Consider the following 121,896-nt stretch of genomic DNA (forward strand, 5'->3'; position numbering starts at 1 on the left):
TAATTAAGGGAGGAATACCTTTTAGCTGGTCTTAATGTCAGCCAGTTGGGAGTCAGAAACCCTTGCCAATTCATTCCAAATATCCCAGAGATGCACCAGGAGATCCCAATCGACTTTCTGTCCCCTGGGGAATAGTCAGTGTCAACACTAAGGTAGGAAAACCAAGCAGATCTTGGGTGTAAAGCGCCTCATGGTTGGAACCCCCCCCCAGCCATGCATCTCTTGTTTCAAGGACATTTTCCAAAAAAATATGGGATTATCCCTGGATTGAGCAAATCTAATTTACTGGAGGAAAAGTAGTGAGATAAGAGCGGTTTTTTTTGGGGGGGGAGATCATGTGGGAGACGCTACTTAAAACAGGATCTCAAACAGCTTCAAATGCACATTCAAGTCAGGTGTGGACAAGTCCGGAGTCTCCATATTCACATGGCTGCCAACTTTTCCCTTTTATTGCGAGGGATTCTATTCAGAATAAGGGAATTTCCCTTAAAAAAAGGGAAACGTTGACAGCTAATGCATATTCAGTATGAAATAGTACAAATCCAGCCTGACCATCATCACCTCTGATAAATATTAGAATCCCCACAGGAGTTTCCACCCCGTGTCTTTAAAATGGTGTAACAATTTGCACTAATACAAGACAGCACACATAGCAATAGAATGTGTAAGAAAAAAAGTAAGACTCAATGCTCTTTTGACGAACATTTCAAACAATCAAATATAACGGGCATCTGGGTCCCGTCTCCATTTATGGAATTGACGGCGGTTTTGATTTTTTGGGCGCAGGCGTGCTGCGCTGGCGACTTCACGGGTTGAGGCTTTGCTCAGATTACGCGACGTGGGCCAATAGGGGAGAGAGAACCGAAGAGGCGGGGTAGACGGAGGAGGGGTCTCTCTCTTCAGGAGCCCCGCCCCTCCTCCGTCAAAAGCAGCCGTTTCTTCTGCTCCTTCCCGTCCCCCTCCCGCTTATGGACTGTCCCACAAGTCTCCGAAGGACCGCCTCCATTCTTTCTCCCCCCTCTCTTCCCGAGGGAATGGCTCGCTCCGGGCTAGGCGGGTCCCTCCTCCTGCTCCTCCCCCCGCCTCAGAAAACCCGGAAGCGGAGGGAGGCGGGCGATTGTTGTTGTCACTCAGCAACTGTGAGGCGGGAGCGGCGGGGCTGAGCGCGCGCGCGCCTGCCTGTGTGTGTGAGAGATGCGAGGAGCTGCGGCGGCTGCTGCTGGTGGTGCCTCCCGCGCCCTGCCTCCTCTGCGCCCGCCCTCCGCCGCCGCCGCCACCGCCCAGAGAGCATGAGCGGCGCAGGGGCCCAGCCGCCGCCGCCGCCGAGCCCCTCCGGGCCCGGCGGGGATTCCCAGCCCTCGGACCCCGCGGAGCCTCCGGCTGCTGCTGCCGCCTCTCCTCCTGAGCCGCCGCCGATGCTGAGCGTCGACTTGCCCGCTCTGGTGTCGCAGTTCGCGCGGAGCTTCGCGCTCATCTTCCCCGTCTACGTGCTGGGCTACCTGGGGCTGAGCTTCAGCTGGGTCCTGGTCGCCCTGCTGTGCGTCTTCTGGGTGCGGAGGCACCGGAGCGGCAAGAGCTCCCGCCTGGGCCGGGCGCTCGCCTTCCTGCAGGACGAGGAGCGCGCCGTCAGGCTGACGGTCTCCACGGGAGACCTCCCCGCGTGGGTGAGTTGCGAGGGCGGCGGGGGGCAGCAGCCACACCTTCCTTAGAGCCAGCCCCCGAGGGCGCCCCCTTCCGCCCGGGCACGGCAGCTGCCCCTACAGGGTGACCCGGGGTGGGGAGACTCTTGGGCGCTTCCCTTCCCGCCTTCTGGGCCAGGTGCCGGGGCTCCAGCTCCCTCCCATGGCTGTTGCATCTGCACCCAGTTCCCACCTGGCTGGAGCAGCCCATAATCTTGTGGGCGTGTGTAGTGGTCTTCTTCACGGCTGCCTTGGAGGCTTGGGTAGTCTACCCCTCCTTCTGTGGGTTTAGCCCCCAGGTCCAGCTAACCCGCAGTCAGCCCGTTGCCTCTGGCTTGGCACCGGAGATCCTGCCACCACTACCAGCCCGCTTCTGTCCTGCCAAGGAAGGCAACTTGCTGGGGTTGTGGTCCTAAACCATACTCCAGAAGTAAACCCAGTGGTTGTGCTTGGGCTGCTTCACACCTTGCGTCAAAAAATGGACCTCTGTGTTTCCTAGTCTGGAATCTCTCTCAAACAGCATTCAGTTGTCTGGAAACATATAACCAGCTTGGGAGCCTTGACCAGTAATCGTGGGTCTTAATCCAGGAATGTGTGTCTACTTGCTGCCCCGCCCCACCCCCCATTCCGTGTTTTTCTGGGAGGGTTGGTACCTTTCCTAACTCCCGGAGAAACAAATAACATAACTTGGCTTTTTTTGAGAAAGTCCTGGAGGGTATTTCTCTGATCCCCACAGTTAGCTTCATTGCAAATAAATAAGTATTCTTGCACTGACAGTCACACCCTAAGCAGCATTCCTGCTTGATCCACCTCCTCTCCCTGTGCTGCATAGGATCTGACATTTCCATCTGAATCCTCAAGGCTTGCATTTATGGACTTTGGCCTGGTATGTGCACACATACCTTACAGAGTACCTGTTTACCTGAAGGTTTGTAGAAAGAAGAGTAAGCAGCGTGTATTATTATTCAGTGCACCACGCATGTTGTTCTTTTTCAGCTGTTAACTTGCACGCTTTCAGGCTGATCACATTCTTAAGAATTTAGACAAGTTTGCTTCCCTTAATAACTGAAGATAGCAAAGAGCCTTGTGAGAAGTTAATGACTAACATGTTTATTATGGCCTAAACTTTCATGGACTACAATCCACTTCATCAGATGTATAAAGTGAAATTCTGAGTTGCAGGAACATCTTTCCATAGTTGGAGATGGGGAATTGTAAACAGTGAGGTCACCCCAACCATGTACCTGCAAAGCAGGTTAGCACTTTGTGCATCTGGGGAAGCAGACTGCAGTTCACAAAAGCTGATGCCATTAAAAGCTGATGCCATTAAAACTGACATCTATTAACATACCACAAGGCTTTTTGTTGTTTTTGCCACATGAGGCTAACATGGCTATTCCCTCTGGAAATTTAATTAAATAGTTTCTTGTGTTCCCAAGAAGAGCCCTGCTTTTAAACGCTTCATCTCCGTTAGTATCTGCACGAATTATGGCACAGTAATTTGTGGGTGTGTCTTCCATATGTTCACTAGGAATTGTGCAAGCCAGTCTTCAAGACTCTTCTACCATTTTATTAAAAAATAAAATAATCCCTATTTTTATGGATTGGATATGTATTACTAATACACTTTCAGTATGGCAGGCACTTATTTCTGCCCTAACTGCACAAGAAGCTTATAGAGTGTGATTTATCAAGGTGAGCTGAGGAGTTGCCGGTCTGAGGACTGGTTGGGAGAAATATTTTCGAGGGCAAAGTACAGGCTTCTGACAGCTGCTTTATATTTTAGGGGGGCTTGCTCACTTTGGTAAGGGAAATGAGAACTTGGACTGAAAATCTTTGTTTGGTAAGCAGAAGGGGAATGGGATCTGTCTATGGTTTGGGGCAGGGCTCATTGTACAATTAGGCTGAGTGAGGCAGCAGATGCTGGGGAGGCAGGGAGTGGTTGCAAGGTATTGGAGAACAGTTCTGCCCTGCACCCAGTAAGCTAGCCTTTAGATGCGGTGAAAGATGCAGTTTTGTTGCTAGTGTTGAAGAAAAATTCAATTACCACCAGTCCATCTTGTCTTTTGCCTCAGGCATTCCCTTTTTCAGGGAGCATGTTCATGCCGTTACATGTTATATATACGTATATACATATACATACATACAATATGTACAAGGAGAAGAATATTTGCTAGTGCAGATACTTGATTGGGATTTCTGGTGATTACAGTGGATCTCTGTGTTGAGAACTATTCTTGGGTAACTAGAAAATCCAGGCTAGGTAGTGTGTTCTGCAAGGGAGATTTATTTTCCAAAATGGCAGGGGTCCCAGATCTTGTCCTTAACAGTTGGTAAATCTTTTGTTTTCTTCAGCCATTCTCAGTGTTATTTGTAACTTCTTAATAAAGCTTGAATTTGTAATACAAGTCGCGTTGCTAAGAACAACATTAACTGTCAGTATTGGACTGTCTGTTGCCATTCTGAAATTCTGCTCCATTATGAAGGTAAATCCTTAACTAGGAACTTGCAGATTCCCTAATCATTTTTATGGTTTATCTTTCTTCAAGGTACTGAGGGGCTGTAAGTCTGTCGTCTGTAAGATTTCAGTGGTCTGTGAAGCAGGTGCAAAAAGAGATTCCCGAATGCAACAACATAAATTGTATATAAAATGTTGTGTGTATGTGTTTATATGCATTTCTCTGGGGAGAGAGTCCATAGTTTTTATCAGATTCTCAAAGAGGTCCATGAACCCCAAAAGGTTAAGAACCACTGATGCAGAAACTTTTAAAAAGATTTAGCTGCAGATTGATGAAACCTTCCCCCCTGTTAGGGTGTGGTCGTAACCCCAATCATTGCCTGGCTGGGCTTAGTGGAGCAGTCAGGCTACCTGCTATGCATGCCAACCTGGGTAGAAAGTGTGTAGTGGAGGCAGATTGTTGTACCAGCCTGTAGGAGTCAGGCCTGCTTGGGATCACATGGCTCTGCTCCTTCCTGCCCTGGAATACCCTGTTTTGGAGCTTTCTGCTGGTGGTGCTTCCATCTACCCATCAGGTGGAATGGGGAGTTCTGCATCAGCAGAACTGTCATCGCTGTCATCACTCTTCAGATGGAGGCTGGCATGGCTTGGGCAGAGGGATTCCTCTGTCCTATCCACCACCATACCATAGTCTGCAGCAAAGGGGTTTTTTCATTATTCTGTAAATTTCACTGTTGAAGGATTTTGTTTAAGCTCAGAATTGTAAAATGTTATAGGTAGGCCTAAGTTGAACTTCAGGCCTTGTTGTTAGGAACGTTTTTGCTCTACTAAATAGGGATCCATGTTTTGGTGATGCTGAAATATGGCTCAAAAGGATTCAAATATTTAGGGGGGGCAACCTGGCTAAGAAATCAAGGCTCATAGTCATGCCCCTTGTTTTGCCATGGTGCAATGCGCCAGATTCGTGGCCTGCTTTTGTTAGCAGATCTGTGTTTCCGAGATGACTGAACGAAAGCTTCCTGTTGGCTCACACAGGAATGAAACAACGGCAGTAGAATGTGGTAAATCTGGGAGTGGCAGTGGTTGTCTTGGCAATGGAGATGTTTCGTTGTTCACAGATACTTCAGGTTTTTCATGAGTATTTCTGTGTAGATGATGCTCAGAATACATGTATAGTATTTCCAAATCTGGATTGTTGCTTGTTTTTATGAAATTTGTAGAAACTTTAGAAGGGTCATAGAACGTGGCACCTTAGAGAAGCAGATTTACAGTGTGATCCTTTACATGTCTACTTGCAAGAAAGGTACATGAAGTTCAACCCAACTTATTCTCAAGTGTGTATAGATTACTGAGCCTTAAATTGAAGACCCCAGCTAGGTGGTTTAATTTGGATTTGGAGAGTTCATCTCTGTTGGTGGCCATGAACCAAGTGTCCCATCCCTTTGCTTAAACCAACATTCCTGAAAGCTGCTAAAATATCACTGAGCCCCTTGGAGAAATGACTATATAATGCTACAAACTGAGTAATATTCAGAGATATGCAGGTAGGAGGAAATTTTAAATTTAGGTTGGCAAAGAACAGCTGTTAAATAGATGCTGACCAAGGTGCAGGTTGATCTGAAGAGAACCAAAATTTAAGCCTGTCATGTATGTCCTTGTAAAGGGTTTAAAAGTTTAAAAGGGTTTAAAATAAATAATAATGGAATTTAGCCCATGCTTTTCAGATACAAAGGTAGCACACAGTTAAAATTTTGCAGTCCTGCTGTAGTGGAAGTTGGTGTACACCTTTGTTTCATATGAAGATGTGTTGACATGAGAAGGATCCATGTTAGGACATGGTCACAGTAACCGTGAATGATGGAATAGGAATTTATTTTAGGATCTGCCAATTTTTGAGACTAGTGTAAATCGAAAAGAGTACAGTGGTGCCTCGCTAGACGAAAAGAATTCTCTTCGTCTAGCGGTTTTTCCGTCTTGCGAAGCAAGCCCATTGACAGCTTAGCGGATTAGCGCTACAGCTGTCAAGCGGCTTCCAGCGATCAGCTGTTAAGCGGCTTATCAGCGGAACAGCTGATAAGCGGCTTAGCGGCTTAAGAAAAGGGCGAAAAAAGCGAAAAAAACCCGCGGGGGGATGCAAGATTTTTTTCGTCTTGCGAAGCAACCCCATAGGGAAATTCGTTTTACGAAGCGCCTCCAAAACGGAAAACCCTTTCGTCTAGCGGGTTTTTCGTCTTGCGAGGCGTTCGTCTTGCGGGGCACCACTGTATACAGTATTTGGGCTAGATTGATACTTTGATGCTGAATGCTTGTAACCAGTATACTTTGTTGCTCTGCAAAACAGCCAGGTATATTAAGCCCTTCCAAAAATGGCCCTAGATATATTGTCAGTGCTAACATTTCTGAGAGACTAAATCATGGATTTTGAAGATTCTAAGTTCTCCTAAGCTTTGCTTTAGGCTGCTTAATGAAGCATGGGCTTCACAAACTACAATGAAACAAGAATACTGCTTGTGCTGCTTTGAATATGAAGAGAAAATCGTCCATTGTAAATATGTTTCCTCCCCTTCTTTCTCAGTGGTTACAAAGTTATGGTTTGTGGTTGGCAACATAATCTTAGGTAGCAGAACTAATGATGAACAATTTTAGAAATTACTTAGTTGAACATTTGGTAAACTATATTTACAAATTGTTTGTCAGCCTACATCTTCAGATTGATCTTTATTCATCCAAGACTGGCCTCAGTGGATAATCAAGACTTCTTTTTTTGCAGTAAAATGTTTGGTCTTCAGCCGTATCATATTTGCATGGAACCCGTCCCATTGAATGACAGGACATCTCAGTAAATAGGCATAGAATTGAACAGTTCGGGTTTAATATCTTGTTCCTAAACCAGTTGCATCCAGGTCTCATTAATTTTGGTGTGTTGGTGGTGCTGTGATCATATATGTGTTATTTAGGAGTAAAAACGTTTTTCAAGGTTGATTGGTGGAGGAATACTGGTCAAAATACAGTAGTAACGTCTTGTCTGTGTAATTTAAACAAATACAAACTTCTCTTGCAGAACTTGTGTGTTTATAAAAACTTCTGGAAGAATCACTTAGAGTGGCATTCTCTTGTAGTGAGTCAGTGCAGTAACTCCCCCCCCCCCCGACTTCTGGTTCAGCTGTAAAATATCTACCAGTAAGTTAGACTTCCTTTCCTAACCATGCTGCTTTAGATGTCAGTTACATTTATTTCAGTGCAACTTATTTGTAACTAAGAGTGTTCTTTCTTTAAAAGTGAGTTTCGTTGAAATTTGTGAGACGTCCCAGTAAATATGCTTGGGTTTGAAGCATTAGAGGTGGTGTTCTAACTCGGTTGAATAAGTGTACAATGAATTTGTTACTAAAAATGAGACTGTAGTTTGTCTTTGGCTGAAAATAACTGTCATATGATGAGCATTACATTGTCATTTGGCTGTCCTTATCGTATAGCAGCATGGCTTAAGCAATATATTTCCGCTAGTTCAAAGGCAAGCTCCTTTGCATGTCAGAGTAATTAGATTATATCCGCCAACATCTGTAGAAAGCATTTTTTAGTTGAATCAGATTCTTAATAATGAAGATATGAACTAGTGCAATGCTTAGCATACCTCTTCCTAATGCTATTTTCATAACCTTTATATTCCATCAGCTAGTTGTCAACATCACTGTCCTTACTCAAGCTTGGCTGTGTTGTGTGATTGTGATACAGCACCAAGTGTTAAATTGAGCCTTGTGTATTTCAGCAGTCCTTTTTTCACCCCAAGCCTCTAATAGTGTAGTTCTAAAAATACGTGGACTTACGCCTTAGCATGTTCCAAATAGCTAAATTCTGCAAGAATTAACAAAGCTGTGGCCCAGTGAGATGGTGTTAGGCTGATGCTGAGAGGAGAGGAATAATACTTGAATATGCTTGAACGTGGATGTTCAGTTACCAGGTATGCGTGCTTGATTTTTCTCAGTAAGACTTTGCCAGTGTGAAGTGCCACATGATACTTTCCCTGTAATTAATAATGGAAACTTTGTCCTGCTGTATGCTCACATGACGAAAGTATGAGAGTAGCTGTGCATATCACGTGGTTCAAACATCCTTCCTGTCATGCTGCACTCCACAGTAGCCACCTCTTCAAATGTTGTTGTAATGCCATTGTTCTATGGCAGAAGTTAATAATCCAGCGCACAAATTTAAGGTTCCATAAATTGTGTGAGGTTTCTTTTGTGTGTGTGAACCTGCTGATAGAGTAGACAGCATGGCTTCGTTTATGGTTTGTTGTGATGTTAACCTCCAGCTGAAATTCATTCATTCAGACTTTAGAAAGAAGCCACGGCTTGTCTGTCAGTTTGTGTCTTCACTAAGCCAACTAATGTAGACGTGCTTGTCCAGTTTCTTGGAGAGCATTATTAACTTGTGGAGCACTTCTAGGCCAGTGTTTCCCAACCGGTGTTCCGCGGCACACTAGTGTGCCGCGAGACGTTGCCTGGTGTGCCGTGGGAGGGAGGCGGGCGAGTCCGGCGGCGAGAGGCGGGGCGGCGGCGGCGAGCACACGCGGGGCGGCGGGCGAGCTCCCTCCCAAATCCCATTGCCGCTCGCTTCAGCCGGCCGCCCCGTGCTCCGCGCTGGTGTTGGCAAGTCTTGCGCACCGGGGGATCTCCCCCCGGGAGCGCAAGGCTTGCGGGCGGCAGCTGGCAGCGCGGAGCACGGGGCGCCCTTCGGAGGGCTCCGCGTGCTTCGGGCAACAGGCTGCCGCCCCAAGCCTCGCGCGCCCAGCGGGAGCTCCTGCCGGGCGCGCAAGGCTTGCAGACACTCACCCGAAGCACGGGGAGCCCTCCGGAGGGCTCCCTGTGCTTTGGGCAACAGGCTGCCGCCCCAAGCCTCGCGCGCCCAGCGGGAGCTCCTGCCGGGCGCGCAAGGCTTGCAGACACTCACCCGAAGCACGGGGAGCCCTCCGGAGGGCTCCCTGTGCTTTGGGCAACAGGCTGCCGCCCCAAGCCTCGCGCGCCTGGCGGGAGCTCCTGCCGGGCGTGCAAGGCTTGCAGACACTCGCCCGAAGCACGGGGCACCCTTCGGAGGGCTCCCCGTGCTTCGGGCAACAGGCTGCCGCCCCAAGCCTTGCGCGCCTGGCGGGAGCTCCTGCCGGGCGCGCAAGGCTTGCAGACACTCGCCCGAAGCACGGGGAGCCCTCTGGAGGGCTCCCTGTGCTTCGGGCAACAGGCTGCCGCCCCAAGCCTTGCGCGCCTGGCGGGAGCTCCTGCCGGGCGCGGAAGGCTTGCAGACACTCGCCCGAAGCACGGGGAGCCCTCTGGAGGGCTCCCTGTGCTTTGGGCAACAGGCTGCCGCCCCAAGCCTTGCGCGCCTGGCAGGAGCTCCTGCCGGGCGCGCAGGGTTGAAGACACTCGCCCGAAGCACGGGGCACCCTCCGGAGGGCTCCGTGTGCTTCGGGCAACAGATGCCACCTCAAGCCTCGCGCGCCTGGCGGGAGCTCCTGCCGGGCGCGCAAGGCTTGCAGACACTCGCCCAAGCACAGGGCACCCTCCGGAGGGCTCCGCGTGCTTCGGGCAACAGGCTGCTGCCCCAAGCCTCGCGCGCCTGGCAGGAGCTCCTGCCGGGCGCGCAAGGCTTGCAAACACTCACCCGAAGCACGGGGAGCCCTCCGGAGGGCTCCCTGTGCTTTGGGCAACAGGCTGCCGCCCCAAGCCTCGCGCGCCTGGCGGGAGCTCCTGCCGGGCGTGCAAGGCTTGCAGACACTCGCCCGAAGCACGGGGCACCCTCCGGAGGGCTCCCTGTGCTTTGGGCAACAGGCTGCCGCCCCAAGCCTCGCGCGCCTGGCGGGAGCTCCTGCCGGGCGTGCAAGGCTTGCAGACACTCGCCCGAAGCACGGGGCACCCTCCGGAGGGCTCCTGTGCTTCGGGCAACAGGCTGCCGCCCCAAGCCTTGCGCGCCTGGCGGGAGCTCCTGCCGGGCGCGCAAGGCTTGCAGACACTCGCCCGAAGCACGGGGAGCCCTCCGGAGGCTTGCGGACAGCTTGCGGACAGCTTGCGGAGCCCTCCGGAGGCTTGCGGACAGCTTCCTGAAGCCTGGAGAGCGAGAGGGGTCGGTGCGCACCGATGCCTCTTGCTCTCCAGGCTTCAGCGAAAGCCTGCATTCGCCCCATAGGACCCACACACATTTCCCCTTTATTTTTGGAGGGGAAAAAGTGCGTCCTATGGGGCGAAAAATACGGTACTTTCTTTGTGTTTATTTGATGCCTATTAAAGAGAGTTACTTTATATATAGTCAATATAGGCACAGAGTTAATTTTTTAAACATTTTCTAATGGTGGTGTGCCTCGAGATTTTTTTCATGAAACAAGTGTGCCTTTGCCCAAAAAAGGTTGGGAAACACTGTTCTAGGCCATGTGTACAGTGCAGGTACCACTTCTATTTGTTGTGGTATTTGGAGGCTTCGTTTGGTTAGTTGTTAAGTGAGCTATATCAGGTCATCTGTTCATTGCCATTGCTTGTGGTATTGAAATTGATTCTCGTTATTTTAGTGGAAAACAGCTTTCATCTCCTGCCTTTACTGCCTTCCAAGGCTTTCTCTCCCATTTAGAAAAGAAAGCATCTTTAAAATGTGCTTAAACTTCTATCACAGGTGCCCCAGCTCCCTTTCCCCCCCAACCAGTCAGTCCTAGCTTCTACAGCATCCCCTACTTTTAAAAATCTTTATCTGCTTGTATTTTGTCTGTTGACTTAGATCCTTGGGAACATGCAAATGGCACCACTTCCTCAATTGTTCTTGAGACTTGGAGTAATGTAGCACTACACATAAAATCTTGCCAAATTGCATTCCTGGTTGCTTCTGAATTGTTTGTCCTGAGATTGCCAAGAGTGGTCTGATTTGTCAGTATTTTGAAGTTTAAAATATGCTATGTTGGCTCACAATACTCCAGATATTTTATTGTATTTATTTGATAAAATTTATATATTGCTTAATTGACCAAAAAACCCTAAGTGGTTTACAAAAGCAGCATAAGATATTCAATAAAAATGCAGCTAAAATTGAACATTAAAACAGTTTGCCATAACATTTTCCAAAATATTCCTAAAGTGAGAAGTTTTAAAACAAATATACATTACATGTTAAAAGTGCATCTTAAAATTGCAGGTCTGGGTAAACTTGCCTAACAATTTTTTAATTAGTCATTGAAAGCAATACAGTGAATGTGTCTGCCTAAAATTAATGGGCAGATAATTCCAGAGAGTAGGTGTTGCCTCACTGGAAGGTTGATTCCTTGCAAATGAATGTAGAATGGGCATCATGTTTCACAATTTGATAAAAATGCAGCACTGGTCTCACTGTCTAATTCTGTACTATTGTACATTTGTTTTTTTTTTTTTAATATAATTTTTATTAAGATTTTCCAAATTAAAAACAAATTAGATCCAATTCATACACTTTCTTCCAAAACCAAAGCTAGGACTTCCCCTTCCCGCCCCCAATTGCGTTCCAAATCTTCCGAATAAGCAATTAAATTCAACAAGTTTTTATCCCATGACTCACTTAACATCAATAACCCAATTTTTCCAAATTCCCATCCCCTAAGATCGATTTTTTCCCTTCCACGAGTTCCCCCTTTCAAAATTTTATAAAAAAAGAAAAAAAGATATAAAGATAAAAAAATAATTTTACAACCTTTGGATTCCAAATTTCCCTCCCCCCTTTCTCTGTTGTGTTCCTTCTATCCCTTCATCCTAATGTCTTCCTGAAGTTCCTACCCACTTAATCCATGTCCCTCTAATAGTTTGCCAGTCATATTTAATTACAAATGTCCAATCTTGGAAGGAGTCTGTCTCAAAAAGGGGCCCATTTTTTCTATCCAGATTTTTATATCCAGGAGTAAAAAACTCCCATTTAATTTCCATAAGCTTGTCAAATCTGGATGTCCCAAATGTTCCCAATTCTGTCCAATTCATGATGTTTCCATATTCTTGTCATTCTCTCTCCTCCTTCTGTTTCCCTGTTTTCCCGCAAAAATGTTCTTTTTCCATGACCTTCTTATTTTCTGCAGAGGCTTGTTATTCAGAAGCAAAACATTATGTCATGTCCCTTTCGTTTTCCAACTAAAGAATCCATTGTTTCCTGTAGTTTGTAGCCCTCTGTAGACAAAACAATGTTCCATTTCTGCAGTTCCCAAGAGATTAAAAGTTACAACTGTTCAGGTTTCCTGAGAAAAACACATGCAATGTCGCTCAGCTCCTCTAGGTGGATCGCAGTAACTATGTTCCCTTCCAGATCGAATCCATTAGTCCAAATAGTTTGTAAATCCTTATTTGAAACAATTTGTATACAATTTAAAACAAATGTAACCGGCAAAGTCCTCAAAGCAAAGTCCCTGCTTTATTCTTCCGTTTTGACAGCCTTTGACAGCTGTCAAAACTCCCGATGCTCTTCCCCAGGTAGTTTCGCGGATCACTCCAGGGATTCCGGGGGGGGGGTTTGTTTTTTTAATACAAATTCCACTTTTCTCCTCCAGCACAGTCTTATAATTTTCCCTCGCGAAGTTGCTAATTCATGAAGATAGAGATACGCTCGATCTTAGTCGTTAAGTCCTTTGTTTTGGCTCTTCTACAATTAAGGGGTAGGCTGACTTCCTTTTTTCCACCTCCCCCGTTCGCTCCAGATTTTAAAAATTTATCCCTCTTTTTTAATCCATAGTCCAATTACTCACGGGTTCTTCTTTTAGGTCCAAATTTTCAATAGAAGAAGTCAGCGCTCTCCGCCGGATGGCATGCGGCTGCGCTCGGCAGGGATAGCAGAGAACTCAAAGCACCACGCTTCTCCCCGGCGCCCGATCCGTAGCCTTTAAAAAGGCTCCTTCACGAGCCGGGAGGGCGCTAACGGTGCCAGCCGAGTCTCCATGTCCACGGCCTCACTCTGGCCGTGGTTTTTGAGGGTCCCCGCATCGCCGGTGCGGTAGGACCCAGCCCCTGCCGAGCAGGCTCCCTCCGGAGCTCGGAGGGAGCCCGCCATTCGGCGATGGCGCCGACCCGGAAGTTCTGTACTATTGTACATTTGAAGCATTTATTTATGCAGTTTCATGAAATTTTGCTTACTGTACCCTTGTTTTCTTGACATCCTGCAGACTTTGTCAGAATTTGGCTGGCACACTTTTGAAATAGAGTACCTGACATGAAATTCAAGCAGCTTTGAATTAATATGCTGTCAATCCAGTTGTTTCTAGGGATTGGCAAAACTGCATGGGAGCTGAATGGCAGATTTTTCTTGACAGATTATATGTTTACATTTGTGTTGCTTATATGAATGTTGCCTTAGGAAAAATGACTGTACTGCTCTTGAAACCAAAATAGATCTAGGTGGTATAGTCAAAGCACCTTTTCATCTCTCTTGCTATTTTTACTTTGTTTGTTTGTTCTGGGTGTTTTCTCAAAACCTTGGTTCTTCAGCCATGTGTCAAGTAGCAGGCATAATCATGGGCCTGCAGAGAGGCCAGGGGATCACATAATTAAACCCAGAGCCCTAAAGGCAGGACCCTCAATGTGATCTGTGCAACAGAACAAGTCCCCAAAAGATTAGCCCACCTTATTCTAAGAGTTTGCTGCAGGCAAGAGTGCAGAAGTGAACAAGATGCCCCATATCAGACATGCCTGCCTGCAGCCGTCAACTTTGATTTTTTTCCATGTTTATTAAGTTTAAATAACAGCAGATTCACATGTATGATGCTTCTCAAAACAACAAAAATAAATCCATTCGTTCCTATGCAGTTCATTAGCAGCCTTAAACTTTGACCGTCTCTTGTCAACCCAGGGGCACTGGTAAAGTTTCAGAGGTGTACAAGAGTCAATACTGTTCAGATTTATGCTGTTGAATATCTGGACCAGGGGTCAGCAACCTAAGGGCCATGGGCCACGGGGGTCATTTAACCAGCCCATGAGCTGCCCCCGAACCGAGCTGCCACTCAGTGAGTCCCCGCGCACTGCGCCAAACCGGCGCAGCACTGTGCAGGGACTCGCTTCCATGGCACCGGAAATTGCATGTGCGTGCGCTCTGGCTCATGGAGGGATCTCTGCTGGAGTGAACCGGCCCAGGCAAGGTAAACCTTGCTGACCCCTGATCTGCACTATAAAACACTAAGGGAATAGCTTTTTGTACAGGAACATTATTCTAGCCCAGTTGAGTCTGTAACCTAGATTTGGTAGTAGCATTTTGGACAGGCAAAATGGAAGGGAGCGTGCGGTTTAGTTGGAAAGCACATCCTTTGGACGCAGAAGCCACCCCAGTTCAATTCCTGGCATTTCCATTTAAAAGGACATCAGGCAGTGGTGATGGAAGAGACCGCTACCTCAGTCCTTGGTGGTCTGCCAGTTCCAGTTGAAAGTGGACAGCACTGGTCTGACTTGGCATGTGGCTAGCTTCATATTTATATATGTTCATATAAATACTGTTATCTCCTCTGACAACGCTGCATAGACAAGTCCAAAATACATGTTCATGAATCATTAGGGACACTTGGTAGTGTATACAAACTTGGCCTCTGGACAGAATGTATTTCAAGTAAATATTGCTGAGGGTGTGCCTCTTTCTAAGTAGTTTCTCAATGTTACAGTACTTGCTATACTACTCTGTTAAAGTGTACTTTCACTTCTTTTATCTCTTGGTTCTCTGTGCAAAGGAATTAGCTTTCCTTGGAGTTTTTGGTGATGCCACTGTGCTCCCTTTATTGCTTAAGTGTAGAGATTAATGGTAGTCCTGCCCACATTTTTATGGCCGTATGATCACGAATAGTTCTATTTTGAAATTATTGCCTATAGACATGTACTCTGCACATCTGGCATGGGAAAGAATGAAAAGTGTTACTACGGGCAGCTTGAATCTTGGTTCAGCATCTAGTCTCTGTGTGTCTGTGGCCATGCACCGCAATATATGTTGTGATTGAGGGAGACTGTTTGGTCGACACCCTTCTGTGTCCCAGATCTGACCTGCAGCTGCACATTGCGCAGGAGGCATTGGGGTGTTCTTAAGACTTGCTGAATTGATAATGCAAAATAATTAAAGTTAATTGTGGTCTCTATAAAACAGCTTTCAAAAATGACTGCCCCTCCCTCCTCTCTTTTGCTTTGCTTGCTTCTGTCATTTATTATATTAATGCTCTTATTTGTATGAATCATGTTAGCACGCAGTCTTGAGTTCAGGGGAAAAAAGTCTCATGAGATGTGGCTTAATGACTAAGCCTTTTTCAAAACTAAGCTCTCCCATCTGCCTAGAAATAAAATATGCACTGCCATTTCTCTGTAAACAGTATGTCTTTGCAGTTGTTTGCCTCTTTAAAAAAATGGTTTAAATAAATCCCAGTCAAGACGGTTGCTGCGTAGCAGTAATGGCATATGTTTTTTAGCATATCCAGCTACATTGTAGGAAACCAAATTTCCCGTTGTTGTTAGTAGGTAAGGTAAAGGACCCCTGGACAGTTAAGTCCAGTCAAAGGCAACTATGGGGTGCAGCGCTCAGCTTGCTTTTCAGGCTGAGAGAGCCAGTGTTTGTCTGCAGACAGCTTTCTGAGTCATGTGGCCAGCATGACTAAACTGCTTCTGGTGCACAGAGGACAGTGATGAGTGCCAGGGTACATGGAAACGCTGTTGACCTTCCCCTGCAGTGGTACCTATTTACCTACTTGCACTGGTGTGCTTTTGAATTGCTGGGTTGGCAGAAGCTGGGACAGAGGAATGGGAGCTCACCCCGTCCATGTAAATAATAAAGAATAAATTATAGAGAGACCAGGATTGATAACAGCATGTTGATGACAAGCATGAACGATTCCAGATTGAGGAAAAACTACATTTTTGTGCTACAAATGGGTTAGAGTGTACACAGCTCTAGTTTGCTCTAGTGTTTACCCCAGAGCAGCTTGTGTATCATTGGAGGCAATACTACAAATGTGGAAATCTGTAGTACAATTGCATAATGTGGATTACATGAGCATAGTTGCCGGACTATAACTGAATATGTATTTATCTGTAGTATTTCTAGCCCACGTTTCTGTTCAAAAAGTAAGTCCTAGCTGGGAAACAAAATATTAGCACCTGAAATGCAGTATTAAAACATATGGTAAAACCCTCATAAAAACGTAGCTTTTATATCAGCACATCTAACAAAATTTTAAAAAGAAGAATTGGTTAAAGAAACTTTACTTTTGTTTAACCCGGCACTCTATGGAATAATAATAATTGTAGTTATGGTGAAGCTCCTTAGAAAGGGAGTTTCAAGAGTTAGGGTGATGTAACTCAATCATAGGGTCACGAAGAGTCGGACACGACTAAACGACTAAACAACAACAAGTCAACCCTAGTCTCTGCTCAAGTAAATGCTGGGGAAGAGTTCATTCAGGAGAAAATGCAGTATAAGTTACACCAGGGGTCAGCAAACATTTTCAGCAGGGGGCCGGTCCACTGTCCCTTAGACCTTGTGGGGGGCCGGTCTATATTTTGGAAAAAAAATAAATGAACGAATTCCTATGCCCCACAAATAACCCAGAGATGCATTTTACATAAAAGGACACATTCTACTCATGTGAAAACACGCTAATTCCCGGACCGTTCATGGGCCGGATTTGGAAGGCGATTGGGCCAGATCCGGCCCCTGGGCCTTAGTTTGCCTACCAATGAGTTAAACCATGAATTGTACCCAGCAGGTAACAGGCAAGCAGTGCAACAAAATTCAGTGCATTTTTGGCAGCCCACTCAGAATAGTAGGTGTACGGCAAGGCTGTTCTAGAACATGCTTATTTAGAAATTGTAAGGCTTGAATCTGAAGCATTTGCATGCTGTAGGGATTTCACATTTGAACATGTAAATTCCACTTCTGGCAATGGCCAAATGATCAATAAGTTTGGGCAACAAAATTTGAAGTGTGTAAGAAGAAACAGCGGGTTACTGAAGGTTGTATCTAAGTGCTAGCCTTGCTCACAGTAGATGCACTGAAGTTAATGGACATGGCTAACTTGGGTTCATTCATTTCATTGGGTCTGCTCCAAGAAGATCTTAGTCGGATTCAACCTAGGATATTTAATCACCTGTTTTACGTTTTGCTTTACTGTGCTCAATATGCAACACAAAATGACCTGATTTGGAAGTGGATTGATTTATGGCTGCAATAACTCGCAATCACACATTTCACATACTGTATACTTCACATGTTTGTGCATCCCCACCCTTAGAACAAAAGCTTCTGTTCACCCCAGAAGCAGCCATTGCTGCCTTCTTGCTTCTGAGAGCTTAGCCTGTCTTTAGCATTTGGTACTGCTGGGACAACAAACAAACAAACAAATCTCTTTTCACTGCCTGCATCTTTATTTAGGGATTTTGTGGGGCAACATTAGATGTGCTATTTAGGCACTTACTGGTGCTTTGCCCCACAGCAGGTTTTACGATGGGGCCATGAATGTATTTGGAATAGCAAGGAGTCCAAATTTTACGCAGGATAAAAAAGCAACTTTTCCTGCCTGCGCCGTGTTTTCCTCAATAGGCTGTTCCAGCTCAGATGTGCCTGATGTTGTGCTAAGCTAAGCAGAGCTCTTCCCAAGAGACTGTCATTCCCCTGGCTTACGTTGTGCACTTTTTGTTGTTGTTAATTTGCTGAGGAAGAAGTATGTTTCTCCCTATGTATCCAGTTTTCATTGCCCAGAGTTAGGCTGTATGGATTGCAGATAACTGTAAAGGGTACATGCCAGACAAGAACGGAAGGACTGCAATACACCATATGTATCAATTAGTGTTTTGTTAAGTGCTTCTCGTTTTGGTTCCTAGAAGGGCTACAGGGCACCGAAGGAGGAAATGTGTTGAACCTCTTGCAGTGTTTACATACAAATTGAGAACTAGCTGCCTGCGGATGGTTGACGGTGTTGTGATATCTAGGATATGTTTGATGCCTAAAATAGAACAGAGGCTTGCATTTCTCATGGTGTTTGAACATGCTGTAAAACTTGTCATAGCTTAAAATAATGATGCATTAGAATTAGAGGTTTGGGGAGGAACTGGCAACTGAAGCACACAGAAGAGTATTCAGAAGAGGAAAGGAAGATAGCTGTTTAAGGAACCAGTGGTACCCACAACACAATTGCTGAAGAGGAATGCTCTTGCCCAGAGCTCAGGTCAGCCTGGAAGAGGATGCTATAAGGCCCTTGTTGCTGCTTAGACCTCCCAGGTGTGGTGGTTTAGGTTCTGGAGTGTTTAGTTGCTGCTGCCTCCTGCTCTGCCTTCCCCCTCCCTAGCCTTCATGGAGGCTCTCTCCTTAGCAGGAAAGGGGGGGAGGAGAGCCCCCTCCTGAAGTGGTGGAAGTCAGGGCAGAAAGGTGAGATGTGCCCTTCTCCAACTCAGGTTCCCCTCTTTCTTTCATTCAGTGTGGTGTAGTGGTTAAGAGCGATAGACTCGTAGTCTGGGGAACCGGGTTCGCATCTCCGCTCCTCCACTTGCAGCTACTGGGTGAGCTTGGGCTAGTCACACTTCTCTGAAGTCTCTCAGCCTCACTCACCTCACAGAGTGTTTGTTGTGGGGGAGGAAGGGAAAGGAGAATGTTAGCCGCTTTGAGACTCCTTCGGGTAGTGATAAAGCGGAATATCAAATCCAAACTACTACTACTCCTCCTCCTCCTCCTCCTCCTCCTCCTCCTCCTCCTCCTCCTCCTCCTCTTCTTCTTCTTCTTCTTCTTCTTCTTCTTCTTCTTCTTCTCTTCCTACGCTAGGGCCTGCTGTTCAGTGTATACATTGCTCAGCTATTATATCAGGCAGCTTCCTGAGTGTGGCCATTTCACTGTTGAACTGATAGGCATTCAACTTCCTGAGCACTCTCTGTTGGAGAGAATAACTTTACAATTATCTTAAAATATGTATGCATCACTTGTTCATAAACCGGTCTCTTTACATTTCCGCTTATTGTTGTAATCTTATGTTTTAACCCGGTGTAAGCTAGTCCATGACTTGTTGCTGAAAGAGTTTTTTTTTTTAAATTGTAAATGAAAAGGTAATCAAAGCCACAAAGCTGAAGGGGTAAAAAGGAGTTGTGTCTGAAAGGGGCTAAATACAGTTGTCTGAAAGGGGCTAAATACAGTAAATGTTTTGCAAATGAGGGTTTTAAGAACAGTAGCTGATTGGTGGTTTAGAGACTTGAATTCCTATAAGTTGAAATAGTTAAAAAAATGTGCTAAAAACAACTACAACACCTTTTTCAGTTTACTAGGTTTGCTTCTGAGTTAAGAGCTACACAAAAAAAGGTTATGTAAAAACAGCAAAGAGCTCTGGCAGTACTTTACTAACCATTGTGGACAAAATTGCTAGAACACTGAGGAAGATCTCAGCTATTATATAAATATTTCAGGTTATTCCATTCACTTCTCAGTTGCTTCCCAGGTAGATCGATTCTAGTGTCCTTTAGTTAGGGTTAAATTCTAGTTTTCATTCAGAGCACAGAAGGTACACTTAATTTTCTGAAGCATAAATGAATAGCCTAAAAAAATTCTGTGGAGACATCACCCTTTTAATACTGTCGCTGTCTGTTTGTTTTAGACTTGATTGCCCCATGTGTTTGAACTCTATATAAATAAAATATTGTGTTCTAGTACTTAGAAGCACCCGGTATACATTATTGATGGTTCTCATGTACTTAAGCTCATTACGTATGACAACTGTTTGGAGCAAATAGCCCTTTTAGTGAAGGTGTTACAGATTTGAGATGAAATAAAAGTCTATGAGCAAGCAAATTTAAAAATCCTTTATTAAAGAAACAATGTCTATGACCAAGCAGATTAGAAATTCTTTTATTAAAGTAACAGTGTCTATCAATCCTCCTTTTTTTTTTACCACAATGAGCCAGCACTAGCAGTAAAAATAAAACCAACTAAGCTTGAAGAGAACGAGGCCAGCAAATTGACGTGGTTTTTTTATTTGCGGACTGTCAGTAGTTTTAAGAAATAGAACAGTGTGGATGTATGCACTTGATCAGCCATAGGCAAACTCCGGCCCTCCAGATGTTTGGGACTATAATTCCCATCATCCCAGCTAACAGGAGCAGTGGTCAGGGATGATGGGAGTTGTAGTCCCAAACATCTGGAGGGCCGGAGTTTGCCTATGCCTGCACTTGATCATTTAACTATGGATCAAAGTTGGTTAGCAAGCCATAGTTATATCTGTGGCTTCTCTACTGTTCTTTTTAACCGTAATTAAGGCCACTGTAGGTAGATTGGTGGAAATTTGCATTCAAAAGGAGGGAGAGATGGTGCATATATACAGCTGCCAAGGTTCTAACTATGGTTATGATGGGGCTTGATAACAAATATCTGTCAAACATTTTGAAATACAGTGGTACCTCTGGTTACGTACTTAATTCGTTCCGGAGGTCCGTTCTTAACCTGAAACTGTTCTTAACCTGAAACACCACTTTAGCTAATGGGGCCTCCCACTGCTGCCGCGCCGCCGGAGCACGATTTCTGTTCTCATCCTGAAGCAAAGTTCTTAACCTGAGGTACTATTTCTGGGTTAGCGGAGTGTGTAACCTGAAGCGTACGTAACCCGAGGTACCACTGTACAGATAATCATTTTGTGCAGGGGTTCCATTCCTGGGCCCTGAGCGCATCAGTGGAGTGTGCGTGAGCCAGCCCTGCTATGCCCCCATTCTGCCCTCTTCTCAGTCGCCCGTCAGTTGGATGCACGCAAAATGGTCCCTGCCTGTAGAATATAGTTCAGTTCAGATGACTTTCCAAACCATGGTCCTTGAGGATAAGATATAACTTGTGTGCACGCGCACACTTGTTTTCCTTTCAAGCACAACATCACTTGGTAGTTTAGCAAAGCATAGGTGGTGTTTACATCTGAACATCTGCACACTCTTTTCCAGGCTTGCCCTCCAAACCATGACCAGAAACCACTTCAGATTATGGTGTAACTGACCGATTTGGACAGTGCAATGGTTTACGATTAGTGCTAAACTGCAAACGGTGTGATGATTTTGTGGGTGGGCAAATGCGCAGACCTAGATGAACCTTTGGCAGAACAGCGTACAATGGCAGCATCAGATACACAATGCTGTTCTAACGTTTGAAGATAATAGTTAAAAGGTCACCAGTCAGAATTTATCTTTGGATGGGTAATAAGAAGGTTGGGGTTGGGGAGGCACAGGGATAACTAGCTTTCAGAACAACCTACTTGCAGGGGTGATGGAAGAATATCAATTTTTGGGAGCAAGCAAAATAGACAAACTATCCCTAGTCTCCTGGTATGAGCCAGTAATAGTAACTGGACATTATTACTTAACAGACTAAATTAGCCGTGACAACCAGACCCATGATTTCTCCATGTGAAAAAGATACCGGTAATTGCCAAACCGGATTATACCATATTTATGGTACTCCATGACCCTGTTGTACTTTCAGTGGCAGGGTCACCAGGTGAAGGGTTTGGCCAACAACTGTAGAAAACGTTTCAAGCCTGGTAATGAACTTGTATGGCGCAGTTCATCAGCCTTGAAGCCCTTGACTCATGTTCACAGTGATTGTGACCTTATGCGTTTCCATTTTTCTTTTGGTTAGGTGCACTTTCCAGACACAGAGAGAGCAGAATGGCTGAACAAGGTAAGTTATTGTTTCCTTGCCTGGAAGTTCTTTTATTGCTTTTTCGCGTTGTCATTTTGTCTTTTAACCAACTCTTATTACCTATACTTGGTACAGAGGCTCAGAGTATCTTGTAAGGGACTTGAAGAGAATAGAAAGGAGTTTATTAACTCCTCCTCCTCATGTTGGCAGGCATAACTTCGTGCTAATTAGTTATCAGCCGCCCAATAATAATAATTATTATTATTATCATCACATATTTGCAGGAGAAGCGATGGGCAACCTTATGGCTTTTCGGGGTCCCTTCTCAAATGAAATTCCTGAGTCTGTATTGCAGAGGGAAAGCTCCCAGGGTGATGAACAGATAATTTATTGGAGAGGCTTATTTTCCATAACTGATTTGTCAATCCTATTATGACAAATCAGTTATGGAAAATAAGCCTCTCCAATAAATTATCTGTTCATCACCCTGGGAGCTTACATCTGCAGATATAAGCTTTTAGTTGATCCTGGTGCCCTAACTTGGGGGAAAACTCCAATTTGTTACTGTTGACCTGAATCTGAGGACAATATGAGGCAACTTTTCTGATTTCCGTAATCCAATGACTGCAGCACAGGTAGAATCTTCTGTCCGTGACTGGTTGTGTGTGAAAGTGAGAGTGTTGTCCAATCTGCCCCTTCATCATAGTCCTCACCTCCATATTTTCCTTCCTTCATGCTTTCCTCCCCTCATTTTGTGTGTGTGTGTGTGTGTGTGTGTGTGTGTGTATGTGTGTACTCAAAATTCCATAGATGTATGAAGTATGTATGTAGCCCTTTGCTGTGCAGTTTGATGTGAGGTTTTCCTGGTGCTGCTGCTTACATTCTCAGTGCTGTGCTTTGCAGCCCTTTTGCCCCATCATCTTCATTCTCTAGGCAGAGGAGTGTTTAATGCCACATTTTGTTTTTGTCCCATTCCCCCACATTTATAATAAGACTTTCACACTGCAACATCACTCGATTACAAGAAGGGAAGATGATGTGATATCAGCTGTTTGTTGCATCACCCCTTATACTGCCCTCCTTTCTTTGCCTTCTTGCAGCCAGTGTGGGGCCTTGAATTCTTATGCTGTGCCATTGCAGAATATGAAGCATGGCCTTTCAGCTTTTAGTGCAACTGCACAGAAAATGGACTCTAGTATGATTTTCTCTTCTATGGCTTAACGTTCCATGGACAGTTATAGCCACAGAGACCTCAAGATGCCCATTCTTTTATGTATGTTACTTTCTCACTTCTACAGAGCATCTCTAATAGGAGTGCATGTCCAAAAACATTTTAGGTAGTCATATATTACATTAAAACATGACAAAGTTAAGTGAAAGGAGTACACAGACATGTTAGTTATATGGAGCACAGCAGATGAATTTTCCTGGTTGTAGCCTGTATGAGGCTGCTAAGGCAGCTACTGAAGGTGATATAAAATGGGAAATTGTACATAAAAATTTTCAATGAAATATTTCTACTTATGCTATAGTGTGTTACAGCAAGAACCTACAAATACTGTACCCTTTTTTCTTTCTCAGACTGTAAAACAAATGTGGCCTTTCATTTGCCAGTTCATTGAGAAACTTTTCCGTGAAACAATAGAACCAGCAGTGAGAGGAGCAAACAGCCACCTGAGCACCTTCAGTTTCACAAAAATTGATATAGGGGATCAGGTAAGTTTCTTCTAGACTGTGCATACTGTCTAGGCACTTGGAACCTTGTGTGAATTAGGGTGCCGGCTATTTTCTTAAGAGCGATTATGGGTGTCAGGGAACTGACATCTAAAGCGCCGCAGGTGCAAAGGCTCCCTGAGGTTGAGAGAGCAGTAGCAGCGGAAGAGGGAACCAGTAGAGGGCGAGCAAGAACTCCAAGGGAAAGTGAGTCGGAGGGATGGCTCAGAGACGCTTCAAGCGAAACCAGTGGGGAGGTCTCAGGACCTCCTATAGGGACACCCACACCTCGACGGAAACTGTCACGCCGAGAGGCCAGACGACGTGTTTCCGTTAAGGAGCTTTTATGTTGGAAACGTTTCCGAAAGCAGCCACTTTCGGATTCTACTAGTGATTGACGCAGCCATGCTGGAGGGGCTCCGTCACAGGCAGAGGTTTGAAAACCTGATCAAACTCTGAGGGACTTGCATTTTACGCACAAGCAGCTCATCGTCCCATCACAGCAATCCGAAAGTCACCGAAAGCCAGCTTGTGCAGAGAGAAGCATCATGAGCAACCCAGCCGGAACCGGGGGTGCAGGAGCAGCTGGAGGGGGTCCAAGCCTGGAAGAAAGGTACAGAGCGTTGGAGATCCAGTTGGCGCTGCAAACGGCGAGGCTTGAGGAGAGGAGGGCTCAGGATGCAGAAAAGGGAAAGGAGAAAACCACCCCGCTCGCCAGAAAGGTACCAGGATTGGTGCAGAAATTCGGGGGGGATCCCAGGAACTATCATGCCTTTAGAACAGAGATGCAATACGCTCTAAACTTGCAGTTTGATGACTTCCCCGACGAGGAATCGCGAGTGGCGTATGTGATTGGCCATCTCGAATCCGGGGCGAAAGATTGGGTTAGACCCCTGATGGCAGCGAATAATGAGATCTTAAAGGACACGAGGAAGTTTTTTCGTGCCATGGACCTGATGTTTTCCAGCGATATTGAGCAGGGGGTGGTGCGAAGGCAGTTAATGGCTTGCCAGCAAGGAAGCAGATCTGTCCGTGAGTACTGGACTGAATTTACTATGCTGATTCATAAATTGGGGTGGGACCTATCGGCGGAGCCCATCCAAATGCTTTTCGAAGAGGGGCTTTCTTCAACCGTCAAAGATGAGCTTTCCCGGGGGCCCAGGGCGGAGTCTATGGACCAATTAACCAAATCTGCGCTGGCCATAGGAGCGCGCCAGGAGGCGAGGGCTTTGGAAAGGCGGGAAGGGAAAGGAGACCGTTGGAGGGAGTTCCGCATTCCAGACATTCCAGAGCCATCTTTCCCGCCGGCAGAGCCGATGGAAGTTGGAACAGCGCGGGCGCGCGCAGTTTCAAATCCCAGTGAAGGGCGGAAGAAGGAGGGAAAGAGCGCCAAGAGATGTTATCTCTGCCAACAGCCAGGGCACTTTGCCAGAGTCTGCCCACAAAGAAAGGAATGGCAAGGGATGGCAGGAGCTGTTGGGGGAAAGGAAGAGGAAAGCAAGGAGCAAGTAAAAGCCAACGCCTGGCTGCCACCGTCGGGGCACAGCAGCCAGGCCAAAGAGCAATGAAAGTGCCCATGCCAGAACCTCCCAGACCTGCTTTAGTGATAGAGGTGTTACTAGAACTGCCAAACGGACACCCACTAAAGGTCAAGGCGCTTTTGGATTCAGGCAGCTCCTGTAATTTCATGAGCAAGGAGTTTGCAGCTGAGCACCAGATACAGACCATCCCTTTAAGTAACCCCTTGCAGGTGACTACGATTGACGGCAGAGAGCTGTTGGGGGGAGAAGTTAGCCAACAGACTGTCCCGATGATAATGAGAGTGGCAAGGCACACCGAACAGATAGCGTTTAATGTGGCCATCCTGGGAGGAGCGCCCATCATTTTGGGGATGAGCTGGCTGGCGCTACACGATCCGTTAGTGGGCTGGCATCAGAGGGTGGTCTCCTTTGGGTCAGCGCATTGCCTAGAACACTGCAAGGAGGGGAAGGTCTCGGGAGGAGACAGAGTCACCCTAGCGGGGATGGAAGTGATGGGCAAAGGGAAGGTGCCCCCGCAATACGCAGATCTGAGCAACGTATTCAGCGAAAGGGAAGCAGACAAACTGCCACCGCATAGACCCTTTGACTGTCAAATCAACCTACTCCCAGGGGCCCAACTCCCAGTAGGCAAGCTGTACGCCATGTCAGACAGGGAGATGCAGGAGCTGAGGGAGTTCATTGACAAAAACTTGAAGCGAGGTTTCATCAGAGAGTCCCGAGCGGTGGGGGGCAGCCCAGTGTTCTTTGTGGACAAAAAGAACACAGACAAACCGAGACTGGTGTGTGACTTCAGGGCCCTCAATGCAGTGTCGGAGCCCCTGGCTTTCCCTATGCCCCGAATTGATGACATTTTGACCAGAGTAAGGAAGGGAAAGATTTTTACAAAACTGGACCTGCGGGGGGCGTACAATCTGATACGCATAAGGAAGGGAGATGAATGGAAGACCACCATGTTTACCCCTTTGGGAGCCTTTGAATACCTCGTTATGCCCTTCGGTCTACAAGGGGGCTCCGCCTGTTTTCAAGCTTTTATAAACCACGTTCTGGGACCTTTGCTCTACAAGAACTGTGTGGCCTTTTTAGACGACGTGTTGGTGTATTCGGAAGATGAGGAACAGCATGTGAGGGACGTTCGAGAAGTGTTGGGCAGGCTGCAAGCCAACCAGCTGTGGGTGAAACTGGAGAAGTGCCAGTTTCATACCAAGGAGGTGGAATTCCTGGGGTACCGCTTGTCAGACAAGGGATTGGCCATGGATCCAGGCAAGGTTCAAGCGGTACTGGAATGGAAGACACCGAAGACCAAGAAGGACGTGCAAAGATTCTTGGGGTTTGGGAACTTTTATCGGAAGTTCATCAAGAACTTTGCCCACTTGACGGCGCCCATCACCGACTGCCTCAGCAGCAAGAAGAAATTTGTTTGGACGGTGGAGGCGGATCGAGCCTTTGAAGAACTGAAAAGGGCTTTCGCCTCGGAAGAACAACTTCTGCATGTGGATTTACAAAAACCCATGAGAGTGGAAACAGATGCATCCGACCGGGCTATAGGGGCGGTCCTTCTTCAACCGGGGAGGAGTGCGTCGGAGTGGAGACCGTGTGCATTCTTCTCGCGGAAACTGAATAAGTCCGAGAGGAATTACACGGTGTATGACAGGGAACTACTTGCCATTCACGAAGCATTCCGGAGGTGGAGACATTTATTAATTGGGGCACAACACAAGGTGCAAGTGTGCACCGACCACAAAAATTTAGAGTATTGGAGAACAGCTCGAGTGCTCAACCAACGACAAGTGAGATGGGCACAGGAATTCTCCAAATTTAACTTTGAGATTTGTTATGTGCCAGGCCCAGAAAACGTCAGGGCGGATGCGCTCTCACGCAAACCAGAATATTGGGAAGGGGAGGAGGTGATCGAAGAGAGACATGTCATCCCGGAGGACCGCTGGGTGTGTGGGGCGGCGCTGGTGGGGCAACGGGAACTGGTGGAGGAAACGGAAAATGATGAATATGCCCAGGATAAGCTCAGAGGTCTCAGGGGGGAGGGCGAGAGCCCCGGAGGTTTTGAGGAAAGAAATGGGGCATTGTATTACAAAGGGGCACTGTATATACCCGAAGGTGAATTGAGGGGGAGAGTACTCAAGCAGTTGCATGATAGCCCCACGGCGGGACATTTTGGGCAACACAAAACCATGTGGTTGGTTACCAGGGAATTTTGGTGGCCTAAGGTGAGGGAAGATGTAAGGGAGTATGTAAGAGGGTGTGACCAATGTCAGCGAGCCAAAGGGGAAAGAAGGGCGCCGGCAGGGTTATTAGAACCTTTACCCACACCAGAACGGCCTTGGGAAGCGATATCAATAGATTTTATGACGGATCTGCCAAGGTCCAAGGGGAAAACAGCCATCATGGTAGTAGTAGACCTGTTAACTAAGATGTGCCATTTTGTAGCATGTTCACATGCAGTCACAGCGGAAGAAACGGCGAAGTTGTTTGTGGAACATATCTTTAGGTTGCACGGGGCTCCCTCGAGGGTGATCTCAGATCGAGGCAAACAATTTACTTCCAGGTTCTGGAGGAAGCTCATGAGCTTGCTACACGTGGAAGTTAATTTTTCAACTGCCCGGCACCCTGAAACCAACGGGCAGGCGGAAAGGGCAAATGGCATTCTTCAACAATATCTTAGGTGTTATGTCAATGACAGAGAGAACGATTGGGTCGAAAAGTTGGCGTTGGCAGAATTTGCCTACAATAATGCGGAGAATGTGTCCACAGGGATGAGTCCCTTTTTGGCTAATTACGGGTGTCACCCCAGGGCATTTCCAGGGGAAGGAGGGGAGAGATGGAGCGTTCCAGCGGCTGAACATTTTGTAGAAGAGATGGAAGCCATCCATCAGCAGCTCCAGCTCAACTTAGAAAGGGCCAAGGCACAATATAAGAAGCAGGCAGACAAGAACAGAAGGGAAGGTGAAACCATAAGGGTGGGGGATCAAGTGTGGTTGTCAACCCAAGGGTTGCCGTTCAAAGGGGGTTGTAAGAAACTGAGGCCCAGAAGATTGGGACCCTTTGAGGTGATTCAGCAGGTCAACCCGGTAGCTTTCAAACTCCGATTACCCAACCACATGAAATTGCACCCAGTGTTCCACAGGTCGTTACTGTCACCATACAGGGGGGGACGTGAAGGGGAGCACGTCAAGGGACCAGCCTTGGAAGAGAGGGAACGCCGCAACCATGTAGCGGAAATCCTCGATTCCAGGTGGAAGGGTAATCAGGTGGAGTATTTGGTGGCGTGGGAAGGGGAACCGGAGTCAGAAAACACCTGGGTAAGTGCAGAGGAAGTCAATGACGAGGTTTTAACAGAAACGTTCCACCAAAGGTTCCCGAGGAAACCTCAGCCTATAGCAAGGTTTAGGAGGGAGTATTTCGGCACCACCGATGAGGAAGAGGAAATGGAAGGGTTCGCGGAGTCGGAGTTGGAAGATGGAGTGGACTCTGATGACGAAGAGTACCTAGAGAGTAGGAACAGCAACAAGTGGAAGGAAGTGTTCGCGACGTCGGAAGATGAGGGAGGTTCTTTCAGGGGTTTTACCTCCTCACCGCCAGTAGGAGAGGAGACGGGAGGGGGTGAAGGGGGCCCTGGAGGGGAGGTGGATGTCAGGGAACTGACATCTAAAGCGCCGCAGGTGCAAAGGCTCCCTGAGGTTGAGAGAGCAGTAGCAGCGGAAGAGGGAACCAGTAGAGGGCGAGCAAGAACTCCAAGGGAAAGTGAGTCGGAGGGATGGCTCAGAGACGCTTCAAGCGAAACCAGTGGGGAGGTCTCAGGACCTCCTATAGGGACACCCACACCTCGACGGAAACTGTCACGCCGAGAGGCCAGACGACGTGTTTCCGTTAAGGAGCTTTTATGTTGGAAACGTTTCCGAAAGCAGCCACTTTCGGATTCTACTAGTGATTGACGCAGCCATGCTGGAGGGGCTCCGTCACAGGCAGAGGTTTGAAAACCTGATCAAACTCTGAGGGACTTGCATTTTACGCACAAGCAGCTCATCGTCCCATCACAATGGGCAAAGAGTGATTACGCCAAGGTGGTAATGTACAAAAACAGCTTTAAGTTCATTTATTCAGTTTGACCAGAGTTTGTGTTTTGGCAAGATTTTCCTGGAGATGATTATTTCAAAAGCGACATTTTGCTTTTCTGGAGGAGGGAAGATTGTAGTGTTGTTGTTGGTGGTGGTTGTTCTTGATTACCTGCCCTTTACCTTAAGCTCCCAGGGCAGGTTACAACATTAAATCACAACATTGCAACGCAATATTAAAAACTCTTTAAAACAGTTTACAATGCACTTAATGTGTTGCCTGATATTTGTGTTGAGGAATTTTCGTATTTCACTACTGAGGTGATTGTATCAACTCATTGTGTGTTTGAAGAAACAATACCTATTTTAAAATAAATATTTATACAAGTCTTGTAGTATTGTCAATTGACAGCAACATCCTTACATATTGTTGGCCGTATTCCAGTACATCTTTGCCTTATGCTAAAGGCAGTAGATTTTTTTAATTACAATTTTTTAGATGGCTTTGCTCTTCCTGTCTTGTTTGTGGTCAATCAGTGGCTTAATTGGTGTTGTGGTGTTGCTGTGATAACAGAAGTGGAAGCATTTCAGATTGTAAACTACTTGTATTACAAGATTATTTAAACTTTTGTTTTTAATGAAGTCTAGATGCCTAGATTGGACCAACATTTTTCCATTATCCTTTGGAAAAACTTGCTCACAGCACAGGCGTACAAGCACTTCTGTTCAGAGCAGATACTGGTTGATTGCTCAGCTGAGCTGTGTGTTGTTCCTGGTCATGAATCTGCTCTGCGGATTGTAGTTCAAACATTAGTTATTTGGTTAACCATATCTCACAACCCACACTGTAAATATTTGGGCAAAAACAGCCTTGATAGATCTTGTAACACCGCTTCTGCTTATCGATTGATGTGGAAGATGTGTTATGATCAAAATGGGATATGCCATTTGTTTTCCTCTCTTAAACAGAATTGAAGTACAAACTTGGAGTAGAAACAGTGCAGTAGGTGGGAGCAATTTTACAGACCACTCCTTTTTCCTTTCAGTTTTCTGTTATTCCAGTTTCTAAAACAAAACTCCCTAGAAACTGTATGGAATAGCAACATTATATTTACGAAAAATGACAAAATTCATCCTTGCCTCCTTTGAGTTGGGAATCACACTTCCTGTTTATGTGGAACACTGAAGTATGCATGCAAAATGCCTATTCAGGCTGAAATGTGTAGGTTTAACACAGTAATAGCATCTTATACATTGATGGTGAAAGTAGAGCCAATTCTCTTCCACTTTACAAAAGCATCCTTGCCAGGTTGCTTGGATCCAGTTCTTATTCACCGCAAGTGATCAGGTGTGCTGCCTTTCAGTGTTTCCAGTACAGTATATGTCATTATAGGACAAAGAAACCCTACATTTTTGATATAATGCTAATGCTTTTTATTACTCATGCAGTTTTCCCACATGGAATTTGTTCATAGTGACACATCCAGAATAAGAGGGGCATATTCTGTTAGGTGGTATTTCTGAATCTGTGTCCACGTCAGACAGCATTTCACACTTGATGGGATGATTTTAACAGACTATTTAATCACTTAAAACTTATTTTTCTCTTCAGCCTCTTAGGATTAATGGCGTTAAAGTGTACACTGAAAATGTGGATAAAAGGCAGATAATCTTAGATCTTCAAATCAGGTAAAACTGTCAAAATATATATGTCACAAGTTTAAATTTCTCAAGTTTTGTATTTTTAAACAATGTTTCATTTTCTATTGGGATTTTTTTTTTTGGCAAAATGCTTCCTTGTGCAGGAAAATACATTTTTGTTTACATGATAAAAAATTTAGAAAACCACTAAGGGTTTTGCTAGCATGAGTATATAACATTAAGCAAGGTACTATTGTGCACAGAAGTAAAGAAGTTACACACATTTTTTGATAGTAAGAGCAGAATAAATGATTTCTTGTATCTGTGGATCTGTCACTTCAGTGAAGAGGGGTTTTCTTCCTTCTTGTTCCTGTTCAAGTCTGTCAATGGCCATAGTTTAGCATAACATGGATGAGCCTCCATGAACCCACACAGAACGTCATGCTCATTCCCTCCCCATATTGACTGATCTCCTGGAGGCTTGTCCACACAGTGCTAAGCCAGCTTTGTATTTCAGCACTTCCCTGGTAGCTGTAGGAGAGAAGGAATTGTGTGTGGGCAAGTGAGAAGGCTAGTGGAGAAGGAATTGAGTATTGTAACCCTTCTCTGTGCCCAGCATAGAAACCAAGCAGGCTTGCAGAGGAAGGAATCCTCCGCCTCCATTTTCTGCATAGATAAGGCAGTAGAAAGAGGGGACAGAGCCCTCCATCTGTTTGCCAGGCCAAAACACACTAGGTTGGTTGTTTTTGTAGCTCCACTAAACCATATTTTGCATTAGGAGCAAATCGGGGGCCCATTGTAACTGTTGAAAGTAGAGATGCATAAACTGCCAATATGTGACTTACGAGGGTTCCTTCGATTTACAAGATGTGCCTCAGACATGAAGAAGGGGATGTTTGGAAACAAACCCTTCTTGTCCCGTCCCCCCTTCTATTAAGTAGATGACAAGACAAATAATGAGTTGGAGGGTTATACTACACTGCTTTTTATTAACTAGAAAGCTCACACACAACAAAATTTAATAGTTTAATTTTTTTTGCCTTGAAGTGGTGCTTAAAAGGTTTTTTTGCCTGATTGAATGGTTTAACATGTAGAACATGCATTCTCTTTGTTTCTCTGAGGCCTTAGATCAGCCTTTGCCAACATGGTGCCCACCAGATGTTTTGGACTAGATCTCCTGCGCTTGCTGGGGTTGATGAAAGTTGTAGTCCAGACCATTTGGAGGGTATAAGGTTGGCCAAGGCTGGCTTAGATATGAAAAAACATACAACTAAGGGGACTTTGGACTTCTCTTTTGAAACTTACTAAAGTAGATCTTTGGATCCTGGCCAATAACTTTTTAGGTTTTAATAGGGACAAGCAGCACTAACCATAGTTCTTTGCCTTTATACTCCTGTACACTATAAATCTTTCACTCCTTCCGCTTTAAATTGTGTGAAAAGAAACCACATTAGTCATCTTCAAAGTATTCATGGGGACAAATGGTTAATAAACCTCCTAGTAATGTCTAACATGTCTGTCTGTCATACTTGGGATCTGCAGATTAATGTAGCCTTGCATAGTTCACAGACATTATGCACTCAGTGGATAAAATGTTCTGCTTAACTTGGTGTCCAAATAGCAGATCATGTTTCATACAAGCTGTATTGCAAAGACACAGTCCAAGGAATATGGGTTGAAGGGCAATAGTGTCATTCATGAATTGTATAGGTGCAGCAAGCTAGCCCTTTTCTGATTTGTCTTGTTTACTTCAGTTAGGTATATTTGGTACTGCAAATTAATACAGTACCAAAGAGTCTAATCAGTTTAAAAGTAAAAAAAAAAAGGATATAAAAAAATCTCTTGCATATACACAGAATATACTGAGCACTTCATACGGTTTGGTGAAACAATTTAAATAATGGGTCTAAATGTGATTTCTGGCATCCCCGGCCACTATCACTGAGAAGACCTGCACTGGGAGTGCATATTACATAGAGTTTGACATACACGTGGGGTTGTATCAAATGCTAATCATACTGGGAGCTAGACCCTTTGAAATTCATGGACCTAAGTTAGTCATATCCATTAATTTCATTTGGCCTCTTTTGAGCAGATACTAGTTGGATACAGCCCATGGTTTCTAATATGTAGAAAAACACATTACAGAATATTGTACAAGGGCTGTGATTCAAGGAGGCCATTAACTCCTGCGGAAATGATTGCACGTTTGCATCAAGGTTTATAAAGCAGTTCCACCTTTAGCAAGGCTTCCCTGCCAAATCAAAGGCTGCTGTTTGTAACTGGAATCTAAGCAGAGGCCCTGGAGGAGGCCCTGAAGAGGAAACTACCAGTTAATCTGATGGCTTGTATCTAGCAAAGCAACACCGGGTCACAGCCTAGGCCTAATCTATTTCGAAAAATGGTTTTTAAAGTAAACTTGCCATTGATTTCAAAAAGTGGTCATTTACTAATGGGCTTTAATGTTTAATACAAAATTGCAATGTGTCCTTGTGCTTCTCAGTTTTGTTGGCAATTGTGAAATTGACTTGGAGATCAAGAGGTACTACTGCAGAGCTGGTGTGAAAAGTATACAGGTAAGCTGCGTTTTCTTCCTACCTGACACAAAATTAAATTATTTACAGATACAAATGTCATAAAACTGTGCAATCCTTTCCCCAACCCCAAAAAGGAAGCAAACTTTTAAACAATCGTTTTGTTCTGTTCCGCATAGACCTTAAGTATGCAGGTATATTAACAGACTTCTCCATTAACGATGCAGTTCTCTATATTATTAATTCATGTTTAGTATTCTGAATCTTTCCCCCTCTTAGATTCATGGCACTATGAGAGTTATATTGGAACCTCTGCTTGGAGATATGCCTTTAATCGGAGCACTGTCTTTATTTTTCCTTAGGAAACCGGTAAGTTAAGAATCTAGATTTCTTCATTCTCTATCTTACAGATTTTTGCTTTTTCACTTCAGTAAACTGGTGCTTAGAATAATTTTCTAAATCTAGGGATGTCGAACAAGAATTTATGGCTTACCCTAGCATTAGGCCAACCATGGTACTATTGGAGTAAATCTGGTCCTGAAAATAACTTTGAGGAGACCAGGAGAGACTAGGCCTCCCTCCACTACCCCACAGTGGGTTGCTGACAAGTCCATGACTGTAACCACCATACCTTGGTCACATCCATACCATATATTTAAAGCACATGCTTCCCCAAAGCATTCTGAAAACTAGTTTGTCAAGTGTCCTGGAAATTGTAGCTCTGTGATGGGTAAACTGTAGTTCCCAATATTCTTTGCGGGAAGCCATGTGTGTTAAATGGATGCCTCCAGAGTAGAAAGCAGGACCTAGACTGGCCTTGGGAGCCACCACTGGCTGATTCTTGATCAACAAGGTTTTGCTGCCTTCAGTAAAGTTGAAGGTCAGTTTACGTTTATGGTAAGAGAACTAAAAACTGTAGTACACTTTTCTATTCTGGCCACCTTTTTCATGCTTGTACAAAGTATAATTTCAATAATCAAATGAAAGGCCATGTTGATACAGTCATGTTTAGGCATCAAAGGTTAATGGTGGTGGGTGTATCTGTTGTCATCCTCTTAATATACCAATATCCACTGCTCCTGAAAGTTGGAATCATTTGTTAAGCAAGCTGTAGTTGGAAACTACTCAAATTCAGTTTTAGTTTCATTACATAATTAACTAAAAGGAAATAAAAACCTGGTGTAACACAATTCAGTTGGACGTTAAAGAGCTTATATTCTTCAGATCTGGTGTGCAGGTCTAGTACCTAATTTATGAGAATCTCCACTTTTATTTCAAAAAGGGAAATATCCAGACCTCATGGTTGCTGAGAAGATGAAAATAAGTTTGAGGATAGTGTCTTTTGAAGGCTCACAAATCAGATAGGCAGGGATGGTCTGCATGATGAAGTCCCTCTTATATGATCCTAATCTTTTATTTCCTGCCTCTTTCATTCTCTCTTTCTTCCCTCCCCAAAATATTCTGAGCTGCAAAATCCTAAATATTATTTTGTTGATTGTTATTTAAAATGTTTCCAAACAATGTACGGTAAAGATATCGGAAAACAGAATGTATAATAGAAATAAATATGTAGGGCAGTATCTAACAAAGTGCTTCTGCTAGCACAAAGATTTCCACATGCACAGCAAAACCCATAACAGATTTAGGGGGTACATGGGGAGAAGAGAGGGAGAGGAAGTTCCGTTTCGCAGCCAAAAGTCCTTGCATTATTAGAAACACTTCATTGGCTACCACCCATACAGAGCAGATTAAATGCAAAACTTTAAAACTCCAAATTTTACAGTTATAGACTGCAAAATGGCTGAAGCTGCCTGAAGGGAAGAATTGTAGGCGCATGTCTAATTTTGATTGGAAGCTGATTCCAGAGAGCTCTGTAACTGCTGCAGAGTTATGCAAACTGGAGAGCTTGTATAGGTTTGGGCACGGGAAGGTATTGTAAAGTTCTGCCTGCCACTGCAGATGAAGAAGTATTTGACCTTGTTCTGTCATCTTCTGTGAAGATCATACTTTTTCATTTGGCATCTTGCTTTGCTCTGCTGTCACTCTGATTTCAGTGTATCCTATAAACAACTAAAATTGGAGGTTAGTGCTTATCATCATCTAGATGTAGGGAATGTCCCCCACCCTTCCTAGTTACACAGAGTATGCAATATTTGCTTAAAATATCCAGGTGTGGGAAGCGGAATACAGAAAGGAAAGAGATTTTAACCGTTTGTGGGATTTGACTTGTAGGTTAGTTTCTAAAGCATTTTTATCCTGCTCTTCCGCTGGGAAAGGTCTCCCAGAGCAGCTTATGTAGAATCAGTAAAAACAAAACAGTCTGTGTCTGTATAGTAGTCTAAAAGGCATGATACAAAAGGAAAACAGGAAGAGGAGGGAAGAGGAAAACAAGGGAGGCTGGGGAGCACTTCCTAAAGATACATACTAGTTCTGATGACCACAAACTGGAGTAGGAGCGGTGAAGGGAGTGGAGAATCTGGAGCAGGCATCCCCAAACTTGGCCCTCCAGATGTTTTGGGACTACAACTCCCATCATCCCTGACCACTGGTCCTGTTAGCTAGGGATGATGGGAGTTGTAGTCCCAAAACATCTGAAGGGCCAAGTTTGGGGATGCCTGATCTGGAGCTTGTTTCTCAGCAGAACCTATGGAGTGGCTTCTTATCTTTTCTTCTACAGTTCTCTCTCTTTCTTTCTCCCTCTCTGCCTCCCCTGTTTTAATTTTAGCTAAAGTTGGGCCATAACTTTTATTAACTGCCAGCATTCAGCCCAGGAACATGTGAAATAATAGCTGGTCTCTGAATGTTAGTAAAATGCTTTTCTTTACTCCTTGACTAATCACATGATTGACCTCCAGTGCTAGAGGCATTATGTTTTCAAGACCCATTGCTGGAAATCGCTGGTGGGCAGAATGCTGTTGCTCTCATGTCCAGTTTGCAGGTTTCCACTGGCATCTTGTGAGCCACTGTGAGAACAGAATGCTGGACTTCATGGGCCCTTGGCCTGATCCAGCAATCTCATGTTCTTATGCTCTTCGTCATAAGAAATATTTCATTGCCCTCAGACTTTATACAAGAAAATGTTTCTAGGTTGCTTTATCTTGGCAGCTACAGCTAATTAGAGTTCACACCTTTTATAATTGCTCAGCCTCAGGGTGAGGAAAAGGTAAATTGAAGGAGACAAGTTATCCTTCCAGAGACCACACTCTCCGAGCACAGATCCTCAATATTTTTTCCGGGTGAAAAGGATATAAACGGCAGAGCTCTTTGCAAAACAAAGAGGAACTGGCCATAAAAATTCTGGTTCTATAAATTTATGAGAGATGGATCAGAACTGAACTGAGCATGTACAAGGGACTTATTTTTAAAGAGGCAAACCGTAAGAAGAGAGAGATTAGAGCAACACAAAGCTTGGACGTCTGATAAGAAGTGAAAGGCACCATGATTTCTACAGCTGCATAATACTACTACCACTCTGTTTATTGGCATCTCTCTAATGAAAATTGGTACTAGAATATAGTGGGAAACAGCTTTACAGCTCCAGGGTTCAATAAGAACAAGGAGTGTATGTGACTAGAGCAGCCTTTTCCAATGTTGTGCTCTAGACTACAATTCCCATCATACTTGACCATTGGCCATGTTGAGTGGCCATGTTGAGTGGGACTGATGGGAGTTGGAATCCGGCAACAATCTGGAAGGTCACATGCTCCACTATAGCTTTTGCATCCTGAAAATACCTTAAAAACTTGTAATTCTTAGGATGCAGTAAATTTTGATTTCGCCATGCTAAGGCAATTATTCCTAAAACACCCAATTATTCAAACATGAGAATTTATCATATTGAAAGAGGCTGTAAGAAGTCATCCTCGGTGAAGCAAAAGAGCAAGGATTTAAGCTGCAACTCAGGGGGTTTAATTTGTGGAAGTGAATATTTCATTTTCCTATCAGTGTTTAATATGCAACATTTCTATTTTCCTTTGGTTACTTCTATGCTTATTTTAGCTCTGTTCATAGGACACTGAAATAACCTCATTGGCTAAACTTTGCAAACTAGCCACCACCTGCAGTTGTTATTTTTAACATAAAAAAAGACGACTTGGAGCAAATTCACTGTTTTTTAAATTGGATTAGCTGGTCTGCCCAAGAAGCAGGTGGCTAATAAAGATGTTAAATTATCCTGTCCGGCTTTGCTGCTGTGGTTAGTGGAAACAAGGTTTATTTGGAAAAAGGATTACTGTTTCAGCTGGGGTAATACATGTTAAATAAATTTAAAGGGCATTGCCCCAGGGATGAACTGCTGCATAAGGAAGTATTGGATGTGCTAAATAAGTAATAGTTGCATTATTGGGATGTAGTTGCTGTCTTGTTTTAGAATAGGGGAACTTCTGTTGAGGTTTTTCCCCCCTCACCCTCACCCATACAAGCTTTTATACAGTGGTATCTCGGGTTACAGACGCTTCAGGTTACAGACGCTTCAGGTTACAAACTCCGCTAACCCAGAAATAGTACCTCGGGTTAAGAACTTTGCTTCAAGATGAGAACAGAAATCGTGCGGCAGTGGCAGTGGGAGGCCCCATTAGCTAAAGTGGTACCTCAGGTTAAGAACAGTTTAAGGTTAGGAATGGACCTTCAGAACGAATTAAGTTCTTAACCAGAGGTACCACTGTATTCCATTTCTTTTCTCCACACGAAACAAATGAGGAACCTGTTTTGGGGTGGAGAAAAATATTGGGTGGGGGAGAGAGAAGGGGGTACTGCTGATTCTGACCCTACCCTCTTTTTGGCTTCAGCCTTGCCCATCTCCAGTATACAGCCTCTGAGGAATTAGGGAATGTAGCTCTTGACATAGAAAGGTTCTTGCTTGCTTGCTTGAATTTGTACCCCACACTTTAGGCAAAAAGGCTCCCAGAGTGGTTTACATACAATCAATGAAAACATACAGTCCCCTCTCTTAGTCCCCTCTCCCTCTCTTCCTCGTCCTAATCCTAACACACATGGGGAAAGGGTCGTGGAGGAAAGATGGAGGGAAATCAAACTCTGGCAACAATTCTTAAAGAGTTCGTTCTTATAATTAACAGCTTATGTAGTTCAGGGGTGGAAGCTTTCGGAGCTTCCCACATTCTGAAGTAGAGACATTTCTGCCCTTAAGGAGCTGCTCCATAGCTCAGTGGCAGGGAGCCTGTTTTGCATGCAGAAGGTCCCTGGTTCAGTCCCCAGCATCTGCAGGTTGGGCTGGGAAGAACTCCTGACCAAAACTCTAGATAGTTATTGCTCTGGTTATCTCCCACTTTGGACTACTGCAATGCGCTCTACGTGGGGCAACCTTTGAAAGTGCCCCAGAAACTACAACTAATCCAGAATGCGGCAGCTAGACTGCTGCCTGGGAGTGGCCTCTGAGACCACTTAACACTGGTCCTGAAAGACCTACATTGGCTCCCAGTGTTTTTTGAGCACAATTCAAAGTGTTGGTGCTGACCTTTCAAGCCCTAAACGGCCTCGACCCAGCATACCTGAAGGAGTGTCTCCACCCCCATCGTTCAGCCGAGGCCTTCTGGCAGTTCCCTCACTGCGAGAAGTGAGGTAACAGGGAACCAGTTTGTAGCCTTCTCAGTAGTGACGCCCACCTTGTAGAACGCCCTCCCATCAGATGTCAAGGAAACAAACAATTATCTGACTTTTAGAAGACATCTGAAGGCAGCCCTGTTTAGGGAAGTTTTTAATGTTTGATGTTTTATTGTGTTTTTAATTCCTATTGGGACCCACCAGTGTGGCTGGGGAAACTCAGCCAGATGGGCGAGGAATAAGTAATAAATAATAATAATATTATTAATAGTATACTAGATGTACTAGTGCTGTCTCCTTGCTTCCAGATGTTTCTTTCATTTTCCTCACCCCGCATGAATGAGAGAAATTGCTGCCCCCCCAAGCTCTTCTGCACATGCCAAATAACTCTGTCTCTGTGTGTGTGTTGGTGGGAGTTGGTAAAAAAGAAGAAATAGAGGCCAGCCTAGTAAGCCCAGCCAGTATTTTGTGGACCCCTAGTTTTATAGTTTGCAATAAATTAGACTACATTGTTTTAAAAATGTAGAATTTAAGGGGGATTAGTTTTATGATGCTTTCTCTCTTTCTCTCCCCGCCCCCCGCCCACAAAAAATTATGTGACAATCTGAAACAACTTTTTGTGTTGGATCAAAATTTTACTACTGTCATTTTGCCATCATCTAAAAAACTGGAGAGAGGTTGCTGCCAAGAAAAGCTTATCCTTCAGTATTTTCGTAAGGAGAAGCACAGAGGAGTTATTTGGCAACTTGTCGCGGATTTTTTCTTCTCATATTTTCCAGTCCAAACTAACAACTGGCAGTAATTCAGCATACTCCGCAGACAGTATCTGTTGCCGGCCTTGATGACTATATATGGGAACATAGCCTAAATTAATAAATCTGAACATACTTATCTAATGAGTTTGCTCAAGCCTTCTGAGCCATACAGAGATTTTTGTCAGACAGCCCCCACTTTGTACTGGCTGCAAAAATTAGTCATCATCTTTGAGTAAGAGAAGAAGATGGCAAACGTAACCGTTACATGTTTATCGAGAGGATATATGTTCAGCTAATTGTGAAGACTTTTAAATGACAGCATGAGAAGAATTTGTAAATTTCCTCTGGTAGCTCCCCCCCCCCTTATGATTAAAGGTTTGAAAGGGAAAGTCCTGTGGCAGCTTAAGGAGAAAATAGAAAGCCTGTGTCCATATTAGTAAATAGAGCCTGCGTTCTGCAAACTTCAAATTCTCCTCTTTCCTGTCGGAGGCTGGTTTGAGTGGTTGAATGGGCTTGGCTTGCTGTCTGCTGGAGTGTTTGTGCCACTGTTGTGAGGCAGACTGGGCCCCACACTTTTCCACCTTCTTTTTCATACAGTAAGCCTGCAGCTTATGCAAGGGTTACGTCCTACAGGTCGCACCTAAAGCCAAAATCACATATAGCCAATGCACATTAATGGTGAATGAGATTGCTGATGTCGTTTTCCCAGATGCACAGCTCCTTTCTGCCCCCCCCTTTTTGCCAAACCCGTACAGCTGAATACGTTCCAGTTAAATGCACCTAAATTTTTATTATTTTTACTTTTATTAGATTTATATACCTCCCTTCATCATAAGATCTCAGGGCAGTTCACAGAGGTTGAGGGCTTACTGTGTTTTATTAGTGTTTGAGGTGAATAGGAATGAGTGTAGCTGAAAATGTCAGCCCTTTATTCAAAGTGAAAACGTCTTAAGCCTGCACAGGGGGGAGGGACCTGAGTGCTCCTACTTCAAAAATATAATCTCTGCATAGAAAACTAGAAAGGCAAGGTAAAGGCTATACTAAATCCCTTTACATCTTTCTGTATATGGGCAGGCATGTGTATGTAAGAGAGACACCCATTGTCATAAGAAGCTGCACACGCTTGGAAAATGTTGCATAACCTGGCAAGGATAAAAGCTTTCCTGCGCCCTAGTGATGGCTAAAAGCACCATTCCTGTATAGGAAAAGAGAAACCTGGAAACACTTGGGAAGAGTTGGAAACATCTGTATCTTTTGCCCACCACTTCAAAACCATATATTGGGGGTGGGGGTGGCGGCACTGAATTTGTTATGCATATAGCCTTCAGGGTGTATATTTAGAGAGTATAAGCCCTGTTACACCATATGCAACATTTTCTTCCCAAAAAGTTTTCTGTGATGGTCTCCCCTCACCTCACTCCTTCTCTCAATCCCGCCCCCGGCCAAAAAACTTTTTAGAAATGTTACACATACTAATCAAAAGGGGCACAGTAACTCTGCCTTGTTCTTGCAAAAACCTGCTTGAAGATTATTTTTTAAAGTGTCACTGAACTGGTTCTTCTGCCCTATGAGTCTTTATTTTTTGTTTTTTTCAGAGGGGGGAAAAATCCATGCTCTTTTCTGTCAGGTAGCTTTATCTATGACGCTTCGGACATTTTGACCTGAGTAGATTTTTATTTTTTATAGGAGTAGACCTTTGTTTTTCCTCTTGAAGCAATATTAATCTAATCTAGAACACCTGGACGTCTTTTATTGACTATGCCCCCCCCCCCCGATTTTAGCTGTTCCCAAGCCTGGGTATATTATATTTGAGAAATCTGTTAAAATGTCTGTGTGCATCCTCTGTAAAATATTAAAGAGGCCACAGTCTGCTGTGCAGTGCTTCTGAACAAAAATCAGTGGAACAGCAATGAGTCTCTTCAGTACCAGAGCTTGATGCATATTTCATTTAAATGCCTCATTTCTTCTGTGAGACTCAAGGCAGCATCCATAGGGCTCCTAGGTGGTCTCTGATCAAGGCATTGACACAGACTTGCTTGGCTTCAACAAAGTTGCTGCATCATTTACCTTCATTCTTGGGACCACATAACACATTTTTAAAGCAGATAACACAAATACACTTTAAAAACCCCAAGAACTTGAAAGTAATACTTTTTTGAAACTTCTCTTGGTCTGTGGGTGTTTGAGACCTCCTGTTTCTAATAGATTCATCTATCGTGGAAGTTTCAATATACTAAATGAGTTTGTGCGTGTGTATGTATATGTGTAAGGGACGCGGGTGGCGCTGTGGGTAAAACCTCAGTGCCTAGGACTTGCTGATCGCAAGGTCGGCGGTTCGAATCCCCATGGCGGGGTGAGCTCCCGTCATTCGGTCCCAGCTCCTGCCCACCTAGCAGTTCAAAAGCACCCCTAAGTGCAAGTAGATAAATAGGTACCGCTTTATAGCAGGAAGGAAACGGCGTTTCTGTGTGCTGCGCTGGTGCCGGCTCGCCAGAGCAGCTTCGTCACGCTAGCCACGTGACCCGGAAGTGTCTTCGGATGGCGCCGGCTCATGGCCTCTTGAGCGAGATGAGCGCGCAACCCTAGAGTCGGACACGACTGGCCCCTACGGGCAGGGGTACCTTTACCTTTATGTATATGTGTATGTATATGTATATATATATGTGTGTGTGTGTACACACAAACACACACGCACACACGTGTGTAGGCATGTGTCTGAAGGCAGCACTGTTTAGGGAAGTTTTTAATTACTGATGTTTTAATGTATTTTTAATCTTTTGTTGTTGTTGGATGGGCAGGGAATAAATATTATTATAATACATATGGCAGAGATGCTTTATAGCAAGAGAGTAATGTCGTTTAGCAAAAAACAAGCAAAACTGACAGCCTTGTGGAAGAGTGATGCAATTCTATAGTGGGAGATTAAAACAAAGGCACAAAGATGAGTGATTTCTAAGTAAACTCCCTACCATCTCCACAACTGTGTTTAAAGTTTAATGCAGACTGGTACACTTGGCAAGTCTGATGCATCCTTTTTACCTGCCAGTGCCACGTTTCACTAGCAGTCCTTTGGCAGTACTATGTGATCTTTCACAGTGAGCTAGTAGTAACAAAGAATTTTATTAGATGTGGAGCCAAGGGCGGGGGGGGGGGGGACTAAACCACAAAAAAGAGAAGCAGAATTGAGCAATTATTCCCAGTCATGATTTAAAAGCAAACACATGGGGGTGGAGGAATGGGAATATATGGCTGAAGGACTGTCAAATCCAAAACCACGCTTCTCAGGGCAGAAGGGGTGGGCAGGCGGGCAGCTGAAGGCAAGAAAAGTTTGGCAGCTACAAGGCTGGCGTATTTCCCCTTGTGGAACACAAGTCTGTATTCTAACACCTCGCTTGCTGCCTGCTCCAACAACAGCTGCAATGCTGCAGCAGCACTTCCAGCATCTTTTCAGGAGCAGCGCAGTGCTTGTGCAGCAGTATGCTTGCTGAAGTGTTGTGGCCTGGACTGGCGGCTTCTCCACTTGCTCAGACAGTCAGGAGCCTTTCTCAACAGTGCTGTCTGTGACTTGCCGGGAGAACAACCAGGCCAGGCCAGCAGCATGGCAACACATTGGCATTGCCAGGGCACCGGCTCAGGAAAACTGAAATGGCTGGGATGTGGGGGCTGCCATCGCCTGCTCCAGCATCTGCTGCCTGAGGCAGCCACTTCACACTTTCAAATGGTGGAGCCAGCCTTGCCTGCAGGGAGGTGGGTTGGCAGCGGGCTCTCATAGGCATGCCAAAGTTCTAGGCTTTTTCTGATGAATTGTTCTGTATAATCAATACTGTATTTTTCCCTGTATAAGACTAGGTTTTCTTCCTAAAAAATAAAGTAAAAAATTAGGGGGCGTCTTATACACGGATAGTGCCGAGGGTGGACTGGCAATTGGTTGTTACCGCAAAAATAGACGGGAAAATATGGCACTTAAAAGAATGATTTCAGAAGTTCTCCAGGAAGGCTTAGGTGTGTGTGGGGGGGGGGGTGTATGTGTGAGAGGCTTGGCTCTTCGTTGAGTTGACTGTTTTCCCCGTGACTTTTAGTCTGTTCTGTGATATAGTAGTGCAGCCAATGGCTAGGGAGGGTTGCAAACAGGCCATAGTTACAGTATAAGATACCCTCTTTTATAATGAGAGACTAGAGCCGACATTATGTTACTAATGTGCAATGTTACATAATCTTGCAATAAGTTTAGCAACTATTTTTGCAGCCGTTAAGCTACGTTCCTTAACACACTTCACTTTTAAGAGTTGGCCTGCTTGATTTCTAATGGTAGTGATTTCCACAGTAAATTTCTTTTTAGAATAGCAGCCTAGCACGTTTTAGGCAAGTAACTATTCTGAGGGTCATCCTGATGTTCTTAATCTGTAGGTATAAATAGTTTGTCTTGTATCCTTCATAAAGGGCCTAAAACAAATGCTTTCCTTCATTTCAGATTTTGGCTGTGTGTTAGTGTTACACTGACTGCTTCCTGCCATCTAGCCTCTGGGGTAGCTCAGTCGATAGAGCATGAAACTCTTAATCGCAGGGTTGTGCGTTCAAGCCCCACTTTGGGGGGGGAATATTTCAGGACCTTCGTGTTCCTGTCCAACTCTATAATTCCGTGATTCTATTATCCTTACGGCTATCAGAATGTATGACCCTTTGTTCTGTTTCTTAAGTGCTGGGCAACATTTAAAATTGTTGTTTTTTCCTGTCTTCAGCTTTTGGAAATTAACTGGACAGGACTGACCAATCTTCTGGATATTCCAGGACTAAAGTAAGCCAAAAATTGAATGTGAAACTATTTTTTTTTTAATGTGTTTTAGTGTGTGTGTGTGTGTGTATGTGTGTGTGCGCGCGCACATAATTACACCAGATAATTCCAAAGAAATAAGTGTTTGTGTTCCATCTGGTCTCTGGTATACTTTTTGGGAAACCGTCAATGTGATAGGTTGAGTTGACACACATTCTACATCTAAACCTTGGGATTGGGCAGTGCTTAACCATAGCCCTCAGTGATAGCTTGAAAACTTTAGAAGAAGAGGAATTGACAAATGTTCTGGCTTTTAGCTTTTTCAACGTGCATGCATGTAGGTTTTTTATGATTTTTTAAAGACAAACAGTATTAGTAGATAAGAATTTGCAAATGGAACAGCACAAAAAGGCTTGCAGACATGGGTTAAGGAAAGTACATATGGGGATTTGGAAATGCTCCTAAAGACCCAAGCTTGCTGTTTTGCAAGCTGCGAACTGCATCTTGTACAGTTTGTTTTGACTTCCAAAACCAGCCAGAAGAGTTGCAAAATTATAGGTGGCAAAGGTTAACTTTGCTTTGCTGTGAGCTTTCTGGTGAATAGCATCGTTTGTAATTTGCAGCAGTATAACATCTGGAAGAAAACAAGGTGTTTCTATGCAGGAAAAAAACTGCTAGCATTCTAGCTATATTTGGCTTGCCCATTCAAAGGAAAGAATGCAGTCAGTCTACTTTTGTTGCAGTCAAGAGAAGTCCCAGACTTGAGGTGGTGCATATTTGAGGCTAACTTGTAAAGCTCCACCCAGTACTGTAAACTCTGAAATCCTATGCTTACTGTTGATTAATTTCTCTCTCTTTCTTGAGCTCTCAATTTGGGACAAGCTCCTTGTGAATCTCTCTCTAAAACTTTCAGGCATAACTGAGTATCTTTGTTTCTTATTGCTGTCTCCAAATGCAGTAAGAAATTCTTAAGGTTGCTATATTACAGTACTTTTGAGAGAGAGAGAGACCATGCCAGCTTTTTTTTGCTGTGTTTTTTTGCTTGCCTCTTGACAAAATTAATTGGGGTGGGGTTGCAAAATGTAGGTTTCCCCAAAAAAAAAACTTACGGCAAAAGTTCATCGCAGATGTTAATTATAACTTGCAGTCATGTGGCCATTTCCACTGGTTGGGCATGTTGGTGCCCCAGTTTGTCTTGTTGTACATTTAATAATGTGCACTAAGCATCTGCTAGCATCTGCAGAGGTGTTTGCGTAATTACTCACTGTGTTGTGGCAGTATGGTGCTGTTGAGTCAGCAGATCCTCGTATTAAAGCAGGGGTCAGCAACCTTTTCCAGCTGTGGACTGGTCCACCGTCCCTCAGACCATGTGGTGGGCTGGACTATATTTGCGGGAGGGGGAAATGAACAAATTCCTGTGCCCCACAAATAAACCAGAGATGCATTTTAAATAAAAGCACACATTCTGCTCATGTAAAAACACCAGGCAGGCCCCACAAATAACCCAGAGATGCATTTTAAATAAAAGAACACATTCTATTCATGTAAAAACGTACTGATTCCTGGACCGTCCGCGGGCCGGATTGAGAAGGCAATTGGGCTGCATCCGGCCCCAGGGCCTTAGGTTGCCTACTCCTGCACTAAAGCATAGCTGGCTTTTGTGGGAGCCTGCCCACTTCCTGGTTGGATATTGATTCCATCCCTCCAACCCCTGGAAATCTTTATTTCACAGTCACACTGGGATCGTTCATATCAACTCATTTTTAGGAAGTGACTAACTACCTTGAATTCCCACAAATCCAGAGTAATTGTCCTCTGTGAAAATCTTTTTTTGCTTTCTTTTTTACATTTAATTTTTTAATTTGTATTCTGACAGATAAACTTGACATACAAACGTATAACAAACATCAAAAAGTGAAAAAAAATATAATAAAAATATGTTAATACACAAAACAAAAAACAATGTTAACAAAAAGAAAAAGAAGAAAAAGAAAATAATTATTAAAATAAACACATATCTCAAAATAAGTGATATATGTAACCAAATTTCATATCTTTGTTGACTTCCTTCATCCTCTATGTGGGTCTGATATCAACGTTAGTAATCTGTTTGCATTTGTCTGCTTATTTTCTCTCTTTGTAATTCTTTTTAATTATCTTTTTTTCTAATCATATATCAATTTGCAGAAGTTAATTAAAACAACTCCAAGCAGTAATATGTGGGCTTTGCTTTTTCAAATATTCATTGTATTTTTCCCAATCTTTTTGAAATTTTTGCTTTCTGTGGCCCCTGATCACATCTGTCATCCTTGCTAATTCAACATAACTAAATACTTGTCTTGCCACTCTTTTTTGGTTGGAATTGTCTCTTTTTCCAGTTTTTTGCAATCAGGGTTCTAGCTGCCGCCATGGCATACAAAAATAGTTTTTAATCATTTTTAGATATATCTGTATCAATTATTCCCAACTGGAAGGCTTCTGTCCCCCCCCCCCAATTGTATTTAAAGATTTTCTTCATTTCTTTTTTACATTTTAAAATGAAAGTGCTGGCTGACTTGTTAAAAGCCTTTTTAAATTGACTCAAATTGGCTCAAAGCTATAAAATACTGTGTAATTTCCTAGTAGAGAGAGAAAATATAAATAAGCTAATGACTGTATGATTTCAGTGAATCCAAGTGTTAAGGTAGTATGGCTTCATTCTGCTTCTGTTCCTTTGAGTAAAATGTTTTTTTGCTTTTTGTTTGCAAAACTTCCAAACGCAGTGCTGCGAACTAGCTTCCCTCCTCATATAAAATTTAAAACACCGTGGTGTTCATTTGATCTGTACTGATATCAATAGGGCTCAAATGTTTTCTTTGATACCACGGTAAAAATATGAAAGTCTAAGTTCCGAAGAGCTCTAGCTACAAGGCTAGATGAAACATGACGAGGATTGCACACCTATCAGTTGTTTTCACAGAGAGAATATGCTCCTCCAATCTATTTAGCCTCAATCTACTGTTTTCACCATCATTTAATAATGTCACATGAGACTCACACATTCTCTTTTCTTTCCCTTATCTGGCATTCAGCTTCTCTGTACACTTAATAGTTTTGAAAAATGGCTATATAAACTGGTTGGATGGTGAAAGGCATGGCCATTTCCCACTGTTGACTCTTTTCCACTGTTTGCCTGCCTGCCTGCCTGCCGCAGTACTGTAGACTGGTTGTAATATTTTATACTGATGTTCTGAAAAATTCTGATTCTTATCAGAGTGGGTAGTGTACTACATTAGTACCAAATTTGCCACGCGTAGGCTTCCCTTAGCATCTGCCTGGCCTCCCAAAAAATTATTACAGAAGAAGATTGACAAATGTCCACAAATGTGCTGATACCTTAAGGCTGATGTACTTGTGGAAGCTGCTTTGACTTCCTCCCTGGTGGTGTTTGCACTGACATAGCAAGCTGTGTGACCTGGGATAACTCAGTCTCAGAGCATGAGACTCTTAGGGTCATGAGTTCGAGTCCAATATTGGGCAAAGGATTCCTGCATTGCAGGGGGTAGGACTAGATGATCCTCAGTGTCCCTTCCAGCTCTACATTACTGTGATTCTTTGAGTTTGGATCATTTCATTACTGTGTGGCTTCCACATGCTCACAAGCTCCAAGTTCAGTCACCTGTGGGTTAAACCACAGAGCCTAGGACTTGCTGATCAGAAGGTCGGCGGTTCGAATCCCCGCGATGGGGTGAGCTCCCGTTGCTCGGTCCCTGCTCCTGCCAACATAGCAGTTCGAAAGCACGTCAAAGCGCAAGTAGATAAATAGGTACCGCTCTGGCAGGAAGGTAAACGGTATTTCCGTGCGCTGCTCTGGTTCACCAGAAGCGGCTTAGTCCTGCTGGCCACATGACCTGGAAGCTGTACGCCGGCTCCCTCGGCCAATAAAGCAAGATGAGCGTCGCAACCCCAGAGTCGTCCACAACTGGACTTAATGGTCAGGGGTCCCTTTACGTTTACCTTTACACCTTAGAAAAGCAAAGTAATTAACTTTTGTATGTTGATTACTTTAAGCTAACATCAGTTTTATCAATATATGATATATGAAACAATAACTTGGAGTAATGGGCCTTATTTTCTATTCAACGGTCTTTTATAGTAAATAATTAAGGCAACCCAGAGAAGAATGAATAATGTTTATACAAAGCCTCATTCCTGCCCCTTATTCCGAGCTACTGTTTCCATCTTGTGGCCATTGAAGGTAACAGTGCTTGGGATCCACGTCGTAAACTCTGGAAACTTCAGTGTTTTCATTTTGGCATCATTGTAGGCTCTCTAAGTGGTGGATGGATCTTATGTACTCTATTTACTTGAATCTAATGCTCACCTCTTTTGGCCAAATTAGGTTGCAAAAATTAAAGTGCACATTAGATTCGATGGCACATCTGCATTCGCCAGCAATATCTTTTTTGGTTTCAAGTTTCTGAAAACTGAGGTGCGCATTAGATTTGATGGCGTATTAGACTCGAGTTAATACAGTACACCTAGGGAAAGACTGATGATAATGCAAGTGTAGTGAATTTAAATGTATAGCACTCTCTGACCCAAGGAAGCAGGGCTGGTGTCAAGGCAGTTGTTGTGGGAACTAATTCAAAGCAGGGATCCCATTGACAAGAGCCTTTGTACCCCATGTTGTGAGGAGATAGACCCCTAGAAGGGTGTCTTGGGATGAGGGATGGGGTCTTAGGCAGAGTGTCTTGGTCAAGGACTGACCAAAATCTGGCATACACACTGAAAGCAAATAGCACTTGTTCTGTCAAATTTCACGTATGGAGATAGTTCAGGGTGAAAGGATAATTTGTAGGAGGAGTTCTACTACCACTCAACATAAAGATAGATAGATAGATAGATAGATAGATAGATAGATAGATAGATAGATAGATTTCCTCTAGACTTCATTACAACAAAACAAAAAGCCAGGAGTCCTAACTGAAATGACTCCAGGCAATCAGGTCATATGCTCTTGCTATTTGGGTCAGTTCTATATATACCCTTTCTTATAAAATTGAATGTAGATGAAGGGGAAAATCCAAGAATTTTAAGAAGTCCATGGAACTAGCTCAGAATTTTAACCAACGCGTAAAGGGGGCTGAACAAATATTTATGCAGCCTGCATATATAGGTAGATTTGCTGTACGCTCTATAAATCTGGTTGTCGCTTTTTAATTAGAAGATGAAGAAATGTTGGAAGAGAAATTGTGTTGGCAGTTTGCCTGAAATTTATTTACACTCCGGAGTTGAAATTCCTTACCCTGCAATGTTAACAGAAGCATAAATAACTGGCTTCAGCAAATGTAATAACTGTTTAAATAGTGATAGTGTGTCAAAAGTGCAACTAAGGCAAGATGTCTTAAAATAACTTCTCTTATGTTTTCTTCCCAATAGCGGTTTATCAGACACTATAATATCAGACATCATATCCAATTACCTGGTGCTTCCAAACAGGATCACTGTTCCTCTCGTCAGTGAGGTACAGATTGCTCAGTTGCGCTTCCCCATACCAAAGGTAAGAATTTTAGCATAAAATTATAAAAGAATACAATGTGAACTCAGTATCATTTGAGTAACCTTTGCAGAACCATTCAGATTCGTGAAAGTTTGATAAACACTATTTGTGAAGACCCTAAAAATCTGGATGCTGAGCGTATGACAGTAACTTCAGGTGGGTTTAGCCTTCCAAGGTGAAGCTAGGAATGTCCTTCCCTGTCATGGACAATATTTGAACAAAAGTATTTTAATGACTCTTCGTTTCCATACCTCAGGTTTTTCCATTTGTATAACTTAATGCTTATTTTGGGTAAAATTCTGAAATGATGAAGCAGTACAAAATGCAGCAATATCAAATGTTCATATGTGGGGGGGAAATAGACCAAAATTACTTCTGGAATGTTCTGGATAACCAGAGAAACTAACAGGAGCAGGCTGTTCACAGATACTTAAATCTTGACACTTGGTGCAGACCAGGTGACTGATCAAGTCTGTACTTGCTTAGCTTTTTTTCCTAATCATATTGAAATACTGCCCCTCAATGAGGCCAAACTTAGATTCACAAAATATTTAGGGGTATTCGTCCCCCCAGAACAAAAAACCTGGCTTTAACAACTCTTTGGAATCAAGTACTGCTATGCCACACACTATGCTCCAAATCAAGTTTAAAGAAATATAATTCAAAATAATAATGAATTTGCTTTCTGTTCTGTCATAAATTGGCAGAACATGCCATCCAGTCATAGATACATGCCCTTAGAACATAATCTACTATGTAGACTTGCGGTACTATGCCAGAGCAATCCCGTGACCAGGGACTAATAAGGATTGATCCAGTCAAGTTAATGGTCAGTCATCCTGCAGTGGAAAGAATTTGTGTTGATACTTTATTGTTGAAAACTATATGATGGATAACTATTTATTGCATCTTGACAGGGTGTACTAAGGATACACTTCATTGAAGCTCAGGATCTTGAGGGAAAAGATACTTACCTAAAGGGAATTGTTAAAGGGAAGTCTGACCCGTACGGAATCATTCGTGTTGGTAATCAAATTTTCCAAAGCAAAGTCATCAAAGAAAATCTCAACCCAAAGTGGAACGAAGTTTATGAGGTACAAAGTTTAAAATTGCTGTTCGATATTGGTACCCATTCTTCAAACAGCATTAAGATAGAGCCTTTGAGGGCTAATTCCGTATACATCTTTCTTACATGGCGAGATAATCACCTTTTGTGTCTTATCTGCTGCTGGTACATGGACCACTACAGCTGTCAGCACAACAGATTAGTTCAGGTATAATGCCAAGCCATAGTTTGGTGCTGTGTGAACAATGATGATAGTAATAATAATAACAGACAAGACTAACTTAGCACCATTAAATTCAGTGGCTCTACTCTGAGAAAAACTTAAATACAACCCGTTCACAATAGTTAATTTCTGGGTGGTGTTGTTAAGCCACTTTGTTCTGAAGTTAAACTGTGTAAAAAAAAATTCATTCTAAAAAGGTGAGGATGTAAAAGAGTTTTCTTTTGTTATTCATTTTTATCTATATGGTAGTAATAAATCCTATTGGTTTATCAGCATCCTTGTAATCAGACTTGTGTGTATCCTGCACTTCTCTACTTATATATAATTCTGTAGTGATAGGTATTTTGTATAGTGTAGACGCATTAAAAGCCATGTCAGATATTTGTGCTGAATAAGTTACCTTATTCACTACTTTATTCGCAGGCCTTAGTGTATGAGCACCCAGGACAGGAATTGGAGATTGAGCTCTTTGATGAAGACCCAGACAAGGATGACTTCCTGGGAAGGTACATGCCAAGCAAGATACATTTATGATATTGGCAAAAAAATAGTTGTTTTTCTACTTCTGATTTGAATGTTAATAGATAAAATTCCATGCTTCCTGTGTTTTAAGTATTTTTTAGTCCTTGTTTTCTCTTTGCGTGCCACTGCCAGAATCCCTCTTTCTATACAGTGGTACCTCGGGTTAAGAACTTAATTTGTTCCGGAGGTCCGTTCTTAACCTGAAACTGTTCTTAACCTAAGGTACCACTTTAGCTAATGGGGCCTCCTGCTGCCGCCACATGATTTCTGTTCTCATCTTGAAGCAATGTTCTTAACCCGAGGTACTATTTCTGGGTTAGCGGAGTCTGTAACCTGAAGTGTCTGTAACCCGAGGTACAACTGTAAATGAAAGGGGAGGGAAAGCTGAACTCGGCAGAACCTGAAGAAAAATAGTTAACATCTCCAAATGCAGTATTGGCATATGCACAGAACAGTTGCCTTTTCAAAATGCCATGATAATGCATGCATGGCATTTTAAAAATACCTACACGCTGAAAAGAAATAAATGTTTTAAGTGTTAGAAGTAACAATATGTTCGTACCTAATTCTTATGCTCTATTGCTTTTACTATTGTAACATATATCTGGCTTTAGCTGCCTGATACGTTGCCTGAGGAATAAACCATAAAAAGCTCATATGTGCCCTCATGGAAGCCATGCTCTGTTGTTTTCCCTAGAACACCATGTTATTCCAATTCAAGGACCTAATTTATGTCTTTTCCACAACAATTGCAAATGTGGCAATTTTCTTCAAAGCTCTTAACAAGCAGTCACCCTTTGCTTCATATATCCTTACCAATTCCTTTCTTGCCCCATGAGAACTTAGATGCTGTTCTCAATTCTACTCATTTTTTGTGGACCACTTCTCCTAATATGAACCGGCCCAGACTCTGCAGTCATCATCTGAGGCACTTCTTTGTGTGCTTTCTCTGGAGGGTGGCAACACGAGAACGGGCCTTTTCTGCAATGGCTCCCTGTTTGTGGAATGATCATCCTAGGAAGGCTCGCCTGGCGCCTTCATTCTATACTTTAGGTGCCTGGTGAAAACGTTTCTCTATAACCAGGCCTTTGGCATTCTGTGACCTTTAAACTGTGCTTGTGAGAGTGGGGTCATTTGTTTGTTTTATTATAGGCTGCGACCATTTCGCGCATGTCCAATTGACACACAGCCTTTTGGACCCAGGAAGGGCTTGCGTGGGGGCAAGGACCAGAACCTCTGCACAAAATGGTCCCTGCCTGTATTATTTATTTTGTGTTCTCATTTTGTATTTTTATGTTGTGAACCGCCCTGTGATCTTCAGATGAAAGGCGGTATACAAACTTAATAAACAACAAGAACAACAAATTATCATAAGGATAGTATAAATATGATTAGATTAACCCACTATCCTTTTTTATTACTTCATTGATCCCTCCAACTACACAACTTGCAGAAGAGATAATGATATTATTCTAATGTGTTTTTCTCCTAGTCTAATGATAGACCTAATTGAGGTTGAAAAGGAGCGCCATTTAGATGAGGTAAGTCTCTACCTGCTCTTTGGTGGGAAGAGTGTGGCAGGGCTCATACCCTGAGGTGGTCAGCCTACGGTACTTAATCACACTTCAGATTCAAATGTTGAATGATTTGATGGACCTTCCTTCCAAGACTGCAGCCTCCCTCTGCAGCAGATTTCTACATTTTTATAACACCGTTTATGTGGAACCATTGAAACACCATCTCTCCTCTGTGTCAATTTATTGTGATGGCAGACATTCTGAAGTTGTAGAATTGTGGCATGAATGGTCACAGCATGTGGAAGTCACTGATAGTCGTTGGTTGAAATGTTTTTTGTAAGGAAGCGTTTGTACAATGTCTTAACATGAAGTCATTTTTATTGTTGTGTTAGAGAATGGATTGAATGTAAAAGATAAATGGGAATCATGTTGACTTAGCTGTTTTTGTTGGTTAGTTTCATTATGCTATGTCAGTGTGCCATTTCACAAAGTACCAGTAATATGTCATGAAACAGAATCTATAATATCATAGGTTGACTTATTAGTGGATGGCTTTGCCTCTCACAATTTTTTATTTACTTTGCCTACAGTGGTTTACTTTGGATGAAGTTTCCAAAGGAAGATTGCATTTAAAACTAGAATGGCTCACATTGATGCCTACTGCAGAGAATCTTGATCAGGTATTTTGTTTTATCTTTTTAATACATGGTCTCACAGCTTTAAACAGGCCGTTCTCAATAAAGATAAGAACGAAGACCTGGGTCTTTACACATACATAAGTCATATTGCTTGATAAACAATGGTTTGTTATTGCATGTGCGGGAGCCACACTGAGCCTCAGGCTTCCATGCAGCTAGAAAGAGGACTTAAGAAGCTTTTACTTTCTGTTTTACGTAAACTGTGGCTTCCTGTTTTGTCCAGACTGGGATCATGGTATACAGAAGCCAGCTTCATAAGCCATGGTTTAGAGTTGGCTTGAATTGATTCAGAGTAAATGCTAAACACAGTCCCTAGTTCAGGTAAAACAGAAAGCAGAAAGAAAAATGGTTCTGAACCCCCCTTTGGCCATGTGGGAGGTGGAAGGAGGAGTGGTGATTCTGAGTCGCACAGTTACTTGTGCATGTCTTACCATGGCATTCCAACAGAGGGCTCCCCCGGCAATATACCATATTTTCCTGACTATAAGACGCTCCTTATTTTGGGGGACTCGGATTTAAGAAAATGGGGGGGAGATCTACCCGTGTATAAGGTGCCCCCAAATTTTGGACATTATTTTTAAGGAAAAAACCCCAGTCTTATACAGTGGTACCTCGGGTTAAGAACTTAATTCGTTCTGGAGGTCCGTTCTTAACCTGAAACTGTTCTTAACCTGAAGACCACTTTAGCTAATGGGGCTTCCTGCTGCCGCCGCGCTGCCGGAACACAATTTCTGTTCTCATCCTGAAGCAAAGTTCTTAACCCGAGGTACTATTTCTGGGTTAGCGGAGTCTGTAACCTGAAGCGTATGTAACCTGAGGTACCACTGTACACGGGAAAATATGATAATTAACTTGAACATTTCTTTTAAATTATGCCTCTCTTACTTTAGGTTCTAAAAAGCATTCGAGCTGATAAAGATCAAGCCAATGATGGCCTGTCGTCAGCATTGCTTATTCTCTACTTGGATTCCGCAAGAAATCTGCCAGTAAGTCCCTTTGTGGTAATGGTATTTCTCTTCGAGTGATTCCCATTTTTTTATTCTGTCACACATTGCTTATTACTAAGCCACTTTGCCTCACTAACTCACATTATGCCATGTTTTTAATTACATTTTCATCTGCATTCTGCAACATTAGCATCTTTTTATAGGAAACACACATTGCGATTGAGTCTGTTTGCGGCGCTGGTCTACCAATTGCATTTTCAGAACTTATAAAAGATTTTGATTAAAGTTGTAGCCTTGAAAGAAAACGCACGAGGAGTCCTATGAAAAGTGTGCCAAGCCCAATAGAAGTATATTCACTTGGATTTAAGAATGGATACTTTGGGGGCTCATATCTGTGCGCTTCTACGGTTAGAGCTGCAGTCTTAGGCATGCATAGTAAGACTGGTTGGTTTGGGTCCTGACTTTTGTTCCATGAACAGAAGGAGAGTAGTGCTGAGTGAAACTCTACTTCTGTGAATAGAAGATCTTTTGAATCATGGAGCAAAAAAAAATCAGAGACCCAAGCTGTAGCTGAGCGAGCATATGTAGGATCATGCTCCTTGTTTTATGATGGCATTGTTAGGAGTTGGCCACCGTTTTGTGAACATTGAGTATGCACATAAAACAAAGCTTTTGTTTACTTCTTCCAAATAGCAGCTCCTATATAGTAGTATAGGCTCTACTTGCTTCATAACAAAACAACCCCATAATTCTGCAAGTGCAGATCTCCTGCCTATACTTATTTGGATCAAGGCCAACCATTTGATGTGCGTAACCTAATACCATTATTCCTTATAAGAGAATTCCCTGATTTAGGCTGCATGTCTTACAAGGTCTTCTCAGGCACAAAGGGAACCCTGAATGAAAAGAAATTACAAAGACAAGGAGTTGCTTTTTAAAAAAATGAGCCCAAAGCGGTGCTCTTAAGGAGTGATGATTTTCAAGGAACATTTCCAAAATGGGGATGTGAAAAATGAAGGAAACAAGCTGCCCCTGTATCCTCTGTCAGGAAGGATGCTTCGCTTGGAAGCCACACGCTGCGAAGACCCAAAGATAGGTTCGTGCCTATACCAGACAGTGCCATCTTCTGCGGGAGAAGCTGAGCAGAAAGATTCACTTGCCTTTCAGCTATTTTTCTGTATATTTCTGCTGGGCAGTTGGGAGCTGCTACTCTCCCAAGAGTAGACGCTCTTCCATTGTAGGTTGTTCCCTTGCTCTGTTAATGAGTAATAGACTTGGTCATTTTTTTAGGCTGAGTTAAAGGGGACGCGGGTGGCGCAGTGGGTTAAACCACAGAGCCTAGGACTTGCCGATCAGAAGATTGGCGGTTCGAATCCCTGCAACGGGGTGAGCTCCCGTTGCTCGGTCCCAGCTCCTGCCAACCTAGCAGTTCGAAAGCACGTTAGAGTGCAAGTAGATGAATAGGTACCGCTCCAGCGGGAAGGTAAACGGCGTTTCCGTGTGCTGCTCTGGTTCACCAGAAGCGGCTTAGTCATGCTGGCCACATGACCGGCTGTACGCCGGCTCCCTCGGCCAATAAAGCGAGATGAGTGCCGCAACCCCAGAGTCGGTCACGACTGGACCTAATGGTCAGGGGTCCCTTTACCTTTACCTAAATACTGCTCCTTCTTGACTCCATTCATATCTGCCTTTTGAAGAGATGGCAAACTTATTAAGGACCTTGAGTCTGCCTGCTCCCTGTTTTCTGCCATACAGACCAAATTTCAGAAGTGAATTCTGGAATAGCCCAGATTTGCTAATCTCTTTTGATATTTTAAAGACAAAGTAAGAATTGGATATTGGTCTTGGAGTACTTGCTTCTTACACTCGAAACAGTGTTTATGCATCAGTATATTTAAAAGTTAATTTTCTCAATTTTCTATGCTGTTATTAAGGTTGCCGGGTGCAATCTTCACACTAATATTTTAGTTTTCTGCAATCATTGATACCCAAAGAAGTAACTTGTTGCAATCTAAAATGCCGATGGTTGTTTTCTTGGTGTGTTTGGGGGGGCTGGGATTGGGAAAGTGTTGTGCGATGTATTTAAAAAAATTAAATTGTGGTCACGTTTTTCTATTTCCTTTCCATTACAGGTTTAAAGGTGTTTTTTTTAGTTTTTAGTTTTAAGTGGAGAAACTTGAAACTTTTAAATAAACTAATCCATTGGGACATGATGTTCAATGTATATTAATAAGTAACTGGGTGGATAGTGCATATGACTTTACAGGATCTCACAGCATAATTGAAGTTTACTTGATGGTGTGCTACTTGTTTAAGTAGTAGGGGAAGTGGTATTACCTGCAAATTTACCATTCAAGGGTCTCCTCTATCAGAAACATGTGTAAGGTAATCAGGGTGGGGGAACAGCTCTTGAGCAAAGAGTATAGCCATAGAGAAAGGATGAGGAACCTACCTATCCAGATGTTGCTGGACTCCAGTTGCCCCCTTTGGAAGGATCACAGGTTTCCTATCCCTGTCATAGAGGGTTATGGTAATCTGACAAAGGTGTCCAAAGTTTTGTTGGAAGAGATTGAAGCCTCTCTCTTGCCCAGATAGAACTTGGATCTGTCCAATGATTTAGTCACACCCACACCTTTACTTTTTAAAACGCTTCAAAACAGTGATTTGATGATGATAAATGGCATAGGGATTCTCCTTCTACTGTATTAATTTTATTAATACATGATTGCCGGATATTGGGCCAGTTTGGGATTATGAAAACACCCTTTGTAAATTATACTGAAACATACAAATGTGATTAAACGCGTTTGCAGAAGGATGTGTAAGTAAAAGGTCCTATGATTTGCTCAAGTGGTACTGTAGATGGAAGCATGCAAACAATTGTGTGGGGGGGGGGGAGTTACTTTGCTGTGTTAATGAGGTGAGACCAACAAATGGCAAAAATGATGACACATGTACCTTTGGTGGGTGCCAGTCTGTAATTCCAGACACCTTTGACTGTTTTCCTTAACTGTGCTAATGGTAAAGCTGCTTGTGCATTCATGCTGCCACAACCCTCTGCTTTCTTCTTCCATTTCCATCTTCCTAAAGAGTATCTACGAAGGAAACTTTGGGTGTGGATACTTAAAAGAGAGGAGAGCATCGGGACTAGTCTTTTGTGAAAATACTACCTCACTCTATAGAACACTATTTGTGAGTTCTCGGGTGTTACATGTGTATTATACATTCTCTCTCTTTTGTTTTTTTTAACCCGCCAGAGTGGATTGGTGCAACTAAACCCACTTAACCCTAATAGTGGAATGGTGGAAGCATGCAGTTTTCGTTCACACGCATGGCTTTTTTTTTTTTTTAAAGTGTGCAGTGTTGTTATACTTACTGCATTTCCAAACTGTTTTATCAGCTCGGTTTGTTAGGTATGTTTTGTTAATTTTAAACTAGCCTTTTCAAAGATTAGCATGTTTATTCGTTAATCTCCGTGGGTACTTTAGAAGAAATGCAGACGTTTGCTTGCAGCGAAATGAAACTGTCGTGGATTTTCAGAGCCAACCTCTTTTGCGATGCTTTGGAAAATTAAGTGCAAGTTTTGTGGTGTGTTGTACGCGAGGACCTGGAATCTCCTAGATTTGGTTCAAGTTGCACAATGAAAGAGAAAGTTAGTTGTGTGTTCCCCAAGTTACATGGTAAATTTTATGTTCTGTGCTGCAGGATGGAGGGAGCGTATTCCCCAATGGCCTTTTGTCACTCAGAAAAAGTCCCTGCAGTATTAGTGCTTCTACCAGTCGGAAATAATGGCTTCTGTTTTGGAGACTATGGTTAGAATGCTAATAATGCATTGACAGGTGATGTCAAAATTAACATGCTTTTCAACTCATGGGCTTTTAAAGCAAAACCCCTGTTTTCTCCGTACGATGGTAAACACTCACATAACACATTTAGATTCTAAACCCAAGAAAGCCTGTAGATGCATTCATAGGCTGCAGTTTGAAATGATGTGACCATTTCGCATAATCAAAGCTTTAAAAAAAAGAGAGGAGTTGGCCAGATGTTTTCATTGTGACACCAATGGCCTGTTCACACACAAACTCCTTTATATTGGGGGATCATTCATCAGTGCTTTGTGTGCTAATACTAGTCTTATATTTAAGCACTAACCTGGTAGTTGTAGGTGCAGCTGGGAAACCGAGGAGGCAAGCCCACTCCATTCCCAGTGTGGAAATTCAACTTTCTGCCCCTCTTCTGTCAGTCCCCGCCAGGCTAGTGTATTTATTACACTATCAGGCAGAGGGCCTTCTTGGAAGTGGCACCTGCCCTGTAGAATGCCTTCCCATCAGATGCCAAACAGATAAACAACTATATGATTTTTAGAAGACATTGGAAGGCAGCCCTGTATAGGGAAGTCTTTAATGCTTGATGTTTATTGTGTTTCCCCCAGAGTGACTGGGGGAATCTGTCAGATGGGTGGCATATAAATAATGGCCTCGAGTCCTTTTATTCCTGTCTGAATAATCCTAGATGTTTGCATTCATTTTATAAGTCTTTAGCTCATCAGTCTTGCACCTGGTATAACATTTTATACCTTTTTATAAGCAGATGAGTCTTACTTGGAGGGATAGGTACTTATCTCTTCCCTGGCCCTATTCTGGCTTTCAGTGGAACTGAGCTTAGGTGTGAAAATCACATTTTAGGATTGTGTGTACATTTTCCAGCTCCATACCAACGTGGTTTGGTGTTGAGTCAGATGTTTGCCAAATTGGGTGTGCTTCTAAGTTGTCTTTGAGAACCCAGCTTTAGTTCTGGTACTGAAAATGACTTTAGAAGCACATTCAATGTGTTTCTTTTTTCATCCAGGGTAGTGGCAGTCACATGTAATGCCAGGACTCCTTGGCTGTGGTGATGAGGAAATTTCACACATGGGAGAAAAGTGCTCATAATCCCACATCCTGCCAATAGCTTTCTCAGCCCCATGTGGTACGTTGTGCCACATGTTGTGTCTCCCAAGTGCTAAGTTCCCTTTCATGTTAAGTTGGCCTAGATGGGAATAGCTTGTTACAGCCGACAAAGATTGCTCTAGAAAAAATAATAATCAATTTTAACAGCAACTTGAGCCAAATTAAGCTGGAGTTTGTGTTTCCCTTTTTTACTTTAGAAGTGGCTGACCCCCCTTTCCTGTTTTGGGTAATTTTAAAGGCTCCTTCCCTTCTCAGACATTATAAAGTTTGCATGGCAGCAGCATGCAAACTGCAATCCCCTATACAACCCATTGCTTTAATTCTGATATCGCTGCCTTCTCAGTTAAAGCAGTTACAGTGCCCATTTGAACTTAACACGATTCTTTTAAAAATAAGAGTATGGCAAAATTTCAGCAGGATCACAAACTTTGAACGTACTCGTGACCTTCGTGAACCCCTGAAAATAAAGCAGCAAGAACTAGCAGTGACTGAACCTTGCATATCAAGAAGTAGCACGTATAGAAAAAAGGATTGGGGATCTACGTGTACATGCAACGTAAAATTATTTGGGTTGTTTCTAAACCTTATAGGCCACTTTTTTCTTTCAGTCTATATACATAGCTGTCAACTTTCCCCTTTTCTTGCGAGGAATCCTATTTGGAATAAGGGAATTTCCCTTTAAAAAAGGGAAACGTTGACAGCTATGTCTACATATAATGCACATAGCTATTCCTAGTGGCAAATAGAAACAGGCCAAATTCCTGCACGTTGTGTTGTCAATTCTTGATTCTTAAGACGCCTTTCCAGTTTGCCAGTAGCATGAGTGTGGTATGTACACAACTCTTTGAAACGCTCCTGCAAAGAACTCTTGACTCAAATTGATCCATTGCTTCAAGAAGAACTTCATGTTCTTGAGTGTACTTACTGGGTTACTTATGGCCCTGGGAAATAAATTTCTTTCTAAGGAGCTATATTCAGAGATAAGAAACTATGTCCATTCTCTCTCTTACCCCCCTGAAGAAGGAAGGACCACAAAACATGGCAATCCTGTATACCTCACGTTTCTAGTTTTTTCCAACAGGTTTGTGGGATTGGTTTTTTGTTTTTGTTTCAATGCATGACTTTCACATCAAAACTCATGCTGTACCCTGAAACAGAGACAAATGTATGTGTCTAACAACCAGATTATTCCACCCCCGCAGAAAACAGGAAAAAATCCTGTGCAATTGAATTTTTAAAGAGTTATTTCTGGAACAATCTAACTTTCTCCTCCTGTTTTGGGTTACAGCATGGCTGCGAAGTTGCTTCTATTACTGAACAGCAAATGCCATGAGCTTTCAAAGCAGAACTTTTCTATTAAATATAAGGTTCTGCTTCAAAAACCCATGGGTTGAAAACGGCACCCTGAACACCTGTTTGCTTTCTTTCGAAGCCCCTTCTCCTATTCAGCTGGTAGCATTGCAGTTTTTCTTGGTAGCTTAATTCTTAATAGCTTGCCTGAGTCACTTCTGGGGTGATGCAGCTATTACCAACATAAAATGAGAAATTGTTAATGGAAATGGTCAGAGGCCAATCTTGTTTAAATCCACTCCTATTCGTACATCTCGAATTCAAAAATGAAATTTATGTTGTGTCGAACCGCTTTGAAAAGAGAATAATAAGGGAGAAGACTATTAGCCCTACTGGAAAAAATGGTGTCTAATTAGAATACTGGAATTAAAGATAGAATGAGGACAAAAGACTTTGTCGTATTATTTTGAAATAATCATTTTGTTGTTTCCCCTTCATTCCAAGAATGTTTTTTTCCCCTGGTCCCCTGTTGTCCTGTCCTTACTTAACCTCCATAGAACTGCTTCATTGCATGCCTTATTAACCCTTTGTATGTTCATTTTCTTCTGCTTTAAAAGCATAATCCATTAGAGTATAATCCAGATGCCTTGAAGAAGTCTGCTGTTCAGAAAGCCCTGAAGGTAAAGCAAATATACCTTTCCATTTAAAGTCACAACATTAAATGGAGTCACAGAGTCACTTGTAACAAATTGACATTCCTATGTATTTTTTTGTGCCACAGAACGTAATCTTACTACTTGGTACCAGGCATTAAGACACAGAGTGTTGATCTATTTGTCTGTGAGACAGCACACCGAAAATCGTATCAGTGTAGCATTGTAAACATTAAAACCTTATTATAACTAAGCGAAAACAAAGCTGTAAACAAAGACAAAACTACCAGATTCTACTGTGAATCATGCATTTACTGTATTTAAAGCGTAATCAAATTTATCAGTAATCTGTGATGAAAGCTGAAGTCTTCATAATAAGGCTAGTACAAGGGGCACTTTAAGAATATTACGATTATAGAGTTGGAAACAATCTCAGAAGGTCATCTAATCCATCCCCCTTCTGATGCAGGAAATCAAAAATTGTTCTGCTTAAAAACCTGTAACAGAGGAATCCATAGTACCGTATTTTTCGCCCTATAGGACGCACTTTTTCCCCTCCAAAAATGAAGGGGAAATGTGTGTGCGTCCTATGGGGCGAATACAGGCTTTCGGTGAAGCCTGGAGAGCGAGAGGGGTCGGTGCACACCGACCCCTCTCGCTCTCCAGGCTTCGCGGACCTCTCCGCAAGCAGTGGGAGCGCTCCCGCTGTTTGCGGAGAGTGGCCTGCATGCTGAAGCCTGCGCGCGCTGAGCTCAGCGCGTCCAGGCTTCGCGGACCTCTCCGCAAGCAGCGGGAGCGCTCCCACTGCTTGCGGAGAGTGGCCTGCATGCTGAAGTCTGCGCGCGCTGAGCTCAGCGCGTCCAGGCTTCACAGACCTCTCCGCAAGCAGCGGGAGCCAGCACTGGGCCTCCCCTGCCCCAGCCCCGCGCCTGGGGGGAAAATAATTTTTTTCCCTTTATTTCCCTCCAAAAAAACTAGGTGCGCCTTATGGGACGGTGCGTCCTATAGGGCGAAAAATACGGTAATTCCTTATGTTTAGTCTAAATCATTTCTGTTGTAATTTGAGCCCATTGGCTCATTGCTATCTTCCAGCACAGCAAAACAGCAAAATGAAATTGATTAGAAACTAGCTTTGTAGACTTACTCATAGCAGCATGTTTCAGGATGACCCTTAAAGGTACTGGCCAGAATTCACATAGACAGATGACCAGTGGCAACCATAAATTGAGTTCTCTCAAGTAGCAGGAGGGTGCCTCCAGTATATTCACCATAGGAGTAATATTTCCAAAATATGCTTGCAGCACTGAAAGATGTAATTAGTGCCATCGGTTGGAAAGAAAGGATTATTTACAAACGTGTGTATGCATATGCAAATGCCCACAGTCAGCCTCTCCTCCCCTGTAAACAATCTTAACTGGAAGCAGGCTCAAAGGGGATGGATATAATTTTATTTTATTTATTAAGTTTATATATCAGGGGATCACAGGGTGGTTTACAGTAATTGTCCCTGTGTGTAGGAAGTTACAGCTTCTTCTCACTGGCCATTATAATAGAATCATTGACTTGGAAGGGTCATGTAGTCCAACCCCTTGCAATGTAGGAATCTCAGCTAAAGCATCCATGGCAGGTGGCCCTCCAACCTCTGCTTAAAAACCTCCAAGGAAGGAGAGTTCACAACCTCCCGAGGGAGTCTGTTCCGTTGTCGAACAGCTCCTACTGTCAGAACGTTCTTCCTGATGCTGAGTCGGAATCTCCTTTCTTGTAACTTGAATCCATTGCTGCGGGTCCTACCTTCCAGAGCAGGAGAAAACAAGCTTGCTGTATCTTCCACGTTACAGCCCTTAAGGTATTTGAAGATGGCTATCATATCTCCTTTCAGTCTCCTCTTTTCCAGGCTAAACCTACCCAGCTCCTTCAACCATTCCTCATAAGGCTTGGTTAGAAACAAGGCCAGCCAAATTAGTGGATCCCATGTGCGAGGAATTAAAATTACTGTTTTGCAGCTGTTGTATGAGGGAGCATACACTTCATCTTGCTTAATATTCCTGGAATATTTATGCATTGCTTTACAGCATTGGATTAGCAAAATGAAAAGAAATTCCCTCTACTGGGAGAGATTTTTATATTCGTAGACAGTTCAGTGCACTGCAAAAATATACACTTTGCTTATCCTTCTTCTGTATGATTAAAAAAAAAAAGATTCTTAACTGCAGCGTTCAGGAAGACTAAAAAGAGAGAGTAACATAAAGGAAACCTGTGGATAGTGAGAAATAAGAGGGGATAAACGTAACTATTTGGAAAACGGAAAGTCAAGCACCCAGTAAACAGAAAGTTCTATCTTGTAAAGGTTGGTGGCTGAGAACTTGATTTAATGCTATATACTTCATTCAGTGATCACTAAACCAGTTTCTTGGCAAACAGCCCCATAGTTAATATTTTGGGGGGCATGTTTGGTGAGGCGGTGGAGGATCAAAGAAACTCTCCTTTTATTCTCCTGAGCACATAGAAGATTAATGATATGGCTTCTTTTAAAATTGAGTATTTTGTATGAGAAATGGAATTTGCATTTCAAGATGAATTGCAGTAAAAAAAACCCCTCTGATTTGATAGGAATCAAAACATGCTGTATGATTCTCCTAATCTAAAAGTTTTAGCTTCATTCAATGAAAGATAATGATCAGTAAAAAGAGAGGCATTAATAGCTTATGTATCAATTAAAGCTAAATTTAAAAATATTTTTATTCGAAAATTTCAGGACAACAGCTGATTTAATACATGTTTAAGAACCTCTAACCATTTAACATAGTTTATTAACCTCTGCTTTTTCAGCATTTTAATTTGTCCTATGTCTCAAGTTCAAATAAATTTGTTAACAATCTAGGTAATGACTTTTAACAACATTAATAGCTGCTTCGGATTAACTGTTGTATATACTTCTCTTTTTAATGAAAGCGTTTCTGTGAGACATTATATTAAAGCATGATAACAGACATTCACGATTGGGGAATGTTCAGTTTCTGTGAAATGATGATAAGTCACTGTTTACTTTTTGCAGTTTGACCTATTGGTATGCAACTGGGGAGCAAGGCTCAGACATGACAGATGGTTGGGTAAACCTATAAGATATCATAGCGCATCTCCTTCTTTGCTTCTCCCCCCTTCAAAAAAAAAAAAAAGATGTTTTATGAGTCTGAAGTTCAGCTTAATCATAATATTCCATCATACATATAATAAAAATAAGCTTTCTAAGCTTGCGCTTTATCCATATCCCCCATCTGCATGCAGACCGCAACATTCATTTATTTTTTTCTGGGATTTGAAATGCTTATTAACAGATTGAGAGGTTGAACTTTATGGAACAGTTTCATTCAAAAGTGTGGGGGGGGGGAATATGGGAAGGAATTTGAAACTCAGTTGTGTCGGTAGTATCCCTGTACAGAATATTTCAAGGTAGGTGTGTGTGATTGCTGTTTGCCTCATAACCTATAAACAACTTTGTAAAGAATACAAAATAAATGGGTGGAGGGCTGGGTTCGATTGATATTAAAAGAATTTCATTTCCCCCCCTTCATCTTCAGTCAGGAAAGAAACTAAATAGCAACCCCAACCCCCTTGTTTTGCTGACTGTTGGACACAAGGCACAAGAAAGTAAGGTAAGCTCAAAGACCTAAATCTACCTTGGATAAATATTGAGGTATTCTTATGAATTCATTGCTTGCAGTTGTTTACGTGTTACATGTAATAGGAGAGATGTTTGCAGTCCTCCTCCTATTGAGAAGCATGCTGAGGGCAGGTTAATTTGTTAAACCAAAGAAAAATGAGTGACACTTGTGTTGTAACCCATTCTGAAGGACTGGGCCTTTATTACTCTTGTATCTTACTTTTCCTTTAAGGAGCCCAAGGCCTCTTTAGTCATCCTCATAACCTTGTGAATTGTGTTAGGCTGAGAGACAATGAGAGACTTGCCTGAAGCCACCATCTAGCAACTGAAATGGGGTTTTAAACTTCAGTTTCCTACATCCAAACCCACACTCTTGCCATTATGTTACTCTTGGATATGCTGGGAAAGTCATTTAAATCTATAAGGGGCATTTGATTCACCATGTAAGCTTTCATGTGATTTTTCTAGTCCATATGAACTTTACCGTTTTTTCAGAGTACAGTGTGTGAAAGTTGCAAGGCAACTGTATAAACTGAGCTTATTTTTAGCCATTAATTGTAATAAACAAACTTCTCCCTACCCCTCAATAGATTCGTTACAAGACCAATGAACCTGTATGGGAGGAAAACTTCACTTTCTTTATTCACAACCCTAGGCGGCAAGAGCTAGAAGTTGAGGTAAGATGTCTTTCTCCTCTGAGGTCTTTGCCTCTCCCCTGTTTATACCAGCTCCTGCCCCTAAGTAATCCCTTCCAACAGTGGCGTAGCGTGGGTTGTCAGCACCCGGGGCAAGGCAAGTAATTTGCACCCCCTAACCCGTGGATTTGCGCCCCCTAACCCTAACCCCCAGATGTTGCGCCCGGTGCGGCCGGCCCCCCCTACACCCCCCACGCTACGCCACTGCCTTCCAATATCCATGGGTTACTTTTCTCCTTCCCCCATCTAGTATTTTGATTCCAACGTTCCTAAAACAGCATGGCAATACAGTGGTACCTCGGGTTAAGAACTTAATTCATTCTGGAGGTCTGTTCTTAACCTGAAATTGTTCTTAACTTGAGGTATCACTTTAGCTAATGGGGCCTCCCACTGCCGCCACATGATTTCTGTTCTCATCCTGAGGTAAAATTCTTAACCTGAGGTACTATTTCTGGGTTAGCAGAGTCTGTAACCTGAGGTACCACTGTATCTTCTAAATGAGTTGTTATTTTAATGTGTTGCTGTAAAAAGGTATTGTAGCACCTTACACAGCAATACATTTGTCATGGCAAGAGCTTTTGGTTTATGGCACGTTTGAGGCTTTGCCCTGGTGCCAATGAAGCTTACTCCCTTGGACATGAAGTTGTGAGGGTGGTTACCTCTTCCTTCCTTGAAAAGGGCATGGAGCAAAAGAAGAAAGTTAGAAGAGCGACACTCTTTCCCACTTCCTCCTTCAGCTCTATGTCATTTCCAAGGCTCATATTTATTCTATGGGATCCAGCTTTTCCACAGATCCCTTGGGAATGTGAAGTGTGTGCATTCTTTCTTGCGTCTCTAGTAGGGTGACTGATCAGGTGATTCATGGTACTCTTTCAAAAATCCAAAGGTGCCTATGGGCCTAAAACGTTAGTGACCTCTGTAAGATTCCCCCCAAAACCAAAAACCCCAATCTTGAGGCTTCTACACGTTTGGATGACAAGATCTTGGGTAACCTTGTGTCACTTCTGCAAATGCTGAACAGTTTGCACAATCAAATTTGTTTTACTAGACCAGGCAGTAGCATTTTAAACAGCTTCTCTAATGTTTATATTGGTGGTCACAGTAAACTTGACTGCATCTGGTGCTGGAATTTGGATGTCTTATCAAATGAATCTGATGGCCATGAATCTAAAGCCCCCCCCCCAGTGTGAGCAGTCAAACTCAGCTATTATTATTTATATCTGAATCATTACATTTTTGTTTTGCTCTGTTCCAGACAGCAGTTTTACTTTAATTTGACTTTGGCAGATTATTGCCTTTTCCATAGAAATAACACTATTGAGTAAAATACCTGCTTTTCTCTCTGTAACCAGTTAGTGAAGAAAGCATGAAGTTGTTGTTGTTGTTGTTTAAAAAAGGTGTTTTATTGAAAAGTGGCTGATCCTATTTATGAGTTTGAGTCAGTTTTTATTTAAAATGTTCAGTGTGCTCAGTTTCTTCTCCTTCTCCAATAGGTCAAGGATGAGCAACACCAGTGTTCCTTGGGAAACTTCAAGCTTCCTCTAAGTCAGCTTCTGGAAAGTCAAGATCTAACTATGCATCAGAGATTTCATCTTAGCAATTCTGGTCCAAACAGCACTGTAAACATGAAGATTGCACTCAGGGTATATGAGCTCAATGAATATATGTTAAAGAACTGGGGTGGTGACATGCAAATATATGTCCCCGAGTGTGGAAGAAAACAAATTGCATTAAAAAAAGAAAATAAATTTCAGTTCCTTTCTGTACTGCGCCAAGAAATTAATGCTATGTTCTCTGTTCTGTGGCTTCTAGATTCTTTCTCTTGAAAAGCAAGAGAGGTCTCCAGACCACCAACACTCAGCCCAAGTGAAGAGGCCCTCCGTTTCCAAAGATGGAAGAAAAGGTTCTTTCAAGCCTCAGGTCCCCAGTTCTCCAGCAACTGACTTGAACAAGCACCCAGTTTCCACAACAACAGACACGGATAAAAAGACTGATGTGGTTGAAAAAAGCCATCCCTCTAATCCTAGTCCTCAGTGGCCAACAGATCTCAGCAGAAGCTCATCCAGTCTCCTTGCCTCCAACTTGAGCTATTCTCCCAGCCACCTTTCAGTCAAAGAACCTACTCCAAGTATCGCTTCGGACATATCACTGCCCATTGCCACGCAGGAGCTGCGGCAGCGGCTGAGACAACTTGAAAAGTATGGTCCTGAATTCTTTCTACATTAGGTTTTAGGCTAGGAAGGAGCCAAGAAGGCCATCAAACATAATGGATGTGAGAAGCTAGGGTTCCTTACACAACAGGACATGTAGTTTAGACAAGCTTTCATCAACCTGGTGTCCTCCAGTTGTTTTGGGCTGTGCTAGCTGGGGCTGATGGGAGATGTAGTCCAAAACATCTGAAGGGCACCAGATTGATGAAATCTTGTCTAGACTACAGGGTGCGATGTTGCAGCAAACCTATGAACATTGATGAGAAGGTGCCTTCAGCATCCCTATCTGTGACTTGAAATAACAAATCCTTCCTGGTTCTGATAATTGTGGTCAATTAGGCTTTGCTTTATGCCCAGAACCTATCTTGTAAGCCTCTCCAGGGAGAATGATACTTTTTCCAAAAACACTGGCATATGTTGACACAGTCTTACTGACCACCGAGAATTACAAACTGAAACTTGGCTTGTGAGGTCTTAAAATAAAGATTATGTAGTTTGATGACAGCTGACACCCTTAGTCTAGAAATAGCAACTATACCTAATTTGCCATTGCACAGAAGATAAATGAACAGTGCAGTATTATCGGATGTAAAAATATTTGTTGCTTCTGCAACTCAGTGGAGTTTTGGCACCAGAGCATATGAGTAAACAGTTCTCATTATTATAGTTGCCATTGCCTTTGTAGGAGTGTCTTTAAATTTACCAGCCTAAATTGAACCCCATTCTGATTGGTACACTAGTTCACTTTCTAACCTAAATGTGAGGTCTATTGTCTATTGACTTCTCTGTATTATTCTCATGCATTTAGTAACTTAGGAGTGTTTCTCCATTCAGATGTATAAGCTTCTGAATGTAACGGAATATGTTATTTTGGCTTTACAGCTTTCTTAAACACGTTTATCATCCTTTGTTTCTGCTGACATTTGCACACAGCAGCAATCGCCTAACATGCTGCATCTGTACATTGTACTGTAACCTACCTCAGAGTAGATATGAAGCATGCTCTAGCTTCGTTGTTGGAGGCAGTGTGCCTCTGAATACCAGTTACTGAGAATCTCAAGTGGGGAGAGTGTTCTTGTGGGATTCCTATAGATTAGATGAGCTTTTGTTCTGCTCCTCCAGGCTATCTCCACTGTATTTATACCAGAAAAAGCTGGGTTAAAACAGCATGCGGCATGACTTCTGAGTTTGTGAAAGGTCATATCCTTACTATTGAGGGGATAAAAACTTTCAAGAAAACAAATAAACCTGCTTACGTATGTCAATTGCTTCCCCAACATGGCAGCTGAATATTGACAGTATTATGAGTCAGTGTGGTGTAGTGGTTAAGAGCGGTAGTCTCGTAATCTGGTGAACCGGGTTCGCGTCTCCGCTCTTCCACATGCAGCTGCTGGGTGACCTTGGGCTAGTCACACTTCTCTGAAGTTTCTCAGCCCCACTCACCTCACAGAGTGTTTGTTGTGGGGGAGGAAGGGAAAAGGAGATTGTTAGCCGTTTTGAGACTCCTTAGGGTAGTGATAAAGCGGATATCAAATCCAAACTCCTCTTCTTCACAGTGGCACAACGTTAGGACAGTCTCCATTGGGACAGATTCAATTAACAATTCGGCACAGCTCACAAAGAAACAAACTTATGGTCGTGGTTCACACATGTAGGTGAGTATAATATTGCTTCTTTCTGTATCTTGCAGCAAAACTACAATTATTCATTTTAATCCAATTATATACTGCTCCACTCCTGATAACAAAGCAATTCACCTTTACAATACACAGTAGAACAACAAAGAACCCACAACAGAATATAACCATAAAAGCCATCTAACCATTCCCACAAACTGTCCTGTGGCTCAGCAGATCTCTCAGCCTAACTGTCCCAGGTGAAGGGTTATGTCTGCAAAAGCCAATGAAACTAATAGCTGAAGACTGATGGACCTCTAGAGGCAAAGAGGTCAACACAACACAACCAGGAAGCGTTTTGAATAGGCCACAGTTCCTTGGGTATCACAGGACAGCAGTATCCTAAGAAGGGCTCCCTCCAGTTGCACAAACTGGGGAAAGCATTCTGTCATGTATCTGTATAGAGCTTTGTAAGTTGATGGCAACACTTTGAATTGGGCTTGGAAGCAAACAGTCACTGCAGGTCATGGAGAACAGGAGTAATACGGCTTTGAATTGGCACATCACTCTTAAGTCACTGACCACCGGCTTTCTGCACTAGCGGCAGCCTCCGAGCAAGCTGTACATAAGCCCCACGTAGAGCACATTGTAGTAATCCAGACAAGGACTTACCAGGGCGTGGATCACCAGGGTTGCATTCAAGTGTCCATTTGTTCACTATATAAGAGAGATTCCCTACCTTTAGCTGTTCATTTCATTTGTTTTGCTTTTTTTATAAACTTGCTTTTGATGTTGGGTTTTTTTTATTGACCGTTACATTTTATTTTCTTTGAAACATTTTGTTAAATATACTGCAGTAGAATAATAGCAATGCTCAGAGCAATATGTAACAGTAAGCAGCAACTGTCTACCGTTGGCTACTGCTATTGCAATGTAGTAGAGGCAAGCCCCCTCCCTTCCACCAGCACCATCTACCTTATTCAGAAGTGTCATTCGAGCCCTGCAGCTCATTCTGATAATCTATTCATTATATAATTTGCATGAGTATGTGTGGATTCCAGGCCACTTCCCTAGAAGGACCACCGTAGCTGTCTGTATTGCAAATACCTTGCAGAGGGGGCCATATCTTCTGGACAGATGATGTTCCAGATATGCCCCCAGAACTACCATTTGCAAAGTCTTGGATAAGAGGACAGGGAAAAGATATTTCCCTGAATCTCTGGAGACCTGATACCTGTCAGGGTTGGCAGCACTAGTGTGGGTGGACTATTGTTCTAAGTCCAGCATCAGATTGTATTAGCCCAAAGCACATGATAGTATTATCCCAAATAAGTTTTGAGGCTTATTACTGAGCCACTGAAATGATCTAGATTTCGTTTGTGACAGTTGAAACGTTAAGAAACCATGTTTAATAAAAAATGAGATATTGGAAACATTTTAAAGTGCTTTCCCTAGAGAAATTATGGGCAGTTGCACAATTGCCACTAGGATATTACAGTGTTTTGCTAAAATTTGGATTTAATTGGCAGAAGACTAGCATCTTTAATATTACTGCTATAGGGTAAAATTCTATGCTCATGCATTTGGCTGGGGCGAGGGGTGTCTAAAAGGAACTTGGGTAAGAAATGGGGAGTTGGTGGTTCATTATCTCCACCATATTCCTAATTTATCCCTGAATAACACTGACCCAAGAAGAAGCTACATTCCTAATAACACACATGAGAAGGTGGTGATGAGTGGCACGGAGTTTCACTCCTCTGTCATTTTCATGTGGCTTGACAGCCCATCACCTCTCCATTAGTGCTGTTTCCTGAGTTCTTATTTCTCTCAGTTGACTCATATTGAAAGCTACTTGCAACCAGAATCCTCTTTCTGGGAGGCAGGAGAGTGATTGTGTATACAGTAGGCAATATGTTAGGAGAGGAGAGATTAAGAATCAGCACATACAGAAGACAGTCAGTCTGAGAGGATGAATACCGAGGCAGTTGGCGTGAATACCGAGACGGTGTACTTAATATTTTTTTGGTCCTCTTTTCTAATGTGGTTATTTTGTGTTTCTTTGATAGAAATCTAATTGCCTTTTCAGAAGAAGGATCTGACCCCTATGTCCGAATGTATTTATTGCCTGACAAGAGGAGATCAGGAAGAAGAAAAACAAGCGTTTCAAAGAAGAATTTAAATCCAGTGTTTGATCAGGCGTATGTTGCAGTTTCTCATTTGTTGTTTTTACAACATGGAGTTGATAAAATCTTCCTTTGCTTGCAGTGAAATAGCAGTAATCAGGAGTATACAGTAAATTGTTTAGGAGTAAACAGATTTCACAAGTTTCTGTTTTCTTTAACACTTATTTTAAAACAGGGAACATGGTTTAGTACAATGTCTGTTTTAAAAGATGATTGGTTTTAGTAGCCTGGTATGCTTAGAAAGTAGAGATGGACAGAAATCTCAGAAAGCAAATAGTTTTGCAGAGGGAAGTGCTCACCATGAGATGAGAGGGAATTTATGTTCGTGAATATTTTTCCATGCAAGTTCAGTTGGAATCTCTCAAAGGCTGCTTTCAGAATTTCAGGGGTTTCCCTCCTGCAGACCTGTTTTGCAGTTTAGAAATACAATTTAATAAAAATGTAAACAGAGATTCTAAACCTGCTGGGTATCCTGTATCAGATGCCTTATTGTGTTCCATTTCATAAGCTCACTTTAAGATTGTTTTCTCTGAAAGATTGTTTCCCTTTTCAGCTTTGATTTCAGTGTTTCATTACCTGAAGTACAGAGAAGGACGTTAGATGTAGCAGTGAAGAACAGTGGAGGTTTCTTATCCAAAGACAAAGGGCTGCTTGGTAAGGTAAGTTACAGATATAAAGAAAAAATACCATGGAATGCAGGTGCAGGCAAGTGTGAGTTAAAATGTTCTTCCTTTCTCAAAATACTACAGCCTGGAATCATCAGTGAAGCTGAATGTTGGAAGATGCAGGAGATTCAAAATGAAGTACTTTGTTTTGACCGAAGATTCAAGTCAAAGGAATTATATAGCACATAGTTAAACTATGGAATTCTCTACCACAATATGCAATGAGGGTTTTAAAAGGGGATGAGACACATTCTTGGAGGATGTGCTCATATCCTCCTTGTGGGCTCCCCATAAACATCTAGCTGACCACTGCGACTACAGACTGCTGGACTAAATGAGTCTTTGGTCTGATCCAGCAGAACTGTTCCTACTTCCTTATGTAATGGTCAGCGGCTTCTCTTGTAGGCAGAATAGTGATTAAACACAGAGGCTGTGGAGAATGAGAGAGACTGTCTTAAGAACAGAGGGGCTTTAATCATCACATCACAGGAATGTAGGAAGCTGCCTTTTAGTGAGCCAGACCACTGGTCCCTCTAGCCCAGTTTTGTCTGTGCTGATTGGTAGCAGTTCTCCAGGATTTCAAACCAGCATCTCTCCAATTCCTACCTGGAGATGCTGGGAATTGAGCGCAGGGCCTTTTCCGTGCAGCAATGTGGGAGCCACAAGTAGTCAACCCACTATCTGCAATGTTGTGCAGTGCAGCAGATCTGGACCACCTGAGGAAATCTGAAGCAGCTGGGCCTTCCAAAAAGTCACCAGCCATTACAGAAATGGTGGGAGGGCAGCCTTGCACCACGGCCTTGGCTCTTGACTCTCACCCCAGAAACTGCACCCCTAGAAATAGACAATGTGACTTTGCGTGAGAGGAGAGTTATCTACCTGCCTTTTGTCTGAGCAGAGTTGCTTCTTGCTGTAGCCTCAGGACCTGAGCTATAGCCCCCAGCCTGGTGAGCTTGCCAGTACCCTTGCAAGGCCCCCAATAAATACCCAGTCCTTGTGATGATGCAGCCAGAATGTATCTCCTTGACCTTTGACCATCTTGGTTTATTAAAGTTTGCCAGAGTGCAGTGAAGGCATGTGACAGGAGCTGGTAATGCAGGTGAGCTGTGCACAGGCAAGCTGCCAGCTAGCTCTGCGGAGGCTCTTTTTATTAGCACAATATGCAAACCCAGGCAGATACATTTTGGACTGTGACCTTTACGCATCTTCCAATCCCGAGATCGAGAGGTGGTACAAAGTTATTTTGGCACCTGTTTCCACTGCATCATTTCCCCCTTGAACAATGTATGACAAAGGAGACAAAGGTCACAGACAGGGCACGGCAGACCACTAAGAGAGCAAAGGTTAAATAGAAGGCATGATGTTCAGACAGCTGTGGCTTTGTCTGCGGGTGGGAGTGTGCTCTGCACCCGAAGGTCACGCATTCAGACAGCGGAGGCCTGTCTGCAGGAGGAAGTGTGCCCCACACCTGGCAGTCATTCCTTCACCAGAGGGGTATCCCCAAGCGGGTTCAGGGTGTGGTCAATGCATCTTCGTGGTCCCAGCTGTCCTGAAAGGGGTGGTGAGTTGATCACTCCTGAAAAAGCCCACCCTGGACACTTTCACTGATTGCAACTTCCAACTGGCTGAAAACTCCATTTTTTAGGCAAGGTGTTTGAGGCTTGTGGCGCAACAACTGCAAGTACCGATCCAGATTCAGCACATGGGAATTCTATATCATACTTGCGCCGCAAAATGTGTTGCTGAATGCTGTCACAATGAGACTCGAGCCTTTAAAGTTTGAGAGAGGGCATCAGCAAAAGTTCTACTTAAGCAGCTGTAGGGCACTTACAATTAAAAAAACTAAGTGTTAAATCACTCCCGCAAGATAGTAGCATGCCCAGATTTCTCGGAACTTAATTAGCTGTTTCTTTTCTTGCACAGGTATTGATACCACTGGCTTCTGAAGAACTTTCCAAGAGTTGCACCCAGTGGTAAGTACAATCACACTAGCGCTCTTTCCATCTTATTTATTCTTGGTGCCTCCAATAAGGCTGCTTTTCTTTTTCTTCTCCTTCTAGGTATGACCTGACAGAAGATGGTACAAGGCCGCATATTGCACCTTAGGCAGTTTGGGATGCCAGAAGCTCCTGTTCATATACTTTTGCCATCCTTTATATATTTTATCAACATTGTTCACACAGATGTATTAATATTTTTTATAACTCTTAGTTATTAGGCTCAACCAACACTTCCCAACAGTTTTATAATACTTGGACATTATATGTAGGCTTAAGTCCGTTTGTTAGCCTTTTTTCCCTTCATTTGTTACAGCTACTTTAATGTGCAATAGGGTTTGTAGAGTAACCATGTTTCAATGGAACCTTTTATGGCATTTGTAACCTTGAGAAAAGTGAGATTTTATCTGGTTTTCCTATCTTGTTTCATATCTCACCAAGGTGTCTGCCATGTAAATAGATGCTATTTTTTTAAAAGAGAGTTTCCCCCAATGGTTTGAAGACAAAAGGAAAATGTAAACACAAATGAGATCTTTTTCTTTTAAATGCACGCTAAAAGTTTAAGGCAAAATGTTTAGGGAACGGTTTTCACAGCAAAATTGTCTTAATCCTAAGATGACTGGTTTCTTTAAAAAGAAAAAGTACAGAAGGAATTAATTGAACAGTTAGCCCATATATTTCTGGCCTTTAAGCCTTGCAAAATGGGAGAGTACAAAATATTAACTTTTAATATTTATATAGAAAGGTATTCTTGGAATTGCAGATAATTCATATAATTCTAAAATTCATCCAGATGTTATAAAGAAAAGTATATATAATTACTGTACAAAAAAAATACTGTATGAAAATAAGATGATCATGGTGTTGAAATAATAGTATATTCATCTAGTCTCTTAAGATGCAAAAGTGAAGACTTGAGTAGTACAGTGTTTTGTAATGCACTTTTGCAGTCATTGCTTCCTGTTTAGAATTTATTTGCCCCACCTGAAATACCAGAAAATTGCCTATGCAACAGTATGGTTAAGATGCACTGCAGATTAAGATTTGATAACCACCCTAATGATTCAGAATCTGTGGTGGAATCACATTGATTGTTTTACATATGAAGCTTCTTAACTGGGTCTCTAGGACGTTTATCAGTGGTATCATAAAATGCCTGCAGGTCTCTTAAATTGGAACTCATATTATTGAAATCTCAATATCTAGATTTCTGGTTAGCTTTTTCCAGGTGCTTCAATGCTTGGAGCAGTTCCTTCTCTTTTGGGTCTGATCTATGTGAAACACTCACATTCCATTCAAAACACCACTGCATTCTGCTGCAAGGACTAGTTCATACACCGCCAGTTAAGGAATCTGTCACTAGAGATTGAGCAGACCGTGTGCTCCACAAATTTTCCAAAATCAGCCATGAATCTGGAATGTGTGGATCAGAATGATGTCAATGCAGTAAAAATGAGCCATTTAAAATCAAATGTATGTTCTAATCAGTGCAGCATTTTCATTTGATTTTTACAGGCCCAGGAAATGCAGGAGTGGTTTGCAACAAATGGACTTGATACATGTTTTGAGTGTGAACGTTTTGCTTCATTTTATTCATTGTTACTTTCAGAACAAAATCAATGGGGCATTGATTATTTCTATTGCTTCCTTTTTTTGGAAAGCCTTTCTCAGATGGTTTTTAACAAAAATGTATATTTTTGTGGTTTAACCCAAGAAACAGTACACTTCCTCTGCAGACAGTAGCCTCACAATTTTGGGTAAATATGCAATTGCTTTTTAAAAACAAAGTAACAATTTATCATTAGTTGATTCTCTTGGGGTGGCTTCTGACTACAAAATAATGTTTATGGGTAAATAAACTCCTGGAATACTAGCTTTATAATTAAACTTACATAACCTTAATTCTCGCTTAGACAATTGGAATAATCCAACAGTAATGCCTCCTGCACAAGAACCATTCAGTTGAGCTTGAACAGAAGAGATTCCCATGTGCCCTTCAAGTATACTAAGAATACCGAAGTGCCTGTCATATAGATGTAGCAGACTGTTCATACCAAGTTTAAAAAACAAATTCATTTTCATTTGTCAAGCGTGACACATTTGTACATACCCATTGGCATCCTGTATGTAACATCAAGTTGTATTGTGTCATCTTTGCTAGGCAGACCTGTGCAGCATCATTCAGATAATTTGGTACATGTACATGAGCTCTGAGAGAGGGGCTCACCATAAACATAGCTTAGATTAAGGTGGTCCCCTACTTCCTTTTAAGCATCTTCACTATATGACCACCGTTAGACAGCTCAAACAAGGGAGAACATATAATAGGAAGAAGAAAAGCCATAAGCTGTAGTTACCACGAGCCCTTATGAGAAATATGAAGACTAGGGAAATGTGACTCGAAGTCTTATTGAAGAAAACTAATAACCCATATACCCGAGTATTCTCTCCTGGCTAAAATTGGTATTAGTAAGTAAGTGGCATTAGTTATGCTTCAATTCCTAAATGCTGAGATTCTTGGGAGAGGATGCCTTAATGCCAACATGTGGGCATGTAACATCGTAGAACAAACAGGTTTCTCATTGTCAAAGGGTCCTACATAATTCTTTTGAGTATCTGAGTATCAGGTATGGTAACCTCTATTGCATGTATTTGCAATACCTTGTCATTAAGAACAGGATATTGGTAGAAATGTATAGAGGTAATGCCGGCCACTAGGGAACAGTGTGAAATACTTCCAATCTATTATTAAAGTAAAAGCCGTCATCTTCTCTCTTCATCCCCTGGTATATATCAGTGTTCTTTCCCTACATCCCAAGGTATCCTGCATGAGGAAATAACAAATAGTGAGAGTTATGCCAAATGTGTGCAAAAAGGGATTTGTAACAATGTGAGAACTCATCAAGGTGGCCCTCAGGTGGAGAGGAGCTCGCTCTCAAAAATCTGGACCAAAATCCTGGCTAATTACAAAGAAACGCTCTTTTCTACCTTTGGAAATCAGCAGCTGCATGCATGAATCTATTCTGTCCACAACTTGGTGGTGGTAAGATGAGGAAGAATGACGTTTCCATTAGGAAATCAAAGACTGAATATCATCAGACTAGCTTTCCGCATCCTTTATTTTTTTAATTCTGTGCCTTAAAGGAAAGCTTAAATACTTTGTTTCAACCCAAGCTTTGTTCTCTGTATCTACCAGTTTTTGTTGCGTGCTATTGAAACTGTTCAGTGCTCTATGTTGCTGGAGAGGAAAGCAGCACTTTGCATTTAGAGCTATTATAATCCAAGCACCAAGTCACTATATTACGTGGGTTTTGGATTAAATTATTTGAAACTTCTCTATATCAGGCTTGCAGCAACTGCTGAAGGGAGGAGATAGGGTGGTCAGTTTAGTACAGATTGCCTTTTTCGCTCATGTAATTTTGCAATTGCATGTATTTATTCAATAAATGATTCATATGGGAGTTATTGGTGGATCTTTTTTTCCTTCATTCCAAGAAAGTCTTAAATATTTATTTACCCGACATAACAGGCAGTCATTAGTGCATCAGTGATTTACTGCATTATCAGAAGACATGTATTCTGTGTATGTATGTTGACTACTGAAATCAATAGGAACCTCCTGCGGTACAGGGGAGAGGTTCATTGATAAGCCTAAGCTTATGCCGTTGATGAAACTTGAGAAAAAGCAGATAGTTCCTTCCAAGACTTCTGTTGGTTGGATATCTACACTGATATAGCCTCTGTAATTGGTTTCCTGCAGAAGCAACATTTTTCAGAACTCACTTGCATTGTGTAACAATCTTGAAGATAAGAGGGACGGATGAAGGTATTTCAAGAGAAGGTAGATGGAGCAAATAAGGCATATTTTAAAAATGGTTTTCAGTTCAGAAGAGACACGTCTTGTTCAGTTGCCCAGTGCATGGAAAACTCTCATAATACTGGGTCAGGTCTGCTTTTCTTTTACTTCCATCAACATTTCAGCCGTGTTAGAAATGCCTATGTGCATTGTCTTACAACAGCTGATTTTTTATTTTCTTGCATTACTTAATTCTGCTTTATAACCTGTAAGCAAAGGCAGCTGTGGTAGCCCATAAGAAATTCAGAAATTCATACCTAGGCAATGCTATTATTAGGCCAACCACAAATATCATAAACTGGTGAGCAAGGTACTTCTACAAAGGCACGAAGGCTGGGAGGGGAGGCTGATTTCTGCAGCGGCATCTCAGTCCCCACCACACCTTATGCCACATATTATGGCAGGTGTGAGTGGTTTCTGAAAAGCAGCCTCGTAGGCCCAGTAAGCCAAGTTTGGCCCACAGGCTGGGCGTTCCCTCTGATTTTAAAGGTATGATGTCCATATACTCACAGTCTTCTGTTGGGATAAAGAAACACGATGATTGATTCCCCCATTTTTAAATAAATCTAAATCCAGCTGTTACCTGGGTTCATCTCCACTGGCTTCCTTGTTAGGTGGAAAACAGAAATAAACTAGTTTTTAAATTAAGGGTGCTGAGATTAACTTTAGTTGCTGTCCTAGGTGAAAAAGAAGTCACTGAAAGCTAAATAAGGTAATTTAAGATAAGTGGTTTGACCAAACTGCGGGAGGCAGTGGAAGACAGAAGTGCCTGGTGTGCTCTGGTCCATGGGGGTCACGAAGAGTCGGACACGACTAAACGACTAAACAACAACAAAGATAAGTGGTACATTTTTAAGCTATAAGGAGACGAAAAAGTGAGCTCTTGGCAACAGTTCTGATGCAGTCTCAAATAGTGTGCTTTTTCAATCATGCACACAACTCATAAATAGCACTAGATGGTGCTATAGATTCTGATGAATAAGTGCTCTTCCCAGTCAGTTCAACCTATTCATGGACAAAAGCTAAAAGCTTTAGTTGTACCAGGTGTTTTTTTCTGGTATATTGTAATTTGAGGAATGTATATGTACTATGAATGTGCCCTTTACTATGGATGTGCTCAGGAAATCTTGTAAACATTGCTGGCTGTTGTTTTTTAAAATCTCTCTTTTTATGATACCACTCTCTTGGTTTGTGTCTGGTTTTTGTACCCCACCCTGGGATTAAGTGGGATGATGGGCTGGTTAAAAATATTTTGAAAAATAAATGGTATACGGACTCTGTAGAAATGCAGAAAACATCAAAATTACAAAGTGAACTTCTGCAACCAAAGAGGAAAATAATATCGAAATTATACAGCTTGCTCCCTGAATGGGAACTGAAAGATGAGGTAATAAAAGAACCAATGATAAAATGGTCACAAGAGCTGGGCCAGACAATTCATTTAGACAGAGGGGAAAGATTATGGAAAACTGATATAAATTTTACAGCGTGCTATTTGATTAAGGAAAATATAATGAAGACGTTTTACCGCTGGTATCTCACCCCAGTGAAACTATCAAAAATGTATAAAAAATCAAATCTCTGTTGGAGATGCAAAACAGAGGAGGGAACGATGTATCAAATGTGGTGGGGGTGCAAAGTGGTGAAACAATTCTGGATTATGATACATGAAGAGCTTTAAACATTATTTAGGAGTTCAATCTTTAAAAAACCAGAGGCATTTTTGCTGGGTTTAGTATCGAGTGACATTTCTAAGGATAAAAGGAATGTATTCCTTTACGCAGCCACAGCAGCCAGAATCGTAGTGGCAAAAAAATGGAAAACTGATAAAATACTAGAATTATTAGAATGGAGAATCAAATTTCTTGAATTCACGGAGATGGCAAAATTAACAGCATCAATTAGAGGCTACTCTAATCAAAAAAATTGATAAAGAGTGGGAATGTGTTAAGGAATACATGAAAAAAGTTGGTGCTGGAGCTTAAAATTTAATATGCAAAAGTATAAAAGGCGCAAGGAGATAGGATAATATATTAAGGATGGAATAACAAATAAAGTGAATAACTCAACAATAACAAAAATAATAGTAAGTAAAGAATATCAAACATGGATGGAGGGAAGTACTGGGCTGTGGGGGAGGGAGGTGAAGGGATTAATTGAAACTGTTAAAGATTGGTATAGGATTTAAGAGATTTAAATTTTCATAAAGATTCTATAAGGAAAGCTGAAAGCAGCAAGAAATATCAAGTAAAAGGTATCAGAGAGGAAATCAGTGTAAATGAAAACATGAGACTTACGGTTTTCTTACATATGATTTTATTTTGGAGTTGTCTGTTTATTTTGGAGTTGTTTGTTGTAAAGAATGTATATCATGTGAATAAAATAATAAAGGATGAAACTGAAAAAAAGAAAAAAAATGTTATTAGCCTAAAGAGCTGCAAGTTAATACATAATGAAAAAAAAAGGCAGAATTATTTAGAATTGGATAAGAAGATGGCGTATATAATGTTTGTTCACTTATCAATGTAAACTATGCCTGTGCATTTAGACCTCTACACTCCTCCAAGGTGTATAGCCCTACAAATCCACATTGGCAGTTCCATCAAAATCCCCCCCCCCAAAAAAAAAGTAATAGTAAATACAGTAATAGTGTGTTAACTATTGTTTTTGTGAGAGCTTTTTTTTAGGGCATTTGGATGATGGAAATCGGACTTCAAACCCTAAGGAACAGCTAGGTTTCCTAGAATAGCGTAATGTAAGAAGGTTCCCTGTAATGGGAAATTGCAGCAACCTGCAGGAGAAGTAGAATCACAAGAGAAGATATGCATAAGAAATAGAATCTAGTCCTCTGGAAAGCCCCTTGAACTTCTGGCCTGGCCATATTAACATTTGTGGCAGAGTGCATGACAGATGCCCCATTTGCCTAAGTGAGAGGAAAGCAAACTACTGTAGGATTTAAGAGAATTTTACGAGTGATCTTCCAATAAGTGAAATGAAAAATAGAAATGGAAGGAAACATTAAACGTCAATTGCAAAGAAATCCAATAGTAACAAAGTGTATATAAAATAAGCTTTACTGCAATATAAATAGCTGTTCCAGAATTGTCTCCTCGCCACTCAAGTGTGCACTATATAAAAGAAAACTGACTCTCATGTCAAAATAACTGTTTTCTGAAGGGGCATAGATGGTATATAGTCAAATAGATTCACCAGCTATCATATGATGTCACATTCTGGGAATATTACTTTTGTTACTGCTGATAGCAGTGAATAATACACAAAATTACAATGGCCTGCCTGAGGCATTCTAGACTCCTTGACAGTTAAGAGGGATCTCTTCAAGGGGGTGGGGGTGGGGGACAAGACTGTCTGATGAAGGGACAGCATGGAAGCAAGCTTGCATTTGCTGTTGCTCAGCAACCTTGTATTGAAGGCCCCCTTTCCCAGATTGCTTTAACAAGATTTGACGGGAGAAGGATAGTTAAGTATATGATTAATAAAAAAAGGTATAGATTATTCTGAACTGATGTGCAGACACGTCAAAATGGAATTGTACAATTTAGGTACTGTTGAAGGATGACATCCTGCAAAAACTTGACAACTGGCTCATTATTACCTGCACAAAGCAATTCTTACATCCCTTTTTTGTTTTCTGCTGTATCACTTAAGATCTGATCTTTGTTATTCAGCCTGCTATGATTTCTGTGTCAAGATCTAGTTGCAGGGACATGTTGAAATAAAAACCTGAATTTAATAAGCTATGTTAAATTGTAGGGAGAGCTGTATTTCAGTGAGTTTACCTGATGGGTACCTTTCAGAGTTGGAAACATTGATAAATTACTGCAATTTGTACCCTGGCACTGCTTGCAAATGGAAGCGCCAGCCAATTAATTAGGCATATATCCCTGCTTTACAATGGCTGCTCTTATTTAAACTGCCTCCACACTGTTGCTGTAGGGCTGTTAAAGCTGAGCTGTAAACAGCAGTCAGAGGGGAGTGGGGAACCAGGAATTGGAGCCAAGGAATTGGAGTCAAGGAATTGAGCCAGAGAACTGAAGAACATGCCAAAGCCAGAAATATATCCGGCAACGACTCAGCCCAAAGTCTGAGAATATGTCACTGTCCAGACTCCAGGATGGTACCACAGTCTGCAGTTGTGGAAGTTGCACATGCACAGAGTGTTGTGGGTTCCTGGTTCCAGTTCTGGCAGCTACAGTTTTCTTTGGGTAACTCAGATTATTTTTAACTTCACTTTCTATTCCTGCCCCTTGCACAATAGAGGTAAAGGGACCCCTGAGCATTAGGTCCAGTCGCAGACGACTCTGGGGTTGCGGTGCTCATCTCGCTTTATTGGCCGAGGGAGCCGGCGTACAGCTTCCGGGTCATGTGGCCAGCATGACTAAGCTGCTTCTGGTGAACCAGAGCAGCGCATGGAAACACTGTTTTATCTTCCCGCCGGAACGGTATCTATTTATCTACTTGCACTTGACGTGATTTCGAACTGCTAGGTTTGCAGGAGCAGGGAACAAGCAATGAGAGCTCACCCCATTGTGGGGATTCGAACCGCCAACCTTCTGATCGGCAAGCCCTAGGCTCAGAGGTTTAGACCACAGCACTACCCGCGGCCGTCCCCTGCACAATACACTTTAATAAAAGCTTCTTTCTCATATATTTGTTTTTTTAAAACTCTTTTCCATATAAGTGTCTAGTGCCATATAAATGTCTAAAAATTTAATAAACCCTGAAGCCAAACTTCATTACAATGTATTTTACCCTATTGGGGGGAAAGTCATATTTGTCAACTTCTGGTTTGTACTCTGCATATACTCTGGGGCTAGTCTACACCATATCGGCCTCCCCATTTAGATTTAGGTGGCATCATTACAGCTGGAAGCAGAAAGGTTCTCTGTCAGGTAGCACTTTTAAATGACAAATTAGGAATCCTAACATATAACAAACCAAAAATGTGCATATAAAATTAGAAAAAGAAATGAAGGTTCTGCTGCTTTCTCTCTGAGGTAGTAAGCTTAATACCATAAAAACAATTTCAATAAATTCAAAATGCTATTCTATATCTTAATAGCATCTTGGCAGTCAAAAACAAGTCTCCGTTTGCAACTGCTCCTCAATCCATAGTTCCACCTGAGGTGGCAGAGCAGCCTGCCAATTTCTGACACTTTTAACTGGCTCTTAATCTTAATTGTAACATGTAAGGTCTAGGGACGCGGTTGGTGCTGTGGGTTAAACCACAGAGCCTAGGACTTGGCGGTTCGAATCCCCGCAACAGAGTGAGCTCCCGTTGCTCGGTCCCTGCTCCTGCCAACCTAGCAGTTCGAAAGCACGTCAAAAATGCAAGTAGACACACACAAATACAAAACTAAAACAATCTTGGGATTCAATACAGCCCAAGCTTGTCAACGCTCCTCTTTTGAGGAAAAAGCAGCAAAACACTTGAGAAGCACAAATTGTTCAAGTGTAACAAGATATTACTAGCCTTATTGGAGAAATTTTCTCTTGGGGCTGGATCAGATAAGTTTTAAGATGCCTTTGTATGGTACATTTACATAAAAAATAACAAAAGTTATTATTTGTTTGTATACAGTAATTCATTAACAGAAGGTGATATTTGAATTCTTACATTTCACTTTGTGTGCAGATTTACTTTGGGTGTTGAGAAAACCGCTGCGTGTAAAAATGTTTAACTTAAAAAAAAGCAGCAAGTAGATCAATAGGTACCGCTCCGGCGGGAAGGTAAACAGCGTTTCCGTGCGCTGGTTCGCCAGAAGCGGCTTAGTCATGCTGGCCACATGACCCGGAAGCTGTACGCCGGCTCCCCCGGCCAGTAAAGCAAGATGAGTGCCGCAACCCCAGAGTCGGCCACGACTGGACCTAATGGTCAGGGGTCCCTTTACCTTTAAGGTCTGGGGAATGAATGCAGCTCTCCAGACCCTCCCTTTCAGTCCCACGCCACAACCCCCATTGGCCCTGCCCAACTGGAATATGAACTCTGATAATGCTTCTTACTTGCCGTGATAGAGGTTAGAGTGATGCACAGTAGAAAAAGTACAATTTGCTTTACTTGGCTCACCCACTTTTGCCAGGCTCATCATTGCTGGCCCTCAGAAAGCCACCCAGGAGGAAATGCTTCTGCTGGGGGGGGGGGACCCCACCCCCAGCAGTAGACAATATATTAAGTAAGTTTGGGCTGCAAGACTGAATAATGCCTTACAGTGCAACCTTCAATATATGTACTCATTATTTAGCACACTTGATGTATTTATTCATAGAAGTGTAGTGGTTAAGAGTTTAGGACTAGGACCTGAGAGACCAGGGTTCAAATCACCTCAGCTATGACGCTCACTAGGAGACACTGGGCCAGTTGCAGCTTCTCAGCCTAACATACCTCACAGGGTTGTTGGGTAAGTGAGGAGGCCGAGAACCATGTGCACCACCTTGATTGCCTTTGAGGTCGGCAGAGACATCACCTTGCCAACAAAGGTCCATATAGCTAAAGCCATGGTTTTCCTAGTAGTGATGTATGGAAGTGAAAGCTGGACCATAAAGGCTGGTCGCTGAAGAATTGATGCGTTTGAATTATGGTGCTGGAGGAGACTCTTGAGAGTCCCATGGACTGCAAGAAGAACAAACCTATCCATTCTGAAGGAAATCAGCCCTGAGTGCTCACTGGAAGGACAGATCATGAAGCTGAGACTCCAATACTTTGGCCACCTCATGAGAAGAGAAGACTCCCTGGAAAAAAACCCTGATGGGAAAGATGGAGGGCACAAGGAGAAGGGGACGACAGAGGACGAGATGGTTGGACAGTGTTCTCGAAGCTACCAGCATGAGTTTGACCAAACTGCGGGAGGCAGTGGAAGACAGGAGCGCCTGGTGTGCTCTGGTCCATGGGGTCACGAAGAGTCGGACACGACTAAACGACAACAAATTGTGTTTAGGACTGCAGTACCTCACGTGACCGCCAGGATGTCTAGAGAGCCCCCCCCCCCAATAAACGCCAGACAGACGGGAGTTTTACCTCACGTCTTAATGCATATTATTTCTGAAATACCAACCAACCACCTCCGCGAACGAACCCTTTAAGCGCGCACAATCCCACACCCTTTGCCATTAAGGCCTTGAAAGGCAGCAGCGCCGCCACTGAGACAGGCGCTTCGACCTCCGGGTCCCAACCGAAGGCTGACGGACAAGTGCGCACGCGCGCGGCGGCTACGGACCGGAAGAGGTCTTGCCGCGCGGCCTCTCCCCGCCCCTTTCCTTCCTCACCTCACCTCCCCGCCCTTACTTCCGAGCTTCGTCCAATGACTAGCCGCTCGCCGGCCTCTGTGGCGCGCATGCGTCATCTCTTGACGTTGCCGCTCGCGGGAGAATTCGAATCCAGCTGCGCGGGCGCCAAACGGAGCTGGTCGTGGATTCTCAACGGTGAGTTTTGAGGGGAGAGCGCGAGGCCGTGGCAGGTGAATTATAAACGGAATTATGTTAGGGTAAGCTCGGTCTGTGGTGACCTACTCTTGACAGTGGCCAATGCCCAGCAGCTGCCTGCTAGTTAGGGAGCCGGAAGGGTGGGCGTCTTGTGGAGAAAGGTAAAGGAATAGGCCTGCTGGATTAATGCTAAGGACCCGCCCAGCCCTGATTTCTCTGTTCCACATCTTATTCAAACAGCTTATTATCGTCCCGTCCCGTCCCTTTTTCCTCGTGTGACGTGCCTTTTCGATAGCAAGCCTCAGGGGAAAGGACTGTCTTACTATACTGGCGTTTGTAGGTTGCTCTGGGTGGCTTTTCTGCTCGAAGAAAGTGAGGTAAAAGCACACCTTTGAAATGGTTTGTTGTTATTTAATGACTTCTAGGTTAGTCTGAAACAGGGAAGTGACAGGAGAAGGGGGGGATTGTATACAAGGTGGAAATTATTTTATTTAAGCCAGGTCCATTAATTTCAGTGGTCTACTGTGGTACCTCGTGTTACAGACGCTTCAGGTTACAGACGCCGCTAACCCAGAAATAGTACCTCGGGTTAAGAACTTTGCTTCAGGATGAGAACAGAAATCATGCAGCGGCAGCGGGAGGCCCCATTAGCTCAGGTTAAGAACAGTTTGAGGTTAAGAACGGACCTCCAGAACAAATTAAGTTCTTAACCCGAGGTACCACTGAACTGTGAATAGAATAGAATAGAATCCCATACATATGGGAACAGAGGTACGTGATGATGAAAGGAGAATTGTGTGTTTGCCTTCAGTTCCTTTTTTAAAAAAAGAAACAATATAAAAAATATTCTACGTTCAACTTCAGGAATGTGTGGTTGGGGGGGGGGAAAGGGGTATGGTTGGCTTCGGGTGGGGGTGGGGAGCAAATGGCCACAGTAAACATGCTGTAGCCAAAAAGAGCGAGGAAAGAAAACCTATGGATACTTTAATCTTTGTCATCTTTTTTCTCAAAATTCATATTGTGCAGGACAATAAAAAAGTGTGAATCACCAGTAGCTGGAACTAGTGAGCTATTGTGGTAAGGCTAGTTATACTACATGTTCTGCCCAGTTGCCAGAACAGTTGCCAGTCCATTAATTTACTTAAGTATAGAAACATAGAGAGACAGTACCTAAAGCAGTGCACGGAATAAACTAAAACTACTGATATTACCAAAAATAGCAGTAAAACATCCATTGCTGCCAGATGGACAATAATTCATGGCCAAATTAAAACAGCAGCAGTTAAATACATTCAGTTATGTGGTGAAAAAAAATCCATTAAAGACAGCTGGGCCAGAATACATCTTTAGAAAGAGCCAGGCCAACAGTGTAGGAAACAGTTGCTCCAAGGAGTTGAAGTGCAGATGCTGCCAGGTTTAATGGAGGTAACCTAGTGGGGCAGTGGTTAGTGAGGAAATAATGTTTTCTTGGAAGCAAGCAACATGAAGGCAAAGTTTTTCTTTTCTTTTTTTGCGAGGGAGGGGGAGGAAACAAACAAACCATAATCACTAGTTTGCACCTAGTATGAAACCAGTCTCTGGTTTGTTTCCACTCTAGTGTGTCAAGGTAAGGAGCAGGGGAGAAGCAAATCGGAGACATTTGAGCAGTCTGCACCTACATACTTCTTATTCATATTAAAAATGTAATGCGGTGTGTGAACTAGGTTTGTATGCCAACCAGTTCTGAATTGCTGTTCTGGCATTAAATTGGATTTCCTGTTGCAATGTTTTCCTCTTAGACTTTTATGGATTATGAAGTAATACAACATGGCAAAACGTGAAGCTTTTCTACAGGCTGCTTTTAATGGTGCCAACAAGGAGTTCTTGCATTTTATCCAACTTCACGTAAGTAAATATGAAGAGAAAAAAAGTGCCTGGAGTGGGATGAAACGCTTTTGTTCAGTGACAAACTTTTGGTTTGTATCATTTTTACAGAAAGATGCAGCAGATCCATTTGATTTGAATGAGTTGTTGCAAGAATTATCTAGGAAGCAGAAAGAAGCATTGTGGGAGAAGTTAGCACAGTGGTTGGCACAAGTTTTAGTGGAAGACCCAACAGAAGAATGGCAGAGAGATGGAGAAGACTGTGATGATGACATGGAAATTGAGACGGCTGCTAAAAGGGTATTTCTTATAACAGATTCCTGCTATGTTTCATGAGCTGATACAATTACTGTAATTATTTATTCACTTGTTCATTTATGTGGCTACCACCTTAGACACCAGAAGCCTTTCATATGCACTCCTTTTATGTCAGTTTCATTTACATCAGGGGTGGGGATCCTTTTGGCCTGGCCAGCCAAATTTTTAGCTTCTCTACCCTCGTCAGCTGGGTTCAGGCATGCTAGCTTGAGTTCAGGCACACTCAAACCCTACACAAAGCAGGATTGAATCCCCTGTGCAACTGTGTTTACCTCCCCCACACCTGATTGCATTTATACGATTGCAGGCATGAGGCAGGTGGCCAGGTTTTCTGACAAACAGACCCATAGGCCAAATAGGAAGTCCCAAGTTTGGCTTACAGACTGGAGGTTCCCCACCTCTTGATTTACATCCTGTAGTTCCCTGTCAGAATGGCTTATGCTGGGCTTCCAGGCCTTTCCAAACATTGTCCATTCTAGCTTTTATACAGCAGAGGGGCCAGGGGAAAGCATGATGGTAATAGTTTGAGAATCTCAAATTCAAGTTGCAGATGCCTTTGTTAACATGAAGTGAAGGTTTATTATTTAAAAAAATCTCAACTGCTTTCTTCAGGAAAGCAGTGCAGAATTGTGTGAGTTTTCTTCACTATACTGTACTGAAAATAATGGCTTACAGCTAATTTAGACCCATTGATTTAAGTGGATCTACTCTGATTAGAGCTTGATTGGACACAACCCAGTCTGCTTAAGGGTTCTTTGAAACCTATTCTCTCTTAAAGAAAACACAGTTACCTAGTCTATCCACTTAGGTTAATTGGCTCTCAGCTCCTAATTCAATGAATTTATTTGTTCTTGGTTCAAGTTCTTTTGCTGAAAATTTGTAGATACATGGATAATTTTTTTAACAGCTTAAGGAAGAGTGCTGTGTTACTTCAAAGCTTATATTCTGCACCATGAATATGAATTCACATCAGTTGATTGGATGTTGTTGTAAAACCTGTTTGTAAGTAGTTGCAAACTGGTACAAAGTTTTTTACTTGTTTTGTTTTTGTTTTCTAAACCTCAAAACTTGAACAGTGGCAGATCCTGAAAAAGACAAGGAAACGAAAATATGCTGCAAGGAGGAGAAAAAGACATACAAAAATTAGTGCCCTATTAATTTCAGTGAGAGAGCTTAACATGTGTTTAAATATTTTCTGCTGGAAAGTGCTTGACTGGCTAGATCACGTTCATGATGTTTGGAAAGACACTTACTCTCACAATAGGTTTTAATGGGGGATCACAGCAGTGCTGCTCTACCATAATTATAAATACTGCCTAGTAAAAAATAAATTAGTACCTGTGTTTAATAAAGGGAGGACATACTTAAATACCTTTCAGCAAAGGATTTTATTCCAGCTAATATTAAGCCAAATCATACTGCTTTCAGTTTTTCTTGAATAATTGTGGCCTGATGTTGTAGTTTAACTTCATAGCCTTGTTAAGTAAGTGTACCTCTCTCAACTTTTAGGAAGAAACCACAGCTGTCATCCATGGTGTTGCCACTGTAGTTACTACTTCCATACCCACAGTAGATGAAAATGTAAACATCAAAGCTCTTTTAGAATGTGCACTGATATTAAATGGTATGTATTTCAGTTGATCTCAGCATACTAGGATCTTTGGTATATTGATAGTGCTAAACATCCTTTGTGTGAACAAGCAAATATTTAAAATAAAAGGAATGCCACTTCTGGGAGTGGAAGTAATTTAAACCTACTGACTTATGGCTTTCTTCATACAATTGCATGTTCCTTGAACATTTAGAACGCATCTTTTCTTTAGCTATTATTGTTCCTTTATGGCATATTTTGAAAACCATATTACATGTCATATAACCACTTATCTCATAACAGATTCACTGGTTTGCATAGCAACAAAGTAATAATCTAAAATGTTGGTGTAAATATTGTATCTGTTGATATGTTTATAGCTTAGCAAGTGGGTGTAAGTGCTTTACAAGCTTCAAGTACTCTTGATGTGGGTTTCAGACTGTAAAACGACTGGAATGAACTTACTGAAACAAAACTATAACCATGGTCATACCACAAATTCATCCAAAGCTAGTTCTTAAGCCTAAGTGTGGTCCATCCCCTGTTTAGTCATACGCACCTCATAGGAATCACTGTATTTCTTGCTTAACCTGGAATGAGAGTACGCTGTGGTGGGAGAGCAGAGGGTCTCCCCTTTGCCCGTACTATCATCCCGACTAGAATGGTCCCTCCCCCATACTCCATTCACAATAGAGCTCGCCTACTGGGACCAATAGAAGCTTTTATGCCATTGCAAATATGCTGCACCTAGCTCCCCTGATTCTCAGTGGGAACCACGGGAGAAATAGTTAAAGCCACCCAGACTATGGACCCAATCCAATTTGGGTCCCCCTGGTTTACCTGTTTATGTTTTACAAAATTATGTGTGCCGTGGTTAACTGTGCTCTTAAGGTCACATCAAATTTTCCTAAGAAATTTAAATGACAAAGATAGAGTTACTGAGTTTGGCAGTAAAACAATTTTTCTGAAAGACAGCTGTCTTGTGGCTGGCATTTTGGACAGCAACATAAGAAAATCAGCTTTGAGTTACGTTTATTGAAGCATTTTAAGATTGCTAGCAGTCTTTTTTTGACACATAAATTTATTTGTGCTTGCTATGATTTTGTTGCAGGCATTCTTTACACATTACCTGACTCTGAAAAATCTCTGCTGGGAGCCATCCAGTGCCTATGTGAGCGATGGTGGGAGAAGGGACTTCAAAGAAAAGAAGTGTTTGGGAAAAGTGCTTTCATCATGCTTCTGAAAAAGAGTCTTGAAAAGAAAATTGTTGTGGTATGCTTTAATTAATGAGTTAAGTCATGTTTATATACACTGGGGGCTGCCACCCCTGCTCGCTCCACTTGCCGTCCCCAGCTACTCACCCCACACTTCCCTGCCCCCTTGAAGTACCTTCCGACCCAAACATGCCCCCTAAGATGCATGCCAATGTTTAATTTAACCTTTCACTATGTCCATGCTAAAGCTTCAGGATAGCTTCCCCACTCTGTATGTCAGGGCTATCCAGAAACAGCTTTACCCCTCTGCCCAATCTTCCAGGCTACTCAAGAGAAGATCATACTTCAATAGGCTGCATTAATCCAGATCACCTATCTCAGCTGGAAATGGGTAGGATGGATCAGTGTTGGGTGGCCTTTGCAAGCCTTCCCACTCTCCCCCTGTCACCGCTGCCATAGAGAGCCAGAGAAGTATGGCTGTATATTTCCTCCCATCTCCTGCAGGAACCAGTAGCAGTGATGGGGAGAGCTGATCCATCTGCCCACACTTACTTCCTACTCACCTGAGGCTGCTTGTCTACTGAAACAACTCCCCAGCAACCATCTGCTAGGTTGCCACTTTGTTCCTCCTTGGCCTCTGACACTGCTGAAACTAAAAGAGTGATATCAGTGTCAGATGCATGGCAACAGCAAAGTAGGGCAGTTGCTGAGGACCTGTCCTGGCTGTTCTTTTGCAGCTTGTCTGGGCCTCCCACTACCCATGCCATTTGCTCACTTGGTCATCTGCCTGCCTGTTTTTCTTTTGCCACGTTGCAGTTTGTGTGGCCACCAGTACACGACCATGTGAACTGCAGCATGGCAACATTTTTTGCTTGCAAAAATATTATAGAGTAAGAAACTTGTAATTAATTTGTGCTTGAGCTAATTGATACTGTAAGCTCCAGTACTTTGGTGCATATCGCATGACTGCAAGATGTCTCACCTCATAATCCTCACACACAAATTCATCTCCCCTAGGGTGTGGATATAGTCCGTCTATGGCATCTTCACCGGGCTTTACTGTGTTTTGATTATGACTCAGAGGAGAGTAATGAAGTGAAAGATTTGTTACTCAGGTGCTTTATGAGTATTGGCCATATTAAAAAAGAAGAGGTAAGTGTGCTTTTTCTAAATGTATCTTCTCACTGTTTTAAAATTATTGGGTGATAAGTTGATGCCTACAAAAATAAAACAAATCTTAGGGAAGGGGAGCATAGAATTTATATTTGTCACAAGGTATGTATGTTCAGCAACCTGATGAATGCAGGATATCTACTTGCCTTCTACCCCATGCTTTGAAGAAAATAGTTAAGACCTACTTGTTTTGATATTTTGAGAGGGGGGAATTCTTTTGCTTGTTTGGCTACAGATGTACTGGGTTTTGGAAGGGTTTTTATGGTCAAACATACTAGAGAAGTGGACCTGTCACCCTCCATGTTATTGGCCTCCAGCTCCCATCAGCTGACAGCTAAAGTCCAAAACCATCTGGAGGGCTGCAGGTTTCCTACCCCAGGATTACTTATGCTGTGTGTGGGTTTTTTTGCTTTTAAAGAACTTGGTTTCAATTGTGTGTTATGCTGCTGTAATATATTAAGTATTTTGTTAGCTGCCTTGAATACATGTTGTGCAGTGCAATCCCATCAATGTTTACTCAAAAGTTGTCTTCTGTTCAAAGAATCTTGCTGTCAAGAAAATAAGAATAGTATATTATAGCCGTAAACCCTGTGAATGTCACGTTACTTAGTTGTGAATATTAAAAAGCCCATTTGGCTCTTTGTGAAGTTGCCTTGCCTTACATCTCTTTCAGGGGAGAAGATTCCTGAGTTTTCTTTTCACATGGAACGTGAACTTCATTAAAATGATACATGGGACTGTTAAAAATCAGCTGTTGTGTTTTCCTAGGTATGTTGGACTGAAGGCGCTTGCTACCACTTAGTTTTATGTTTGTGGTCATGCCCATACCCCAAAATGTGTATAGGTAGATAATATAGTGGGGCCATAAAACTATTAGGGAAAATACATTCATATCTTAAGTCATAATTATATACCTATAAGTGCCAGGCAAAAACTTTCTTCTGTAACCAGACCTTTGCCTATCTATGACCTTTTAGAAGGGGGTGGGATGTTTTTAATGTATGTCTCAGTTTCCTCTCTGCTTTAATGTATCTATGTGGGCTTTTTTGTTCATTTAATGTTTGTATGTTGCTCTGGGTTGCACTGGGCAAGATAAAGATGATGGTGATGATGATAAGGATTCAGTTTCTTATAGAATATCTGCCTCTGTCCATTACAAGAAGGTTTCAGAACCCTTTGCCTGTTGTAGCTTATTAGAGTGACCAGATTAAGGGTGAGTGGAGGTAATAAATGCCTCTTGAAGGTATGTTCTCAATAGTTCTTTTGTGAGGTCTTTTCTAAAGGAACCAACTGATCTTGGGTGTGCAGTCTTGACTCAGAGTGCATGGTGACATAGTGACAACTTAACTCAGAATAGTTACTAGCCCTAGACTGTTTCCTAATCTTAATTATATCTTCATTTACTAATGTAGGTCCCTGATGACACACATTGCTGAGGTTTATTTCAGAGCCTGGAAGAAGGCTTCAGGGAATGTATTGGAGGTATATTGTTTCAAAGTTGCTACTTGTCTTTGCTCTTAAATGTGTTGGCACTCTAAATCTTGAAGCCAGTGTAGGTAGAGGCAATCAGATTGTGTACATATCACAACTACAAGCAGGCAAGGTGAAAGGCCAACTTTACTAGACACTTAACAGAAAGATCAGTTGTAAATAAGAGCACTGATAATGACATATCCAAGAGGTGTATGGATCTTCTATGCTAAGTACAGTGGTACCTCAGGTTACAGACTCTTCAGGTTACAGACTCTTCAGGATACAGACTCCGCTAACCCAGAAATAGTACCTCGAGTTAAGAACTTTCCTTTAGGATGAGAACAGAAATTGCTTGGTGGCGGTGTGGCGGCAGCGGGAGGCACCATTAGCTAAAGTGGTATCTCAGGTTAAGAACACTTTCAGGTTAAGAACAGACCTCCGGAACGAATTAAGTTCTTAACCTGAGGTACCACTGTAGTTAGTCTTTCTTTGTGGAGGAACAGTTATTTTCAGGAGGACTGATACAGCATTCATCATCTTCACTAGACAATTCACGTGAAGACTCAGTGGCCTAAGCTCTGTTTGCATTAGCTCCATTCACAGGCAGCTGGCAGTTGGATGGAACTACTTCTGCAAGGAACAAGATCCTGGGAAACTAGGCTCTTGTCAATACAGCTCAAGGTGCCAAACCACAATAGCATTAAACAATTATAACAAAAAATAGGCCATCAGAATAAAAATACAGAAAATATAAGCTGCCAATTAAAAAACAGCTTGATCAAACAGGCTCCAGCAATTTGAAACAATTCAGTAAGTAGGAGAGATTAAAAACCACTTTTGATTCCCAAAGCTTTCCTGTAAAGAACGTTTTGGCAACCTGACTAAAAACTGTTAAATTGGGATCCAGGCAACCCTCCCATAGGAGCCAGTGCCAGAGTGCAGATGCAGCCACAAGAAAGTCACTCTCCTTGGTCCCTACTAAATGTACTTCTGGCCCTAGGACACATAGGATGGCCTCTGTTGAAGATCTTGGTAGGCAGTTGGTCCTGTGGAGGAGAAAGCATGTCCTTCAGATATACTGGCCTCAACTGTAATGGGTTTTGAAGACAACACAGGCATTTAGAATTTGGCTCAGAGACAAGTTAGAAGTCAAGTGCAGTTGCTTCAATAACTTAGCCCTAATTTTTCATATTGATGAGGATGTGTATTTGTTCTTATTTTAGGTGATTGAACATACTTGCATTCAGGATTTCATGCATCATGCAATTCACCTCCCCAGGAACTCTCCATTAAACTCTAAAGTGCGAGAGGTGCGTTGATGTTCTTGTTAAACCAGTGGCTTTCAGAATTCCTATCTTTTCCCTTTCCACACTTTTGCCTTGCAGGGTGATCCCCCAGAACACATATTGTTCTCTCCTGAAGCTGTTCACAGCAAGAGAACACTGATGGCAAGTGGCAAGCTGTCTTTTAGAAAAACTTCTCCAGCATTGAGGAACCCAGTAATTAACAATAATATTTGTTTTGTGCGTTTATATTATGCCTTTCCTAGAAGGAGCTCAAGGCAGCATGCATAGTTCTACCCTCTCATACTCACAACATCCATGTAAAGTAGATTAGGCATAGAGAGCTCTTGATTCACAAATGATCATACACTGGTTTATAAACCATGGGATGATGGTGCAAATCCTCCTGTTGCAACTGGCTTATTACTTGCTGAGCCTCGTGGTTGAGTGAGAATTTGAATCTAGGTTTCCCCAGTCCTAGTCCAGCCCTCTAACCCAAAGCTTTCCAAACAGTGTGTCGCAACACGATAGTGTGTCAGCTCCAGTGTGCAGGTGTGTCACGCAAATGCTCCTCCTGGGGCTGGAAAGGGGTTAGTTAAACTTTGGTTTGCTAGTAAAATTGCATTACTGTGTTGCAAAATGATACATGTTTAAAAAGTGTGTCACCACTCTGCTCTAACCATACAATAACAAATGATTTAATTTGAAAAGTATCTGTTCCAATTGTTATTGTGTGTCACAAAAGTTTGACTCTCAGCGTTGTTACTTTTTCTGAAACCTCAGTTTCACCTTAACCAGACTACTCTGGGGGTGGTGAATAGGATCCAGCTGGCAGGCCAGATCCTGAACTTGCCCACTCTTGGATGGGGCCTTTTTGATGGGTACATGGGGCTGCCCACCTGCCCATCACCTGCCATCACTATGATGGGAGGCAGGGTTGTTCCTAAATGAGCATTTAATTCCTATTGGGTACAGTACATACAAATAGTTGTGTGGTTCTTTTGCTCTTTCAGTAGCTAATTGAAATGTCTACACTCTTCATTCTTTCCAATATTTGTGAGTATCATGTGGTCAAGCATCTTCATAAGCAAAACACTTTTTAAGCATAGCATATAACAGCAGTAACTGATGGTGTTCTCCAAATGTTGGAGTCCTATCAGTTCCAGCTAGTATGACCAGTGGTCAAGGATGATGGGAATTGTAGTCCTGCATCTGGAGGGCATCACATTGGCTCTCCCTAGCATATACGATCATCTATGGTTGTCTGCTTACACAAACCACAGGAATTCTTATTTTGCAAAAGCTAATCACTGGATAAAAGGAGTTGTATTTCTCAAATAGCCCATGAAATGAAGTGACTAACTTCCTGCATCCTTTACATTTATTTTCATTTTGTCAGTTGCTGATCTATTTCCACAAACAAAACAAATGTCGCCAGGGAGTTGAAGAAGTTGTTTATAGACTTTATCAACCAATTCTTTGGAGAGCATTGAAGGTAATTGTTTAAAATGTTACCTATCATCTTTGTGTATATTTTTACATCAAGATTGTTGAAAAGGAGTTGAAAAATAATTGGACCTTTTTTAAGGTAGCTTCCAATATTCTTCAGTGTTGTAAGTCACCACTGGCCAAGCCTAGTCAAGCATCGATCTGACAGAATAGATGGTACATACTCTCTTCTGTGCCAAGTACCACTACAAAGCTGCTGTCTGTTGAGAAGGGGGTCTTCCTGTAAATAAGGGTTCAACTTGTTTTGCATAGGGTGGCACTCCCCTTCATGGCGTGGAGATCCTCCAGAATCTGGCTTTGCTTCTGAGTTTGAGTATAATTTTATTTTTGCTTTGTGAGTCACCCAGACAACTTTTGTTATGGTGTGGCTGTATGAAAGTAGTAAGAAAGCAAATACTGTAATACATAAAATATAAAGTTAATGAAGAAGAAGAGGAAGAAGATCAGATAATGGCTGTGGACGGGTTTGCTTATGCCCAGGTCCAGCTGGTGCACCTTTTTACTTTTTTACAAGAGTATATGATGGCTTTTATCTTGACGTGGAACCACAGAGAGAGCTCTGCTTCTGAAGAACTAGCTCTTTGCACGTATTTGTTAAGCACTATTGTGCAGATAAATGCGCCATCAGGTGCCTGCTAGCTTAGAAGCAGCTAGCTTATTTAGCCATAATAAGTAAGATCCCTTGCCTGCTGCTGTGTGGAAAGGGAAGAAAAGTCTAGTGTAGTTGCCATTTACTTAAAGGTCTGAAACGGAATTATATTTTTATAAGCTCATTGAGTGGAGAAAATTGAGGTAAAATGGAAGCAAAAGCTCCTGAACAGCTTCTCCTGGCTGTGTTGGAGGCGGGTTGGAAAGGGACGGGGCAAATAAGCACGAGGCTTTCGTAGGCTCATTCTTCTAAGGTTAAACTATTGTTTATAGTTGAATTCAAATGGGACCATTAACACTGCTGCAGGTTCACACCTTAAACTCACTGTGCACCCTTGCTTTTAACACATGACAATGATTTAGGCATTAAGGATTTGCTTTGTCCATGGTTTATTATATAACTATAATTTACTTGACTACTTTCCTGCTTTGTAACAGGCCAGAAACTCAGAAGTCCGATCAAATGCAGCATTGCTATTTGTTGATGCATTTCCAATTCTTGATCCATCTTTTAATAAAGAAGATATGGAAAACGAAATCCAAAGGCAATTTGATGAGCTCTTTGTAAGTCTACTGTGTGTTTCTCTCCCCACCCTCCATCAAGCTAGTTTTATTTAAGGTTAGCAAAAAGTAAGGAAATCCATTTTGCTGGAAAATGGAATTGGAGACATCAGTGCTTTTTTATTTTTACAAGTAGCTGTCTTGCTTTATTTTGAGCTTTTCAGCATCTTCATAATTACAAAGCAACCTAAAAGTAAAAAAACTGAAAACATAGTGACATATCATCTAGCCTGATAAGAACCTATCAGAATAGTGAAAGCCAATTGCTTCTCTCTTCCTCTTCCCTTCAATACTAGAATATAATGTTATTGTTTAAATGTACATACACATTTATTTGGATCATTGGCTCCCACAGAAACTTAAATACTGTAAGATTAAAATATACATTGGTAATGAACATTTTAGAACAAGAAATCACTGTATTGATGAAGACATACTTTAAAGCCCATATAGGTGGAAAATATAGACATGGAAGAACTCACTTAAGTGTTGCATTTCTGAAAATATCAAAGGCATCATCCCTTGATAAGGTATCCTTCTCAAACTGTCACATGTGAGCTGTCCAGCTGCACAGAAAACTGGATGGAAATTGTGACTTAATATTCTTTATTTTCCCCCTGTTCCTAGACTCTCTTAGGAGATCCTCAACCTCTAGTCCGCTCAACAGGTGTGCTTGGTGTTAGTAAAATAGCATTCAAATATTGGGAGATGATTCCTGCAAATGTGCTTGCTGATCTCTTAAAAACTCTAATTGAAGATCTTTCTTTTGATGCAACTTCAGCTGATGTTAGATGCTCTGTTTTTAAAGTAAGTGCCTTCACAACAAAATTAAGTGTCTCTTCTTTTAGTGATTAGTTTCTCATTGGCTTGGTTCAAATGTCACTTAGCACAGGTAAGCATGACTATGTTTTAGAGGTAAACACATAGTGTGCTAGTGCACAAGGCTAAACTCACAGATACTTGGTTTCTCTCCTTGCTGCTCCCAGGAACTAAGGCATGGTTAGCATTAGAGTTGCATCCAAGCCCAGGCCTGCAATTTCTTCTCCAAACTCAGAGGAGCAGGTTCTTAACTTGCAGGTACTGCTTGATTGACATTGTCACTGCAGACAGGCTCATGTAGCCTCAGTGGTAGCCATTCCTGGATCAGGAATGACTTAGCCACAGTAACCCATGTTCTTATAACCTTACTTTTAGACCATTTTAATGTGCTCTACTTAGAACTACTTGTGAAGACAGTTATTTGGGACAGATGGAAGTGTTTGGGGTCATTTTTGTTTGTTTTCTTGCTGTACTTTAGTGATGGATCGATATAATTCTTTCTTAAATGTTACAGCTGCATGATTTTAATGTGCCGTTGAATTTTTGTGGTTTTTATTTGTGTTTCATTGTCTCCAGGGATCTTTCAATGCAGGATAGTTTAAAAATTGATTAAGCACACTGTTTTGCTTTCATTTTGCTTGCTGAAAAAGTTGGCTTTTCTCAATGCACAACTCAGAAATGCGTTGAGTGGTTTTGGAGTGATTTCTTCTTTTGTGGGCAATTTGATGCAAGGCTCAGCCGTTCCCTCCGCCCTGCCACTGAGCAGTGTGTAAAAGGGGACATTGTGGGCAGATTTGAATTTACTCTTGGAGCTCCCCCGCTCCACCTACCCCCACAACACACACTGCTCAGCTATGTGGAGAAAGGCAGCTTGGCAGCCAGGAAAAAGTGGCCTGGGAAAAGGCAGGGCCTAGAGGAGAGGCTGCTGGGCTGAAGAGCAGGCGACAAGACAGTAGTCCCCAAGCTCTGTTTTATAGCCAATGCTATTCCCTTTTAAAAATAAGCTTTGAAATAGTTGGCATGCAAAGATCATGCCTCTGATTAGTGATGAGCTTGTTAAAACAGGGTACTTCTGATTGGAATGAGAACACAATCTTAATAACTAGAACAATGCTGTAATAGTAAAGTTCTCTAGAGCAGAAATGTTTGCTAACCTAATCATACCTTAAATTGGAATAAAAACATCAGTAGATGTACCAAACCTTTTAAATGCTTCTATTCTGCATAAAAATATTTGCTGTCTTTGTTCCAGTTCAGCAGCACATCCCTAGAAGGAATATTAATAGGACAATTTTTATATGCACAACATATACCACTTTGCATTTAAATGGCATGTTTTAATAAAACGTGTTTCCTTGCTTTTTGTCATTCTCCAGAGCCAGTTCTCTAAGCTGCATGTGGTTAGCAATTAGAATAGTTTCAGTTCTGTATTCCCTGCTTTCTTGTGATAACCTTTTATTGGTCTTTTTCTTTTCTCTCTTGCAGTGCTTGCCTATAATTTTGGACAACGTACTCACCCACCCATTATTGGAACAGCTCCTGCCAGCCCTGAAATACAATCTCCATGACAATTCGGAGAAAGTTAGAGTGGCTTTCGTTGATATGTTGCTGAAAATTAAGTCTGTCAAGGCTGCTAAGGTAGGATAAATTAGGTTTGCTAGGCTGCAGACAGGCTGCAGAGAACTAGGCAATTTATTCTGAAAGATGTACATTCATCAGTACTGCAACAATCCTAAAAGAATAGGGGTGCAGGTAACCTATTAACACTTCACTCCCAACTATTTACTATTGTTGTATTTTAAACTAATCAGTGCCTTTAAAATGCCGGTTTCTTTTTTGCAGTTTTTCTGGCAGTTATCTTGATTGTATGTCCAGCAGCTGTATTCTGTTACTTCCTGATTATTTTTAAACATAAGTTACAAATTATTGGTACTTTGTAGCTGCAAAAATAAACTGCCCCTAATTGGAAAAGATGTGAGAACTCAACTGGGCATTAACTGGATACCAAGAGCTGGGATGTTGCTGAATTGTTTAGGAAGAAATAGAACCAGGAGGGACAACTGTATTCCAACAGCTTTTAGGAAATATGAAGATATTAGTTTAGAATCAAATCGGATCAGAAGATCTATGGTCAATAATATCATTGTATGTCTGATCTTTTGAGTGCTTTATTCCTATGTTGTTTACAATAAAACTAATAGAACCCTCTGGGTGTGGGGACTTAGAAAAGTATTTCTATTGTGTCTGCACCAGCAGCTCTTTCGTTGATTTTTTGGGGGTGTGCATTTGCTGGAATATACATATGATGATGAGGACTTGGATTTTTATAAGGGGAAAAAAGGACAATCCTTGCACATGTACTGATAAACTCACACTGATATTTGAAAAAAGGAGAGTTTATTTTTCAGGCACACGTTGCTATGCATACTTATAAGTAATGGTTAAGCAATGTGCCATTTGATTCCCTTCCCCACTTGCAAGATTCCAAAATTACAAAGTTTTCACATTTATAAGGCTGTATAATACACTGGATTGATGCAATTTATATTCTTTTAATTATTATTTAAACAGTATAATATATAATAATATTTAATTTTCAGTTGATTTATTTGAATTCATTAAATTTCTTTGAACCTGCTAATCATTATAAAGTTAATGCTCAATTTATAACTCTATAAACTCAGCGCTGGGCTTCTTATACTGTAGTTTTCTTGCTTTTTCAATATTGTTAGTTTTATAATCCAAATTTTCCTTATCATTCTATTTACTCAGGCCACACATTATAATATATAATGCTGCTTCTTGATAGAAGGTAGCATATTTTACATAATTCAGTAAGCAGAGTAAAGGGTCTGTCGATGTGTCAATTGAAAGCTGGCCATGTTCCTTACAACTGTGTTCAGATGTTAGTACCTTTTTAAAGCACAGCTGACTTCTAGGCTAATTTGACCATTGCTACTTGCCCTTTATGTGTGGCAAGATCAGGAATGAGCCTTGAGCTCTTCCTTTCTGCTCTTACCTCTGGTCAGAGAAGTGAATGCAATTATTTGCAAGCTCTCCTGACCCTGGATATGGAACCTGTTTCTACTTTAGCATCCATAGTCTTGCTTAGATAAATGGAGTCTCTTTGTTGGCACTTCTGCACCTGTGGGAGGAAGAACAGGCCCATGGCCCATTCCTAACGGTGCTGAGAAGAGGGAAGAGAGAAGAGAGAAGAGAGAAAAGGGAAGAAGTATCCAAATAGCTGTACAGCTGTGATACAGGTTTCCCAATTTCAACCTGCTGCAAAAAAGCATTTTCATACTCATGCAAGTGTGTTGAGACCAGTGTGTGTATAATAACTGCATGCATAAGATCTTCTGCTCCCTGCTCTGTTTTTAACCCCAGTAGTGTGCCCGGAACTGCCACAATAAAGATGTGGCATTCTGTTCCCAGAAGCCTTATCTGGATGCGGACAGAGGTAGATAACAAGGTGTGATACAGGACAAGGACAAGTTGGAAGAGGGCTAGTTGATTTTAACATTGTCTTTTTACATTGTTGGAGCCTGCATAGGTTTGTGGGAACAATTTGTAACCTTTATGGTAAAGGACAGGTAAGAAATAATAATAGTATTGACTAGCAGAAATGCTGAAAGGTTGAGGCTGTGATGATCCAGGGGGGGATTTGTAAAGGAATGTTTTGAATAGAGGTTTTAGAAAAAGCATCATGTAAAAAAAGGCAAAATGGGATTATTAGATAATGTAATCATGATAACTTTTTTCTTTTTCTTCGTCTTCCTCACCTCCACACTGCCCTGCTTCTCACAAATCAGTTCTGGAAAATCTGTCCTATAGAGCATCTCTTAACTCGCCTTGAGATTGATTCACGGCCTGTGTCCCGGCGCATAGTAAATCTCCTGTTCAGCTCTTTCATGCCCATCGATCAACCGGAAGAAGTGTGGTGTGAGCGCTGTGTCACACTGATCCAAATGAACCCAGCAGCGGCTAGAAAGTTCTACCAGTACGCTTATGAGTACACCAGCCCAACCAACATAGGTAAAGTTCTGGAGAGCTAATGGCTTGGTTTATAATAAAGAATCTATGAGCAAAAGTATTGTGTAGTAGCTCTTACTGTAAATGCTCGTAGTCCAGTAGCTGCTTCTGAAGAATTCTGTGCCAAATTATAAATGCCGGGAAGGGAGAGAGAGACCTATATGGGGTTTTTATTCTTATTGCTGCCTTTTATATGCATGCATTATGTATCTACTTGGCTTATTTATTTTTTAAATGAAGATCGTACTTAACTCCCTCCTAAGTGCATAGCCATTGAGTGATACAGGGTGTTAACTTCAGCCACATTTAAATAATTTATTTTTATTTTATATTAAAATATATAGCCATGAAGATGCTCAAGCCCATTTACAAATCAATTAAAAACACTAGCAAGAAATATAATGAATAAAATATTAAGCTCTAAGCAGCACCATGTTTTATCATTAAACTGTTTTTATTTTTATCTCTTGTTTACATTGAAGACTTTAAATGTTTAAATTTACTCTTTTTTTGAATGTAAGTAATGATTCGGTTGACTGCTTTGCTGCCCACTACTTTAAATTGTTCCTGTTTCACACTATCTTTCACAATTGCACACTTTGTTCTTATTTTAGCTAAATTGATGCTTACCATTCAGAGCTGTTTGAATGCCTGTATCCGGCAGGGATTAAAAGCATCTGACAGCGATGATGAAGACAGTGAAAAAGAGAACATGAGTGTAAGAATGCAACACAAAGTTTCTAAGATAAAAATGCTAATTAGGAGAATAAGAAGTGGTCTATGTACTTGGATCAGCATTGTCTACACTGACCAGTAGTGGCTTTCCATGGTTTCAGACAGGATGCTCCCAGCCAGGGATTTTACTCGGGACCTGAGCCTTTCTTCTGTCTTGCTCTTTGTGACAAAATATAGAGGACAACTCTTCACCGTTTCACCTACCAAGAGTGTTCCTTGGTGCTTGATGTGGGATGTGATGTTCCCCAGTTGCAGTACAGCTGCTAAACCAAGGTTTGGCTTAGTGTGTTGTCCAAACCTAGAAAACTGGTTAGTAGGACAGACCAGAAAGGAGCAAAGCAGCTGCAAGTTCCTATCTAGGAGCCAGCACACTCTCCCAGTAGGCTATGTTTGCCTTACTGTGGAACCAGGCCTGTGTGAGGTGTGTTCACTCTGTACCATATTGATTATTACTTGGACTGTCAGCACCTGAACCAGATTTAAACTATAATTTCGTTCTAGCAGCTAAATTTCTGGCAGCTAAATTGCTAACCCATAAACTGCTACAATGTTTGTATATTCATCTAGGCCAGTGGAGACCAAACTTGGCCCTCCAGATGTTTTGGGACTACAACTCCCATCATCCCTAGCTAACAGAACCAGTGGTCAGGGATGATGGGAATTGTAGTCCCAAAACATCTGGAGGGCCAAGTTTGGCCACCACTGGTCTTGGCATTTTCTAAAGTAAAAAATAAATTCATAAAACGTATTACTTGGGTTGGGAGCTGCCCAGAGTGGCTGGGGAAACCCAGCCAAATGGATGGGGTATATATTATTATTATTATTATTATTATTATTATTATTATTATTATTATTATTATTAATTATTACTACTATTACTGTGTTTTCTTTAGACTTTCTTTTGCAGTCTCTGGAAAGGCTTGCTTTGAAATGCTGGTTTCCCTTGCTCTACCTGCTCCCGCATTCATTTTTCAGGGTCCTCATCTTGTTTCTGTATCTCCAGCTTCTATCAGTGCCTACCAGCCCTGACACCTGTGTTCTCCTACCACTGTTGGTGGCAGTATGCGTCTGAATGTTAGTCGCTGGGGATCACAAGTTGGGAGAAAACTGTTGCTCTCATGTCTTGCTTTTGGTATTCCCATATGCATCTGGTTGGCCAGTGTGAGAGCAGAATGCTGGACTAGATGGGCCATTGGCAGGATCCAACGGGTTCTTCTTATGTTCTGTGTTGTGTTTGGGAATTCTAAGGCAATCTAGATTCTAGGATGTTAGTTTTCAATGGGTATTATTACATGATCTAAGAAAAAAACCAGTTAATGTTCATTTCCCCCTTGATTCCTGGAACACTGGCCCTCTCAGATAATGGCAAACTTCTAAAATTGCTTTCTTTCTAAAATTCCTGACAACATCTGTTGTATTAACATACACATGAGTTCAAGAAGGCCCATTCCATTTTTTAAAAGCCTATAAGCCTAATTTGAGATGCACTGTGCAAGAGAAATTGCATAATAATCCTCACATGTTTACATTTCAGGTGCCACATAATGTGTTGTCAGTTGATGACATACCTTGCATGGCAGGCTTACTTGAAATAATTGTAATTCTGTGGAGAAGCATTCAAAAACCACTTAATCGCAACGAAGGAGCCAAAAACCATATTGTCCGAAAATTTGCTTCTGTGCTATCTGAATATTTAAAAGTATTTAAGGTAAGTTCTCCTGTGAGGTACACTTAAAATTCCTATAGATTGATTGGATGCAAAGGTTTCATTCTGTTTGTGGAAAGGGTACAATTACAAACAGAAGAGCCCCCTTGAACTCCAACTCACAGTAACACTTATCTCACAAGCTTTATTCTGTGGCCCCTTGTCCCTCACCAGGTATAGGGGAAAGAATGCAAAGGTATTAAAAACAGAAAGAAGGAACTTGCTTGGGTTTTTGTGTAGAGGGAATACAGTAGGAATAAGAGAATTCTGTGAAGTACAAGACAATCAGTTCATCATCATTGTAATAATTATTATTACTATTATGAATTACATTTGCATACCACCCTTCATCCAGGGATCCTAGGGTGGTTCATAACAGATCATTAGATTGAAGAACTGCAGTACATGCATCCAACATCCTGTAGATAAGAGAAAGGGTTGGAAATTTTGCAAATGTGTTGTTATTGGTCTGCCTCTGTATTTGCTCTAAAACATTAAATCATAACGTTGCTGTAACTTTAAATGCATGGATGCTCTTTCAGTTTTTTTATATATAAATGTATTCATATGGAATGTTTGTCATTCATAGATCTCAATGATCAGAGATTCGTTTTATTCAGTGCTGTTCAAAACTGTAAAAAAATGCACTGGGAAGTACAACAGTAAACATATGCAAGCCAAATGTACATAAGATCTAACAGCATTGCTAGTTTATATTTGTAGCACAGTCTAGGCAGACCAAACTTGTGGCAGTCAAGTATAAAAGATGTACCAATATGAATCAGGCTTAATAATTCTTGACCTGACTTTTTGAGAATCTTAATGAATTAGGAACTTGCTGTGAAAATGGAGGGGCACCATTTGGTTCTCTTTGTAAGTTGCCTTGTTTACCAAATGTTTAGAAATTCCTTATTAGACTGTTCTTTGTTTCAACCTAGGATGATCGTTGTGTGTCACCAATAATTGTCCTTGCATCTTTCATGACTCCTGCTGCTATTCCTACATTCAGGTATTTATGTATTTAGTTATAGTTGCAAATGTGAATAGAAACTTTTCCTGTCAACTGTGTGCCATGCAGATTTGATTCTAGTATGGATATTTTGATCCATAGGCATGTTGAAAAGTTGTGTAGGCTTTTGAGGTAACCTTATGTACTTAAATGGCTAACGTGCCGTGTTTGCATTTGTTTCTAGTTGTGGTGTGGTCTCTAAACTGAAGAATCTGGAAAATGGTGCCACTGAAAACCAATACTCTTCCCTGCTTGACTGTCTGTGTCGTTGGGGGAAAGTGGGACACATTCTTGAATTAATCTGTGATTGGATAACTGCTGAACCAGTTGGAAGAGAGGTTTGTTAAAAGTCTGGCTTTGAAACTCGGCAGAGCAAAGAGCATATTGTTAATGTAATGTTTGAAATACTGTACTGTGTTAAAAAAGAAAATAATAAAAATTATACTTTAAAAAAGTTGGGCTTTGAATGCATTGCCTTATGCACCTTTTGTAGATGGATCATTGCTTTAGTTAACATTTTAAAATGACTTCTTCCTACTGTTAAAATATAAAGGAGCTCTTTTCTCTATGTATTTAGAGTAATGGCACTTCTGAACGGCGAGTACGTATCCAGGAGACACATGAGTCGAAACCAGAATTGGCGCTTGATTATATGGAGTATTTGCTGACTCATTACATGAATCGGGAATGTCTCCTGTCACTCCCCAAAGAGAAGCTGGACCATCTTTTGAAAGCTCTTGAAGCTGCAAAGGTTAGATTTCACTCTCCCACAGTATTGTATGGCAATCTGAATTAATGCCCGCAAGTAACATATAAGGTTTTCTGCTGTTATCTACCTTGTGGATATCTTTCTCTGCTCCATAATCATCCAGTAAACCTTTGAAGCAACTTATTCCAACAAAATGTAGCCTTCATATGTTGCCTAAGAGTTCATCTTTTATTGTGGGTCAAATTGATGTAAAAATCTTCATCTCTGTTCAGAATGCATACATAGTGTTATTAGACTATGTCAGTTCAGATTAACATTGCTTGATAATAATGGTCAAAGATTCCCAAAAGATAAATGATATATGATAATTATACTTCTGTTCTTCTATATTTGCTCCAACCTGGAACTTTACATTTGCAAGGAGCAGCAGGATTGTGCAGATTACTTAATACAGGAACTACCATGAGAAAGACCTTGACTACAGTGATGTGTCTGTATTTCCTCACAAGCACAAGCCTTTTTGTCTCTTATTGTGCAAGCTCTGTAATAAAATGGAGCAGTTTGAACAGGATGATGCAATGCATGCTAATATATGCTTGCTGGAGCGACACTTAAACTAGGTTAAAGTGGGCAATGTGGCAATATGCCAGATGGGCGATACTGGCCGTTTACTTCAGGTGTATGGATTAACATTTTATTTGAGGGTGAGCATCCAGCGCATCATCAGAATTGGGTAGCTAGGTTGCCTAGTGTAATTTTCTCAATAGAATGAACAATTAGCCTCTTTTGTATTGGTTTGTGGTTCATGTTGTCAGTTCTGGAGATCATTCTAGCTTCACACTATTTTGCTTATGTGTGTGATGGCCAGGAATGTAACCCCCGCATAAGATGTGAATTACCTGTACTTGTAAATATCCTCCACTCCTCAAAATCTCTTGTTTTCTTCCTAAGTATGATTTTTACATTTCAGGATGTTCTAAGCTCTTCTAGTAGAGGATCTGATGCAAGGCCTCCCTTTTACCCTGCAACTGCACTGAGAGCCTTCAGTCTGTATTGCAGATTAAATATACATCTTCAATATAAGGTACTGTCACGTCAAGAGTTGCTCTGCATTTGAACAGCAATAGCTCTCAAAATCTGAATATATTATATCACATATTTGTGTGCTTCTGTTTTCATCTTAACAGTTTGCCTCTGAAGGGCAGGAGTACCTGTCAGCTTTGGAGAAAGCAGGAGCTTGGATAGAAAGTAGCATTCTGCCTGCTTTTGAAATAGATGAACAGGAAGGCAACATAGAGCAGCCCAGTGAAACCTCTCAGCTGGTGGTTCAGGTAAAATGTATGTGCATGTTGTGGGGTTTTTCTCATGTATTTTGAATTAGTGCAGTACCTCACACTGGCTCAATTCAGACCTCACACCAGAGAAACACAGATGCAATCCGTAATTTAGTCCTGCTTGTGCTCACCTATGGTTTGATCACCTATGATTTGTTTCCTTTTACTTTATTATATTTTTATCTCACTCTTCCAAGATACTCACAGTTGCTTCACTTACTCTTCTCTTCCTTAGCTCTGTGCTCTTATTTATGTGGCACAACAGCCTTAAGAGGTAGACTAACTGCCATGCCTATGGTTTGTCAATTTGTACAGAAACTTGTTCAAACCATGGCCTTAGACTCTGCTTTGCTGACTGGCTTTCAGACCATGAGATGTCAGATCAGATGCCATGATAAATCATAGCTAAGCTTCCTTAACTGTGGTTTGATGTCTGATATCGATCGCAGGATCATTTTGTCGTTCATTTTTGGTTTTTACAAGGGTGAGTTCCTCAAGAGTTGTGCTAGTAACAGCCAGTGGAACAAAGGACTGTACAGTAGATGCTAAATCCTTCACAGCACTCTTCTGCTATTTACTTAGGAAATGTGTGATAAAACATGAGTCTGGCTTCTTAAAAAACATGTAATTTTAATATTAGCTAATGGGATGAATAAATAAACTCCCCATGTCTATAAAATAACTGCCCTCCAGTTTTTCTGCTTGAAGAGTAGCACTGTAAAGTTTGTTTATTCACCAATAAATTTTGATCCAATAGCAAGAGCCTATTAACTCTTTTTTTGGATTAAAACTGTCAAAAATGAGCTGACATTAGGGAATACTGGATTTTTTTAAAAAAAGACAAAAATGTTTAAACAGAAATTTTAAAAATTAAACTTTGTATTTCCTGGCTTGGTAACAATTTGCCATCCATTTCCTAATCTCAAGCATGCTTTAATCTCAACAGAAGCTTAATAACTGCATCTAAATATTAAGTACTGGTCATGCACAAAAAAATTAATATATTTCAACTTTTCATATGTAGAATTACCTGACAGTTTGCAAAGATGTTATAGCTGTTGGCCTTGGTGATTCAGAATTTCAAGCACACCTTTTGAACTTGATCATTGTCATCATACACACAGGTATGTTTCTGGCTAATTAATGCTGCCTTTTATTTTGTGTGGTTAAGATACATTGTTTGGCCCATTAGAATATGACAAGGACAACCTTTAGAACATGACAAGGATGCCACATTTCCAAAATTAAAATTTATGAAACTCTGTACTTTAAACGTTGTGTATACACCCCCCCCTCCAATATTCAAGGTTAACATACAAAGTAGATCCCAGAGAAGAGAAAATTAGCAACATTGGAAAAAGCATATATTGTGTAATAAAATACATATTTATAAGGGTTGCATCCGATGCCATCTGTGGGCAAGTAGAACTTTACCTTCCTCTCCTCTTCCACGCAATCCTCACAATCTTCTTTGGGGTGCTGCAAGAGGAAGGAGAGAAGTCCAATTCATATAGTGGGGCTTCACATCATGAAGTTTTTCTTGTACGATACTGGATTCTGTCCAAATGGTATAAATTGTAGTAAGCTAATGACAATGTTGGTACAAGTAGGTTTCTGTACGCAGTAATAACAAATAAGTTATATAAATGACTGTGCAATCCAGCTGTTGATACTAAAATGAATTTTATAAATGCTGTTAGTTCTAGAAAGTACTAGTTCCAGAGGTGGGCCTGAACTGCATATTGTGCAAGCAGTTAGATAGCAGTGACGTGTCTCTGATGCAGAGAACAAAGCAAATCCAGCACAGATACTAAAATCACAGTTCAATGATTACCCTGCAGGATATACCTAGTAAGATGTTGATCTTTTAACTACTTCACCAAAATACCTGCTTTTCTGAGTACATTAATTGGATGGTAAAGCCATAGAGCCAAAACAATTCCTCTCCTGTATTAGAAATGGGGGTCCTTTTTCAGTTTTACCTTTGGTACAGTAGGCTAGTTTCTGCACCCACTCACATGCCCCTCTCTAAGCGAGAGCTTTTATCTGAGTTCATGGACACTTTTCAGTTGGGCAAAAATGCTTGGCCAGGCCACTGAGGACATATGGCCTAGGGAGACAGATTCTGAGTGCCAGAGATGAGGCTTGGAGAGCCACAGTCATTCTCCCACCTTTAGGCTCCTCGCTTCTGTCCTTTATGATGTCCACAGTGTCTATGCAGCAGCCTCCACTCTGTTGATGCACATAATTGGCAGCTTCACTATATGCTCTTCTGAATATATCATTGTTGACACTTGGGCAGCCCTTTGTTTCAGGCTAAGAAAGCCTATTCTTGAGTAGACTTTGGCTGCCTTTGTTTCTGGATGAACAGGCATTCTGTGTGCACATGTGCAAGAAACCAGGTAGCACACATGGCATCCATGGCATGGGTGGAAAGAGACATGATGGGATATATGTCAAATCCTGTTTTGCTACCTTGCAGAAAAAGAGTGTGCATAAGGTACTGTAACTTCATATAGGAGCTAAACTGGTGGGGAATACCTGTAACATTGATGTGGTTTAGTGGTTAGAGTGTCTGAGTAGGACCTAGGAAGCCAAGGTTCAAATACCCATTCAGCCATAGAATCGTAGAATTGAAGAGTTGGAAGGGATCCTGAGGGCCTTCTAGTCCAACCCCCTGCAATGCAGAAATTCTGCCCACAGCTGTCCCTGGATGGGCTCAAACCACCAACCTTCTGGTTAACAGCCAGATACACTGACTCATTGTGCCACAGGCTCCCTGGATACTATGAAGCTTTCTGGGTGACCTTGGGCAGGTCACTGCCTCTCAACCTAACATAGTATCTCACAGGGTTGTTGTAGGGATTAAATGGGAGAAGGCCAGAACCATGTACCCCACCTTGAGTGCCTTGGAGAAAAAGGTGTGAGATATACATGCAATAAATTAATTAAATCAATAAATGTTGAAAGATCATAGGATCAATAACCTCCAGGAATTAATTGGCTGATAGATAGATAGATAGATAGATAGATAGATAGATAGATAGACAGATGATAGATAGATAGATAGATAGATAGATAGATAGATAGATAGATAGATGATAGATAGATCTAGACAGACAGACAGACAGACAGACAGACAGATGATAGTTATATGGGGTGGCATAGCTTAAAATCTGAATTCTGATAGTTAATTCCTTTTTTCTTTGCTTAGACAGAGGCTATGTCTGCATTCCAATGATACTTGGTATCCTGAGAGAGATGGTTGAAGCTTCTTTAGCCCATAATACTGATAGCAGTGACTGGGAAGAGCTTCTTGACAATGTTCAGAAGATGTTCCAGAAGATTCTGGAATGTATGGCACTGAGACTCAGAAGACAGCGTGAAGAAGGAATCCAGGTATTTGTTGCATATGAAGTTGGCCAGCTTGTTTCTTGCCAAATGAATGACTTATTCTATCTACAATTATTGGGGAGTGAAACCTTTAAGGTGATGTGAACACTTTTCCGTTTGGCAATCACGGCTGTATTGGCCAGGCATGGCTGTTGCTCACGAAAGAGTGTAGATACCATAACTTGGGAGAATAGCCTCCAAAGAAATATGGGGTATTGATTTTTCTCTATAGCAAGGAAATGTGTGTCCCTTTGATGCCTACTTTTATTCTTAAACCAACTTTTTAAGAAAGGCAATGAAAGGCAAGAGGTCATTGCAAATAAAAAGAAACGCAGAGAAACACACCAGTTAAAAGGAAGAAGTAACAGTATACATTTTATATATACCAACAATCTGCCCAGACAAGCAAAATTGCTGCTTGATGAAAGGACAAAGTGGTCATTAGTTTTCATAGCAGGCTTTTCAATAGCTTTCATAGACGTTGGTGCCATGATTTCTCCCCTGTGTCTCTGATGAAGGGCTTGCCTGAAATTCAGTGCTGGTACAAGTGTGAAAGGATGATGGACTAGCTTAAGTAGTGTCTTCAAGCTTTGCGTGCCACTATTCCGAAGCTGTATCCTTGCCAGAAATGTGTTACCTCCACTTTCACTGCTACTTGACTCCTATATTTCCATTTCGCAGTGAGGTTGTTTAATCCCTTTGTCAGCATTAATTCGTAGTTTCAGTTTCATAAGGATCCATGACCCTGTTTCTTCTTGAGCCTTTTAACACTCTCTATATTGGAAAAATAATTCTGCACAGACTATTGGAACTGGGCTGTTGATCACGATTTGGGTTGTTTCTAAGCAGCAAAGAATTGGAGCACGTTAATTAATTAGGGACGCGGGTGGCGTTGTGGGTTAAAGCCTCAGCGCCTAGGGCTTGCCGATCGAAAGGTCGGCGGTTCGAATCCCCGCGGCGGGGTGCGCTCCCGTCGCTCAGTCCCAGCGCCTGCCAACCTAGCAGTTCGAAAGCACCCTCGGGTGCAAGTAGATAAATAGGGACCGCTTTCTAGCGGGAAGGTAAACGGCGTTTCCGTGTGCAGCTCTGGCTCACCAGAGCAGCGATGTCACGCTGGCCACGTGACCCGGAAGTGTCTTCGGACAGCGCTGGCCCCTGGCCTCTTGAGTGAGATGGGTGCACAACCCCAGAGTCTGGCAAGACTGGCCCGTACGGGCAGGGGTACCTTTACCTTTACCTAATTAATTTTACTATTCTAAGATTTGTGTCATAGTACCAACATGGGAAAGTGCATGTACTTCCTTCCATCCTCCACTTTCTCAAACGATCTAGTGATGCTACACTGTTTGCATGGGCTGGCTGGAACTGGGTGTGAGACTTGTTCCCTCTTCCACATGAAAGTAGGCAGTTTGCCTTCATTGCTCTTTGTAGACTGCTGTTACTGGGTACATGTTTTTAAGCTGCTGCGACTTTCATGAAGATTTTCTCTGCTCCGAGTTGTGCAGCTATGCCCAAATGATTAAACTCCTGAAAACAGAGCCTCATAACTCTTGTTCTCTCTGAAAGTGTTATCCTTGAGAAATCTAAATCTGTTTATTCAAAGGGCTGTTCATGACTTTTAAAGCTTAGGCCCAGGACTGCATTCTGCCATGCAAACCCGATAGCGTTCTGACACCTTCGGGGAGGCCCTTCTCTTGATCCTGCCACCCTCACAGGGATGTTTGGTAGAGTGCTCTCAGACTCGGGAACTCCCATCCTAGAGAAGCTAGACTGACCCTCTTGTTCTGCTGGCAAGTTCCAACATTTCCAAGTTCCAAGACTGTTTTATTCCAACAGGCTTTTAAATAGTGATGTGCTTTTTTTACTACCTGCATTTTAATTACGTTTTAACTACTGTATTACCTTCTGTATGTTTTTAGTCTTCTGTATTTTATTTGTATTTTAATTTGTGTACACTGTCTTTTGTGTTCCAGTCTGGGGAATATGCGGATTTAAATAAACATAATTATAATATAATATAAAACTATTTTTTATTTTTTCTAGTTCATTCATTCTGTTCAGGAGCCTCTTCGAGAATTTGTACATGTGGTTCAGTGTTGTGCTTTGACTTGTCCAGCTGTTCACCATGGAGTCCTTTCTTCTCTGCTCGCTGCAACAGTAGTCGAGACAGGCTACACCTTGCAACACAAGGTACAAGGCTTTGATTTGCTTTCTTTATGAAAATGCTCTGTAAGCATGAAGGGAAAGGGAGGTATCAAGTGATCATGCACAGGTTTATTAGTGAATTGGTGCTGAGATATATTTTTTGTACTAACTTGTATACTCAGTGTATTTTATAAAAAGAATGTCACCATAAATCCAAGATCTTATTCTTGTGAATATAAATTGCTTGCTGTTGCACTTTTTATTACAGCTATAAAACTGTGGTTCATTTTTATTGTCTAATAACCTTACCATAAATTTATTATTGTTGGAAAAACTGGCTTGTCTTCAGTTTTTGGAAGAGTTTAGATATAACGACAAAAATCCAGTGCCAGTTAACAAACTACCTTTCATTTATCTTGAATAATGCTACTCCCCCCATCTTATATACAGTTGATGGTCTAGAGTGGTGACTAATCTGTGACCCTCCAGATGTTGTAGCTCGCATCAGCCATTAGAGTCAGGAATTATGGGAGCTATAGTCCAAACTAATGTAGAGTGTACCACAGGGTTAGCTACTGCTACTATGAAGCATGCTAGGAGTATCTGTTTTCCATGGACTCTGCTTCCTAAGAGCCTTTAAAATATGTTCAAGCCCACATGTGTTCATTTCCACTCAGAAAAGCTGGATAGATTGTTCGGGGATGAGGGGGACTTCTAACAAGCATTCATTCTACCTGAACTGAAAATGTGAGTTCTGAGTGGCTCTGCCCACCTTGACCAATACCTAAAACAAGAAGTATAAAGGTGGCAGCGGCAGTGATGGGAAGAAAAGGAGAGAGTGGTGTGGAATACTTTCCAGACTTGCAGCCGCTGTCTGCTGTAAGTGGGGAACCACCACTGGTCTACATGTCAAAGATTTTGGCCTCAAGGTTATTAGAAATGCTTCATGTCTCACTATCATTCTTATGGGAATTGAAATTCAGCCTGAAGGTTCTCATGGCAGTAATCCGTCACGCTAAATTACAGTGAGCAAAATGTAGAACGTTCTGCAAAACTGAAAGGCTAAAGGAATACTTGGTCCCTATTATTACTTTGATGCTGTCAGTGACCTTTTGTAAGGTGAGACATGGGGACCAGTACCTTCCCTCCTGGTTCTTTGCTAACAACCATGAAAGAAGCATTTTAAACTGTATCTTCTGATTAGCTTTTGCCATCTGTTGCTCTGTGCTTCCCCCTCAGAAGAAAGAAATGAGACATAGGCTGCACCAGAAATCTTAAAGCTATCACAGTTAGCTTCTTGGATGAGGAGCACAGCTGCTGAATTTCTGTCTTTGTTTCTTAGAATAATGTTTTACTGGGGTTTTTTTTTTTTGTTTTGTTTGCATTTGTTTTTATTATACAGACTTAGGTTTTCTGTGTTGTGTTTTTGTATACCACTTAGATATTTTTTAGCAGCTCAAAATTATCTGAAATAAATGTCTTGCCAGACATATATTGGGGAGCGGGGAGAAAGAATGGTTATCCACCTTGTTCTCTTCTGTGCAAGAAATCCTGACAATTACCATTCCCTTTGTTTGGTGTGGACCCCAATCCGGGAGCCCAGCCAGGGTATATACCGAGCCTCAGCTCTTCTGTGACATGTTTACTGGTATTAGATCCAGTTTCTCAAGGACCTATGAATAACCAAGTCTTTGGGGAAATATTCTGAGGGGTGTTCGGGCAGTTTTCAAGCATACAAAGGATACTACCTAAGCAAATTCTTGGGACACCAGTAGAGTGAAGGCTAATTCTAGAAACATCACATCTAGTCCAGCTGTCTGTTCAGAGCTGCACAATTTGTTTTCATTTCATTTTCATAGAAATAATAAATTATTATTAGTAGTAGCAGCAGCAGCAGCAGCAGCAGTAGTAGTAGTAGTATTTTCATGGTTGAGCTCAGAGTGGCTAATGAATTGTATGGCTTCCAAGTTGTTTCCTATCTAAGACAGCTTACAGGCCAGATCTGAGCTTCATACGAGCTGTCATGTGATTTCATACCGTTCTCCAGGCCCTAGCCTAAAGTCCCCAAGAAAAGGCAGCTTCATTGTTGTTAAGTTGCAGATCTGTGAGGACACGAGCCAAATAATAATAATGTAGCTGCGTTGATGATGAGTGCTAGAAAAGCTCTAAAACAATTACACACTCCTATGCATACTTTTTTCCTCACTTAATCATTGTTCATTCAAATGTGGAATTCACTCAACCGAACGGCAAAAGCATGCTTGGAAGAGTCACACTTTAGTAAGGGCTGTGTCAAGGACACAGAACTGAAGGACTTGGTAATGGTACTTTGAATGAGATTTTCAAGTGATAGCTGCCAGTTCAGACCTCAAGCTGGTCAGTGGACACCCCCCCCCCTCATTCCTACCCAATGAGAAAGCACCATGCCATCTGTTCCCCGTTAGTTATGACCCCTAAATTTACTATTAAGCCACTGTCAACCTTCACACTGCTCTGAATGCCAGCAGGTGCAACAGACCTTTCAGAGCTGTTACAGCTTAGTGTGCATTCCCCTATCAAAGCCACAACAATTGCTAATGTATTGTTTGAGATAATGTCATGTAGCAAGTGCTGCTTTTGTCAAGGGGATGGCAGTTTCCAAAGCCATTTCTCATGACCTCTCATTCACTCATAAAATGGATTGGCTTCCTAATCCTTAGAAAAACTGCACTTTTGCTATTAGGTGGTATTCTGCATGCACATGTTCCATTGTATAATTTTTTTTATTTAAATAAGATCTCCAGTACACATTCTAGGACTACTCATGGCAAGGGGCTGAGCTAGAATTGGCTGGCTCTATGCTTTGCCTCAATAATGGTATCAAGTAACGAAACAATAGGAGCTGAATGCTCCTTCCGCCTGTCAGCTTTCCTTTTTTAAAATCCTAATTGTAGACGTCTAGTAATTCTTTTTCTGGCTGTTCCGGTTCTGGTTGAATATTACATAAACTTAAAGTATCAAAATTCTTTGCCTGCTGTGTATTCACTTCCAGTTTGCCTGAATAGTCTCTTTGGGTTTCTTCCGCTTTAGGCGTCCACTCCAGAAGAGCTGACTCCACCTAAGTCTTTTTCAGACCTCCCCCCACTTTCAAGTATTTTGATGGCAATAGTGAACAAGTCAGCAAATGTGGTCAGGTAAGTTTTTTCTATCCCCACCCTCCCAAATGTATGCGGCAAAGCAGATAGCCCCATTTCTTCTTGCATCACTGCTTGTACTCCTGCCCACATTGCGGAGGAGCAAGTGCACCTTCCTCCCCTGTACCATGCAGTTGAACCCTTGAGTGTGATGTGGGCTGCTGATGGCAGTGCTTTACATGAGCGTGCGAAAGAGAGAGCTGGTGGGGTAAGTATGAACTGGAGCCAAGCTTTAATTCCTTGTAGATACAAAGGCAGTTAATATCCACTGGCAGATCTCCATGTCTTATCAGCCAACTTTTATGCTAGGCTTTTTGTTTCTTTCTTCCTTTATTTTACAAATTGGTAAGAGCTCCTTCAGACCTACACTTTATAATGGCAGCCTGAATGCATTTAGTTATACTTTCTTTTTTATTGGAACCTTAATTTAGCACTAGTATGTTGAAGACTAGTTTTACCACTCTTCAAACATAATACAAACAGAGCTATTTTAGGCCTGCAATGTTGATCCACCCTACATTTAAAGAAAAATAATAAAAAAAAATCCAGGAAAATGGGTTCTACTTTAAATATACATATTTGGTCATCACTACTCAGGATACATGCAGTTGCCCACATCAAAATGCACTGTAGATTGCCACTATGGGGCCCCCAACCCCAGGCAATTGGGCTGTGTTCCTTGGCTTAGTTTGACAGCTGTATCAGAGAGAGGAAAGAAGACCCCACCTCCTTAGAACTCTCCTCCCCCACATGGTCTCTGCCTTGACAGTAAGTGACAAGCTGTTCTCCAGTCAGTGCCTTTATCTTGAAGCAAGCTACTGCTATTCCCACTCCACCCCATCCCGGGCTTTAAGCTATCTAGTTGAAGCCTATTCTACTATGCATTTCCTTGAACAAAATGGATGAACAAAGACTCTTCCAAGTTGCTTCAGTTTCTCAAGTATATGTATTGGAGCAGAATGACGGACAGTCAGTTTTAAGACCGCTCACCGAAGAAATTTGCAAAAATTAAGGTTCTCCCTCTAAAATGACATGCCCTAGTCTGTTATACTTGATTTAACCTGGAAATCTATTTACTAAGAACCTGTTTAATTATTCATGTACTTACTTCTATTCATATACTGTACTTATTTCTGTATTTGACAACATTAATCTAAAAAACACAGTTTTAGAGCTCATATTGAACTGTTCAGTTTCCAGGGATCAGGAACGTGTTGCATTTGAAACTACCATTTTTGCCACATACAGTCCTTGAATCTAAAATCTATCTTTCTTGTAACCATTGCTGCTGAAACCATACTTTGTCATCAGTTTAGCTTGGGGTTGAAATGCACTTCCTTTCTCATGAGAACTATTTCCTAGTAAGAAAAGTGTGAGCGTGTATTGGGTGACAGTGGTGCGTTACTCCTAGAAGACTGAATATTTTGCCATTTTCACTTTCAAATGCAACATGAGAAGCTGAATATGATTGTACTTGGTTTCCCTCACCCAGATAGGGGGTAGTTCACAGGCAGTTTTGTATAAGACACGAGTTGCTGAATTATACAAAGGATGTTGTCATCTTTACTTATGTTTCCATCACAGTGGGTTACATCTAGAAGGATTCTCCCTCTAACTATATATATGACTATTTAGTTCTACTAGGTTGGTGACTTTATGTTTCTAAATGCTTGTGCATTTTAAGAAAATTGTCAGGAATTGTACATTTGGTAGCAGTGGGAGAGCTCAGTAGGTAGAGCATGAGACTCTTAATCTCAGAGTCGAGAGTTCACGTTGGGCAAAAAGATCCCTGCACTGCAGGGGGTTGGAGTAGTCGATCCTCATGGCCCCTTCCAACTCGAGAATTCTATTATTGTAATGCTAAGAATGGAGATGCGGTGTTTTGTCCTATTTGCCCACCTCCTCACCCAGATACACTGAAACGGAGGGAGTTAACTTGGAAAGGGATTAGGGCTATGGTCTGCCTAGAGAGGCTGCAGTGGAAAGTTTGAGGTAGGAGTGAGGGAAAAAAGCTGGGCTGAAGGTGGAGAAAGGAAGTAGCTGTTCTGAGGTTCCTGGGGAGGGCGAAATGACAGCAATGGATTTGGTAACAGTACCTTGAAGTTATTAAGAGTTTTGCACAGGATCTTAAACCTAAGAACTCTGAAAGCTATTGTCCCCCCCCCTCTTTACTTGTATATTTAATGCATATTCCGTTCATTCTTAGATCTTTTCTAAAGGAGTTAACAGAGTCCATTGAGTCTGAAGAAATTGAAGGGATTGTCAGCATTGCAGCAACTGTGTACATTGTTGCTTTAATTAAAGGTGAGTAAAAACAAAACTTTGAAATCACTGAAAGCTGCACAAGTTTAATTCCAATTTTTGGACTCCCGAATTGCTTTTGACAATCCCTCATCAAAGACTTTAGAATAAGCTTGCTAGTTAAAGCTTTCTAGTAAAAGATCAAGAAGCAGGCATTGGAAGTAAACTGGTTCACCTTAGAGAGGGAGATAAGTATGACTCTCCTAAGGATCTGTATAGGGACCAAGGCCACTTGTTAAAAATGATTTGAAGTTGGGTGAGCAGGGAAGTAACCACGTTTGCAGATGATGTCAAATTATCCGAGATGTTGGAAACACAAGCAGACTGCGAAATGCTACGAGGGAATCTCTGCAAGCTAGCTTGAATAGGTGTTAAAATGGAGAATGAGGTTTAACAACTGTAAATGTTGAGTGACTCATATTGGGGTAAAAATCCTAACTGACTAACCAGAAGAGAGAGTTTGAGGTCATAGATAGCTGAATGAAAGCATGAACTCTGAGCGTGTTGCGGGGGGGGGGGGTAGTTAAAGGCCAAATTCTATGCTAGAAATTATTGGAGAAGGGGTAAAAAACCCAATTGCTAGCATTTTCCCGAATAGGTTTCTTTTGGGAGGCAAAGATCTAACACTTACTGAAAACTTCAGATTCTGTATAAATGCAAATACCTTGTAGTATTTATTTTTCACAAAATGATTCCCAGAACAAATTATTGCCTCTGTTCAAAAAGGCAATTGAATTCATGGCTAGCTTGAAAGGATTCTTTTAGTGCAGCCATGATTAGTGGATTTACTTTTACACCTTAGGGGAATGTTTCTGTTCCCTTTTCTGTTCCACCTATTTCTGTTTCTCAGTAAGGCTCACTAGTTTTCATAATCATGTTTTTCAGCAGGTAAGCATAGGCCATCATACATAAAGGATATAGCATCTGCCCTTCAGAGGAAGTTAACACCGTACAGCGAGATTATCAAGGAAGATGATAGCAGCATGGAAAGGTAAACCTTTGGTGGAATGTTTACGTTCTGCTTTGTAGAAAAGATATATACTAGTGCTGGTGTGTAATGCATTATTTTATTTGCAAAAATATTGATATACCACTATTCATTAAAAATATCAGAACATCTGCAATAATAGTACATAAAATCATATGAAGCAGTCTGGTCTTAAGCAGTTTAGATTTTACCTTCTCATTGGCCTTATGTATCATAATAGAATTGCAAAGTTAGAAGGGATCACGAGGGTCATCTAGTCCAGCCCTTTGCAATGCATGAATCGTTTAGCACAATGTGGAGCTTGAACTGATGACTCTAAGATTCAGAATCTAGTCCTCTCTCGACTGAGCTATCTTGTTGAGTAATAAGTTATTTGAGGCCCACACAGAGCATGGAAAGAAAGAAATGCTTTTCAGTTTTTTCTTGCAATTCTAAAGGGGTTTTTTTGTTTAGTTTTTGAACAACACATGCAGCTATATGTTAGCAGCAAAGCTCCATACTTCATGTATATTGAACTTATTAGGTCATGCAAGATGAGATCAAATACATAGATGCATCAGTGGTTTTTGATTCAGTGATCAGTATGTTACTTAATTCTTTAAAAGATTCCAGCCAATGCCATTTGCAAATGGATACACTTAGCCACGTCCCTCAATGTTAATAAACAAACAATGTTCTTAATACTTGGAGCTAGCTAATAAAGACTTTGAGTTCTTTACCCCCAGTATCTTTCTCATTGTGAGAATGCATCAAATTTCTAAAATCTTAGGAATCCATCAAAGGTAACATGGCTTGTTTCCGTTAGCATCTTGTGCAAGTTTCTTTCTTATTACAGTGTACTCAAGAGTGTGGAATGGGGATATGAGACAGAGTACTTTTGTTTGAAGCTCAATGCTCTCCCAATAAGCTCTTCGTTGCAGAAAACCTTATACTGCTGCATAGGAAGATCACCAGGATGGGGCCTTGACTAGGAGATATAAATCTAATCAGTAAAAAACCCAGTTCATAGTGCTGTGAAGCAATTAATTTTAATCTGACATCCATACTTTTGCATAAGAGTATCAGAAATGTCATAGTAAGCAGATGTTTTAGTTAATGGAAAACTCTTCATTTGCCAGTCATTTGTGTAACTTACACAGCTGCTCCCTGCTCTTGTTTTCAGAACCCTCTATGAAACGGCTATGCATGTTTTGGATGAAATATTAAGTCCTTGACCATGGAACTATTTATATAAACTAAGGAAACAGTGAAGATGAATATACCCCTCCTGAGAGCCAAATGACTTAACTGTGCAGTGTTTTGCCTTGAGTGGGAAAACCACGCCGCTTTGCTTTGTGCTTCCTTGTCATGGGATTGCTTCCATAGGTAATCTTTAAAGACAAAATCAAATTGTACATTCATTTTTGTAAGAATTGTGAAGAAACACTTTTAAATGCTAAAGTATTTTTTGTACATTGCTTTAAATATGGCTTAGATCCTTGAGTTATCTTTTGTATATATTTTTTTTAAAAAGCTCTTTTGAATGGCATCCAGATCTTTACATTAAATCACTATGCAAACATCGGTCGATTCACATGAGGCATGCTTGATCAGCACCAAAATCTTTCATCGAATGTAACTGTTAAGTAAGAAATGTCTTAATTTTAATATGGTAATTCACATACCGTTATTAAATACCGAGTAATATTTTCTGAAAGGTAATGCAATCACCAGTATAGGTAGGTACTCCTACTGACTTATTCTGATAGCATATTTATGACATTCTGAATCTTTAAAAAGGTTTCTGTAATAGTCTCCCCCAGCTACTGCATGCACATTCACAGGTTTACATCTTCACATGCCAGTGAAAATATTCCATTTGTCTTAATTGGCAAATG

The 121,896-nt window shown here is 41.9% G+C and overlaps 2 protein-coding genes and 2 long non-coding RNA genes across 8 annotated transcripts; 3 read left to right on the plus strand and 1 right to left on the minus strand.

Annotated features, from left to right (window-relative positions):
- Window positions 1-1,235: 1,235 nt before the first annotated feature.
- On the plus strand, window positions 1,236-78,208 carry ESYT2 (extended synaptotagmin 2). 4 transcript variants are annotated; one of them, XM_081931597.1, is made up of 24 exons: window positions 1,236-1,664; window positions 21,730-21,771; window positions 23,314-23,448; window positions 30,666-30,742; window positions 33,198-33,270; window positions 33,508-33,597; window positions 44,282-44,337; window positions 49,735-49,855; window positions 50,773-50,949; window positions 51,568-51,650; window positions 53,159-53,207; window positions 53,774-53,863; window positions 54,772-54,867; window positions 57,919-58,020; window positions 61,685-61,747; window positions 65,299-65,373; window positions 65,972-66,058; window positions 67,570-67,719; window positions 67,889-68,274; window positions 69,843-69,941; window positions 71,969-72,100; window positions 72,639-72,744; window positions 74,674-74,723; window positions 74,811-78,208. In XM_081931597.1, exons 1-24 carry the CDS (start codon window positions 1,290-1,292, stop codon window positions 74,854-74,856), a joined length of 2,760 nt encoding a protein of 919 aa, XP_081787723.1. In that variant the 5' UTR covers window positions 1,236-1,289; the 3' UTR covers window positions 74,857-78,208. The 4 variants fall into 4 exon arrangements, with proteins under 4 accessions (XP_081787723.1, XP_081787724.1, XP_081787725.1 ...); XM_081931598.1 differs by lacking the exon at window positions 61,685-61,747 and having other exon boundaries at window positions 1,237-1,664; XM_081931599.1 differs by lacking the exon at window positions 57,919-58,020 and having other exon boundaries at window positions 1,242-1,664.
- Window positions 77,983-85,855, minus strand: LOC309353404. The gene is made up of 2 exons (XR_014161808.1): window positions 85,640-85,855; window positions 77,983-79,119 (listed from the first exon to the last, which is right to left on the minus strand). It is a non-coding gene; the product is annotated as an uncharacterized lncRNA (long non-coding RNA).
- LOC309353489 lies at window positions 83,240-84,757 on the plus strand. Its single transcript, XR_014161903.1, has 2 exons — window positions 83,240-83,817; window positions 84,523-84,757. It is a non-coding gene; the product is annotated as an uncharacterized lncRNA (long non-coding RNA).
- Window positions 85,856-85,942: 87 nt separating the features above from the next.
- On the plus strand, window positions 85,943-121,521 carry NCAPG2 (non-SMC condensin II complex subunit G2). Of its 2 annotated transcripts, none has more exons than XM_081931529.1 (28): window positions 85,943-86,043; window positions 87,822-87,927; window positions 88,018-88,206; window positions 89,734-89,848; window positions 90,927-91,087; window positions 92,047-92,181; window positions 92,876-92,970; window positions 93,615-93,684; window positions 94,899-94,985; window positions 96,358-96,453; window positions 97,554-97,679; window positions 98,304-98,483; window positions 99,981-100,133; window positions 102,308-102,530; window positions 103,142-103,245; window positions 104,797-104,970; window positions 105,906-105,976; window positions 106,161-106,314; window positions 106,554-106,727; window positions 107,656-107,769; window positions 107,873-108,016; window positions 109,044-109,143; window positions 111,234-111,418; window positions 113,456-113,602; window positions 116,627-116,730; window positions 118,937-119,034; window positions 119,920-120,022; window positions 121,182-121,521. In XM_081931529.1, the coding sequence occupies exons 2-28, from the start codon at window positions 87,850-87,852 to the stop codon at window positions 121,231-121,233; spliced, it is 3,432 nt and encodes a 1,143-aa protein (XP_081787655.1). In that variant the 5' UTR covers window positions 85,943-86,043; window positions 87,822-87,849; the 3' UTR covers window positions 121,234-121,521. The 2 variants fall into 2 exon arrangements, with proteins under 2 accessions (XP_081787655.1, XP_081787654.1); XM_081931528.1 differs by having other exon boundaries at window positions 85,944-86,043; window positions 119,917-120,022.
- Window positions 121,522-121,896: the final 375 nt, after the last annotated feature.

This window comes from Podarcis melisellensis (assembly GCF_964234715.1).
Source record: "Podarcis melisellensis genome assembly, chromosome: 12".
NCBI classification, from domain to species: domain Eukaryota; kingdom Metazoa; phylum Chordata; class Lepidosauria; order Squamata; family Lacertidae; genus Podarcis; species Podarcis melisellensis.

What these genes read in the sequence shown, in the direction of transcription:
- ESYT2 (XM_081931597.1), top strand. Translation starts at nt 1,290, where the DNA reads ATGAGCGGCGCAGGGGCCCAGCCGCCGCCGCCGCCGAGCCCCTCCGGG. An exon ending in CGGGAGACCTCCCCGCGTGG is followed by an intron (nt 1,665 to 21,729) that starts GTGAGTTGCGAG and finishes TCTTTTGGTTAG; the next exon opens with GTGCACTTTCCAGACACAGA. An exon ending in AGTGGAACGAAGTTTATGAG is followed by an intron (nt 50,950 to 51,567) that starts GTACAAAGTTTA and finishes CTTTATTCGCAG; the next exon opens with GCCTTAGTGTATGAGCACCC.
- NCAPG2 (XM_081931528.1), top strand. Translation starts at nt 87,850, where the DNA reads ATGGCAAAACGTGAAGCTTTTCTACAGGCTGCTTTTAATGGTGCCAAC. An exon ending in CTGAACCAGTTGGAAGAGAG is followed by an intron (nt 106,315 to 106,553) that starts GTTTGTTAAAAG and finishes CTATGTATTTAG; the next exon opens with AGTAATGGCACTTCTGAACG. An exon ending in CATTGTCATCATACACACAG is followed by an intron (nt 109,144 to 111,233) that starts GTATGTTTCTGG and finishes TTCTTTGCTTAG; the next exon opens with ACAGAGGCTATGTCTGCATT.